Source organism: Taudactylus pleione, unplaced genomic scaffold (assembly GCF_031769625.1).
Source record: "Taudactylus pleione unplaced genomic scaffold, aTauple2 ptg001720l, whole genome shotgun sequence".
Classification (NCBI taxonomy): domain Eukaryota; kingdom Metazoa; phylum Chordata; class Amphibia; order Anura; family Myobatrachidae; genus Taudactylus; species Taudactylus pleione.
In genome coordinates, this window is record NW_028286117.1 from 649,906 (window position 1) to 794,084 (window position 144,179).

Sequence of the window (144,179 nt, forward strand, 5' to 3'; positions counted from 1 at the left end):
TACTTTTTATACCCCATAGTAATGCACTAGTACATTTTATACCCCATAGTAATGCATTAGTACATTTTATACCCCATAGTAATGCACTAGTATATTTTGTACCCCATACTGTAGTAATGCACTAGTACATTTTATACCCCATAGTAATACACTAGTACATTTTATACCCCATAGTAATGCACTAGTATATTTTATACCCCCTACTGTAGTAATGCACAAGTACATTTTATACCCCATAGTAATACACTAGTACATTTTATACCCCATAGTAATACACTAGTACATTTTATACCCCATAGTAATACACTAGTACATTTTATACTCCATAGTAATACACTAGTACATTTTATACCCCATAGTAATGCAATAGTACATTTTATACCCCATAGTAATGCACTAGTATATTTTATACCCCATAGTAATACACTAGGACATTTTATACCCCATAGTAATACACTAGTACATTTTATACTCCATAGTAATGCACTAGTACATTTTATACTCCATAGTAAAGCACTAGTACAATTTAAACCCCATAGTAATGCACTAGTACATTTTATACCCCATAGTAATAACGAGTACATTTTATACCCCATAGTAATGCACTAGTACATTTTATACCCCATAGTAATGCACTAGTACATTTTATACCCCATAGTAATGCACTAGTAGATTTTATACCCCATAGTAATGCACTAGTACATTTTATACCCCATAGTAATGCACTAGTACATTTTATACCCCATAGTAATGCACTAGTAGATTTTATACCCCATAGTAATGCACTAGTACATTTTATACCCCATAGTAATGCACTAGTACATTTTATACCCCATAGTAATGCACTAGTACATTTTATACCCCATAGTAATGCACTAGTAGATTTTATACCCCATAGTAATGCACTAGTACATTTTATACCCCATAGTAATGCACTAGTACAATTTATACCTTATAGTAAAGCACTAGTACATTTTATACCCCATAGTAATGCACTAGTACATTTTATACCCCATAGTAATGCACTAGTACAATTTATACCCCATAGTACTGCACTAGTACATTTTATACCCCATAGTAATGCACTAGTACATTTTATACCCCATAGAAATGCACTAGTACATTTTATACCCCATAGTAATGCACTAGTACAATTTATACCCCATAGTACTGCACTAGTACATTTTATACCCCATAGTAATGCACTAGTACATTTTATACCCCATAGTAATGCACTAGTACATTTTATACCCCATAGTAATGCACTAGTACATTTTATACCCCATAGTACTGCACTAGTACATTTTTTACCCCAAATTAATGCACTAGTACATTTTATACTCCATAGTAATAACGAGTACATTTTATACCCCATAGTAATGCACTAGTACATTTTATACCCCATAGTAATGCACTAGTACATTTTATACCCCATAGTAATGCAATAGTTCAATTTATACCCCATAGTACTGCACTAGTACATTTTATACCCCATAGTAATGCACTAGTACATTTTATACCCCATAGTAATGCACTAGTACATTTTATACCCCATAGTAATGCGCTAGAACAATTTATACCCCATAGTACTGCACTAGTACATTTTATACCCCATAGTAATGCACTAGTACATTTTATACCCCATAGTAATGCACTAGTACATTTTATACCCCATAGTAATGCACTAGTATATTTTATACCCCATAGTACTGCACTAGTACATTTTATACCCCATAGTACTGCACTAGTACATTTTAAACTCCATAGTAATAACGAGTACATTTTATACCCCATAGTAATGCACTAGTACAATTTATACCCCATAGTACTGCACTAGTACATTTTATACCCCATAGTAATGCACTAGTACATTTTGTACCCCATAGTAATGCACTAGTACATTTTATACCCCATAGTAATGCATTAGTACATTTTATACCCCATAGTAATGCACTAGTATATTTTGTACCCCATACTGTAGTAATGCACTAGTACATTTTATACCCCATAGTAATACACTAGTACATTTTATACCCCATAGTAATGCACTAGTATATTTTATACCCCCTACTGTAGTAATGCACAAGTACATTTTATACCCCATAGTAATACACTAGTACATTTTATACCCCATAGTAATACACTAGTACATTTTATACCCCATAGTAATACACTAGTACATTTTATACTCCATAGTAATACACTAGTACATTTTATACCCCATAGTAATGCAATAGTACATTTTATACCCCATAGTAATGCACTAGTATATTATATACCCCATAGTAATACACTAGGACATTTTATACCCCATAGTAATACACTAGTACATTTTATACTCCATAGTAATGCACTAGTACATTTTATACTCCATAGTAAAGCACTAGTACAATTTAAACCCCATAGTAATGCACTAGTACATTTTATACCCCATAGTAATAACGAGTACATTTTATACCCCATAGTAATGCACTAGTACATTTTATACCCCATAGTAATGCACTAGTACATTTTATACCCCATACTGTAGTAATGCACTAGTACATTTTATACCCCATACTGTAGTACTGCACTAGTACATTTTATACCCAATACTGTAGTACTGCACTAGTACATTTTATACCCCATACTGTAGTACTGCACTTATACATTTTATACCCCATACTGTAGTACTGCACTAGTACATTTTATACCCCATAGTAATAACGAGTACATTTTATACCCCATAGTAATGCACTAGTACATTTTATACCCCATAGTAATGCACTAGTACATTTTATACCCCATAGTAATACACTAGTACATTTTATACCCCATACTGTAGTAATGCACTAGTGCATTTTATACCCCATACTGTAGTAATGCACTAGTACATTTTATACCCCATAATTATAACGAGTACATTTTATACCCCATAGTAATGCACTAGTACATTTTATACCCCATACTGTAGTAATGCACTAGTGCATTTTATACCCCATACTGTAGTAATGCACTAGTACATTTTATACCCCATACTGTAGTACTGCACTAGTACATTTTATACCCCATAGTAATGCACTAGTACATTTTATACCCCATAGTAATGCACTAGTACATTTTATACCCCATAGTAATGCACTAGTACATTTTATACCCCATACTGTAGTAATGCACTAGTGCATTTTATACCCCATACTGTAGTAATGCACTAGTACATTTTATACCCCATAGTAATAACGAGTACATTTTATACCCCATAGTAATGCACTAGTACATTTTATACCCCATACTGTAGTAATGCACTAGTGCATTTTATACCCGATACTGTAGTAATGCACTAGTACATTTTATACCCCAAAGTACTGCACTAGTACATTTTATACCCCAAAGTACTGCACTACTACATTTTATACCCCATAGTAATGCACTAGTACAATTTATTTCCCATAGTAATGCACTAGTACATTTTATACCCCATAGTAATGCACTAGTACATTTTATACCCCTTAGTAATGCACTAGTACATTTTATACCCCATAGTAATGCACTAGTACATTTTATACCCCATAGTAATGCACTAATACAATTTATACCCCATAGTAATGCACTAGTACATTTTATACCCCATAGTAATGCACTAGTACATTTTATACCCCATAGTAATGCACTTGTACATTTTATACCCCATAGTAATGCACTAGTACATTTTATACCCCATACTAATGCACTAGTACAATTTATACCCCATAGTACTGCACTATTACATTTTACACCCCATAGTAATGCACTAGTACATTTTATACCCCATAGTAATGCACTAGTACATTTTATACCCCATAGTAATGCACTAGTACAATTTATTCCCCATAGTACTGCAGTAGTACATTTTATACCCCATAGTAATGCACTAGTACATTTTATACCCCTTAGTAATGCACTAGTACATTTTATACCCCATAGTAATGCACTAGTACATTTTATACCCCATAGTACTGCACTAGTACATTTTATACCCCATAGTAATGCACTAGTACATTTTATACCCCATAGTAATAACGAGTACATTTTATTCCCCATAGTAATGCACTAGTACATTTTATACCCCATAGTAATGCACTAGTACATTTTATACCCCATAGTAATGCACTAGTACAATTTATACCCCATAGTACTGCACTAGTACATTTTATACCCCATAGTAATGCACTAGTACATTTTATACCCCATAGTAATGCACTAGTACATTTTATACCCCATAGTAATGCACTAGTACAATTTATACCCCATAGTACTGCACTAGTACATTTTATACCCCATAGTATTGCACTCGTACATTTTATAACCCATAGTAATGCACTAGTACATTTTATACCCCATAGTAATGCACTAGTACATTTTATACCCCATAGTAATGCACTAGTACATTTTATACCCCATAGTAATGCACTAGTACAATTTATACCCCATAGTAATGCACTAGTACATTTTATACCCCATAGTACTGCTCTAGTACATTTTATACCCCATAGTACTGCACTAGTACATTTTATACCCCATAGTAATGCACTAGTACATTTTATACCCTATAGTAATGCACTAGTACATTTTATACTCCATAGTAATAACGAGTACATTTTATACCCCATAGTAATGCACTAGTACATTTTATACCCCATAGTAATGCACTAGTATATTTTGTACCCCATACTGTAGTAATGCACTAGTACATTTTATACCCCATAGTAATACACTAGTACATTTTATACCCCATAGTAATGCACTAGTATATTTTATACCCCATACTGTAGTAATGCACAAGTACATTTTATACCCCATAGTAATACACTAGTACATTTTATACCCCATAGTAATACACTAGTACATTTTATACCCCATAGTAATACACTAGTACATTTTATACTCCATAGTAATACACTAGTACATTTTATACCCCATAGTAATGCAATAGTACATTTTATACCCCATAGTAATGCACTAGTATATTTTATACTCCATAGTAATGCACTAGTACATTTTATACTCCATAGTAATGCACTAGTACAATTTAAACCCCATAGTAATGCACTAGTACATTTTTTACCCCATAGTAATAACGAGTACATTTTATACCCCATAGTAATGCACTAGTACATTTTATACCCCATAGTAATGCACTAGTACATTTTATACCCCATACTGTAGTAATGCACTAGTACATTTTATACCCCATACTGTAGTACTGCACTAGTACATTTTATACCCCATACTGTAGTACTGCACTAGTACATTTTATACCCCATACTGTAGTACTGCACTTATACATTTTATACCCCATACTGTAGTACTGCACTAGTACATTTTATACCCCATAGTAATAACGAGTACATTTTATACCCCATAGTAATGCACTAGTACATTTTATACCCCATAGTAATGCACTAGTACATTTTATACCCTATAGTAATGCACTAGTACATTTTATACCCCATAGTAATACACTACTACATTTTATACCCCATACTGTAGTAATGCACTAGTACATTTTATACCCCATAGTAATAACAAGTACATTTTATACCCCATAGTAATGCACTAGTACATTTTATACCCCATACTGTAGTAATGCACTAGTGCATTTTATACCCCATACTGTAGTAATGCACTAGTACATTTTATACCCCATACTGTAGTACTGCACTAGTACATTTTATACCCCATAGTAATGCACTAGTACATTTTATACCCAATAGTAATGCACTAGTACATTTTATACCCCATAGTAATGCACTAGTACATTTTATACTCCATAGTAATGCACTAGTACAATTTAAACCCCATAGTAATGCACTAGTACATTTTTTACCCCATAGTAATAACGAGTACATTTTATACCCCATAGTAATGCACTAGTACATTTTATACCCCATAGTAATGCACTAGTACAATTTATACCCCATAGTACTGCACTAGTACATTTTATACCCCATAGTAATGCACTAGTACATTTTATACCCCATAGTAATGCACTAGTACATTTTATACCCCATAGTAATGCACTAGTACAATTTATACCCCATAGTACTGCACTAGTACATTTTATACCCCATAGTATTGCACTCGTACATTTTATAACCCATAGTAATGCACTAGTACATTTTATACCCCATAGTAATGCACTAGTACATTTTATACCCCATAGTAATGCACTAGTACATTTTATACCCCATAGTAATGCACTAGTACAATTTATACCCCATAGTAATGCACTAGTACATTTTATACCCCATAGTACTGCTCTAGTACATTTTATACCCCATAGTACTGCACTAGTACATTTTATACCCCATAGTAATGCACTAGTACATTTTATACCCTATAGTAATGCACTAGTACATTTTATACTCCATAGTAATAACGAGTACATTTTATACCCCATAGTAATGCACTAGTACAATTTATACCCCATAGTACTGCACTAGTACATTTTATACCCCACAGTAATGCAGTAGTACATTTTATACCCCACAGTAATGCACTAGTACATTTTATACCCCATACTAATGCACTAGTACATTTTATACCCCATAGTAATGCACTAGTACATTTTATACCCCATAGTAATGCACTAGTACATTTTATACTCCATAGTAATGCACTAGTACATTTTATACCCCATAGTAATGCACTAGTACATTTTATACCCCATAGTAATGCACTAGTACAATTTATACCCCATAGTACTGCACTAGTACATTTTATACCCCATAGTAATGCACTAGTACATTTTATACCCCATAGTAATGCACTAGTACATTTTATACCCCATAGTAATGCACTAGTACATTTTATACCCCATAGTAATGCACTAGTATATTTTGTACCCCATACTGTAGTAATGCACTAGTACATTTTATACCCCATAGTAATACACTAGTACATTTTATACCCCATAGTAATGCACTAGTATATTTTATACCCCATACTGTAGTAATGCACAAGTACATTTTATACCCCATAGTAATACACTAGTACATTTTATACCCCATAGTAATACACTAGTACATTTTATACCCCATAGTAATACACTAGTACATTTTATACTCCATAGTAATACACTAGTACATTTTATACCCCATAGTAATGCAATAGTACATTTTATACCCCATAGTAATGCACTAGTATATTTTATACTCCATAGTAATGCACTAGTACATTTTATACTCCATAGTAATGCACTAGTACAATTTAAACCCCATAGTAATGCACTAGTACATTTTTTACCCCATAGTAATAACGAGTACATTTTATACCCCATAGTAATGCACTAGTACATTTTATACCCCATAGTAATGCACTAGTACATTTTATACCCCATACTGTAGTAATGCACTAGTACATTTTATACCCCATACTGTAGTACTGCACTAGTACATTTTATACCCCATACTGTAGTACTGCACTAGTACATTTTATACCCCATACTGTAGTACTGCACTTATACATTTTATACCCCATACTGTAGTACTGCACTAGTACATTTTATACCCCATAGTAATAACGAGTACATTTTATACCCCATAGTAATGCACTAGTACATTTTATACCCCATAGTAATGCACTAGTACATTTTATACCCTATAGTAATGCACTAGTACATTTTATACCCCATAGTAATACACTACTACATTTTATACCCCATACTGTAGTAATGCACTAGTACATTTTATACCCCATAGTAATAACAAGTACATTTTATACCCCATAGTAATGCACTAGTACATTTTATACCCCATACTGTAGTAATGCACTAGTGCATTTTATACCCCATACTGTAGTAATGCACTAGTACATTTTATACCCCATACTGTAGTACTGCACTAGTACATTTTATACCCCATAGTAATGCACTAGTACATTTTATACCCAATAGTAATGCACTAGTACATTTTATACCCCATAGTAATGCACTAGTGCATTTTATACCCCATACTGTTGTAATGCACTAGTACATTTTATACCCCATAGTAATAACGAGTACATTTTATACCCCATAGTAATGCACTAGTACATTTTATACCCCAAAGTACTGCACTAGTACATTTTATACCCCAAAGTACTGCACTACTACATTTTATACCCCATAGTAATGCACTAGTACAATTTATACCCCATAGTAATGCACTAGTACATTTTATACCCCATAGTAATGCACTAGTACATTTTATACCCCATAGTAATGCACTAGTACATTTTATACCCCATAGTAATGCACTAGTACATTTTATACCCCATAGTAATGCACTAATACAATTTATACCCCATAGTAATGCACTAGTACATTTTATACCCCATAGTAATGCACTAGTACATTCTATACCCCATAGTAATGCACTTGTACATTTTATACCCCATAGTAATGCACTAGTACATTTTATACCCCATAGTAATGCACTAGTACAATTTATACCCCATAGTACTGCACTAGTACATTTTATACCCCATAGTAATGCACTAGTACATTTTCTACCCCCATAGTAATGCACTAGTACATTTTATACCCCATAGTAATGCACTAGTACAATTTATACCCCATAGTACTGCACTAGTACATTTTATACCCCATAGTAATGCACTAGTACATTTTATACTCCATAGTAATAACGAGTACATTTTATACCCCATAGTAATGCACTAGTACATTTTATACCCCATAGTAATGCACTAGTACATTTTATACCCCATAGTAATGCACTAGTACAATTTATACCCCATAGTACTGCACTAGTACATTTTATACCCCATAGTAATGCACTAGTACATTTTATACCCCATAGTAATGCACTAGTACATTTTATACCCCATAGTAATGCACTAGTACATTTTATACCCCATAGTACTGCACTAGTACATTTTTTACCCCAAATTAATGCACTAGTACATTTTATACTCCATAGTAATAACGAGTACATTTTATACCCCATAGTAATGCACTAGTACATTTTATACCCCATAGTAATGCACTAGTACATTTTATACCCCATAGTAATGCAATAGTTCAATTTATACCCCATAGTACTGCACTAGTACATTTTATACCCCATAGTAATGCACTAGTACATTTTATACCCCATAGTAATGCACTAGTACATTTTATACCCCATAGTAATGCGCTAGAACAATTTATACCCCATAGTACTGCACTAGTACATTTTATACCCCATAGTAATGCACTAGTACATTTTATACCCCATAGTAATGCACTAGTACATTTTATACCCCATAGTAATGCACTAGTATATTTTATTCCCCATAGTACTGCACTAGTACATTTTATACCCCATAGTACTGCACTAGTACATTTTAAACTCCATAGTAATAACGAGTACATTTTATACCCCATAGTAATGCACTAGTACAATTTATACCCCATAGTACTGCACTAGTACATTTTATACCCCATAGTAATGCACTAGTACTTTTTATACCCCATAGTAATGCACTAGTACATTTTATACCCCATAGTAATGCATTAGTACATTTTATACCCCATAGTAATGCACTAGTATATTTTGTACCCCATACTGTAGTAATGCACTAGTACATTTTATACCCCATAGTAATACACTAGTACATTTTATACCCCATAGTAATGCACTAGTATATTTTATACCCCCTACTGTAGTAATGCACAAGTACATTTTATACCCCATAGTAATACACTAGTACATTTTATACCCCATAGTAATACACTAGTACATTTTATACCCCATAGTAATACACTAGTACATTTTATACTCCATAGTAATACACTAGTACATTTTATACCCCATAGTAATGCAATAGTACATTTTATACCCCATAGTAATGCACTAGTATATTTTATACCCCATAGTAATACACTAGGACATTTTATACCCCATAGTAATACACTAGTACATTTTATACTCCATAGTAATGCACTAGTACATTTTATACTCCATAGTAAAGCACTAGTACAATTTAAACCCCATAGTAATGCACTAGTACATTTTATACCCCATAGTAATAACGAGTACATTTTATACCCCATAGTAATGCACTAGTACATTTTATACCCCATAGTAATGCACTAGTACATTTTATACCCCATACTGTAATAATGCACTAGTACATTTTATACCCCATACTGTAGTACTGCACTAGTACATTTTATACCCAATACTGTAGTACTGCACTAGTACATTTTATACCCCATACTGTAGTACTGCACTTATACATTTTATACCCCATACTGTAGTACTGCACTAGTACATTTTATACCCCATAGTAATAACGAGTACATTTTATACCCCATAGTAATGCACTAGTACATTTTATACCCCATAGTAATGCACTAGTACATTTTATACCCCATAGTAATACACTAGTACATTTTATACCCCATACTGTAGTAATGCACTAGTGCATTTTATACCCCATACTGTAGTAATGCACTAGTACATTTTATACCCCATAATTATAACGAGTACATTTTATACACCATAATAATGCACTAGTACATTTTATACCCCATACTGTAGTAATGCACTAGTGCATTTTATACCCCATACTGTAGTAATGCACTAGTACATTTTATACCCCATACTGTAGTACTGCACTAGTACATTTTATACCCCATAGTAATGCACTAGTACATTTTATACCCCATAGTAATGCACTAGTACATTTTATACCCCATAGTAATGCACTAGTACATTTTATACCCCATACTGTAGTAATGCACTAGTGCATTTTATACCCCATACTGTAGTAATGCACTAGTACATTTTATACCCCATAGTAATAACGAGTACATTTTATACCCCATAGTAATGCACTAGTACATTTTATACCCCATACTGTAGTAATGCACTAGTGCATTTTATACCCGATACTGTAGTAATGCACTAGTACATTTTATACCCCAAAGTACTGCACTAGTACATTTTATACCCCAAAGTACTGCACTACTACATTTTATACCCCATAGTAATGCACTAGTACAATTTATTTCCCATAGTAATGCACTAGTACATTTTATACCCCATAGTAATGCACTAGTACATTTTATACCCCATAGTAATGCACTAGTACATTTTATACCCCATAGTAATGCACTAGTACATTCTATACCCCATAGTAATGCACTTGTACATTTTATACCCCATAGTAATGCACTAGTACATTTTATACCCCATAGTAATGCACTAGTACAATTTATACCCCATAGTACTGCACTAGTACATTTTATACCCCATAGTAATGCACTAGTACATTTTATACCCCATAGTAATGCACTAGTACATTTTATACCCCATAGTAATGCACTAGTACAATTTATACCCCATAGTACTGCACTAGTACATTTTATACCCCATAGTAATGCACTAGTACATTTTATACCCCATAGTAATGCATTAGTACATTTTATACCCCATAGTAATGCACTAGTACATTTTATACCCCATAGTACTGCACTAGTACATTTTATACCCCATAGTACTGCACTAGTACATTTTATACCCCATAGTAATGCACTAGTACATTTTATACTCCATAGTAATAACGAGTACATTTTATACCCCATAGTAATGCACTAGTACATTTTATACCCCATAGTAATGCACTAGTACATTTTATACCCCATAGTAATGCACTAGTACAATTTATACCCCATAGTACTGCACTAGTACATTTTATACCCCATAGTAATGCACTAGTACATTTTATACCCCATAGTAATGCACTAGTACATTTTATACCCCATAGTAATGCACTAGTACATTTTATACCCCATAGTACTGCACTAGTACATTTTTTACCCCAAATTAATGCACTAGTACATTTTATACTCCATAGTAATAACGAGTACATTTTATACCCCATAGTAATGCACTAGTACATTTTATACCCCATAGTAATGCACTAATACAATTTATACCCCATAGTAATGCACTAGTACATTTTATACCCCATAGTAATGCACTAGTACATTCTATACCCCATAGTAATGCACTTGTACATTTTATACCCCATAGTAATGCACTAGTACATTTTATACCCCATAGTAATGCACTAGTACAATTTATACCACATAGTACTGCACTAGTACATTTTATACCCCATAGTAATGCACTAGTACATTTTATACCCCATAGTAATGCACTAGTACAATTTATACCCCATAGTACTGCACTAGTACATTTTATACCCCATAGTAATGCACTAGTACATTTTATACCCCATAGTAATGCACTAGTACATTTTATACCCCATAGTAATGCACTAGTACATTTTATACCCCATAGTACTGCACTAGTACATTTTATACCCCATAGTACTGCACTAGTACATTTTATACCCCATAGTAATGCACTAGTACATTTTATACTCCATAGTAATAACGAGTACATTTTATACCCCATAGTAATGCACTAGTACATTTTATACCCCATAGTAATGCACTAGTACATTTTATACCCCATAGTAATGCACTAGTACAATTTATACCCCATAGTACTGCACTAGTACATTTTATACCCCATAGTAATGCACTAGTACATTTTATACCCCATAGTAATGCACTAGTACATTTTATACCCCATAGTAATGCACTAGTACATTTTATACCCCATAGTACTGCACTAGTACATTTTTTACCCCAAATTAATGCACTAGTACATTTTATACTCCATAGTAATAACGAGTACATTTTATACCCCATAGTAATGCACTAGTACATTTTATACCCCATAGTAATGCACTAGTACATTTTATACCCCATAGTAATGCAATAGTTCAATTTATACCCCATAGTACTGCACTGGTACATTTTATACCCCATAGTAATGCACTAGTACATTTTATACCCCATAGTAATGCACTAGTACATTTTATACCCCATAGTAATGCGCTAGAACAATTTATACCCCATAGTACTGCACTAGTACATTTTATACCCCATAGTAATGCACTAGTACATTTTATACCCCATAGTAATGCACTAGTACATTTTATACCCCATAGTAATGCACTAGTATATTTTATTCCCCATAGTACTGCACTAGTACATTTTATACCCCATAGTACTGCACTAGTACATTTTAAACTCCATAGTAATAACGAGTACATTTTATACCCCATAGTAATGCACTAGTACAATTTATACCCCATAGTACTGCACTAGTACATTTTATACCCCATAGTAATGCACTAGTACTTTTTATACCCCATAGTAATGCACTAGTACATTTTATACCCCATAGTAATGCATTAGTACATTTTATACCCCATAGTAATGCACTAGTATATTTTGTACCCCATACTGTAGTAATGCACTTGTACATTTTATACCCCATAGTAATACACTAGTACATTTTATACCCCATAGTAATGCACTAGTATATTTTATACCCCCTACTGTAGTAATGCACAAGTACATTTTATACCCCATAGTAATACACTAGTACATTTTATACCCCATAGTAATACACTAGTACATTTTATACCCCATAGTAATACACTAGTACATTTTATACTCCATAGTAATACACTAGTACATTTTATACCCCATAGTAATGCAATAGTACATTTTATACCCCATAGTAATGCACTAGTATATTTTATACCCCATAGTAATACACTAGGACATTTTATACCCCATAGTAATACACTAGTACATTTTATACTCCATAGTAATGCACTAGTACATTTTATACTCCATAGTAAAGCACTAGTACAATTTAAACCCCATAGTAATGCACTAGTACATTTTATACCCCATAGTAATAACGAGTACATTTTATACCCCATAGTAATGCACTAGTACATTTTATACCCCATAGTAATGCACTAGTACATTTTATACCCCATACTGTAGTAATGCACTAGTACATTTTATACCCCATACTGTAGTACTGCACTAGTACATTTTATACCCAATACTGTAGTACTGCACTAGTACATTTTATACCCCATACTGTAGTACTGCACTTATACATTTTATACCCCATACTGTAGTACTGCACTAGTACATTTTATACCCCATAGTAATAACGAGTACATTTTATACCCCATAGTAATGCACTAGTACATTTTATACCCCATAGTAATGCACTAGTACATTTTATACCCCATAGTAATACACTAGTACATTTTATACCCCATACTGTAGTAATGCACTAGTGCATTTTATACCCCATACTGTAGTAATGCACTAGTACATTTTATACCCCATAATTATAATGAGTACATTTTATACCCCATAATAATGCACTAGTACATTTTATACCCCATACTGTAGTAATGCACTAGTGCATTTTATACCCCATACTGTAGTAATGCACTAGTACATTTTATACCCCATACTGTAGTACTGCACTAGTACATTTTATACCCCATAGTAATGCACTAGTACATTTTATACCCCATAGTAATGCACTAGTACATTTTATACCCCATAGTAATGCACTAGTACATTTTATACTCCATACTGTAGTAATGCACTAGTGCATTTTATACCCCATACTGTAGTAATGCACTAGTACATTTTATACCCCATAGTAATAACGAGTACATTTTATACCCCATAGTAATGCACTAGTACATTTTATACCCCATACTGTAGTAATGCACTAGTGCATTTTATACCCGATACTGTAGTAATGCACTAGTACATTTTATACCCCAAAGTACTGCACTAGTACATTTTATACCCCAAAGTACTGCACTACTACATTTTATACCCCATAGTAATGCACTAGTACAATTTATTTCCCATAGTAATGCACTAGTACATTTTATACCCCATAGTAATGCACTAGTACATTTTATACCCCATAGTAATGCACTAGTACATTTTATACCCCATAGTAATGCACTAATACAATTTATACCCCATAGTAATGCACTAGTACATTTTATACCCCATAGTAATGCACTAGTACATTCTATACCCCATAGTAATGCACTTGTACATTTTATACCCCATAGTAATGCACTAGTACATTTTATACCCCATAGTAATGCACTAGTACAATTTATACCCCATAGTACTGCACTAGTACATTTTATACCCCATAGTAATGCACTAGTACATTTTATACCCCATAGTAATGCACTAGTACATTTTATACCCCATAGTAATGCACTAGTACAATTTATACCCCATAGTACTGCACTAGTACATTTTATACCCCATAGTAATGCACTAGTACATTTTATACCCCATAGTAATGCATTAGTACATTTTATACCCCATAGTAATGCACTAGTACATTTTATACCCCATAGTACTGCACTAGTACATTTTATACCCCATAGTACTGCACTAGTACATTTTATACCCCATAGTAATGCACTAGTACATTTTATACTCCATAGTAATAACGAGTACATTTTATACCCCATAGTAATGCACTAGTACATTTTATACCCCATAGTAATGCACTAGTACATTTTATACCCCATAGTAATGCACTAGTACAATTTATACCCCATAGTACTGCACTAGTACATTTTATACCCCATAGTAATGCACTAGTACATTTTATACCCCATAGTAATGCACTAGTACATTTTATACCCCATAGTAATGCACTAGTACATTTTATACCCCATAGTACTGCACTAGTACATTTTTTACCCCAAATTAATGCACTAGTACATTTTATACTCCATAGTAATAACGAGTACATTTTATACCCCATAGTAATGCACTAGTACATTTTATACCCCATAGTAATGCACTAGTACATTTTATACCCCATAGTAATGCAATAGTTCAATTTATACCCCATAGTACTGCACTAGTACATTTTATACCCCATAGTAATGCACTAGTACATTTTATACCCCATAGTAATGCACTAGTACATTTTATACCCCATAGTAATGCGCTAGAACAATTTATACCCCATAGTACTGCACTAGTACATTTTATACCCCATAGTAATGCACTAGTACATTTTATACCCCATAGTAATGCACTAGTACATTTTATACCCCATAGTAATGCACTAGTATATTTTATACCCCATAGTACTGCACTAGTACATTTTAAACTCCATAGTAATAACGAGTACATTTTATACCCCATAGTAATGCACTAGTACAATTTATACCCCATAGTACTGCACTAGTACATTTTATACCCCATAGTAATGCACTAGTACATTTTATACCCCATAGTAATGCACTAGTACATTTTATACCCCATAGTAATGCATTAGTACATTTTATACCCCATAGTAATGCACTAGTATATTTTGTACCCCATACTGTAGTAATGCACTAGTACATTTTATACCCCATAGTAATACACTAGTACATTTTATACCCCATAGTAATGCACTAGTATATTTTATACCCCCTACTGTAGTAATGCACAAGTACATTTTATACCCCATAGTAATACACTAGTACATTTTATACCCCATAGTAATACGCTAGTACATTTTATACCCCATAGTAATACACTAGTACATTTTATACTCCATAGTAATACACTAGTACATTTTATACCCCATAGTAATGCAATAGTACATTTTATACCCCATAGTAATGCACTAGTATATTTTATACCCCATAGTAATACACTAGGACATTTTATACCCCATAGTAATACACTAGTACATTTTATACTCCATAGTAATGCACTAGTACATTTTATACTCCATAGTAAAGCACTAGTACAATTTAAACCCCATAGTAATGCACTAGTACATTTTATACCCCATAGTAATAACGAGTACATTTTATACCCCATAGTAATGCACTAGTACATTTTATACCCCATAGTAATGCACTAGTACATTTTATACCCCATACTGTAGTAATGCACTAGTACATTTTATACCCCATACTGTAGTACTGCACTAGTACATTTTATACCCAATACTGTAGTACTGCACTAGTACATTTTATACCCCATACTGTAGTACTGCACTTATACATTTTATACCCCATACTGTAGTACTGCACTAGTACATTTTATACCCCATAGTAATAACGAGTACATTTTATACCCCATAGTAATGCACTAGTACATTTTATACCCCATAGTAATGCACTAGTACATTTTATACCCCATAGTAATACACTAGTACATTTTATACCCCATACTGTAGTAATGCACTAGTGCATTTTATACCCCATACTGTAGTAATGCACTAGTACATTTTATACCCCATAATTATAACGAGTACATTTTATACCCCATAGTAATGCACTAGTACATTTTATACCCCATACTGTAGTAATGCACTAGTGCATTTTATACCCCATACTGTAGTAATGCACTAGTACATTTTATACCCCATACTGTAGTACTGCACTAGTACATTTTATACCCCATAGTAATGCACTAGTACATTTTATACCCCATAGTAATGCACTAGTACATTTTATACCCCATAGTAATGCACTAGTACATTTTATACCCCATACTGTAGTAATGCACTAGTGCATTTTATACCCCATACTGTAGTAATGCACTAGTACATTTTATACCCCATAGTAATAACGAGTACATTTTATACCCCATAGTAATGCACTAGTACATTTTATACCCCATACTGTAGTAATGCACTAGTGCATTTTATACCTGATACTGTAGTAATGCACTAGTACATTTTATACCCCAAAGTACTGCACTAGTACATTTTATACCCCAAAGTACTGCACTACTACATTTTATACCCCATAGTAATGCACTAGTACAATTTATTTCCCATAGTAATGCACTAGTACATTTTATACCCCATAGTAATGCACTAGTACATTTTATACCCCTTAGTAATGCACTAGTACATTTTATACCCCATAGTAATGCACTAGTACATTTTATACCCCATAGTAATGCACTAATACAATTTATACCCCATAGTAATGCACTAGTACATTTTATACCCCATAGTAATGCACTAGTACATTTTATACCCCATAGTAATGCACTTGTACATTTTATACCCCATAGTAATGCACTAGTACATTTTATACCCCATACTAATGCACTAGTACAATTTATACCCCATAGTACTGCACTAGTACATTTTATACCCCATAGTAATGCACTAGTACATTTTATACCCCATAGTAATGCACTAGTACATTTTATACCCCATAGTAATGCACTAGTACAATTTATTCCCCATAGTACTGCAGTAGTACATTTTATACCCCATAGTAATGCACTAGTACATTTTATACCCCTTAGTAATGCACTAGTACATTTTATACCCCATAGTAATGCACTAGTACATTTTATACCCCATAGTACTGCACTAGTACATTTTATACCCCATAGTAATGCACTAGTACATTTTATACCCCATAGTAATAACGAGTACATTTTATTCCCCATAGTAATGCACTAGTACATTTTATACCCCATAGTAATGCACTAGTAAATTTTATACCCCATAGTAATGCATTAGTACAATTTATACCCCATAGTACTGCACTAGTACATTTTATACCCCATAGTAATGCACTAGTACATTTTATACCCCATAGTAATGCACTAGTACATTTTATACCCCATAGTAATGCACTAGTACAATTTATACCCCATAGTACTGCACTAGTACATTTTATACCCCATAGTATTGCACTCGTACATTTTATAACCCATAGTAATGCACTAGTACATTTTATACCCCATAGTAATGCACTAGTACATTTTATACCCCATAGTAATGCACTAGTACATTTTATACCCCATAGTAATGCACTAGTACAATTTATACCGCATAGTAATGCACTAGTACATTTTATACCCCATAGTACTGCTCTAGTACATTTTATACCCCATAGTACTGCACTAGTACATTTTATACCCCATAGTAATGCACTAGTACATTTTATACCCCATAGTAATGCACTAGTACATTTTATACTCCATAGTAATAACGAGTACATTTTATACCCCATAGTAATGCACTAGTACAATTTATACCCCATAGTACTGCACTAGTACATTTTATACCCCATAGTAATGCACTAGTACAATTTATACCCCATAGTACTGCACTAGTACATTTTATACCCCACAGTAATGCAGTAGTACATTTTATACCCCACAGTAATGCACTAGTACATTTTATACCCCATAGTAATGCACTAGTACATTTTATACCCCATAGTAATGCACTAGTACATTTTATACCCCATAGTAATGCACTAGTACATTTTATACTCCATAGTAATGCACTAGTACATTTTATACCCCATAGTAATGCACTAGTACAATTTATACCCCATAGTACTGCACTAGTACATTTTATACCCCATAGTAATGCACTAGTACATTTTATACCCCATAGTAATGCACTAGTACATTTTATACCCCATAGTAATGCACTAGTACATTTTATACCCCATAGTAATGCACTAGTATATTTTGTACCCCATACTGTAGTAATGCACTAGTACATTTTATACCCCATAGTAATACACTAGTACATTTTATACCCCATAGTAATGCACTAGTATATTTTATACCCCATACTGTAGTAATGCACAAGTACATTTTATACCCCATAGTAATACACTAGTACATTTTATACCCCATAGTAATACACTAGTACATTTTATACCCCATAGTAATACACTAGTACATTTTATACTCCATAGTAATACACTAGTACATTTTATACCCCATAGTAATGCAATAGTACATTTTATACCCCATAGTAATGCACTAGTATATTTTATACTCCATAGTAATGCACTAGTACATTTTATACTCCATAGTAATGCACTAGTACAATTTAAACCCCATAGTATTGCACTAGTACATTTTTTACCCCATAGTAATAACGAGTACATTTTATACCCCATAGTAATGCACTAGTACATTTTATACCCCATAGTAATGCACTAGTACATTTTATACCCCATAGTAATGCACTAGTACATTTTATACCCTATAGTAATGCACTAGTACATTTTATACCCCATAGTAATACACTACTACATTTTATACCCCATACTGTAGTAATGCACTAGTACATTTTATACCCCATAGTAATAACAAGTACATTTTATACCCCATAGTAATGCACTAGTACATTTTATACCCCATACTGTAGTAATGCACTAGTGCATTTTATACCCCATACTGTAGTAATGCACTAGTACATTTTATACCCCATACTGTTGTACTGCACTAGTACATTTTATACCCCATAGTAATGCACTAGTACATTTTATACCCAATAGTAATGCACTAGTACATTTTATACCCCATAGTAATGCACTAGTACATTTTATACCCCATACTGTAGTAATGCACTAGTGCATTTTATACCCCATACTGTTGTAATGCACTAGTACATTTTATACCCCATAGTAATAACGAGTACATTTTATACCCCATAGTAATGCACTAGTACATTTTATACCCCATACTGTAGTAATGCACTAGTGCATTTTATACCCGATACTGTAGTAATGCACTAGTACATTTTATACCCCAAAGTACTGCACTAGTACATTTTATACCCCAAAGTACTGCACCACTACATTTTATACCCCATAGTAATGCACTAGTACAATTTATACCCCATAGTAATGCACTAGTACATTTTATACCCCATAGTAATGCACTAGTACATTTTATACCCCATAGTAATGCACTAGTACATTTTATACCCCATAGTAATGCACTAGTACATTTTATACCCCATAGTAATGCACTAATACAATTTATACCCCATAGTAATGCACTAGTACATTTTATACCCCATAGTAATGCACTAGTACATTCTATACCCCATAGTAATGCACTTGTACATTTTATACCCCATAGTAATGCACTAGTACATTTTATACCCCCATAGTAATGCACTAGTACAATTTATACCCCATAGTACTGCACTAGTACATTTTATACCCCATAGTAATGCACTAGTACATTTTATACCCCATAGTAATGCACTAGTACATTTTATACCCCATAGTAATGCACTAGTACAATTTATACCCCATAGTACTGCACTAGTACATTTTATACCCCATAGTAATGCACTAGTACATTTTATACCCCATAGTAATGCATTAGTACATTTTATACCCCATAGTAATGCACTAGTACATTTTATACCCCATAGTACTGCACTAGTACATTTTATAACCCCATAGTACTGCACTAGTACATTTTATACCCCATAGTAATGCACTAGTACATTTTATACTCCATAGTAATAACGAGTACATTTTATACCCCATAGTAATGCACTAGTACATTTTATACCCCATAGTAATGCACTAGTACATTTTATACCCCATAGTAATGCACTAGTACAATTTATACCCCATAGTACTGCACTAGTACATTTTATACCCCATAGTAATGCACTAGTACATTTTATACCCCATAGTAATGCACTAGTACATTTTATACCCCATAGTAATGCACTAGTACAATTTATACCCCATAGTATTGCACTAGTACATTTTATTCCCCATAGTAATGCACTAGTACATTTTATACCCCATAGTAATGCACTAGTACATTTTATACCCCATAGTAATGCACTAGTACATTTTATACCCCATAGTACTGCACTAGTACATTTTATACCCCATAGTACTGCACTAGTACATTTTATACAACATAGTAATGCACTAGTACATTTTATACCCCATAGTAATGCACTAGTACATTTTATACCCCATAGTAATAACGAGTACATTTTATACCCCATAGTAATGCACTAGTACAATTTATACCCCATAGTAATGCACTAGTACAATTTATACCCCACAGTACTGCACTAGTACATTTTATACCCCACAGTAATGCAGTAGTACATTTTATACCCCACAGTAATGCACTAGTACATTTTATACCCCATAGTAATGCACTAGTACATTTTATACCCCATAGTAATGCACTAGTACATTTTATACCCCATAGTAATGCACTAGTACATTTTATACCCCATAGTAATGCACTAGTACATTTTATACCCCATAGTAATGCTCTAGTACAGTTTATACCCCATAGTACTGCACTAGTACATTTTATACCCCATAGTAATGCACTAGTAAATTTATACCCCATAGTAATGCACTAGTACATTTTATACCCCATAGTAATGCACTAGTACATTTTATACCCCATAGTAATGCAGTAGTACATTTTATACCCCATAGTAATGCACTAGTATATTTTATACCCCATACTGTAGTAATGCACTAGTACATTTTATACCCCATAGTAATACACTAGTACATTTTATACCCCATTGTAATGCACTAGTATATTTTATACCCCATACTGTAGTAATGCACAAGTACATTTTATACCCCATAGTAATACACTAGTTCATTTTATACCCCATAGTAATACACTAGTACATTTTATACCCCATAGTAATACACTAGTGCATTTTATACTCCATAGTAATACACTAGTGCATTTTATACCCCATAGTAATGCATTAGTACAATTTATACCCCATAGTAATGCACTAGTACAATTTATACTCCATAGTAATGCACTAGTACAATTTAAACCCCATAGTAATGCACTAGTACATTTTATACCCCATAGTAATAACGAGTACATTTTATACCCCATACTGTAGTACTGCACTAATACATTTTATACCCCATACTGTAGTACTGCACTAGTACATTTTATACCCAATAGTAATGCACTAGTACATTTTATACCCCATAGTAATACACTAGTACATTTTATACCCCATACTGTAGTAATGCACTAGTGCATTTTATACCCCATACTGTAGTAATGCACTAGTACATTTTATACCCCATAGTAATAACGAGTAAATTTTATACCCCATAGTAATGCACTAGTACATTTTATACCCCATATTGTAGTAATGCACTAGTGCATTTTATACCCCATACTGTAGTAATGCACTAGTACATTTTATACCCCATACTGTAGTACTGCACTAGTACATTTTATACCCCATAGTAATGCACTAGTACATTTTATACCCCATAGTAATGCACTAGTACATTTTATACCCCATAGTAATGCACTAGTACATTTTATACCCCATACTGTAGTAATGCACTAGTGCATTTTATACCCCATACTGTAGTAATGCACTAGTACATTTTATACCCCATAGTAATAACGAGTACATTTTATACCCCATAGTAATGCACTAGTACATTTTATACTCCATAGTAATGCACTAGTACATTTTATACCCCATAGTAATGCACTAGTACATTTTATACCCCATAGTAATGCACTTGTACATTTTATACCCCATAGTAATGCACTAGTACATTTTATACCCCATAGTAATGCACTAGTACATTTTATACCCCTTAGTAATGCACTAGTACATTTTATACCCCATAGTAATGCACTAGTACATTTTATACCCATAGTAATGCACTAGTACATTTTATACCCCATAGTAATGCACTAGTACATTTTATACCCCATAGTAATGCACTAGTACATTTTATACCCCATAGTAATGCACTAGTACATTTTATACCCCATAGTAATGCACTAGTACATTTTATACCCCATAGTACTGCACTAGTACATTTTATACCCCATAGTAATGCACTAGTACATTTTATACCCCATAGTAATGCACTAGTACATTTTATACCCCATAGTAATGCACTAGTACATTTTATACCCCATAGTAATGCACTAGTACAATTTATACCCCATAGTACTGCACTAGTACAATTTATACCCCATAGTAATGCACTAGTACATTTTATACCCCATAGTAATGCACTAGTACATTTTATACCCCATAGTAATGCACTAGTACATTTTATACCCCATAGTAATGCACTAGTACAATTTATACCCCATAGTACTGCACTAGTACATTTTATACCCCATAGTAATGCACTAGTACATTTTATACCCCATAGTAATGCACTAGTACATTTTATACACCATAGTAATGCACTAGTACATTTTATACTCCATAGTAATGCACTAGTACAATTTATACCCCATAGTACTGAACTAGTACATTTTATACCCCATAGTAATGCACTAGTACAATTTATACCCCATAGTACTGCACTAGTACATTTTATACCCCATAGTAAATGCACTAGTACATTTTATACCCCACAGTAATGCACTAGTACATTTTATACCCCATAGTAATGCACTAGTACATTTTATACTCCATAGTAATGCACTAGTACATTTTATACCCCATAGTAATGCACTAGTACATTTTATACCCCATAGTAATGCACTTGTACATTTTATACCCCATAGTAATGCACTAGTACATTTTATACCCCATAGTAATGCACTTGTACATTTTATACCCCATAGTAATGCACTAGTACATTTTATACCCCATAGTAATGCACTAGTACATTTTATACCCCATAGTAATGCACTAGTACATTTTATACCCCATAGTAATGCACTAGTACATTTTATACCCCATAGTAATGCACTAGTACATTTTATACCCCATAGTACTGCACTAGTACATTTTATACCCCATAGTAATGCACTAGTACATTTTATACCCCATAGTAATGCACTAGTACATTTTATACCCCATAGTAATGCACTAGTACAATTTATACCCCATAGTAATGCACTAGTACATTTTATACCCCATAGTAATGCACTAGTACATTTTATACCCCATAGTAATGCACTAGTACATTTTATACCCCATAGTACTGCACTAGTACATTTTATACCCCATAGTAATGCACTAGTACATTTTATACTCCATCGTAATAACGAGTACATTTTATACCCCATAGTAATGCACTAGTACATTTTATACCCCATAGTAATGCACTAGTACATTTTATACCCCATAGTAATGCACTAGTACAATTTATACCCCATAGTACTGCACTAGTACATTTTATACCCCATAGTAATGCACTAGTACATTTTATACCCCACAGTAATGCACTAGTACAATTTATACCCCATAGTACTGCACTAGTACATTTTATACCCCATAGTAATGCACTAGTACATTTTATACCGCATAGTAATGCACTAGTATATTTTATACCCCATACTGTAGTAATACACTAGTACATTTTATACCCCATAGTAATACACTAGTAAATTTTATACCCCATTGTAATGCACTAGTATATTTTATACCCCATACTGTAGTAATGCACAAGTACATTTTATACCCCATAGTAATACACTAGTACATTTTATACCCCATAGTAATACACTAGTACATTTTATACCCCATAGTAATACACTAGTGCATTTTATACTCCATAGTAATACACTAGTGCATTTTATACCCCATAGTAATGCACTAGTACAATTTATACCCCATAGTAATGCACTAGTACATTTTATACCCCATAGTAATACACTAGTGCATTTTATACTCCATAGTAATACACTAGTGCATTTTATACCCCATAGTAATGCACTAGTACAATTTATACCCCATAGTAATGCACTAGTACAATTTATACTCCATAGTAATGCACTAGTACAATTTAAACCCCATAGTAATGCACTAGTACATTTTATACCCCATAGTAATAACGAGTACATTTTATACCCCATACTGTAGTACTGCACTAATACATTTTATACCCCATACTGTAGTACTGCACTAGTACATTTTATACCCAATAGTAATGCACTAGTACATTTTATACCCCATAGTAATACACTAGTACATTTTATACCCCATACTGTAGTAATGCACTAGTGCATTTTATACCCCATACTGTAGTAATGCACTAGTACATTTTATACCCCATAGTAATAACGAGTAAATTTTATACCCCATAGTAATGCAATAGTACATTTTGTACCCCATACTGTAGTAATGCACTAGTGCATTTTATACCCCATTCTGTAGTAATGCACTAGTACATTTTATACCCCATACTGTAGTACTGCACTAGTACATTTTATACCCCATAGTAATGCACTAGTACATTTTATACCCCATAGTAATGCACTAGTACATTTTATACCCCATAGTAATGCACTAGTACATTTTATACCCCATACTGTAGTAATGCACTAGTGCATTTTATACCCCATACTGTAGTAATGCACTAGTACATTTTATACCCCATAGTAATAACGAGTACATTTTATACCCCATAGTAATGCACTAGTACATTTTATACTCCATAGTAATGCACTAGTACATTTTATACCCCATAGTAATGCACTAGTACATTTTATACCCCATAGTAATACACTTGTACATTTTATACCCCATAGTAATGCACTAGTACATTTTATACCCCATAGTAATGCACTAGTACATTTTATACCCCTTAGTAATGCACTAGTACATTTTATACCCCATAGTAATGCACTAGTACATTTTATACCCCATAGTAATGCACTAGTACATTTTATACCCCATAGTAATGCACTAGTACATTTTATACCCCATAGTAATGCACTAGTACATTTTATACCCCATAGTACTGCACTAGTACATTTTATACCCCATAGTAATGCACTAGTACATTTTATACCCCATAATAATGCACTAGTACATTTTATACCCCATAGTAATGCACTAGTACATTTTATACCCCATAGTACTGCACTAGTACATTTTATACCCCATAGTAATGCACTAGTACATTTTATACTCCATAGTAATAACGAGTACATTTTATACCCCATAGTAATGCACTAGTACATTTTATACCCCATAGTAATGCACTAGTATATTTTATACCCCATAGTAATGCACTAGTACAATTTATACCCCATAGTACTGCACTAGTACATTTTATACCCCATAGTAATGCACTAGTACATTTTATACCCCATAGTAATGCACTAGTACATTTTATACACCATAGTACTGCACTAGTACATTTTATACCCCATAGTAATGCACTAGTACAATTTATACCCCATAGTACTGCACTAGTACATTTTATACCCCATAGTAATGCACTAGTACATTTTATACCCCATAGTAATGCACTAGTACATTTTATACACCATAGTACTGCACTAGTACATTTTATACCCCATAGTAATGCACTAGTACAATTTATACCCCATAGTACTGCACTAGTACATTTTATACCCCATAGTACTGCACTAGTACATTTTATACCCCATAGTAATGCACTAGTACATTTTATACCCCATAATAATGCACTAGTACATTTTATACCCCATAGTAATGCACTAGTACATTTTATACCCCATAGTACTGCACTAGTACATTTTATACCCCATAGTAATGCACTAGTACATTTTATACTCCATAGTAATAACGAGTACATTTTATACCCCATAGTAATGCACTAGTACATTTTATACCCCATAGTAATGCACTAGTACATTTTATACCCCATAGTAATGCACTAGTACAATTTATACCCCATAGTACTGCACTAGTACATTTTATACCCCATAGTAATGCACTAGTACATTTTATACCCCATAGTAATGCACTAGTACATTTTATACACCATAGTACTGCACTAGTACATTTTATACCCCATAGTAATGCACTAGTACAATTTATACCCCATAGTACTGCACTAGTACATTTTATACCCCATAGTAATGCACTAGTACATTTTATACCCCATAGTAATGCACTAGTACATTTTATACCCCATAGTAATGCACTAGTACATTTTATACCCCATAGTACTGCACTAGTACATTTTATACCCCATAGTACTGCACTAGTACATTTTATACCCCATAGTAATGCACTAGTACATTTTATACCCCATAGTAATGCACTAGTACATTTTATACTCCATATTATTAACGAGTACATTTTATACCCCATAGTAATGCACAAGTACAATTTATACCCCATAGTACTGCACTAGTACATTTTATACCCCATAGTAATGCACTAGTACATTTTATACCCCATAGTAATGCACTAGTACATTTTATACCCCATAGTAATACACTACTACATTTTATACCCCATACTGTAGTAATGCACTAATGCATTTAATACCCCATACTGTAGTAATGCACTAGTACATTTTATACCCCATAGTAATAACGAGTACATTTTATACCCCATAGTAATGCACTAGTACATTTTATACCCCATACTGTAGTAATGCACTAGTGCATTTTATACCCCATACTGTATTAATGCACTAGTACACTTTATACCCCATACTGTAGTACTGCACTAGTACTTTTTACACCCCATAGTAATGCACTAGTACATTTTATTCCCCATAGTAATGCACTAGTACATTTTATACCCCATAGTAATGCACTAGTACATTTTATACCCCATACTGTAGTAATGCACTAGTGCATTTTATACCCCAAACTGTAGTAATGCACTTGTACATTTTATACCCCATAGTAATAACGAGTACATTTTATACCCCATAGTAATGCACTAGTACATTTTATACCCCATACTGTAGTAATGCACTAGTGCATTTTATACCCCATACTGTAGTAAAGCACTAGTACATTTTATACCCCAAAGTACTGCACTAGTACATTTTATACCCCAAAGTACTGCACTAGTACATTTTATACCCCATAGTAATGCACTAGTACAATTTATACCCCATAGTAATGCACTAGTACATTTTATACCCCATAGTAATGCACTAGTACATTTTATACCCCATAGTAATGCACTAGTACATTTTATACCCCATAGTAATGCACTAATACAATTTATACCCCATAGTACTGCAGTAGTACATTTTATACCCCATAGTAATGCACTAGTACATTTTATACCCCATAGTAATGCACTAGTACATTTTATACCCCATAGTAATGCACTAGTACATTTTATACCCCATAGTAATGCACTAGTACATTTTATACCCCAAAGTAATGCTCTAGTACATTTTATACCCCATAGTAATACACTAGTACATTTTATACTCCATAGTAATAACGAGTACATTTTATACCCCATAGTAATGCACTAGTACATTTTATACTCCATAGTAATGCACTAGTACATTTTATACCCCATAGTAATGCACTAGTACATTTTATACCCCATAGTAATGCACTAGTACATTTTATACCCCATAGTAATGCACTAGTACATTTTATACCCCATAGTACTGCACTAGTACATTTTATACCCCATAGTAATGCACTAGTACATTTTATACCCCATAGTAATGCACTAGTACATTTTATACCCCATAGTAATGCACTAGTACATTTTATACCCCATAGTAATGCACTAGTACAATTTATACCCCATAGTACTGCACTAGTACAATTTATACCCCATAGTAATGCACTAGTACATTTTATACCCCATAGTAATGCACTAGTACATTTTATACCCCATAGTAATGCACTAGTACATTTTATACCCCATAGTAATGCACTAGTACAATTTATACCCCATAGTACTGCACTAGTACATTTTATACCCCATAGTAATGCACTAGTACATTTTATACCCCATAGTAATGCACTAGTACATTTTATACACCATAGTAATGCACTAGTACATTTTATACTCCATAGTAATGCACTAGTACAATTTATACCCCATAGTACTGAACTAGTACATTTTATACCCCATAGTAATGCACTAGTACAATTTATACCCCATAGTACTGCACTAGTACATTTTATACCCCATAGTAAATGCACTAGTACATTTTATACCCCACAGTAATGCACTAGTACATTTTATACCCCATAGTAATGCACTAGTACATTTTATACTCCATAGTAATGTACTAGTACATTTTATACCCCATAGTAATGCACTAGTACATTTTATACCCCATAGTAATGCACTTGTACATTTTATACCCCATAGTAATGCACTAGTACATTTTATACCCCATAGTAATGCACTTGTACATTTTATACCCCATAGTAATGCACTAGTACATTTTATACCCCATAGTAATGCACTAGTACATTTTATACCCCATAGTAATGCACTAGTACATTTTATACCCCATAGTAATGCACTAGTACATTTTATACCCCATAGTAATGCACTAGTACATTTTATACCCCATAGTACTGCACTAGTACATTTTATACCCCATAGTAATGCACTAGTACATTTTATACCCCATAGTAATGCACTAGTACACTTTATACCCCATAGTAATGCACTAGTACAATTTATACCCCATAGTAATGCACTAGTACATTTTATACCCCATAGTAATGCACTAGTACATTTTATACCCCATAGTAATGCACTAGTACATTTTATACCCCATAGTACTTCACTAGTACATTTTATACCCCATAGTAATGCACTAGTACATTTTATACTCCATCGTAATAACGAGTACATTTTATACCCCATAGTAATGCACTAGTACATTTTATACCCCATAGTAATGCACTAGTACATTTTATACCCCATAGTAATGCACTAGTACAATTTATACCCCATAGTACTGCACTAGTACATTTTATACCCCATAGTAATGCACTAGTACATTTTATACCCCACAGTAATGCACTAGTACAATTTATACCCCATAGTACTGCACTAGTACATTTTATACCCCATAGTAATGCTCTAGTACATTTTATACCGCATAGTAATGCACTAGTATATTTTATACCCCATACTGTAGTAATACACTAGTACATTTTATACCCCATAGTAATACACTAGTACATTTTATACCCCATTGTAATGCACTAGTATATTTTATACCCCATACTGTAGTAATGCACAAGTACATTTTATACCCCATAGTAATACACTAGTACATTTTATACCCCATAGTAATACACTAGTACATTTTATACCCCATAGTAATACACTAGTGCATTTTATACTCCATAGTAATACACTAGTGCATTTTATACCCCATAGTAATGCACTAGTACAATTTATACCCCATAGTAATGCACTAGTACATTTTATACCCCATAGTAATGCACTAGTACAATTTATACCCCATAGTACTGCACTAGTACATTTTATACCCCATAGTAATGCACTAGTACATTTTATACCCCATAGTAATGCACTAGTACATTTTATACACCATAGTAATGCACTAGTACATTTTATACTCCATAGTAATGCACTAGTACAATTTATACCCCATAGTAATGCACTAGTACATTTTATACCCCATAGTAATACACTAGTGCATTTTATACTCCATAGTAATACACTAGTGCATTTTATACCCCATAGTAATGCACTAGTACAATTTATACCCCATAGTAATGCACTAGTACAATTTATACTCCATAGTAATGCACTAGTACAATTTAAACCCCATAGTAATGCACTAGTACATTTTATACCCCATAGTAATAACGAGTACATTTTATACCCCATACTGTAGTACTGCACTAATACATTTTATACCCCATACTGTAGTACTGCACTAGTACATTTTATACCCAATAGTAATGCACTAGTACATTTTATACCCCATAGTAATGCACTAGTACATTTTATACCCCATACTGTAGTAATGCACTAGTGCATTTTATACCCCATACTGTAGTAATGCACTAGTACATTTTATACCCCATAGTAATAACGAGTACATTTTATACCCCATAGTAATGCACTAGTACATTTTATACTCCATAGTAATGCACTAGTACATTTTATACCCCATAGTAATGCACTAGTACATTTTATACCCCATAGTAATGCACTTGTACATTTTATACCCCATAGTAATGCACTAGTACATTTTATACCCCATAGTAATGCACTAGTACATTTTATACCCCTTAGTAATGCACTAGTACATTTTATACCCAATAGTAATGCACTAGTACATTTTATACCCCATAGTAATGCACTAGTACATTTTATACCCCATAGTAATGCACTAGTACATTTTATACCCCATAGTAATGCACTAGTACATTTTATACCCCATAGTACTGCACTAGTACATTTTATACCCCATAGTAATGCACTAGTACATTTTATACCCCATAATAATGCACTAGTACATTTTATACCCCATAGTAATGCACTAGTACATTTTATACCCCATAGTACTGCACTAGTACATTTTATACCCCATAGTAATGCACTAGTACATTTTATACTCCATAGTAATAACGAGTACATTTTATACCCCATAGTAATGCACTAGTACATTTTATACCCCATAGTAATGCACTAGTACATTTTATACCCCATAGTACTGCAGTAGTACATTTTATACTCCATAGTAATAACGAGTACATTTTATACCCCATAGTAATGCACTAGTACATTTTATACCCCATAGTAATGCACTAATACAATTTATACCCCATAGTACTGCAGTAGTACATTTTATACCCCATAGTAATGCACTAGTACATTTTATACCCCATAGTAATGCACTAGTACATTTTATACCCCATAGTAATGCACTAGTACATTTTATACCCCATAGTAATGCACTAGTACATTTTATACCCCATAGTAATGCTCTAGTACATTTTATACCCCATAGTAATACACTAGTACATTTTATACTCCATAGTAATAACGAGTACATTTTATACCCCATAGTAATGCACTAGTACATTTTATACTCCATAGTAATGCACTAGTACATTTTATACCCCATAGTAATGCACTAGTACATTTTATACCCCATAGTAATGCACTAGTACATTTTATACCCCATAGTAATGCACTAGTACATTTTATACCCCATAGTACTGCACTAGTACATTTTATACCCCATAGTAATGCACTAGTACATTTTATACCCCATAGTAATGCACTAGTACATTTTATACCCCATAGTAATGCACTAGTACATTTTATACCCCATAGTAATGCACTAGTACAATTTATACCCCATAGTACTGCACTAGTACAATTTATACCCCATAGTAATGCACTAGTACATTTTATACCCCATAGTAATGCACTAGTACATTTTATACCCCATAGTAATGCACTAGTACATTTTATACCCCATAGTAATGCACTAGTACAATTTATACCCCATAGTACTGCACTAGTACATTTTATACCCCATAGTAATGCACTAGTACATTTTATACCCCATAGTAATGCACTAGTACATTTTATACACCATAGTAATGCACTAGTACATTTTATACTCCATAGTAATGCACTAGTACAATTTATACCCCATAGTACTGAACTAGTACATTTTATACCCCATAGTAATGCACTAGTACAATTTATACCCCATAGTACTGCACTAGTACATTTTATACCCCATAGTAAATGCACTAGTACATTTTATACCCCACAGTAATGCACTAGTACATTTTATACCCCATAGTAATGCACTAGTACATTTTATACTCCATAGTAATGTACTAGTACATTTTATACCCCATAGTAATGCACTAGTACATTTTATACCCCATAGTAATGCACTTGTACATTTTATACCCCATAGTAATGCACTAGTACATTTTATACCCCATAGTAATGCACTTGTACATTTTATACCCCATAGTAATGCACTAGTACATTTTATACCCCATAGTAATGCACTAGTACATTTTATACCCCATAGTAATGCACTAGTACATTTTATACCCCATAGTAATGCACTAGTACATTTTATACCCCATAGTAATGCACTAGTACATTTTATACCCCATAGTACTGCACTAGTACATTTTATACCCCATAGTAATGCACTAGTACATTTTATACCCCATAGTAATGCACTAGTACATTTTATACCCCATAGTAATGCACTAGTACAATTTATACCCCATAGTAATGCACTAGTACATTTTATACCCCATAGTAATGCACTAGTACATTTTATACCCCATAGTAATGCACTAGTACATTTTATACCCCATAGTACTGCACTAGTACATTTTATACCCCATAGTAATGCACTAGTACATTTTATACTCCATCGTAATAACGAGTACATTTTATACCCCATAGTAATGCACTAGTACATTTTATACCCCATAGTAATGCACTAGTACATTTTATACCCCATAGTAATGCACTAGTACAATTTATACCCCATAGTACTGCACTAGTACATTTTATACCCCATAGTAATGCACTAGTACATTTTATACCCCACAGTAATGCACTAGTACAATTTATACCCCATAGTACTGCACTAGTACATTTTATACCCCATAGTAATGCACTAGTACATTTTATACCGCATAGTAATGCACTAGTATATTTTATACCCCATACTGTAGTAATACACTAGTACATTTTATACCCCATAGTAATACACTAGTACATTTTATACCCCATTGTAATGCACTAGTATATTTTATACCCCATACTGTAGTAATGCACAAGTACATTTTATACCCCATAGTAATACACTAGTACATTTTATACCCCATAGTAATACACTAGTACATTTTATACCCCATAGTAATACACTAGTGCATTTTATACTCCATAGTAATACACTAGTGCATTTTATACCCCATAGTAATGCACTAGTACAATTTATACCCCATAGTAATGCACTAGTACATTTTATACCCCATAGTAATGCACTAGTACAATTTATACCCCATAGTACTGCACTAGTACATTTTATACCCCATAGTAATGCACTAGTACATTTTATACCCCATAGTAATGCACTAGTACATTTTATACACCATAGTAATGCACTAGTACATTTTATACTCCATAGTAATGCACTAGTACAATTTATACCCCATAGTAATGCACTAGTACATTTTATACCCCATAGTAATACACTAGTGCATTTTATACTCCATAGTAATACACTAGTGCATTTTATACCCCATAGTAATGCACTAGTGCATTTTATACCCCATAGTAATGCACTAGTACAATTTATACCCCATAGTAATGCACTAGTACAATTTTAAACCCCATAGTAATGCACTAGTACATTTTATACCCCATAGTAATAACGAGTACATTTTATACCCCATACTGTAGTACTGCACTAATACATTTTATACCCCATACTGTAGTACTGCACTAGTACATTTTATACCCAATAGTAATGCACTAGTACATTTTATACCCCATAGTAATGCACTAGTACATTTTATACCCCATACTGTAGTAATGCACTAGTGCATTTTATACCCCATACTGTAGTAATGCACTAGTACATTTTATACCCCATAGTAATAACGAGTACATTTTATACCCCATAGTAATGCACTAGTACATTTTATACTCCATAGTAATGCACTAGTACATTTTATACCCCATAGTAATGCACTAGTACATTTTATACCCATAGTAATGCACTTGTACATTTTATACCCCATAGTAATGCACTAGTACATTTTATACCCATAGTAATGCACTAGTACATTTTATACCCCTTAGTAATGCACTAGTACATTTTATACCCCATAGTAATGCACTAGTACATTTTATACCCCATAGTAATGCACTAGTACATTTTATACCCCATAGTAATGCACTAGTACATTTTATACCCCATAGTAATGCACTAGTACATTTTATACCCCATAGTACTGCACTAGTACATTTTATACCCCATAGTAATGCACTAGTACATTTTATACCCCATAATAATGCACTAGTACATTTTATACCCCATAGTAATGCACTAGTACATTTTATACCCCATAGTACTGCACTAGTACATTTTATACCCATAGTAATGCACTAGTACATTTTATACTCCATAGTAATAACGAGTACATTTTATACCCCATAGTAATGCACTAGTACATTTTATACCCCATAGTAATGCACTAGTACATTTTATACCCCATAGTAATGCACTAGTACAATTTATACCCCATAGTACTGCACTAGTACATTTTATACCCCATAGTAATGCACTAGTACATTTTATACCCCATAGTAATGCACTAGTACATTTTATACACCATAGTACTGCACTAGTACATTTTATACCCCATAGTAATGCACTAGTACAATTTATACCCCATAGTACTGCACTAGTACATTTTATACCCCATAGTAATGCACTAGTACATTTTATACCCCATAGTAATGCACTAGTACATTTTATACCCCATAGTAATGCACTAGTACATTTTATACCCCATAGTACTGCACTAGTACATTTTATACCCCATAGTACTGCACTAGTACATTTTATACCCCATAGTAATGCACTAGTACATTTTATACCCCATAGTAATGCACTAGTACATTTTATACTCCATATTATTAACGAGTACATTTTATACCCCATAGTAATGCACAAGTACAATTTATACCCCATAGTACTGCACTAGTACATTTTATACCCCATAGTAATGCACTAGTACATTTTATACCCCATAGTAATGCACTAGTACATTTTATACCCCATAGTAATACACTACTACATTTTATACCCCATACTGTAGTAATGCACTAATGCATTTAATACCCCATACTGTAGTAATGCACTAGTACATTTTATACCCCATAGTAATAACGAGTACATTTTATACCCCATAGTAATGCACTAGTACATTTTATACCCCATACTGTAGTAATGCACTAGTGCATTTTATACCCCATACTGTATTAATGCACTAGTACACTTTATACCCCATACTGTAGTACTGCACTAGTACTTTTTATACCCCATAGTAATGCACTAGTACATTTTATTCCCCATAGTAATGCACTAGTACATTTTATACCCCATAGTAATGCACTAGTACATTTTATACCCCATACTGTAGTAATGCACTAGTGCATTTTATACCCCAAACTGTAGTAATGCACTTGTACATTTTATACCCCATAGTAATAACGAGTACATTTTATACCCCATAGTAATGCACTAGTACATTTTATACCCCATACTGTAGTAATGCACTAGTGCATTTTATACCCCATACTGTAGTAAAGCACTAGTACATTTTATACCCCAAAGTACTGCACTAGTACATTTTATACCCCAAAGTACTGCACTAGTACATTTTATACCCCATAGTAATGCACTAGTACAATTTATAGCCCATAGTAATGCACTAGTACATTTTATACCCCATAGTAATGCACTAGTACATTTTATACCCCATAGTAATGCACTAGTACATTTTATACCCCATAGTAATGCACTAATACAATTTATACCCCATAGTACTGCACTAGTACATTTTATACCCCATAGTAATGCACTAGTACATTTTATACCCCATAGTAATGCACTAGTACATTTATACCCCATAGTAATGCACTAGTACATTTTATACCCCATAGTAATGCACTAGTACATTTTATACCCCATAGTAATGCTCTAGTACATTTTATACCCCATAGTAATACACTAGTACATTTTATACTCCATAGTAATAACGAGTACATTTTATACCCCATAGTAATGCACTAGTACATTTTATACTCCATAGTAATGCACTAGTACATTTTATACCCCATAGTAATGCACTAGTACATTTTATACCCCATAGTAATGCACTAGTACATTTTATACCCCATAGTACTGCACTAGTACATTTTATAGTAATGCACTAGTACATTTTATACCCCATAGTAATGCACTAGTACATTTTATACCCCTTAGTAATGCACTAGTACATTTTATACCCCATAGTAATGCACTAGTACATTTTATACCCCATAGTAATGCACTAGTACATTTTATACCCCATAGTAATGCACTAGTACATTTTATACCCCATAGTAATGCACTAGTACATTTTATACCCCATAGTACTGCACTAGTACATTTTATACCCCATAGTAATGCACTAGTACATTTTATACCCCATAATAATGCACTAGTACATTTTATACCCCATAGTAATGCACTAGTACATTTTATACCCCATAGTACTGCACTAATACATTTTATACCCCATAGTAATGCACTAGTACATTTTATACTCCATAGTAATAACGAGTACATTTTATACCCCATAGTAATGCACTAGTACATTTTATACCCCATAGTAATGCACTAGTACATTTTATACCCCATAGTAATGCACTAGTACAATTTATACCCCATAGTACTGCACTAGTACATTTTATACCCCATAGTAATGCACTAGTACATTTTATACCCCATAGTAATGCACTAGTACATTTTATACACCATAGTACTGCACTAGTACATTTTATACCCCATAGTAATGCACTAGTACAATTTATACCCCATAGTACAGCACTAGTACATTTTATACCCCATAGTAATGCACTAGTACATTTTATACCCCATAGTAATGCACTAGTACATTTTATACCCCATAGTAATGCACTAGTACATTTTATACCCCATAGTACTGCACTAGTACATTTTATACCCCATAGTACTGCACTAGTACATTTTATACCCCATAGTAATGCACTAGTACATTTTATACCCCATAGTAATGCACTAGTACATTTTATACTCCATATTATTAACGAGTACATTTTATACCCCATAGTAATGCACAAGTACAATTTATACCCCATAGTACTGCACTAGTACATTTTATACCCCATAGTAATGCACTAGTACATTTTATACCCCATAGTAATGCACTAGTACATTTTATACCCCATAGTAATACACTACTACATTTTATACCCCATACTGTAGTAATGCACTAATGCATTTAATACCCCATACTGTAGTAATGCACTAGTACATTTTATACCCCATAGTAATAACGAGTACATTTTATACCCCATAGTAATGCACTAGTACATTTTATACCCCATACTGTAGTAATGCACTAGTGCATTTTATACCCCATACTGTATTAATGCACTAGTACACTTTATACCCCATACTGTAGTACTGCACTAGTACTTTTTATACCCCATAGTAATGCACTAGTACATTTTATTCCCCATAGTAATGCACTAGTACATTTTATACCCCATAGTAATGCACTAGTACATTTTATACCCCATACTGTAGTAATGCACTAGTGCATTTTATACCCCAAACTGTAGTAATGCACTTGTACATTTTATACCCCATAGTAATAACGAGTACATTTTATACCCCATAGTAATGCACTAGTACATTTTATACCCCATACTGTAGTAATGCACTAGTGCATTTTATACCCCATACTGTAGTAAAGCACTAGTACATTTTATACCCCAAAGTACTGCACTAGTACATTTTATACCCCAAAGTACTGCACTAGTACATTTTATACCCCATAGTAATGCACTAGTACAATTTATACCCCATAGTAATGCACTAGTACATTTTATACCCCATAGTAATGCACTAGTACATTTTATACCCCATAGTAATGCACTAGTACATTTTATACCCCATAGTAATGCACTAATACAATTTATACCCCATAGTACTGCACTAGTACATTTTATACCCCATAGTAATGCACTAGTACATTTTATACCCCATAGTAATGCACTAGTACATTTTATACCCCATAGTAATGCAATAGTACAATTTATACCCCATAGTACTGCACTAGTACATTTTATACCCCATAGTAATGCACTAGTACATTTTATACCCCATAGTAATGCACTAGTACATTTTATACCCCATAGTAATGCTCTAGTACATTTTATACCCCATAGTAATACACTAGTACATTTTATACTCCATAGTAATAACGAGTACATTTTATACCCCATAGTAATGCACTAGTACATTTTATACTCCATAGTAATGCACTAGTACATTTTATACCCCATATGCACTAGTACATTTTATACCCCATAGTAATGCACTAGTACATTTTATACCCCATAGTAATGCACTTGTACATTTTATACCCCATAGTAATGCACTAGTACATTTTATACCCCATAGTAATGCAATAGTACATTTTATACCCCATAGTAATGCACTAGCACATTTTATACCCCATAGTAATGCACTAGTACATTTTGTACCCCATAGTAATGCACTAGTACATTTTATACCCCATAGTAATGCACTAGTACATTTTATACCCCATAGTAATGCACTATTACATTTTATACCCCATAGTAATGCACTAGTACATTTTATACCCCATAGTACTGCACTAGTACATTTTATACCCCATAGTAATGCACTAGTACATTTTATACCCCATAGTAATGCACTAGTACATTTTATACCCCATAGTAATGCACTAGTACAATTTATACCCCATAGTAATGCACTAGTACATTTTATACCCCATAGTAATGCACTAGTACATTTTATACCCCATAGTAATGCACTAGTACATTTTATACCCCATAGTACTGCACTAGTACATTTTATACCCCATAGTAATGCACTAGTACATTTTATACCCCATAGTAATGCACTAGTACATTTTATACTCCATAGTAATAACGAGTACATTTTATACCCCATAGTAATGCACTAGTACAATTTATACCCCATTGTACTGCACTAGTACAATTTATACCCCATAGTAATGCACTAGTACATTTTATACTCCATAGTAATAACGAGTACATTTTATACCCCATAGTACTGCACTAGTACATTTTATACCCCATAGTAATGCACTAGTACATTTTATACTCCATAGTAATAACGAGTACATTTTATACCCCATAGTACTGCACTAGTACATTTTATACCCCATAGTAATGCACTAGTACATTTTATACCCCATAGTAATACACTAGTACATTTTATACTCCATAGTAATAACGAGTACATTTTATACCCCTTAGTAATGCACTAGTACATTTTATACCCCATAGTAATGCACTAGTACATTTTATACCCCATAGTAATGCACTAGTACATTTTATACCCCATAGTAATGCACTAGTACAATTTATACCCCACAGTACTGCACTAGTACATTTTATACCCCACAGTAATGCAGTAGTACATTTTATACCCCACAGTAATGCACTGGTACATTTTATACCCCATAGTAATGCACTAGTACATTTTTTACTCCATAGTAATGCACTAGTACATTTTATACCCCATAGTAATGCACTAGTACATTTTATACCCCATAGTAATGCACTAGTACATTTTATACCCCATAGTAATGCACTAGTACATTTTATACCCCATAGTAATGCACTAGTACATTTTATACCCCATAGTAATGCACTAGTACAGTTTATACCCCATAGTACTGCACTAGTACATTTTATACCCCATAGTAATGCACTAGTACATTTTATACCCCATAGTAATGCACTAGTACATTTTATACCCCATAGTAATGCACTAGTACATTTTATACCCCATAGTAATGCACTAGTACAATTTATACCCCATAGTAATGCACTAGTACATTTTATACCCCATAGTAATGCACTAGTACATTTTATACCCCATAGTAATGCACTATTATATTTTATACCCCATACTGTAGTAATGCACTAGTACATTTTATACCCCATAGTAATACACTAGTACATTTTATACCCCATAGTAATGCACTAGTATATTTTATACCCCATAGTAATACACTAGTACATTTTATACCCCATAGTAATACACTAGTACATTTTATACTCCATAGTAATACACTAGTACATTTTATACCCCATAGTAATGCACTAGTACATTTTATACCCCATAGTAATGCACTAGTATATTTTATACCCCATAGTAATACACTAGTATATTTTATACCCCATAGTAATACACTAGTACATTTTATACTCCATAGTAATGCACTAGTACATTTTATACTCCATAGTAATGCACTAGTACAATTTAAACCCCATAGTAATGCACTAGTACATTTTATACCCCATAGTAATAACGAGTACATTTTATACCCCATACTGTAGTACTGCTCTAATACATTTTATACCCCATACTGTAGTACTGCACTAGTACATTTTATACCCCTTAGTAATGCACTAGTACATTTTATACCCCATAGTAATACACTAGTACATTTTATACCCCATACTGTAGTAATGCACTAGTGCATTTTATACCCCATACTGTAGTAATGCACTAGTACATTTTATACCCCATAGTAATAACGAGTACATTTTATACCCCATAGTAATGCACTAGTACATTTTATACCCCATACTGTAGTAATGCACTAGTACATTTTATACCCCATACTGTAGTAATGCACTAGTGCATTTTATACCCCATACTGTAGTAATGCACTAGTGCATTTTATACCCCATACTGTAGTAATGCACTAGTACATTTTATACCCCATACTGTAGTACTGCACTAGTACATTTTATACCCCATAGTAATGCACTAGTACATTTTATACCCCATAGTAATGCACTAGTACATTTTATACCCCATAGTAATGCACTAGTACATTTTATACCCCATACTGTAGTAATGCACTAGTACATTTTATACCCCATAGTAATAACGAGTACATTTTATACCCCATAGTAATGCACTAGTACATTTTATACCCCATACTGTAGTAATGCACTAGTGCATTTTATACCCCATACTGTAGTAATGCACTAGTACATTTTATACCCCAAAGTACTGCACTAGTACATTTTATACCCCATAGTAATGCACTAGTACATTTTATACCCCATAGTAATGCACTAGTACATTTTATACCCCATAGTAATGCACTAGTACATTTTATACCCCATACTGTAGTAATGCACTTGTACATTTTATACCCCATAGTAATGCACTAGTACATTTTATACCCCATAGTAATGCACTAGTACATTTTATACCCCATACTGTAGTAATGCACTAGTACATTTTATACCCCATAGTAATGCACTAGTACATTTTATACCCCATACTGTAGTAATGCACTAGTACATTTTATACCCCATACTGTAGTAATGCACTAGTACATTTTATACCCCAATGAACAATGAAATGTCACGATATTTAAACTAAACATAGAACATGTAATCGAAAGTAATAAGAGTGTTATTGGTATGAGTTTTAATTCCCACATAAAAGGTAGTGGGTTCATTCAGATGTAATAAATATACAATATAATTGCTAGTATAATAACAACACACTAGGGAAGAGGGGGTGGACAGGTGAGGGCAACAATATAGGAGTAAATTGTAAAATGGTAAAAATTAGGATGTAAAAGTATATAAATAGTAGAAAAAAATGGAACAATTAAATTGAGGTAAATAACAAGGGATCCAAGAGAAATGAAATTGCAGTCAGATCTTCCTTTACTTGCAATTGTATAGAAAGTTCCGTTGTCCTTAAATAAGCAAACTGATACAGTGTCTATGTGAACATGCGGTATCCATATGGTAAATCCTGGATAGTACTCTAGCCTGATAAATCCATTCAGTGTGGCGATAACCACATTAACCCCGGCTCTGCAGTAGCCGTGGCCCGCACAAGGCCAGCTTCACTGCTTAACAGATAACAATTGGGGTCTCCTTGGGTACAGTCATGAGTGCCTCACCAGCCCGGAGCAAGTATCCAGGTATGAGCAGACCAACAGTCCCGGCAGCCGGGATGTGGCGCCCGCTGTCTGTGCTGCGGCTGTCAGCAAGGGATGGTTTCCCATGCTTGCGTGATGATACTGAGCGGCGGTCACCACCTCACTGCCAGGGCCGAGGGAAACCTCCACGACGGCAAAGCGGATGGACAGGCAACAGGTCAGGTACATACACGAGGGAAATGCTTAGTGGCTTGTGTGGCTGATCAGACTGCCGCAGGCTGGGGTCCCATCAAATGGTGTCTGAAAGCTGGTGGCGGTGGAAGTGCGGCGAGTGGCGGGAGTGCAGCGTTGTTCTCTTCTCCTCTTCCGGGTCCCACACAGTCTGGAATAGCAGAGCTTGTCAGATGTTTTGCCTCGGTGTCTCCAACGCGTTTCGTCCGGCACTGGCGGCTTGTTTCAAGGATTATACGATTGAGCGAGCTGATAGAAACATTTATACATGTTTGTTTCTTATTTTGATTACCTTAAAGGTTAAGTGGTGACCTTATCCGTAAGCTGCTCCCATTTATACCAACAGCATTGTTGACTAGAGCGCACGTACCAATTTCTATTGTCAACTTGATACACTGTAGATTCAATCACGGAGTACAATAACTGTGCAGGGAACTCAGACGCAGTTTAGTGAACTTGGGACCTCATTCAGAGCCGCTCGCAAAATATGAGCACTCGCTCTGAATGAGGGCGGATGCTTTTTTTTATTTTAGCCGGCCTCCTGGCCGCTCGCTAAGCTGTGGGTGACGGTCGCGATGGTCGTGACCATCGGGCTTGCGACGAGACCCTTGTGGTAGGGTCTTGTCTTCTGCAAGCCCCAGTGAGCTTCCTGCTCTAATAGAGCTGGAAGCTCATTACTGACATCACAAGTCAGTAGGGCCGCCCACAAACGGCAGGCGTTCCTTCTGGAACGCCTCAGTTTGCCCAGCCACCCCCCCTCCATGCCTACAAGACGGGGCAAGCTGTCAATCAACATCGACAGCCACCCCGTTTGTAGCGAGCCCCAGAGCAAGTGAAACGGGTCTGAATGAGGGCCTTGATACACTGCAGATTCAATCACGGAGTACAATAACTGTGCAGGGAACTCAGACGCAGGTTAGTGAACTTGATACACTGTATATTCCATCGTGGGGATAACGGAAGGTGCTTCGTGAATCCAGATGTAGGGAAAGCTACTGAAACTAGTGCTTGGGAATGGTACAGGAGGAGACACAGGAAACTGGTAAATAAGCCAGATCTGGGGAAACACAAGAGGATTAACTGAAGCAAAACTTGAGGTAAAACGAAAGTAAGTCACTAGGAATCCAGACGCGGATATGCTCATGATGGCACAGGTGATGGAGAGGCGAGCCAGATGCAGACTAGCTGTGGGATACACTATGAAAAGTAACCTAGAGCCTGGCACAAATACTGGCATCATGGTCACTGGGAAAGCAAAGTTGAACAGAACTTCCTGTTCCTGGAGTCAGACTAAATACCCTTAGGTAGTTGGTCATTGGATAAGAGGATCAGCTGAGTGACTGCAGGACTACCATTGGGAGATACTGGTCATGTGATATGGACCAACATGGTGGCACCCATGCCCACCACCACGGGAACCAGGAAGCATGCACGGAAGCCCTAGCAGACCCCAGGGAGAATACTCAGCCACCACTCACCTCCACTCCCTGTGACTGAACACCTAAGCCCAAGGACGCCGATGTGGAAGTGAGTAGCAGCCAATCCCAGGCCGTATCCTGACACAGTAGCATCATTAGGGTTATGCAGGCCTCACCAAGTGACACCATCCGAGAGGGTGACATCAAAATAGCGTCATCACACACAATGTTGACGGAAGCCAGGGGCTTCCCAGCAGTTCCCGGAGTGCGTGACGAGGATGGATGTGACAGGTGTTGAAGCCCCCAGATACGAGGCCATGCCACCTTCAGTGTGCGCTAGGGATAGATGAGTGCCACGCCAGGTATCTCCACACCCAGTGGCTTCTTTGGTCACTAACTGACATTTGGGGATGTTTTCAGTGACCTCTGTTACAGGTGTGCTCCCACCCTCCTATTCCACCTCACTCACAGCGGATAGACTTTCGGCATGCTATACCTTCTGCAAACCGAAGAACGTGTGACATTAATACCCAATAAACCATGGGTCTCTGCTGAGAGGACCACAGTTAGTCCTGCTATCAGTAGCATAACAGTACAAAGTTCTGCAGCAAGTCTCCTCCTCCAGACTACAAATTATCAATATAACCTGAGCAAACTAACAATAATACCCCTTTTCCGACAAAAATCCCAGGTCTGTCCCAGGATTTGGAACACGGTTCAAAGCCAGGTCAGACCCAGGATTTACCCCTTTCCCACTACGGCACCAACCCAGGAATATGATATCATCACCAAGCACCGGAAAATCCCGCTCTCCTTCCCAGGGGGGTGAGGGGGGGTTCCTTTGGGGAGGCTGTGTGATGTCACAGCTGTCACAGGGAGAGGGAGAGAATACAGCCTCTCCCTCCCCAATGACAGATGTCACAGACAGCCCCTAAATAGCACCCAATCAGCATGCTGTAAATGTGTCCAGGGTTATCCGTTTCCACTGAGCCTGACCAGGGTTTTACCTGTGTAAAACCCTGCTCGAGACCCGGGAAGAAATGCCGGGTTCAATCGACCTGGGATTTTTTCCTAGCAGCCTTTTCCACTGAGCCGCTACCCAGGTTGACACGGCAATAACCCGGGTATTTTGGCATGTAGAAACGGGGTATACCTAAGGACAGGGAAGCCAATAACAATTGTAGTCCTCGTTTATTAATGGATGGTGCAGGAAATCAGACACCCATGGGAGATCTGCAGGTGCAGCTAATGTTTGGATTCCCGCTTCTACAAAATATGGCAGTTACCTAAAGACTTGTCATGGGCTCCCCAATCAGTGCGCCATCCAAGCCAAATTGCTGCCCACAGAAAAGGCTAAGGTTGTCTGAGAGGTAACAGACCCCGTCCAGTGTAATATTGTACATAGAATGACATAAAATGTGCATAGAAAGCTTAATCCCCTCTGAGATCATTTAGTGCTAGCTTAAGGAAAAGCTTTGTGCGCAGGCAAATCAAGGGTTAAAAGTAAAGCATAATTTCTACAGTAATGTTCTTTGGATTTGGAGGTCGCGGTCGTGCGACCGAATGCATAATGGACGGGTAAAAGGTCTGGTGCGTGACGGGGACTTTAGTCTCACATTCGTACATTTTTTACGCACATCTAATTACACATTTATTATTTATGTTGCATGACTGCACTTGTTCAATTTCTTACATAACATTTTACTATCTTTCCCCCATTATCACATCTGGGACTACTGTATAATTAGTGTGAAATATGGGATAAGATAATGCTCAGTAACAGAAGAGATGTACTATCAGGACCATCAGTCACATTTGGCCCACTGCTCCTCTATAGCTGCTGTCGGTGAGATAAGTAGGTGAAGGTTAATAGGTAAATAACACATCAGTCATGGAGTTCAGAGACTGCTGGGCAGGGGCTGTCACACCCTAGTGTTTGGTGCTGTGCACTTCAGTGAACCCTTGTCAGATGGGCCCCAGTAAGGAAAAGGCTGTATATAAAAGAGACTCCTGGTATGTGAGAGTCCGCCCCAATGCTGCTGTCAGTGTAGATTGTCTGGCTGCTACAACATTACACAAGCGTCACCCTGACTGTACAGTCCTCCTGCACATAACACAGTCCCTGCAGTCACCATGGGGCTGTGGGGCCTTATCGCCTGGGTCTTTCTGCTGCTGCTGGCTCTGGCTGTGATCTGCTTCCTCCTGTATTGTGGGTACATCCACTACAGCCACATGAAGTATGACCACATCCCTGGCCCTCCCAGAGACAGGTAAGGGGCACTCAGCACTGATAGGGTTACTAAGGCCCTGATTCAGAGCCGCTCGCTGGGATTGTGGCCATTTTTTTTTTGTTCTCCGGCCGCTCGCAAAGCTGTGGGAGACCACCTACAGCTGGTGCGAGCGTCCAGGATGCCATCGCAATAATCGTGACCATCGACCTTGCGACAAGACCCTGTTGCAGGGTCTAGGCTGTCGCAAGGCCGAGTGGACTCCCTGCTGTAATAGAGCAGGAAGTCCACTACTGACATCACTAGTGATGTCAGTAAGACCTCCCTACAAATGAGGGAACGCCTGCGTTTGTCCAGCCGCCCCCCCTACCCGCCCACAAAACGGGGCGAGCTGTCACTCACCATCGACAGCCGCCCCGTCTTGTTCGAGGCCCGTAGCAACTGAACTTCAGTCGCTCGGCTGGGCTCGCGCACGCCGGAAGTAGCGCATGTGCAGTGCATAAACATCGGGCCGCTTGCGAGCGGCTCTGAATCAGGGCCTAAGCTTACATGGTGGAGGTGACTTTACTACTGTGTCAGTAACTGTGATCCGTGTAATATCAGTAATTAATGTCATTTGCCATTGCTATAGACAGTGTATATATAATGTAACAGCTGGTTATGTGTCATGAAACATATAGTACAGTGATAAGGCATCTCGTATAAGAAATATGTATTTAATATGTGATCCGTCTATTGCTCTCGGTGTCACAGGTGGAAGAGTGCGTCCCAGTACATTTCATACATGCTTACAAAGCTATTTTCAATTTCAGCTTTCTGTTTGGGCATTTATCACAATTAATGAAGACAACGAGGAGCAATGAACTTATTTATGACCTGTTTTTGGATTGGTAAGTAATAAGTTCTCTTTCAAAATAGTGGATCAGGTTTACGACATGCACTGTACATGCAGCACAAATCCCGGGCTTTATCGCCAACCGTGTTCCCAGCTGAGCTGTCATGTCATGATGATGGGCCTATTTTTATGTGGAGACCTGGAGCTGGAGCAGTACTTGCTTCATTGTTAATATAGCCCTCTAGGCACTGGTGTGTTTAAATGGTTTGCCCAACTCGCATGAAGGGGTGCACCTCCTGTCTGCGCTCAGGTGACACCTCCACAATTTAATAACACCTTCAGCCAGACCAATTGGTGCAATGAGTTGGGTGGAAATGAGTAGCCGCTGGTTCATATCCCGACAGCGCCATGCCAAAAGCTGAAAATCTCGACAGGGGGTCGTAAGTATATTAACCCTACCCCTCTCTCCCCCCCTAACTGTCCCTTAGTGGTGCCTAACCCTAACCTTCTCCCCCCCACTGCCTAACCCTAACCTCCCCATGGGGGTGCCTAACCCTAACCCCTCCCTTCTCGCACCCTAATCCTAACCCTCCCAGGGGGTGCCTAACCCTACCCCCCCTCCCCGTACCCTAAGTCCTCCCCCAGGGAGTGCCTGACCCTAAACCTAACCCTCCACCCCCCTGCGGCTATCACCTAACCTGTCCCCGCTTACCTTCGTTTGGGATACCGGCTGTTGGGATTTCGGCGTCGGGCTAAAGATGGGTGTCAGGATTTTGCCGCCTATCTTTAATCCCCAGTCGGGCTTTCAACATCGGGATTCCGACGGCCGGCACCCTTGTCTTCGGTAAATTGACTACATCCCTATGCAATAATGTATTAAGCTTTACAGAAATACAAAATAAGCAAAAGCATTAAAAATAAACTATTTTAAAAAATTTAAAGTCACTTGGAAGTATCATAGAACTGTAAGTACTGTATTTTTTTATAAAGTGTTAAACATGGAGATTCTGCGGGAAATGTAATAGCCTGCCAACTTGGTTTTGCCTTTTAAATGATTGCCACTTTAAAACATCGGGCAGTTTCGCTGGGATCTTGTTGATCCCTTCATCAGTTTGATTATGTTCAAAATCTAAGATAACTGGGTTAGTTGTACAGCTTAAACCTTGCTTGCACTTTGCTCTTGATGTGGGGCTGCTTCATTCAGGATCCAATCTAACATGTTATATGTAGATCTAGTGTGTTCAATGTTCAAATGTTACTTGTAAGTCAGATGCATTTAACAAATGTCAGACTCAGAGGCGCCACTGGGTCTGGTGAGTGACACCCGGTGCGTACTACATATCAACACGATCATAATAACAAATGTCAGACTCAGAGGCGTCACTGGGTCTGGTGAGTGACACCCGGTACGTACTACATATCAACACGATCATAATATCAAATGTCAGACTCAGAGGCGCCACTGGGTCTGGTGACACCCGGTGCGTACTTCATATCAACACGATCATAATATCAAATGTCAGACTCAGAGGCGTCACTGGGTCTGGTGAGTGACACCCGGTGCGTACTACATATCAACACGATCATAATATCAAATGTCAGACTCAGAGGCGTCACTGGGTCTGGTGAGTGACACCCGGTGCGTACTACATATCAACACCATCATAATATCAAATGTCAGACTCAGAGGCGTCACTGGGTCAGGTGAGTGACACCCGGTGCGTACTACATATCAACACGATCATAATAACAAATGTCAGACTCAGAGGCGTCACTGGGTCTGGTGAGTGACACTCGGTACGTACTACATATCAACACGATCATAATATCAAAAGTCAGACTCAGAGGCGCCACTGGGTCTGGTGAGTGACACCCGGTGCGTACTACATATCAACACGATCATAATATCAAATGTCAGACTCAGAGGCGTCACTGGGTCTGGTGAGTGACACCCGGTGCGTATTACATATCAACACGATCATAATATCAAATGTCAGACTCAGAGGCGTCACTGGGTCTGGTGAGTGACACCCGGTGCGTACTACATATCAATACGATCATAATATCAAATGTCAGACTCAGAGGCGCCACTGGGTCTGGTGAGTGACACCCGGTGCGTACTACATATCAACACGATCATAATATCAAATGTCAGACTCAGAGGCGTCACTGGGTCTGGTGAGTGACACCCGGTGCGTATTACATATCAACACGATCATAATATCAAATGTCAGACTCAGAGGCATCACTGGGTCTGGTGAGTGACACCCGGTGCGTACTACATATCAACACGATCATAATATCAAATGTCAGACTCAGAGGCGCCACTGGGTCTGGTGAGTGACACCCGGTACGTACTACATATCAACACGATCATAATATCAAATGTCAGACTCAGAGGCGTCACTGGGTCTGGTGAGTGACACCCGGTGCGTACTACATATCAACACGATCATAATATCAAATGTCAGACTCAGAGGCGTCACTGGGTCTGGGGAGTGACACCCGGTACGTACTACATATCAACACGATCATAATATCAAATGTCAGACTCAGAGGCGTCACTGGGTCTGGTGAGTGACACCCGGTGCGTACTACATATCAACACGATCATAATATCAAATGTCAGACTCAGAGGCGTCACTGGGTCTGGTGAGTGACACCCGGTGCGTACTACATATCAACACGATCATAATAACAAATGTCAGACTCAGAGGCATCACTGGGTCTGGTGAGTGACACCCGGTGCGTATTACATATCAACACGATCATAATATCAAATGTCAGACTCAGAGGCGTCACTGGGTCTGGTGAGTGACACCCGGTGCGTATTACATATCAACACGATCATAATATTAAATGTCAGACTCAGAGGCGTCACTGGGTCTGGTGAGTGACACCCGGTGCGTACTACATATCAACACGATCATAATATCAAATGTCAGACTCAGAGGCGTCACTGGGTCTGGTGAGTGACACCCGGTGCGTATTACATATCAACACGATCATAATATCAAATGTCAGACTCAGAGGCGCCACTGGGTCTGGTGAGTGACACCCGGTGCGTACTACATATCAACACGATCATAATATCAAATGTCAGACTCAGAGGCGCCACTGGGTCTGGTGAGTGACACCCGGTACGTACTACATATCAACACGATCATAATATCAAATGTCAGACTCAGAGGCATCACTGGATCTGGTGAGTGACACCCGGTGCGTACTACATATCAACACGATCATAATATCAAATGTCAGACTCAGAGGCGTCACTGGGTCTGGTGAGTGACACCCGGTACGTACTACATATCAACACGATCATAATATCAAATGTCAGACTCAGAGGCGTCACTGGGTCTGGTGAGTGACACCCGGTGCGTACTACATATCAACACGATCATAATATCAAATGTCAGACTCAGAGGCGTCACTAGATCTGGTGAGTGACACCCGGTGCGTACTACATATCAACACGATCATAATATCAAATGTCAGACTCAGAGGCGTCACTGGGTCTGGTGAGTGACACCCGGAGCGTACTACATATCAACACGATCATAATATCAAATGTCAGACTCAGAGGCGCCACTGGGTCTGGTGAGTGACACCCGGTACGTACTACATATCAACACGATCATAATATCAAATGTCAGACTCAGAGGCGCCACTGGGTCTGGTGAGTGACACCCGGTACGTACTACATATCAACACGATCATAATATCAAATGTCAAACAAGCTTGAACTGTGATGAAATCTGTCAAAATTTGCAAAAGAGAATTTACCTTAACTTTGAGCACCTGTGTACAGTAAATAATAAACTATTGTAGTGTGAGAACAATTTGAGCATCTCTACTTAAATGTACTTGGCATTGGGGGGTCTTCTAGCTTTTTACATGGTTGATTGTTTGATAGGCATACATGACATTCTTGTACCGCACCTGTCTGTGCACTGCAAAAATAATTCACATGAAATGATTAACCGAGAACCAGCTTTTTATTGTACGTAATTTCTCTTAGCTATTTACTATTTTCCCTTAACTCCTTACATTGCTACATAACTAGTTACAGGGCTTCCTGCTGCTTCCATTCCCCTCCTCACTAGGAATTTACCAGTGATGGTCGATGGCTTTGCCATCAACAGCCGAGATATGAAGGTTCCCCAGCACTGATGTCAGAGAGCCTGGCAATGTTTTTTTTTTTTCTTTTCCCCCTGGTGCCGGGGACATGGCGTTTAGGGCCTGATTCAGACCCGCTCGCAACACCTGCCATTTGTGGGCGGCCCTACTGACATCACTCGTGATGTCAATAATGAGCTTTTGGCTCTATTAGACCCGGAAGCTCACTGGGGCTTGCGGCAGACGAGACCCTACAACAAGGGTCTCGTCGCAAGCGCGATGGTCATGACCATCACCTGGTCGCTCGCTAAAGCTGTGGGTGGTCACCCACAGCTTAGCGAGTGGCCAGGAGGCCGGGTTTTTTAAAACAAAGTGGTCGCCCTGATTCAGAGCGAGCGCTTGCTTTTTGCGAGTGGCTCTGAATCAGGCCCTTAGATTTTCACTGCAATGTAACCCTTGAAGTGGTTATAGGGAATGCGGGGAAAGCTGATCTTCAATGTTGAATTGCTCTGGTGTTGTAGTATCCAACACTGTTACTTACAGCAAATTGGACACTTAATTGTTGGTGATCACTTGGCTTCAATTAATGAATAGGCCCCTTTGTCTCTCTGCAGACATTTTATAGAATTCCTTATACCCAGGGCCATAGAGAGCTCTGGCCAGCCTGGGTAATGGGAGAGGACCTGGCCAAATCTGGGAACTATGGCCACACCCCAATCCCCAAAAAAGTGATCAAATACGATGTGCGCCACCGTGTCATACAGGGGGGCAGCTCCAGGGGAGGGGTGATCAGTACAATTGCTCCCACCGGTAACACCTTCCACTGCTCTGCCCACTACCGCTGACTGGTCTCTCTCTCTCCTCAGATGTTAGGGGGTAAATTTACTAAAGTGAGAGTTTTTAGAAGTGAGTTTTACAAGATGTTGCCCATAGCAACCAATCAGATTCTAGCTATTATCTTCTAGAAGGTGCTAGCTAAATGTTAAGTAGAATCTGATTGGTTGCTATGGGCAACATCTCTTCTAAAACTCACTTCTAAATATTTTCACTTTAGTAAATCATGGCAGTCGACACAGCCCAACCCTTCTCCCATGCCGGGGGAGAAGCAGTAAGATATCTTGCCAAAGGCAGGCAAATCTGTCCCCTTCATAAGCTTAGGTTCCACTCCCCCTTTGATGATGTTTACTGCTTGGCCACGCCCCCTTTTCGGGTCCTGCGATTTGGCCATGCCCCTTAGGTTTGCAAAACCCTCCTAGTATCTGCAATAGGCAGTCATTTTTAACACTCAGAAGGGTGTTATTACCAATACCATACCCTAAAGGCTGTTAGAGATGTGTGTTCAAGGCTCAGGGAAAAGTAGACAGGGATATAGGGCCTGATTCAGAGATGGACGCAGTTAGCACAATCCCCGCATCTTTGTATGCAGCAGCTGTGCTACAATATGCAAATAAAGACGCCCACTGCAGGTTTTTGTGACCCGCTGCTGCGCCTGAAGACGCAGGATTAGGTCAACTGTGTGAACATCGGACATCTGAGTAACCCTCAGGAACCCCATGAAATCCGGTGAAAATCACGCTGCCATGGTCAGGACGCAGCCACTGACTTTGGCACGCCCAGAAAACGCGTCCGACATGTCGCCGTTTTCAGCAAAGCTGCCCATCGCCACCCCCAAATGCCTGCAGCATGTCAATCATGCTGCGGCTTTAGGGTACTGCAAGAGACATCGCAGCCCCAGATCTGAACATGCGCAGATCTAAAAACATGGGAGATGAGCATGAACATTCGGTATAAGTACATCTATGAATCAGGCCTATAGTGTACAGTACCTTTGGAACATTAGATTTTGATCTCACTCATTGTAATTGCCAGGAAGTGATACAGGTCTGTTTGCATTGTGATTAAGGCTGGAGTCCTCTTATTTCTCAGATGCCCCAAGAAAGGATGGACGAAGATATCCATGGGTACAACTACGTCTCATTACATCCAATGTTGCTATTAGTATTACAGTACGCTATGCAGCCTGTTACATAGAATCCATAACATGGGAATTATATTGCCGTGAAGGCAAAATATAGGCTGTACATAGAATTTGGTCATGTTTGAATATTTAAAGCACATTCAAAGTGCACAATTGATACTGTCTATGGGGCCTATTCATCACCTGATTAAAGTCCCGGTAACCATGCGATAATGCTAGTTTCCGCATATTTCTGAACACAGTGTTCTTCGAAAACAAGGCCGTTTATTTGGACTATAATGGTTCACAGTTTCTTTGACAAGAGACAAGGTAAAACAAACATGGCCAGCTACATGAGAGCCAAACAAAACAGTACACTTACAATTATTAACTACAGTATAACAGAATGACAATGTGGATAGTTAAAAGCACTATAGGTCTAGAATAACAATCTTTGCAGAGCTGAGGCAATACAGTTCAATGGCAGAAAACAGTACTGTAGAGAAGCAGAGGTACACTTTACAGGAATGACACTTTGGCTATATAGCAGACAACTTTTACTTGCTCGCCAGCAGGCCACTTTAATAACAGTCTTTGCTAAGCTGAGGCAATACAGGGCCTAATTCAGACCCGCTTGCGAGCGCTGAGTGCTCGCAAGCGGATCGATGTTGCCCACTTTCTATGGGATCCATGTTGCTGTATTAACATAGTACAAAAAAAAAACCTGACAGGGGTTTGCAGGGTAACTATGGCCCTCATTCAGAGCCGTACGCTCTGAGCAGAGCGCACGCTCTGAATGAGGGCCGCCCTCCATAATTATGGAGCGTCCTCCTGGACGCTCGTATAGGCTGTGGGTCACCACCCACAGCCTATACGAGCGTGCAGTTTGATGGCCGCGATGGTCTTGACCATCGCGGCCATCGCCACTGCGAGCCGGAGCCTGCGGTTGTGTTTTTCAACTGCAAGGCCCGGAGTGATTTTGGCTCTATCAGAGCCAAAATCACTCCCACTGACATCACTAGTGATGTCAGTGGGCCGGCTTCTGACGGTAGGCGTTCCCTTGGGAACGCCCCCGTCAAGTAGGCACGCCCCCGGCACGCCCACCAAAGGGGGCGTGCTGTCAATCAACATCGACAGCACGCCCCCTTTGATCAGACACAACGAGCGAAGGAAAGTCCTTCGCTCGTCGCGTCTGGCGCATGTGCACGACAGAGCTCCCGCCGTCGTGCGCATGCGCAGTGCACAACATCGACCCACTTGCGAGCCGACAGCCGCTTGCGAGTGGGTCTGAATCAGGCCCAATATCCCCTAACAAGCTAAAGGGGTAGCCCTATAACTATGGGGGTACCACATATATATATATATATATTATATATTATCCCCTTATTGCAGGGTAAGAATAATCTAGTCTATATTTAGTTTTCAGTGTGTAGCAGTTTAGCATAGCACTTAGTAGTAAGGCCAAGAGCCCTGGGCAAGTGTAGGCTCAAAAAAAAAATGTCTCCCTTATACTGAAGGATAAGATTTGTCTAATAAAAAACAAAACAACAACAGGTCTGGCCGGGCCTGGCAGTCAGCAGACTCGGAGACACTGAGCCATACTTACCTACTTTTCACAACTCCTCTCCGTCAGCTTCTGGGGGAGAGGCCAGACTGTAGCTGTTATCATTCCCGCCCCGTTTACAGGAAAAGCCCGTGATTTGCAGTCCCATGAGGAGAGGGCGGGGCTAAATGACACGATTCGCAGTCACTTAGCCCTGAGTCCTCCCTACAGACCCGCAGTAAAATCTCCCCATCCTATCTACTTCACTAGGAAGTGGGCGGGATGCGGGAAATATGCCGACTCTTTTGGGGGTACGGGGGGCTACCTGAAAGATGGGGAGCCTCCCTCGACTTTCGGGCAAGTACACACTGAGGCAGCCTCCAGAAAGTGGGTGGCTCCCACTACAGGCTGCTTTGTCTCAGGAAAATGTTTTCTAGTCTGTCAGGGGAAGGGGAAGGGAGGTGTTTCTGTATATAGGGGCTTATTTACTAAGCTGTGTTAGCAGATAAAGGGGTCTAGTATTTACTAAGCAGTGTTAGGAGACAGAGTGAAAAGTGATAAGGTGACAGCCAATCAGCTCCTAACTGTCATTTTTCAAACACAGCCTGTGAGATGACAGTTGGGAGCTGATTGGCTGGTACCTTATCACTTTCCTATCACTTTTCACTCTGTCTCCTAACATTGCTTAGTAAATAGACCCCAAAGTGAACAGTGATTAGGTTCCAGCCAATCAGCTCCTAACTGCCATGTCACTGGCTGTGTTTGAAAAATGACAGTTAGGAGCTGATTGGCTGGCACATTATCCCCGTTCACTTTATCTCCTAACACAGCTTAGTAAATAGACCCCTTAGAACCCCTCTTTTCCCTGTGTGCGCCACTGACACTTATAATCAGAGAGGCAGAACAGTGGTTTGAACTGTGAAGGGGCGTTCTCACATTGGTAAAGGTCAGTAAGTGTGTGTTCACATAAATGTGGCCCATACAGACCAGCGCATTAGCTCATATATACCTGTTAGTGTCTCCTGAGTACACACTGATGATGATGCCTGTGTGCGGACATATGCTATTTGTTCGTGCTCGTTTCAGTTGAGTAATGAACGTACATTTTCCTTCCCTCACTGCATTGTACACATGATCTCTGTCTTTAAACCCTAAAATTAGTTTTTCTTTTTCAGGGTCCAGAAATATGGTCCAGTGATACGGATTAATGTTCTACACACAGTAACAATTTTAATTTCTAGCCCTGATGCAGTAAAGGTAGGCACCCTACATGAATATATAGGAATAGTGAATAATTCTCTTTGTATGTATCTGTAAGTGTGACTCATTATTGGGCTTATGAATCAATAATATAGACGAGGATTTCATTCATCTTGTTGCTCATTGTTCGATTTGGTGGGAAAGGCAGAGAATGTAGATGATATAACAAGAACATTCGGAGCCTTAGGGATCTATTTACTAAGCTGTGTTAGGACTGGAGATAAACTTAACAGAGATAAGCTACCAGCCAATCAGCTCCTAACTGCCATCTCACAGGCTGTGTTTGAAAAATGACAGGAGCTGATTGGCTGGTAGCTTATCTCCGTTAAGTTTATCTCCTAACACAGCTTAGTAAATAGACCCCTTAGTTCCAAACATTAATCTTGGCAACATAGCAGTATGATGGCAGAGTAGAATGTGGAAAAAGATAACAAATACTATCAAGCTGAATGACATAATTGTAGACCTGCCCCCACTTTACCAAGCCAGGAATCGTGGCTTTGTTTGGTGGTGGGGGGGGGGGGGGCTGGGCCATACGGCACTATTATAGTGCCATGTCCCAATCCTGCCCACTCCCTTGGACCCTCCCAAAGAACTCTACTGAGAAGTCGGCAAGTATACTGTTTAGGCTGACCTTGGGGCTTTAGATTCCCATCACACCCTACAGTATATACGGAGTATGATAACAGTCTACATTTTGAATTTTAAATGCACATTTTCAATAGGTATTTACTTATGGAGCCTAGAGACTGAGGCACATCTATCAAGCACTTTTTGAGGAAAATAGTCGGAAAACTGCACTTATCTGAGGCGCCATCTACCAGTAACATCTCCAGAATGATGGTGCATGCACTGGAAATGTTCCAGAGCCTTTGCTGTCTAATGCGCAGGTGCCATCTTCCTGAACATTATGGCAAGATGGCGCTGTGCAGGAGGGAAGATGCGCTTGCCGGCACCTGGTAGGATGTGGAGGGACAGGGAGTAATCTTTGCTCAGACAAAGGGGCCTGCTGCACACGAGTCTCCACGGGCATTAACACACCCCTGATACCCACATAGATTAAGTATATCCTTGATTAAAAAGAAGATAGGTTCTTCTATTTTGAGCGCTACAGCAATCCCATAGGTTTCTATATTATGGCAATTATGGCTATTTCATCAAGCTCCAAAATGCTTCGCTTTTCGGTGGTTGGGTACTGGATCCTGGCGTTCGGGGTGTCGGTGGCCAGAATACCGACAGTGGCATCCTGACAGTTGGAATCCCGACAGAAGTGGGTAAGTATCCTAACCCATAATTGCCTACTTTTGAAAAAGCATTTCAGGGAGATTGTGAAAGCAGCACCTATGAGTGCGTGTTACAGTGGGCGTGTACTAATAAATGTGAGAGGCGTGTCCTACATGTGATGGGCGTGTACTGATAAATCTGAGAGGCGTGTGCTACATGTGATGGGCGTGTACTGATAAATCTGAGAGGCGTGTCCTACATGTGATGGGCGTGTACTGATAAATCTGAGAGGCGTGTCCTACATGTGATGGGCGTGTACTGATAAATCTGAGAGGCGTGTCCTACATGTGATGGGCGTGTACTGATAAATCTGAGAGGCGTGTCCTACATGTGATGGGCGTGTACTGATAAATCTGAGAGGCGTCTCCTAAACCTGACTTACATCCAAATGTAACCAGCCCAAAAGCAGTCAGTAAGATCTGTTTGTTGATTAAAACACACTAATACTTTTCATAAATTCATAGGGATCATTCTGCCTTATAATAACCAATGCAAGGAAATGACACTAATGATCCCATTTGAATGTATATATCTCTATTTTTAATATAACAGCTTCATAATGGGGGTAAGGATGAAATGAGGGAGATTGCTAGACTCTTCAGGGAGACAGGGAGATTGCTAATATGTCAGGGAGTCTCCCTGACAATGAGGGAGAGTTGGCAAGTATGCCCTAACCCCTCCCCTTAACCCTCTCTTTTGCAGCCTAACCCTAACCCTAGTGCCTAACCGTAATCCCTGAACGTCAGCCGTCGGGATTCTGGAGCTGAGGATCCGACTGCTGTCGGGATTCCAGCCAGCAGGTATTCTGACCGCCAGAATCCCGACTACATTCTCTTTTCAAAGCCTAGCTCCCGATAGTGAGCACCATCTCCAGTAATAAAAAACCTATACAAATCTATTCAGTTCTAATAGCTTGTGTGTCCCGATAGGTATAAGTACAGTAAAAAGAATGTAAATGTGCCTGCAGATGAGTATAGCCAGAGGCCAGTGCACTAGGGGGCCCATTTATTAATGATCGCATTGCAATACCGGCTGAATGTACTATCCGGCACATGCAGGGAGATGGGCTCCGAAAGGAGCCCGTCCCTGCGATGTGGCCGGAATGCATGCGGGACTGCTGCGCAGTCCTGCGGACTGCACATGAGCGGCGCCCATTGCTGGCGGAGGGAACTGGGAGATCCCTGTGCCGGCTGAAATGCGGTAAGTCCCCATAGACTACGGTGGCTAACGCTATCTTCAGATGGCGTTAGCTGGTGGGGCTAATATCGGGAATGCTTCGCATTCCCGATACTGATAGATTTCGCAGCATTGCATCCCCCATAGAAACCTATGGAGGAGGCGGCTGCGGGCGGCAATGGAGGGATTACGGCAGGTATCGGAGATACCTGCTGCGGTCCCTCTTTCATACATCTGGGGGATACTTAATATTTGAGGTAAACCCCCCAAAAAAGTGTGTTTTTGGAGAATTTACCTCAAATTAACTTTGATACATGGGCCCCTAAGTCAGCTTACATCACAAATCACAATCAAAAATAGTTATTTCATTCACTTAAAAGCAATCACTCCCAACGTATTGTCCTTTATACAGTGTGCGTGTGCATGGCAGGCGTGACTAACATGGTGTTGTTGGTTTCGGTCCCAGCAATGCCATGTGACATGACGGTTATCTCGTAGGGTGGGGAAATACAAACAAAGGTTTCAAAATCAATCTGGGAAAATACATTTCTAAATGACTATTCAGGTTCTTTTATTGTACTTTTACATTTTATTAGTTTTGCCTTTCCAGAACAACAGAAAAACATTATACACATGGCATAATACACAACAGAAAAACATTATACACATGGCATAATACACAACAGAAAAACATTATACACATGGCATAATCCACAACAGAAAAACATTATACACATGGCATAATACACAACAGAAAAACATTATACACATGGCATAATACACAACAGAAAAACATTATACACATGGCATAATACACAACAGAAAAACATTATACACATGGCATAATACACAACAGAAAAACATTATACACATGACATAATACACAACAGATAAACATTATACACATGGCATAATACACAACAGAAAAACATTATACACATGGCATAATACACAACAGATAAACATTATACACATGGCATAATACACAACAGATAAACATTATACACATGGCATAATACACAACAGATAAACATTATACACATGGCATAATACACAACAGAAAAACATTATACACATGGCATAATACACAACAGATAAACATTATACACATGGCATAATACACAACAGATAAACATTATACACATGGCATAATACACAACAGATAAACATTATACACATGGCATAATCCACAACAGAAAAACATTATACACATGGCATAATACACAACAGAAAAACATTATACACATGGCATAATACACAACAGAAAACATTATACACATGGCATAATCCACAACAGAAAAACATTATACACATGGCATAATACACAACAGAAAAACATTATACACATGGCATAATACACAACAGAAAAACATTATACACATGGCATAATACACAACAGAAAAACATTATACACATGACATAATACACAACAGATAAACATTATACACATGGCATAATCCACAACAGAAAAACATTATACACATGGCATAATACACAACAGAAAAACATTATACACATGGCATAATACACAACAGAAAACATTATACACATGGCATAATCCACAACAGAAAAACATTATACACATGGCATAATACACAACAGAAAACATTATACACATGGCATAATACACAACAGAAAACATTATACACATGGCATAATACACAACAGAAAAACATTATACACATGGCATAATACACAACAGATAAACATTATACACATGGCATAATACACAACAGATAAACATTATACACATGGCATAATACACAACAGAAAACATTATACACATGGCATAATACACAACAGAAAACATTATACACATGGCATAATACACAACAGAAAAACATTATACACATGGCATAATCCACAACAGAAAAACATTATACACATGGCATAATACACAACAGAAAAACATTATACACATGGCATAATACACAACAGAAAAACATTATACACATGGCATAATACACAACAGAAAACATTATACACATGGCATAATACACAACAGAAAACATTATACACATGGCATAATACACAACAGAAAAACATTATACACATGGCATAATCCACAACAGAAAAACATTATACACATGGCATAATACACAACAGAAAAACATTATACACATGGCATAATACACAACAGAAAAACATTATACACATGGCATAATACACAACAGAAAAACATTATACACATGGCATAATACACAACAGAAAAACATTATACACATGGCATAATACACAACAGATAAACATTATACACATGGCATAATACACAACAGAAAAACATTATACACATGGCATAATACACAACAGAAAAACATTATACACATGGCATAATACACAACAGATAAACATTATACACATGGCATAATACACAACAGAAAAACATTATACACATGGCATAATACACAACAGAAAAACATTATACACATGGCATAATCCACAACAGAAAAACATTATACACATGGCATAATACACAACAGAAAAACATTATACACATGGCATAATACACAACAGAAAAACATTATACACATGACATAATACACAACAGATAAACATTATACACATGGCATAATACACAACAGAAAAACATTATACACATGGCATAATACACAACAGAAAAACATTATACACATGGCATAATACACAACAGAAAAACATTATACACATGGCATAATACACAACAGAAAAACATTATACACATGGCATAATACACAACAGAAAAACATTATACACATGGCATAATACACAACAGATAAACATTATACACATGGCATAATACACAACAGAAAAACATTATACACATGGCATAATACACAACAGAAAAACATTATACACATGGCATAATACACAACAGAAAAACATTATACACATGGCATAATACACAACAGATAAACATTATACACATGGCATAATACACAACAGAAAAACATTATACACATGGCATAATACACAACAGAAAAACATTATACACATGGCATAATACACAACAGAAAAACATTATACACATGGCATAATACACAACAGAAAAACATTATACACATGGCATAATACACAACAGAAAAACATTATACACATGGCATAATACACAACAGAAAAACATTATACACATGGCATAATACACAACAGATAAACATTATACACATGGCATAATCCACAACAGAAAAACATTATACACATGGCATAATACACAACAGATAAACATTATACACATGGCATAATACACAACAGAAAAACATTATACACATGGCATAATCCACAACAGAAAAACATTATACACATGGCATAATACACAACAGAAAAACATTATAAACATGGCATAATACACAACAGAAAAACATTATACACATGGCATAATACACAACAGAAAAACATTATACACATGGCATAATACACAACAGAAAAACATTATACACATGGCATAATACACAACAGAAAAACATTATACACATGGCATAATACACAACAGAAAAACATTATACACATGGCATAATACACAACAGAAAAACATTATACACATGGCATAATCCACAACAGAAAAACATTATACACATGGCATAATACACAACAGAAAAACATTATACACATGGCATAATACACAACAGAAAAACATTATACACATGGCATAATACACAACAGAAAAACATTATACACATGGCATAATACACAACAGAAAAACATTATACACATGGCATAATCCACAACAGAAAAACATTATACACATGGCATAATACACAACAGAAAAACATTATACACATGGCATAATACACAACAGAAAAACATTATACACATGGCATAATACACAACAGAAAAACATTATACACATGGCATAATCCACAACAGAAAAACATTATACACATGGCATAATACACAACAGAAAAACATTATACACATGGCATAATCCACAACAGAAAAACATTATACACATGGCATAATACACAACAGAAAAACATTATACACATGGCATAATACACAACAGAAAAACATTATACACATGGCATAATACACAACAGAAAAACATTATACACATGGCATAATACACAACAGAAAACATTATACACATGGCATAATCCACAACAGAAAAACATTATACACATGGCATAATCCACAACAGAAAAACATTATACACATGGCATAATCCACAACAGAAAAACATTATACACATGGCATAATCCAGGTTGAGTCTCCCACATCCAAATGCTTGGGGACCAGGGGTAATTTGGATATCGGAATATTCCGTAGTTAGGAATAATTGAATACTATAATGAAATATCTTGGGAATGGGACCCAAATCTAAACACAGAATGCATTTATGTTGTATATACTCCTTATACACACAACCTGTAGGTAATGTTATACAATATTTTCAGTAAAGTTACCAGTACTAAAACAAACAACAAAACTAGGTTCTACCCATGGATCACAACAGACACCTACACACACACACACTTAAGATATTGTAACATATTGTGGCAAAAATCAAATAAATTACTTTGATTGATACTGTAAATCTTTCTACAGTTTGATAATATTTGCTGTTATCTTTTCTTTTGTGTAATACCCGACTGTAGGAATTTCTGATGTCTCCTAAATACGACAAGGATTGGTTTTACAATCTCCTCTTTAATATGTTTGGAATCCGGTAGGGAACAGACATCTTTTTTACTACTATACAAGTGTGTGTGTGGGGGGGAGGGGGGGGAGACAAATGGGGGAGTCAAATTGAGCAGACAGTAAATAAAAGCGCAGGGTACAACATATATGACCATATGAACATATATATAAAAACAAAATGTGTAATATAGTTAAAATGTAAAAATTATTAAGATATAAATGATCAGGGCCGTAACTAGGGGTGTGCGAGCAGTACGTCCAGCACAGAGCGCAGCTCTCTGTGGGCGGCACTGCCGCTGACCCACAGTCCTGCATCTGGTGAGCAGGGTGCCTGTAACTGCACCATACTGCCAGAATCTCTGCAGCAGTGCCGCCTGGAACCTCCTTAGGACATAAAGTAACATTTGTATGAGTGTAATGCAGTGCTTAAAGTGGTCCTAGAGAAGTGCTGAAACTCACCCCTCACCCTCGGTGGTTTTTTTAAGTGGGCGTGGTCTCAAAAGAAAGGGGCGTGGTCACACAATAGTATTCCCAATTCAAATGACACCACAATAGCACAATCTTGATTCACCACTGATCCACATTACACCACATAGTAGTGTCCCTTATTAATGTATGATACACAGCAGTGTCCCTTATACACAATGGCCACAGTAGTTGTGCCCCTTATACAATGCCCACAGCAGTAGTGCCCCTTACAAATGATGCCCACAGCAGTAGTGCCCTTATGCACTGCCATTAAAGTGCTGCCCCTTATGCAGTGCCCTTAGTAGTGGTAGTGCCCCTTATGCAGTGCCCACAGTGCTAGTGCTCCTTATGCAGTTCCCACAGTGGTAGTGCCCCTTATTCAGTGCCCCCAGTAGCAGTGCCCCTTATGCAATGCCCACAGTAGTGGTGCGCCTTATGCAGTGCCCCCAGTAATGGTGCCCCGTATGCAGTTCCCTTAGTAGTGATGCCCCTTATTCAGTGCCCCCATTAGTGGTGCCCTTTATGCAGTGCCCCCAGAAGTGGTGCCCCTTGTAGTAATGCCCCGTATAGTAGTGCCCCAATAGTAATGCCTCCTGTAGTAATGCCCCCTGAGTAATGCTCCCAAAGTGCCCATGGGGGGAGCTGGAAGCCGGAGCTCAAGAGTGAGCTCCAGCCTCCAGCTGCCGCTGGTGCTGCAGGGAGGGAGCCGGGCGCCCGCTGGTAACAAATTCTCAGCAGGCATCTGGCAAATGGAGCCTCCCTGTGGCCCCAGGCTGACGTGGGTCGGTGGAGGAGGAACTGGTTCCATCTCCAAATAGACGGAACGCAGTTGTGACCCGTTCCAGCCCACTTTAATCCCTGGTGTAACGTATATATGTATATGAGTATTAGTACAATTTGTCACACTTGCCTACTTTTTGGGAGATTCTTGATGGGGGCCCAAAAGTGTAAGTGCTAAAGGGCATGATGACCCAATTTCTAAATCATTTCATTGAGCAATGTGGATCGGGGCCAGGAAAATGCAATTCACAGCAGATTATATTGTCAAGGCAACACCCACTCCACAAGGAAAGAGGGTGAGATTCAGGCATGTGGTCCACATTCCCAGTAGGTTGGGAAAGCTCCCCAAAACTTGGGAGTAACCTGGACATTCCAGGTTAGCAGGCTAGCATGTTTTGTATGCATTTGTGTGTTGTTGCTCTAGTATATAGGCTATTAGACTTTTCGGTGCTGCCTTAAACACTCTGCTGGCAGTGTCATATTGCTTCACTTATATTATGATTAGCTCTAACTCCCTTTGTCTGCATTCATCGGTGTCTCACTTAATTTTGGGAATAATAATATACTATTCTATAGACTGTCCAGTCAGATAACAATGGTTATTTAGGAGTTATCCAAATTATATAATTAAATATATATTGTGCATATTTATGTCTTTTGGCAACATATTCCAGGTTCATGGGAAAAGGTTTAGTGACGGATCGAGATTATGATCATTGGCACAAACAGAGAAGGATTATGGACCCGGCATTTAGTAGAACGTAAGTTCCTTCATTCCTTCATTTTTTGGATGGATGATGTTCATAATGCATCTGTGCTTTAAGTAGAATCGCCACCGACTCTGTGGTATCCCAGATAAAAGATGAAGGTACTGTAACTTTGTGAGATCTGGATCACATATCTGATGTTACCCAACTGCAGTGGGATACAGGGAATTCACTCTTGCTCTGGTCCTTGATCCTCAGTTATACTGTTGATTTTCTCCCTTTCCTCACACCACAGCAGAGAGGCAAGGATCCCCCCCCAGGACACAGTAAATGCAAAACCAGTTTAGTATTTTTAGTTATGGATGACCTTGAATATGAAGTGTAGGACACATCAATTATCTTAGAAAGATACTTGAAGGATCTTATTTGTATACAAATTATAATACAGTTTCCCATGGCAAAAAGGGTCAGTATGGCACAATATCACATATCATGCTTTACTCTAAATATTATATTTTATGTAAATTACAGATAAAGATGAATTAACTATTTGCAAATCAATATAAGTTTTGTAACAATCCTACAGACCTAAACTGCTATGCAGTAATACTCTAGGTCAAACATAAATTACAGCTCTAGCACTCTGTATAGGTGAGCCCTAATTTAATGTCCTGGACTCTTGTATTCAGCAACTCTCTTTTAAGACTTGAATGTTGGAAACCCAGGTCGCTTAGAGGTCGTTGGAGCCCGTAAAACCTGTGTTGCAGCACTTACTATCAGTAATGTCTCTTACACAAAGTGGTATATAACCCGATGGTTTGATCTCACCAAATCATATGGATGAAACTTTCATTCTGGAAGATTAGCTCAGCAGGCACTTTACACAGGAACACTTACATTTTGGAATTGGCTATAGCACTACAAGTTCCCGGCTTCCTGCTGCTTGACTCTAGTACTGTAGGTTCAAAAAATAAACCCGAAAAGAAACATGCCCGTGCTTGGTTTTAAGAATATTGTACATGGTACCAACTCTGTAGCAGTATTAATGCCATATACTGTATGTATATACAAAATAGAAAGACTTTTGCTATCGGCGCTAACAGTAATATACTGCAAATTTGTATGTAGGTTCAGACAGTAGCCTGTCTCTGTTTTCACAGCCTCTTTGGATCTCTCAACATTAGCTTGTTACTACTGTACTCTATTACTCTAGGGCATTGTGGGGAATGTAGTTTTCTTTGGCAGTTGTGGCTACAGGGAGAATGGTAAAGCACTTTGCCAAATTTGGGGTATCACAACTATTTAAATTATTGTAATTTCCAAAGTACCCTGAAATTCAGTAAGTGAAATGATTATTTTCCATATATAGTGACAGACTATCAGTATATTGTGCGCTGTGTTGTACCATATAGGAGTCTGGATATTTCTTTTACATTGAATGTATTATTTTCCAGCTACCTGATTGGGTTAATGGAGCCCTTCAATGAGAAAGCTGAGAAGCTGGTGGAGACGCTGACAGAAAAGGCTGATGGGAAATGTCATGTTAGAATGCACGGTCTGCTGAGCAGGGTCACACTGGATGTCATTTCAAAGGTCATTTGATGAATAGTTTCTATATATTCAATTCTAAATTAATAAATGATGTATTGATCAGTATTTGGTGCTGGCAGAGGCAGGAATTATTGGAAGGGTACTGCAGAATACCCTAGAAATGTCTCATTAGCCCGGAACTATTACCATACATGGAAATCCACCAGAGCTTTAAAAATACCAAATTACACAGACCAACCAGATTTTAGTGAGTACATTCCAAACTGGCCAAAATCCAGTGAGTAAAATGTATTTTGAGAATTTTTAATTTCATTTTAAGATGGGGGTCACACACTATACAATGGTCCATCAGTTTAGTCCGTTTAACCAAGCAAACTGTTACCATGAGGGGCTAGCCTTGCAGTATTGAGAGGGAGAGTATCCCTGGTTCATACGTTGTTGTGTGACTTGTTTTCTGGGCTCATGGTACCAGAACAGAACTGAAGACTCACCTTGTTAGGAGTTTTCTGCCATCCATGGGGCATATTCAATTGGGGGCAAGAATAGCAAAAATCCAGCACCCGCTGGGTTTTTCTGCAGTTGCGGGATTTTAGCTATTCAATTAGGATCGGAGTTTTATATTTTTTTGAGCGCCGGGAGGTTTTTTTGTGCGTATCTCCCAGCAAAGACTAATTTTTCCTAAAATCCACAATTTTTAAGGAAAATGGTCTGGAAATGCTCTGTGACCCCGGCGGCACCCCTCCTAATGACTAATTAAGCAATTGGAAATTTCCAATCAGCTTAATTAGTCAGTAATACTCACCTTCCGAAGTGCTGTTTTCTGCATCCAGCGTCGGGACCTGGTCTCCTGCAGCGTTGAGTATGTCAGTGTTTGTGAGTGTTTATTAGCAAGTGTGTGTGTACATGAATGTGTGTGTGTCCAGTGTAAGTATGCCCCTCCGTAATGGGACGCTGGGAGAACTACATCTCCCAGCAGCCCTTGCTCCTCCCAGCAGCCCCTGGAGCCTCCCAGCAGCCCCCGGAACTCCCAGCAGCCCCCTTCCCAGTGAGAAGATGGAGGGGGGGAGGTCAGCGGGAGCCACCGGAGACCCTTGGAACAGGTAAGAGGATTTATTTATTTAGCGGCGCGGGGTTTTCAGCTCTGAAAACCCCGTGACCACTTTTTTTTTTATTGGAAACCACGGGTATCGGGAGCGCGCATACCCGCGGTAATCCAAAATCAGGCACGAAGTGTTTTTCTTGCTAAACCACGAGGCCCATTTGAATATGCCCCTATGTACAAGGTTGGTTCAATAAGTAAGGTAACAAGACTTGCTGGTCTTCCAAGTTCTACTATTATGGCATCCTGATCCTGTCAGTATTCAGCCCTGCTGTATTATCTTACCATAGTCCTGTCTAGTCGTGTCAGTCTGCATTCAGCTAATGCTACCTGCAGGGTTCTCCACTTTATGTTCCTGCCGCGTCTGAGTACTCCTGTCTGCTGTTTGGTTCCTGCATCTAGCCGTGTCAGTTTATTCCCAGCTATTCTATCAGCAGTGTTCTTAATCTACTGTCTGCCGTCTGGTTCCTGCATTATGGTCTGCTAGGCCTCGAACTGTTAGTGCTATCATGGTTCAGTAGCTGCACCGCGGCTACTGAGCATCACGGCGACTTAGCTGCATCCTAGTCAAGTCCATCCCGGCTATCATAGCCGCATCTTGGCTCCCAGGCCGCATCTTGCCAAGTACATCTTAGCTCACAAAGCTGCACCTTGGCCACTAGGCTGCATCTTGCCAAGTACTCCTCAGCTCTCAAAGCTGCAACTCGGCCCTCAAGGCTGCATTGGTTGGTTCAAGTTTCACACGGCCCTCAAGGCAGCTCTGTTTGTTCCTGTTTCGTCTCTCCCCTGAAAGCCGCATCAGTGTGTTCCAGTCGTACATGGCCCTCAAGGCTGCACCTTGGCCCTCAAGGTCGCATCGGTGTCTCAGTCGCACATTGATCCTCAAGGCCACTTCGTTAGTTCAAGTCTCAGTCTGCTACCATCTCAGCTCATTAGCCGCACCTCGGCCTGCTAGGCCGCACCTTGAACTGTGTTTGTACTACTGCCAGTATTCTTGTTTCATCATTGTATCTTGTCTGTGTCTCGTTTGCAAGTCCTTGTCCGTATCTTGCCTGTCTTGTCCTTCTCTGTACCTTGCCAGTCCTGTCTTGTCTAGTCTAGTCCAATCTAATATCCTGCAATACCACAGTCCCGGTCTCTCCTGCCTAGCAGCTAGTTATTATTGTCCTGCCACTCCTTGTCTGTGTCCTAGCTGCACCGTAGTCCCTAGACATTCCTGAGACCCATCATCTGTCGTTGCTGGTGTACCCTGTCCATTATACCTGTTTTAGTACTATTGCCTGCAGCCTTACTTCAGCAAGTACCAGTAGTGGAAGGACTGCCACATCTCTTCCCAGCCTTGTCCCCCGGTCAGCAGTCTCTGACCACTGGGATCCCGAGCTCCGGCATCCCGTACCCATCCTATTAATACGCCTCACACAGTCGATCTCAATATATATTTTTTTTTTATATTTAACTCTGCTACATATGACAAATGCTACTTTTAGTCCACAAAAAGGGATTTAATTTAATTTCTCTTTTCTTTGCAATAAGAAATACACTGTATTACATCATAGTCTATTGGTATGTACACGTGCTGCTATGCCACGGCAATGTCAACGGGAATATGGATTCTATCGGTCTGCCGCACAACTGAATCCAAATGGAGCTTTGGAACCACCAATGTACATGTGTGGATGGAGGCGGAAGTGTATTTGCTTGTCCATGTGAAATACCCCTCTATTACTCCCGACACCGTGCATCGCGCTACAACACCTGTGGATGCCATTACACAGGCAGACCACAATTTCCGGCAGCTTGCTCAGGAGGTCACATGGGTAGCGTCAGGTGATCAGACATGCGACAGATGGAAGCAAGCAGCATGTAGTCGGGGGAAGAATCTGAGGTAACGGTCAGAGAGGAAGATGGATGCAGTGCAGCTCTGCCTACCTGAGGAAGCCAGGACGGTGTGAAGTGGAGCCGTAGTGGGATCGGCGCGGCCGGAGTTGGTACTAAGTGCCGCGGCAGGCAGACAGAAGGTGGAGGACCCTGAGGCAGCCTCCAGTGGTGGGGAAGAGGGCAGACCTGTCTGAGGCTCCCAGGGGGCTGTCTATAGAGCTAGTGCTGCAGTCCCTGTGTTCAGCCTATAGAACATATGAAGAGACTAGTTGCATCACACATAGTGATATTTAAATCAGAGGAGATAAACTATAAACATATGTAATGGTCACATGTGAGGATCACACCGGGCCCGGGAAGATATAACCTGCCTGGAAACTGACATTAAATAAAATGACTTAAATAGCTATATATGCATATATATTGACAAATGTAAAGAAGTACAAAAGGTTGCCTTTTTCACACTGTCAATCACAATGACATACTTTTGACATCATATAGATGCAAACAATCCAGAGCGTTATACAACCTTCTGCTGGCTCTGGGACTAATTTATGTGCACCAACGAGCTTATAATTTAAGACATTTTATTGTACTGAAATAAATTATATTGCAGTATGAAAACATTCTTAAAATTATTTGGTTCCTGGCAAGTACTAGAAATTGTTCTGTATAGCATATTGAAGAATAGTGTTATGTATGATTTGTTATGAAGTGTTGGATACAATAGTGAACATGCAATTTAATAAAATTGTAAAGATTATTTGTGTTGAATTCACAAGTTTTATCCATTGGCCATGACTGACTTACATGTAGAGTCTAAGATCCAGTGACGTGCGGTGAGGTCAATGGCTGATGGAGATGGGTCTGTGTGCTGGGAGTATGTCTCACCCCCTACTCACTCTTCCCTCACTACACTAAGCTTCAGTGTCTATTGATTATCCTGCCTGCATCACTGTGTCTTCTCTTGCTGCTGCTGAGCTCCAATATCTAAATATCTAAACACTGCAGCGCACTTCCTGGTCACATGACAGATCCAAGGTGTCCATCAGTGCTCAAGACACGCCCCTCATGCCTCTATTAGCTCTCTTTCTGTGCAGCCTACTGCCCATGGTGTGGCCGCGCCCCCAGAAGCGAGGCTGAACTGTTGCTGCCTCATCTCTGGTCTCCCTGCAGTCCCAGGGAACTGCACGAAGCTGATGAGTGCTAACTATAAAAATTATTAGAATAAACGAAGAAGATGTTTATAAGTTGTAAATGTCTTCTTTGTATTATTCTAATCATTGTTATATCATATCTCAGGAGTATGAGGCTCTGCCTCCCATGCCTACCCTGACTGGACATCCCTGCTAAGATCTAGTAGGGGAACTTGCCTTCCTGAAAGGGGTTACCAGTGTTACAAACTTGTAAAGTCACTAGAGGTACAGTGGGCTCTTGGAGAGTACTACATTTTTAAAGGGGTGAGTGGGGGACACCATTCATTCTTCTGATGAAGCCGCTGAGAGTGGTAAAAGGCAACGGAAACGCGCAGGAGTGTTTTTATGGTACATACTTATCTGATGCGCTAAGAACCATATTAATTTTTAATATCAGCAAGTTGCAATAAGTTGGAGAGCCTTGCACTGTACCAATAGGGATCACCAGCAGCGGGGAATCTGCAGGGTTAAGTATACAGTAACTGCCTAAGCCAGTGGTTCCCAAACTGTGCGCCGTGGGACACTTGCAGGGGTGCCTCAGGTTGGTGGTCCAGTAGCAGAGTTAGGGAGAGGACGGGGGGAGTTAGTGTCAGGATAGGCACTAGGGGGCGGGTTAGGGTTAGGGTACAGGAAGGGGGATGGTTAGGGTTAGGCACTAGGGGTGGAGGTTAGGTTTAGGGTGCGGGGAGGTTATGTTTAGGCACTGGGGGGTGGGTTAGGGTTTAGGGTGATATATGTGTGTATGTATATATACATATATATATATATATATATATATATATAAACAACACAGGACCGGCACTCATTGAAAATATAAGCAGCTTTGCCGGGTGCCCCCACAATATAGCGAAATACAGACCAGGAGGTGCGGCACTCACGGACCCATATGAGGAAGCACGAAGGTGAGCCAAATGGTAACGTTTCAGTTCTTTTATGTAACTGTCTTCAATGGACAGTAGTGGGCCCACTGGCTTCAGTGACTGCTTCCCAATGGACAGTAGTGGGCCCACTTGTTTCAGTGATTGTTGCCCAATAAACAGTAGTGGGCCCACTGGCTTCAGTCATTGTTTCCCAATAGATAGTAGTGGGCCCACTGGCTTCAGTGACTGTTTCCCAATGGACAGTAGTGGGCCCACTGGCTTCAGTGACTGTTTCCCAATAGACAGTAGTGGGCCCACTTGCTTCAGTGATTGTTTCCCAATAGACAGTAGTGGACCCACTGGCTTCAGTGATTGTTGCCCAATAGACAGTAGTGGGCCCACTGGCTTCAGTGATTGTTTCCCAATAGACAGTAGTGGACCCACTGGCTTCAGTGTCTCTTTCCCAATAGACAGTAGCAGGCTTCGGTGACTGTTTCCCAATAGACAGTAGTGGGCCCACTGGCTTCAGTGACTGATTCCCAATGGACATATGTTAGCTAACTATGGTTTTGAATACTATTATCTAAATTATTGTCTTTAATATACTATTACTGTCTTTGTGAAGTCTTGTGCTCTTTGTGATACTTATAACGGCAGTATCCGTAATGCATTTGATTGTATAATTACGTGAGTGAGGGATTGTACAGTATTTCTGTAATAGAGGTTACATAGGATTTTATTATATCTCAGACAAGTATAACGGATCTCTCTTTACCAGGTGGCCTTTGGGATGGAGCTGAACGCTCTGGAGGACGATCAGACGCCGTTTCCACGAGCCATATCTCTGGTTATGCAGGCTTTGGTGGAAATGAGAAATCCTCTATTCAAGGTGACACTTTTATACAGTAAATCTTTTTTGTAATGGGAAATCTAAAACTGTATTCACATTATGATACACAAAACATTATAGTTACATTAAAATAATATTTCAAAGGGGTTCATCATTCACAGATATATGTCTAAAAGTTTGGTGCTGATTCAGAATTGCGCGCTACTGCGACCACTGTAAGGTCTTTTCCCGTACTCACGCCTGTCACGTTATGCTGATGCTAGTATTAGCCGTTCCCCTGGTGTTCAAGGTGACCATGCAAGGACTTAGGTGTCTATGGGGTCTATTTACTAAGCAGTGTTAGGAGACAGAGTGAAAAGTGATAAGAAAGTGATAAGGTGCCAGCCAATCAGCTCCCAAGTGTAATTTTTCAAAAATAGCCTGTGAGATGACAGTTCGGAGCTGATTGGCTGGCACCTCATCACTTTCTTATCACTTTTCACTCTGTCTCCTAACACTGCTTAGTAAATAGACCCCTATGTACTAAGCCGTAAAGAGAGATAAAGTGGAAGGAGATAAAGTACCAACCAATCAGCTCCCGACTATCATTTTTCAAACACAGCCTATAGAGTGACCGTTAGCAGTTGAATGACTGGTGCTTTATCTCCGTCCACTTTATCTCTCTCCATGGCTTAGTACATAGGACCTGATTCATACCCGAACGCTAAGAAGCGTTCGCTCGTAGCAGGCCGATTTTTCACATTCTGCGCAGTGAGCGTGCGCGAACCAGTGCGAAGGATCAGTAAGCGTTCGTTCGTTGCGCATAGACTGCCTAGCAGAGTGAGTGACAGGAGAAGCCGTTTAATGGCCAGGGGCTGGCCATTAAAAACGGGGGAGTGGAGGTGCGAACGCAGGCGAGTCTGAGCGTCACAACGCCGTTTCAGAGGCGTGCACAATTTAGAGGCAGCGTCATAGTACACGTCACCTGGCTGTATTTCACACTGAAGTGCTCGCAGTGCTTGAGATCGAGTATAGTCAACCTCAAGTGCTGCATTCGCTTCCGATGGTACCCGATGTACCGATGGTTGCATACACAGTGCAGGTGCTGCCCATTGCATTGAATGATTGCATACAGCTGTATAGGTGTGTGTATATTCGCCCAATACAATTATATTTCACTTTGTGTACTCTGAATTGTTTTTAAATGTGATGTGCTTACAGGAAACAAATACATTTTAGTGCCCTAACAGTTTACAGCATGGTCCTTTAAAAAAAAATACATTACAAATTGTGTAATTCAAGTATAAAATAGAAAACTCAGGAATAGTCGACTACTGGAATAAATTGATCACACGCAGAGAGAGAGACAGAGAGAGAGAGACAGAGAGAGAGAGACAGAGAGAGAGAGAGAGACTGATTGTTTGTTCGTAGAGAGACGTGGGTGCTTTTGACTTTGGCTGGGCGTGTGTGGCTTTTTAATAAGCTTTGCGTAAGTTTGCTTGATTAACATGTATTCGCTCACTGCGGCTGCGTGCGAACGCATCTTAGCGTCCGGGTCTGATTTAGGTCCATAGACCCCTAAGACATCCACTTTGAGTGTCTTCAGATGCTTCAACACTGCTTAGTACGTCTTTAGTCTAAACCATTGGTTGCACCATCGAATCTTGTATCAGCCCCATGCGAGGTGCATATTCTCTATCTGACCTCTAACTTGAGAGTTTGCAACCAGTTCAACAGCACACCCACGACACTACCATGACGCGCCCATAAGAGGCCACCTCTAAGTCAGCCCTGGAACGCCCAATGCATTTCTGATACTGAGTGTGTCAGTCACAGCTGTGCCTCTGTGTGTACACGGCCAGGGACACACACTCTGTGCAAGTCTTTAAAGGTTTTATTTGTGCACACGCAGTAGTAAAAAAATCGCTGAACTCCAAGACATTGGCATTGCAGGTGACTCCGAATCAGCCCCTTATTGGATCCTAAGAAAGGTTTGTGATCTTATGTAGCTTTTTTTTTTCTGTGCTCACTTCACTTCCACCATGGTAAGACCCTAAAGTATTTGTATGCTGGGGAATGGTGTGCGGTTAACTTACCGCCTCCTGGAATGCCAGCCATCGGAATCCCGACGCTGGAAGTCCGACCTAGTACTAAATATAGGTATCTAAATCACGACGCCCGACATCCCGAACGAAGGTGAGCGAGTACTGTTAGCTGTTAGCTGGGGGACGGGGGGAGGGTTAGTTTTAGACACCCCCAGGGGGACTTAGGGTTAGACACCCCCCGGGGGGGTTAGGTTAGGGGAAGGGTTAGCCACGCCACTGGGGGAGGTTAGAGTTAGGCACCCCCATGGGAGGGTTAGGTTTAGGGTGCGGGAAGGGGGGATTATGGTTAGGCACCACCGGGGGGAAGGGGGAGGTTAGGGTTAGGCACCCCCACAGGACGGTTAGCTTTAGGGTGCGGGAAGGGGGGATTATGGTTAGGCACCACCGGGGGGAAGGGGGAGGTTAGGGTTAGGCGCCTCCCCACCAGAACGGTTAGGTTTAGGGTGCGGGAAGGGGGATTATGGTTAGGCACCACCAGGGGGGGGGAGAGTTTAGGGTTAGGCACCATTAAGGGACGGTTAGGGGGGGAGGGGAGAGTTGGAGTACTTACCAGCCCCAGTCGGGATCTTCACTGTTCGGGATTCCGTCGTCTGTATTACGTCCGCCGGGAACACATCCGGCGGCATTACATACCGATTCCTTTGGGAATAGTTTGCAGTTATCCCTACTACTGTAGCTACATTAGGATAACGATAAGATAGACTTAAGACCAACCTTCTGGCTAACACATTGTGTGTCTTTTATCAGTAAGTCAGAGAAAACTTTAGCAGATATTGACAGCGGAATGATTTTGTCATGGACTGAAATGTAGAGAGTGATAAATAAAACAGACTCAGATATAACACCAAAACAACAGACTTACCTAGATAGATATATCAGGTATGTGGGTCTTAGTGTAAACCAGGGAGGGGAGGACAGAGAGTGTAGTAATAGATAGATTAGGTTTCAGGGAGGGGGGTGACATTATATAGGCGTCAGCAGAATAATATCTGGAAATGGTGTGGTTCACGGAAGGACGTAAAAAAAAAAAAGGTATCAGCATTGAGATATTACTGAATAAAATAAGCCTGTTGATCATGTAACCAAGAAAGAAGGGGCCCAGCGCTGAAGGAAAGGTTGTAGAGATACCATGGTGGAGAAGGGACGGTTACACCAGAGAGGCTGAGAACTTGTATGAGAAGGGATGATCAACTGTATCAAACAAAACCTTTAACTTCCCTTGGATTTAGCAGCCAAAAAGATAACTAGATGCTTCCATGAGAGTTGCAGTGTAATAGAATTCAGATTGGTCCAGTAGAGAGACAGTTTAGAGATATTGGATAATGCAGTTATGCATGAGGCATTCAAGGAGTTTGCACAAGAAAAACTAGAGATCGGGTAGAACATTCACAAACACTGTCACAACTCATGGAAGGATAATGTGGATGCTGACCTGTACATAGATACCCAGAACAGAGCCGCGGAGTCTAATGTGCCGGTGGTTTTCACCAGGGATCCTTGCAAGAGGGTTTGGGCTCTGATGCGCCCGATGCATAGGTCGCGGCCCTCTGTCTGGGTTCCTAACTGAGGAGCTGGTGGACACTGGCGTTGGAGGCAGAACTATACCCCTGGAGCATGCAAAAGCATAGTTGTCAGAATGGGTCAGAACATGGTACCAGGGAACAGGCAGTAGCAGGGAAGCCATGGTCAAAACCAGTCATCTCGAAGCGCAGTTCCAGAGGTTAAACAGAATCAGGTCACATGGAGTAGCCGAGGTCAGATAGCATGCACAGTGCATAGCACAAGTAAATGCTGGAGTGAGGTTTTGAGCCTAATACTCTGGAACTTTTCAGTGCTTAGAGACTCCCTTTTATAGGGAGAAGGTTAAAATTTGGTTTCCCACATAACGTCACATTTGGTACGCATTCCACTTTAAATTTCAAATACTCCGGCACAGACCACTACGGGAGCCGTGGCCGCCTGTTGTACATCACATAGCAGGGAGAGAAGCTGGCAGGAGGGGAGCGCCTGCTAAAACTGTCACCACGACGGGCACCAATGGACCACAGCAGCCCCGGAAGACCAGCGCCGCCAGACACAGTAAGTGAGCTTTGGGGAAACTTTTGGTGAAATTTATGTAGAAGATGAGGAGCATGGACATCTGATGCTTTAACCCAACAGCATTTTTTTTTCGGAGCCAAACCCCTTCCAGTCAATCAGGTATTGAACAGACCCTCAAGAATTTCTGGAGTCCAAGATTTTTTTCACTTCATATTCCCCCTTATGGTCACCTGAAATGGAGAAAGCAGGTTGCAAGGTTTCGAGTATCGGTTGAGAACCAAAAGTTTGAGGACATACATTTGGTATCCTGAGTGTGCCTGGAAGTTTCTGTCAAAATGCCACCAGGTTAATTGCCTAAAGGATCTGGAAAGGACTGATATATCTTGGAGCAAGCTTCATGGCAGGAAACTTTAACCGCAGATGCCGAGTTTACAGTAACACCTTATCACCATGTTTTAATAGGGGAGTTTTCTTTCTTTTCTTGTCGTAAAAGAATTTGTACTGAGAAAAGGTTTACTTAGATTCCTCTTTACTTCAGATGTGGATTAAATATTTCACCATACCACAAACGCTGGCAGTTCAGGTAAAGCAGAATGAAAACCATATTGGATGAATAATGGAGAGTACCCAGAAGTTTCATGTAAGAGATTATGGGCAAATTCGGCCCATGGTAACATGGAGACCTAATCATCCTGATTGATGGAAATGTAAACTCTAATTAACGTCTTCTGGTTTCACTTGGTTTACTCGCTCCATTACTCTGGGGGTGGTGGGCCGGAGACTCCGTTTGATGTGAAAACACTTACACAGCACTCTCCAAAATTTGGAGGTAAACTGTACCCCTCAGTTGGAAACCATGTCCTTGGGGTACTAGTGCAACCTTATTATCACAACAAAGTGTTAGCCACCAATAACCTCTAAGAAGGAGTTCCAGCATCTTCTTCACTCGCGCATGGCCGGAAAAACGTAATGTATATGCCTACTGGAATAACTTCGAATGTATCTCTGGTGTCACAAATGTTTTCCCAGAAGGAATCTAAACTTTTTTGGTTACAAAAAGCAAGTGGAATGCAATATTGGCTTATCGTCACGACTCTCCTCCTCCTCTGTGGGACTAAATGTATGAGACAATGCATTAGCATTAATGTTCTTACTTCCTCGACGGAAAGTGATAACCAGGTTGATGCGATCAAAAAATAATGACCATCTGGCCTGACAGTAGTTTAGGCAGTGAGCTGTCTTGAGGTACATTAGGTTCTTGTGATCTGTGAAGACAGTCACTGGGAATTTTTACCCTCTAACGTGTATTGCCGTTTTTACAGGGTCAGTTTGATCGCTAATATTTACTTGTGAGAGAAGAAAATGCAAGGGTACCACTTCCCTGCTGTATTCTTTCGTGACAGCACTGCCCCAAAACTGACCATAGAGGTATCAACCGCCAAGGAAGAAAGGCTGATCACGGTTGGGTTGTCTGAGGATGGGTGCTGAAATGAAACACTGCTTAGACCAAGAGAATGCTACTTCAGTTTCAGGAGGCCAACCCCTAGTATCTTGACCTTTCCTGATGAGTGCAGTAATGGGGTTGCTTTAGACGAGTAGTTCTGAATTGTCTGTAGAAGTTACGGAACTCCAAGAAATGTTGTATTGCTTTCAAACCAGTCGGATGGGGCCAGTTACCAATGCGGCAAGCTTCTCTGGGTCCATCTGTTGGTAGGAACCAGAGATACCATGGAAATGCTTTCTTTTTGCTCAAAGGTATATTTTTCCTAATTTACAATAAAGCTGGTTTTCTTGAAGTCTGGAAAGAACTTCACATACATGCTTGTGATGACTTGTTAAATCTTTGGAGAATATCAGATTGTCATCCAAATAGATCACAACATATTAATATATAAGGTCTCGGAAAATGTTATACATATACTTTTGAAAAACGGTGAGTGCATTGCCTAATGCAAAAGGCATGGTCAAATACTCATAGTGTCTGTGAGTGTGACGAGTGTTGAAGGCCATCTTCCACTCTTCTCCTGTCCTGACCCTAATTAGATTGTAAGCCCCATGAAGATCTAGCTTGGTAAAGACTTTCGCTCCCTTAATCCTGTCGAAAAGTTTAGAGTTTAAGGGTAAGGGATATCAGTCCTTGATGATGATGATGGCATTCAGACCATGGTAGTCTACACAAGGACTGAGGCCTCCATTCTTCTTTTTTAAAAAAATAGGCCAGCTCCTGTTGGTGACTTGGATTCCATGATGAACCCATGTTTAAGCTTTTCCTTTATGTACGTGATAATTTAACCACCTGTGTCTCAGGGAGTGACAGAGGGAAAACTCTTCTATGAGGTAACATTTTCCATAGTAACAAATCGATGGGACAATCCCATTCTCGATGGACAGGCAGCATCTCCACAGCTCTTTTACTGAACCCATCACAGAAGGCTTGGTAAGGAACTGGCAGAGAATTATTTTGAGCAATGGTTGCACTGATTTTTGATAAACATTTTTGGTGACAACACAAAAGAAAAGAGTGAGGTTTATCTTGCGCACACAACCTGCTGCTAGTGGCAAAACACACCAGTGGGTGATCCCCACCACCTATACATAAACAATACACCAATGGATAGAAATAGGGTGCTTTGTTCCAAAGCAAGGAATACTTTTCTACATACAGCCCCTGGAAGAAAAGTGGACTGTGTTTGATTCATTTTAAGCAACGTGACTATCTATGACAATTTAAGTGTTTAGGGTTTTTTGTGCTGGTGGAACAAAGCACCCTGTTTCTATCCATTGGTGTATTCTTGGTGACAGCGAGACCCTAAGTCAAAATCTGAGGTTTGTTCTAATCTAAAAATGGAGTGGGCAGATATAACCATGGGAGAACCAGAATAATTTAACTCTCGTCCGTTGGAAGCACATAGAAGGAGATCTGCTTTGTACTGTATGAAGAGTGCCAACTAGACTCTGGTTTTGATAATGAATGGTAGCCATAGGAATGGTACCACCATCCACACCAATTATACAAAGAGGAGTTCCCAGAGGCACACATGGAATCCCATACTCTTGAACTTTTTTGACCATAATGAAGTTACCATCGGCACAGAATTAAGTAAGGCTCAAGTGGTTCAGAGTTTTTCCAACAGTAAGGACACAATAGTGACCTGAGGTGTGTTAAACCATACCTAATCTGACCAGCACATAATCATTTAGGACTTCTCATTTCCTGGAAGTTTGGGACAACTAGTGAGAATTTGGCCTGGATCCCCACAATATAAGCACAGCTTGTTTTAAATTCTCATTTCTCTTTACTCAGCAGGAAGGCGTGATTTCCCGACTTGCATGGGTTCTTCTGGGGTTGCAACAGTGGCTGTGAACCAAGGGGCCAACTTGAAACTGAAGTGATGTGACCGCTCTCTTTCTTGAGCTCTCTTCCTATGGCGGAGATCCACCTTGATGCACAGAGATATTAACTTGTCCAAAGATGACAGTAATACTCTAGACACAAGCTCATCTTTACTTCATCCTGACAATCCCTGTAGGAATTTGGCTACCATAGCTTCATTGTTCCAACTAAGCTCAGAGGCAACAGCTCTGAACATCACAGCGTAGTGTGAGCCCCTTGTTTCAGATGCAGAATAGCTGATGCAGCTCATGTCACTTGTCTGGTTTTGTTGAATATTTTTTTCAAAGCTTATAAGATGGTAAAATGATATACTAGTGCATCATTCCTTTCCCACAGGGGGGATGCCCATGCCAAGGTCTGTCCAGTTAGCAAGGAGATAACATAAGCCACCTTTGTTCTTTCAGGTGGGAAATTAGCAGTCTGTATCTCAAACTGTATTGAGCACTGATTCAGGAAACCCTGATAACTTTTGGGATCCCCATCAAATTTTGCGGGACTAGGAATCTGTAGTGGTGGTGGTGAATGTGCGCTGCAGGAGGCATTGAAGGCTACGCCTAAAGAGGCTGTATGGCATCTGGGGCTGAGAGTAAGATATGAGCCCAGGCCATATATAGGTGTGATGTACAGTAGTTTTAAAAAAACAAAACTGAATCTGCAAATGGCTACAGTGTTAAGACCTCTGAATAAGATAGAATACAATATTTCACTTATGCAGTGGGTGACACACATACATCCAGGGCCGTCTCTTCCATTGGGGTTGTTGGGCAGGTGCCCAAGGGTCCGAAGCATCAAGGGGCCCGTCAGCCCCCCTGCAGCTGCGGCCAGTTTTCTTTTTCAAAACACCACTGTGTTCCATGGGTGACTAGCGGACCGCGGACCCCCCCCCCCCCTCCTGCTCCTCTGCTGTTGAAAAGTACTCACCCAGACCCACTACCAATGCCGTTGCTCCGCTGTATCCACCTACGCCAGTCAAAGAGAAGACTGCTGATTGGAGGCGCGAGCCACAGCAGCTCCGCCCCTGGCTCCTTCTACTGTTCCGCTTCTGCCCACCACCTGGCACACAGTGTCTGGAGCCGGACTGGTACCTCGAGGATCCGTCCAGGTCCAGTCCGTCTCAGTCATCATCCGTCCCAGTATCTCACAGCCTCTTCAGAGTCAGGACAGGAGACTCCTCTCCTCTCCTCTGACAGGTGAGCCACCACTGCAGAGTGCAGTAGTAAGGTGCGTCATGTAAGCTCTAGGAGGCAAGGAAGTGCTATAGCCAGGTTCCTGTCTCCGGCTACATCGTTCACCCCTGGTGGGGGCACCCAGTTATCAACAATATTGCTGGATATTAAGAGAGGAGTGACCTCAGTTTTTTGGGATCACTGGAGACTGGATGTGGTGGCTGGCGCTACATTGCCTTAGGCTGAAGACTTCAATCTTAGGCAATGTAGCGCCAGCCACCACATCCAGTCTCTTGCCAATTATTTAAAAACATTTTTTTTTATATATTTAAACTGATTTTGTTGAAAGTACTACTAAATCTAAAGGTTTAATTTTATTGACCATTTACTGTACATTTTGGGTGGGTAGGGGCCCCAGTGCATTGCTTAGCCCGGGGCCCACACTACTGTTAAGACAGCCCGGCATACATCCTCCTTGTATTGATGTGTAGTACATAGAAACTGTGACCTTACAGCTGCACCTCACCTAGTAACTCTAGTCCCAGCAACTGTTATTCAATATGAACATTTACTATATAACCTATTTCTAGTACTCATGGGGAAACCAAACCTTTATAAAAGACGTCCAGAAAAGTGTCATACTGCTGAGGAACACAGGGAGAGAATGCATTGAAAGACGGAAAAAGGCGATAGAGGATGGAGTGGAGATTCCGGTGGATATACTCACACAAATTCTCAAAGGGGCAGGTATGTTCCCTTCATATTAACGATTGTCATTCAATGCCAACATCCATCTTGGTAGCAGAGCTCAGGATGATTATTAAGCCATAAGATAACAATTTATGTTTCTGCTGGTTTAATTAGCAAATGACCTTGCACGTTGTAGGAAAACATTATACTGGATGTACAAAGTGTGATGATCCCATGCCAGCCACCTTCATTCTATAAGAAACAGAGTACATCCTCCATCATAATTACCTGTGGTTTTAGGGCCAATGCTGCCTACAGCAACAAGGTACCTCAAAGGGGACCAAACTCGTCCCCCAGTTATATCAATTTATTCAAGTTCAAGAGTGTGTCAGAGGAAGAACAGATTTGGATCAATAATCATTTTGGGGTGAATTTGGTCCTTTGGAAGAGTTATATAGATGACATACACAATCTAATCTTTCACTCACAGTGCTGTCCTCTTCTGAGTGGCTCATGCACAGTTAATGAACACGGGCTCTGGGCTCTTTTCAAATAAAGAAGGGTCCCAAGATGCTATAATGGCGCCGTCAGGCCCCCACAGTGTTTTACTATGCACTGTTCTGCCCCTAGTTTGACAATTTTTTATCATATTTTCACAAACCTTTTCATAGAGGGATTAACAACAAGATGGATGTCCAGGGTCATCATACACATGGGCGTGCGCGTGCGTGAGTCCCGGAGTGAGTGCAAAAATCACTCGCTCCGGTGCTCGCAACAAACGGGGTGGCTGTTGATGTTGATCAACAGCTCGTCTCGTTTTTGTAGGCGGGGAGGGGGGTTGACTGGGCAAACGGAGGTGTTCCTACAGGAACGCCTGCCGTTTGTGGGCGGTCCTACTGATATCACTCGTGATGTCAGTAGGTGGACTTCCTGCTCTATTAGAGCAGGAAGTCCACTGGGGCATGCGGCCACGAGACCCTACCGTAAGGGTCTCGTCACAAGCTCGATGGTCGCGATGGTCTTGACCATTATGACCATCACCGGGCCATTCGCATAAGCTGTGGGTGGTCACCCACAGCTATGCGAGCGGCCAGAAGGCCGCAACTTAACAAAACAAGCGCCCGCCCTGATTCAGAGCGAGCGCTCGCTTTTTGCGAGCGGCTCTGAATTAGGCCCATAGTTACATTACCAGCATAGGGGTACTTGGCTTTGCCTTTTAAATTATTGATACTTTAAAACATCATCCAGACTGACCAGGTACCCACCAATGCCTGCAGTTTGCAGGCTATTTTATTTAGCCCATAGAGTGATTGATAGCTTGACATACATGCTGTGCAGATAATACACTGTGGGGATTGGTTGTCATGTAGAGGTCCAGTTACATTACAGCAACTCAATCTCTTGTGGGTTTTTCTTTTTAAACTTTATCAGATACCATAAGGACATTGTCCTATAAAGTGGGAAGAGTTTCCATAATGGAGTGAGAAAAATATGCTTGTCATGTGAAGCTATCAATATTGGGGTTTAGTAAGCTGGAAAAAGAGATAAGTTTGGCATTGACCCTTTATCAAATTTGTTCTAATTTAATTTAAAATATTTTAGGTTCTCGTTCTAAGATAGACACTATTTGGCAGACATTTGTGATGCTCAGAGATACGTCTTGGCGAGTTTAAGGAAATCTCATGTTTTTGGTCATCAGGCTTTAACAAAGAAAATATGGTGAATCTTTATGAATGGAAATGTTCATGGACAGCGCTGCCATTAGGGGACCTAGACAGTTGCACTGGTTGGCAATAGCTAGGGGAACCTACAGTAAATCCCTAAATAAGTGACGTTTCACCCATCCAGTGCTTATAATGCCCCCACATGGAATGTCTGCCATTGATGTGTAGGAAAAGCAGCTGACGGCTTCTTGCATGTGACACTACCGGCTGCTGATCCTCCATGTCAGCCTTTAGGAACAGATAAAAGTGTCTGTGATCAGTCTGATATATCTGATGACAACCAATGTTCTGCGGTACAGACAAATGTTTTATCATTGTATCTTCTCTTTACAGCTCAGGAGGAAAACTGCGATATGGAGGATTTACTGGATAACTTTGTCACCTTCTTCATTGCAGGTCTGTAAAACAAACCTTTAAATATAATTTTCAAGAAATGAAAAGGTTGATATAGTGAAAGATAAAAAAACAAAAAAGCTTTAGGGGAACATGTTTTTATTTATTGAGAATAGATGGCAAATTCCTTTTTTCGTATATATATTACAATAGGGGGTGCCAGTGTCTGCCGTGTGTGGGGGAACTGGTGTTCAGGGGGCGAGTGAGTGTGATTGCTCCCCACCGGCACATGAAGCAGGGAGAGAGAGTGGTCTGACTGCTGCTGCGGCATTCTCTTTCCCTAGCACAGCGCACAACGTGGCGCCATTTTCCCGGTGACCCACACATGCACAGTAGACTCTGGGCACAGACTAGTGCCCAGAGCATACTCTCCTACTCTCCCGGGACTGTCGGGAGCCTCCCGAAAATCGGGTGCCGCTCCCGACACCCCGCAAGACTAGGCAAATCCCCCGGGATAGCCGCCGGCACCCTGAAAACCCCCGCGCCCACCGCAAAAGTGGGCGATCCGGGGGTACGATAACGCAATTCGTGCTGAATCACGTCATCGTAGTCCCGCCCCTGCTGTATAATGCCAGTAATATGGGCATTATAAAGTGGGGGGGCGGAGCCACTTTGACACGATCGCATTGGCACGCCCCCGCTCCGCCTACTTGAACCTGCCCCCACCCTCTCTGCTGGACGGACTGGCCAGCCCCCTCCCTGATCCTCCTGCAAAATAATCTCGACAAGTATGGCCCATAGTCTACTGGTGCGGTCAGTGCGCTGCCGTCTGCCGGGGCGAGAGGAGACGGCCCCAGACGGGGAAGGCACGCCCCCCCATTCTCTTAATACGCCCCTGCGTTCCGTATCCTTTAAAAACCATGCACATCTATGTATTATCTTTTGTAGATTCAACTAGACATCAGTCAAAACACTTGTAGGGATATCCAAGAAATAGCAAACTTTGCTCAATTATCACCAGGACGCTTATGCAGTCATTATTGCACAATTTCCATATGTTGAGAACAAATAATGGCCCCCGTGGTCTAGTATTTTACAATTTGTTTATACAACACACAAAGATAAAAATTCTTACATTAATAAATCGCTCAATCGCTGGCAAGCAGACATTTAATAAACATAAAGAAGGAAATACTGTAAGAGAATAGGAGACAAAATAGAAAATACAAGTTATGAGTGTATTTCCATTTGTGTTTCATTTCCATTGGAACCCATGGATGACATCATGCGCCATCCGTGAGCTCCAATGAAATGATTCTACCGGTGGCCAAGTGACGGAGAAAAGGTGGACTTCTGAATTCTAATATGTAATGTGTTAGGGGTGTACCTCTAAACTGTTATATGTCTATAATGAGTACATTAACAGTTATTTATTATAATTGTATATGGATTTGTTGTCTTTTTAGGACAAGAAACAACAGCTAACCAGTTATCATTTACTGTACTGGAACTGGCACGTAATCCGGAGATATTGGAAAAGTGAGACAAACAAGTACAATAGACTTTATTATAATAAAGGAATCCACGCTCACTTATACAGTTGTGACGAGCTGCAATAATAGTCGAGTCGATCCTGACTCGTGGGTCATACAGAAATATTAGATATAATTAATGTGCATTAATTACAATAGGCTTTATGTAAGATATCGATGTACGGGCTAAAGGGTGCCAAGATGTTGGTGTATATTATGTCGACATTAAGAATGTTGACATGTAATTTGTCATCTTTCACAATGTCAACACTGATATAATGTCTACATTACCAGAATGTCTACATTGTGAATGTCGACAATGGGCTTTTATATGTAAACTAAACAAATTAATAAAACTTAACCAATCAACCCTAACCCAAAATAGCAGAGCTGCTCTGCTATATTGGTGTCACTACACTTAGCCATATACGGTGTGAGACACGCAGCGTGACCGAGCCACTCCAAGAGATGTAGTTTAAGGTCTTTTTCTTTCATTTTGCTTCTTTTTTTGCAATATGTTTATTGTTTTTCTCAAAATAGATTACAAAAAAAGTCAGACAGTACATCAAAATACAAAATAAGACCCCCACACACCATAGACTGATCATAAAAATGTTTGCAAAACATAACAACAATATCCAAAAATTATTCAGTTTAATACAAACAAAATATGAGGAACAAATAAAAATTTGACTAAAGCAAAGACAACACACAACCACCAACTGGCCAACTCGTTGCACCCCATGTAGAAAAAGCGGAACTAGCAACACCCGGGGGGAAATCAGGGTTATTAAATAGAGGGATCATGGGGGAGAATTTGGAGGATACATCTTACTTCTTATTTGCATCGCAGACGCAGCGAAACACCACTCAAAGGGCTCTATTTACTACAATCCGCATATTGAATGCAGATTGTAGTGTGATATTACCGAGTGAATTCGCATTGCGAATTCAGGCAATATCACAGGGATTTACTATAAATCCCTTGCAGGGACAGAGCTTGCGATAAAGCTCTGTCCCTGTGGATCCCATCCGCACTCTAGTCGCGGTATTTTCGGAAAAAATACCGCGACTAAGAGCCCGCGCATGCGCCGACCCACCGTCGCTGCTACCCCCCACCAATGCTAAGCCCTGCCCCCACGATCGCGGACCCCCGCGACCCCCCCCCCCCGCGACACCCCCTCCCTTCATTACACTTACCTGCATCCTCCTGGCCTCCGGTGATCTTCTCCGGGCTTCCCGATCAGGTGATCTCCCATACTGCACTGGGGCCCGATCACCTGATGACCTGGCAGCAGTGCACTGTAGGAGACCAGCTGACCGGAGAGGAGCCATCACCGGAGGCCCGATCACCGGTCCCTGGATTCAGGTAAGTAAAAAAAAAAATGTTTCAATTTTTTTTTTCTTTTTTTTACAGCAATCAGCTTGCGGTCTGCTTAGACCACACAGCTGATTACTGGGACCGGCTCCCGGTTCTGCTCTCCCCGTTAGAGCAGAGTGGGAGCCCGGTAACCAGGGGAGACCCTGGATAACGCCACCTCCAGGTGGCGTTATTATCACAGGACTTCCCCCGGTATATTTTTACAATTTATTTTTAGTAACTCTGGTCGGATCACATTTCCCATTACAATTATGGGAAATGCGATCTGCTTTACTAAAAATAAGTGATACTGGGGGTTGGAGTAGAATTTTACTAATTCTACTCCAATTGCCCTGTAATAACTACAGGTGAAACTAAAATAATGTGAAAAGGGTGTGAAAACACCCTTTTTCACTTTATTTTAGTAAAAATAATGTTAATAAATAGAGCCCAAAGTGTACTAGAGATGCTGGGTCTTTAACTCCACAGAATTTAGGCCCTCATTCAGAGCCATACGCTCTGAGCAGAGCGCACGCTCTGAATGAGGGCCGCCCTCCATGAAAATGGAGCGTCCTCCTGGACGCTCGTATAGCTGTGGGTCACCACCCACAGCCTATACGAGCGTGCATTTTGATGGCCGCGATGGCCGTGACCATCGCGACCATCGAAACTGCGAGCCGGAGCCTGCGGTTGAGGTTTTCAACCGCAAGCTCCAGAGTGATTTTGGCTCTATCAGAGCCAAAATCACTCCCACTGACATCACTAGTGATGTCAGTGGGCCGGCTTCTAACGGGAGGCGTTCCCGTGGGAACGCCCCCGTCAGGGAGACACGCCCCCGGCACGCCCACCAAAGGGGGCGTGCTGTCAATCACCATCGACAGCACGCCCCCTTTGATCAGACACAACGAGCGAAGGACTTTCCTTCGCTCGTCGCGTCTGGCGCATGCGCACGATGGAGCTCCCTCCGTCGTGCGCATGCTCAGTGCATAACATCGACCCACTTGCGAGCGGACAGCCGCTCGCGAGTGGGTCTGAATCAGGCCCTTAGTTTTAAACACGTACAAATTCGTAGATGAAATGCAACGGTAAAAAAAGTGAAAAACTCTGTGTCCAGTTGTTCTACTTGTGCGAATAATGGAGCATACACACGGTCAGATTTGTCAGACTTGTCAGATTTGTCAGATGAACGACTGAACGATGTGAACGATTTGAACGATTTGACCAAAGTTTTGAACGATTTGAACGATTTGAACGATTGAACGATTTTTGACTGCATTAAAATGAATGGAATCATCCAAGTCTGACTGCAAACCCATCAGATGTCAGATATCGTTATCTGACAAACGGGAACGCGCATCGTTGATCGTCCATCGTTCAGGCATGTCAGATATGAACGATTTTCCTTCAGATATGAACGACTGAACGATTTTTAACTCGTTATCGTTCAAATCTGAAGGAAAAATCTGATCGTGTGTATGCACCTATAAGGAGCGTACACACGGTCAGATTTGTCAGACTTGTCAGATTTGTCAGATGAACGATTGAACGATTAAACGATCTGAACGATTTGAACGATTTTAACAAAGTTTTGAACGATTTGAACGATTGAACGATTTTTGACTGCATTAAAATGAATGGAATCGTCCAAGTCTGACTGCAAACCCATCAGATGTCAGAAATCGTTATCTGACCATCGGGAACGCGCATCGTTGATCGTCCATCGTTCAGGCATGTCAGATATGAACGATTTTCCTTCAGATATGAACGACTGAACGATTTTTAAATCGTTATCGTTCATATCTGAAGGAAAAATCTGATCGTGTGTATGCACCATTAGAGGCACATTTTTGAATGAGAAAGACTCTTGGTGTGACCAAGCAGCCCAGGTCCTGGTGTGCCGAGAGCAGCTGTTTGGTGCGACTGAAGCCACAGTGTATGAGGACATGTCTGTATCTATATGTTTCTTATTTTATGTTGCTGATCTTATAAGAAAATACATTTAAAAAAATCAACAAACTTTTATAAGTAAAAAGTGACACTGCAGTAAGAAAACTATGATATATTTTAAATACATTCAGAGCCCAGGCCGAAGTGGATGAAGTTATCGGTGATAGACGAGACATTGAATATGACGATCTGGGCAAACTGCAATATTTGTCTCAGGTACTGAAATACTAGTGTAAATACCTATAATATGTCATTAGCATGTTATAGTAAGTTCAAACTGCATGTCCCAAAAATGTATTGAACAAATGACATTGCACATGAAAAGGGGTGCAGGACTGCGTATCCATACTACCAGCACACCTCATCATGTAAATTCTATCATCCGCTGAGGTGCTTAGGAATAGGAACCAACAACAGTCCCAATTATGAATATCTTCAAAATTGAAAAATAGCATTCACCAGTCTTCTTATGCAAAAATACCCACCATATTTATCAGTTACCACCTGCCTCAGTGCCTTGGATCACCAACGCAACCACCGTGACCATCAGCTGTGATGGTTGCCCCTTTGGCCAGGCTGCGTAAGCTGAAGCTTACGTCAGCCTGGCTGGTGACTGGTCACTTGCAAGGCCAGGAAATCTGTGTCCACCGACTCAGACACTGGCTTAGTCCCTCCCAGGGAAACAGGGGCGACACACTGCAGTCTTCGGGAAGGGTGGCCAGAAACGCCCTCCAAATGCCCCAGCCTGTCAATCAGGCTGTGACTGGGAAACCGTGACACTGTGGTTGGACTCTCAAATAGAGGGCAACACATGCGTTGTAGACATCCTGCGCAGTCCTCCAACAATCGGGGATGTGCGCTAACCATCAGGTTAGCCTAGATCTCGGAATCCGCCCCAAAGCTCCACATGGGCCTAAGGCTGAAAATGATACAAGGGCCTATTGTATTGTAAGAAATAGAGGAGGCGTGGCCAGTGCTGTGTAGGTGTGGCCAGTGCCATGCAGACCTGTACACCCCTATACTATCAGCTCCAATGTCTCCCTAACCACATAAAAGTAGAAAAATTGCATAATTTTGTGAGGAAAATAAAAATACAATTTTAAATATAATACTATTGATTTTTTGCTGGCCACGTGGCCGTCTGGGTGATGGGTCATCATTATTGTGCCATGATAGTGGGCCTATTTTTACGTGGAGGCCTGGAGCTGTAGTATCATCCTCCCCATTGTTAATCTGGCCTTGCTGAAATAGCAACAGAGTTTCAGTCAATGAATAATACCCTGAATATCAATTAGCACGGAGAGAGCAAAGTGTACCTTCATCACATATAGTTTAGCACAGATAACTTGTCTATGAATGCTGTGTCCAGAATTACTTCCTCGCAGATGTCCATCCGGTGCCAGACAGTAACCCCTGACAGATTCCCAAGTGATGAACTTTTTTTTAATGTAGAAAGCCCACATACATATGCTGGGTTGGCATTGTCTCACCACGTATCACATTGAGATCTACTGCTGGATGGAAATTCTTTTCTTAAATAATAGATGCTTCTTGTCAGGTGCAAGACAATGATCACTGCAAGTGTTTTGCTTGTAGCTGTCATTTGCATCTCGCTAAAGTAAGAATATACCCCACAGTCCCCGATGCCCTTCATCGTTGTCCAAGACTTGTTCTTCAGAGGGTTATAATGTTCGGGAAGTGAGCACATCATAGTGGATCTGACAATGGCTTCATGGGAGCGAGCTTAGCACTACTTTTCTAGGCCACCCTACCCCCCTACCATTTTATTCCTGCACTTGGCGGAGGCGTCCTATCTCCATTACATGCAGCTGTGGAATACCTTCTGCAAATTGGGACATATCAATCTGGTCCCACAATCTTTCAAAATATCACACAGGGACAAGTTGTACTTTGCATGTGCACTCTCATATGGCTGAGATTGATTTGTAAACATTTGTACAAATGACACACAAATGTGTATCTTTTCTTCTAGGTCTTGAAGGAGACATTACGACTTTACTCCACGGCCCCAGGTACATCACGGGCACTGGAAGAAGAAGTTATTGTAGAAGGTCTGAAGATTCCCCCAAAAGTTTCTGTGATGGTATGATCCAAAACTGTGTTGGCCACTGACCTCAGCAAAGTTGCTCTCATGTGACAGAGACATGAAGAGTGCAGCCCAGATCACTAGGAACCTCTGAAATCTTTCTGAAAATACTGTAACTTACTTGGCTCTTTCTAATCTGGCTTCCGTTCACAGTCCACACAAACGGCTGACCAATGGTTTGATAACTTCCAAGCCCAAGGAGAATATCTCATGTTAGTACTGTTGGACCTTTCAACAGCTCTCGATACTTTTGCCCAATTTTTTATTCTCAGAACTACCGACAAAATCTTGGCCGTCATGCCTCATCTCTTTTTACTGGTTTTACCCCAACCTTTCCACCCACACAATAATTGTCTCACACTTTTGTATCCTCTCTTCCTCTCTCTCACATTGACGTAGCTCAACGTAAGAGGCCCTCTGTACTAGGGCCTCTTAGTTTTCAAGCTATATTTCATCCACATACCCATTCACTTAAATTTGCTCCTCACTACACTTGTTGTAAAATTTGTAGCTCAACAATGACTTCTCCATGGCATTTTGTCTGCTCTGGAGCTTGATCTCTTGCTCTAATAGTTTGTAGTCCAGCTTCTCAGCCACTCAAGGAAGGTGCTGAAGAGTAGCTTGCCCTGAGTTGTCCCGACAAAATCGTGAATGTAAAGAGGAATGGTAGAGATATGGACTTTATAGTGACAATTATACTGCTTTCTCCATGCACATGTTCAACTGTACCCACAATCTTGCAAAACATTGTACAGGGGAAAGTTCCAAAATTCAGAGTGAAGGACTGCTGGCATACCTTTCTCATATAAAGCTTTACATTTTTTACATTTGAAGCACCTTGCCCAATGCATGCAATATGCAATTACAGACCCTTACAGCCTTTAAACTGCAGGGGATGAGACCATCACACTTTTCTGATATGGTCCTGTACGGTTTATAACAACCTTACACTTTCAGCCTTACAATGCATCTTCGGAAGAAGTCCTGAAGTCTTTTAACAGCTCTAGGTTTAGAAGCTGTTTAAATTCCAGGTATTTAGTGTGTAAATATCCCCTTGCACAGCTAAGCAACCTAATGGTGGTCTCGCAGAAATGTTGGGCCAGGGATGATGGTTCCCATGAATTTCACTGTACTCCCCCTTTCATGCATATCAGTACACCAAATGTGGTTGCTAGTATAAGATTCCATTCTAATTGTTCTATACAAAGATGTCCCCAATATTGGGGCTAGAGTAGAATGTCTGATCTGGTAGCTAATGCACATTATTGTCTGCAATCAGATGGATAATATATGTTGCCGAACAAGATGTGTTCACATCAGCTGCTCCACTGTTGAGGTGGAAGATAGGGAGTAAGGGAGCTCAATAGGTGATGGAGCTTCCATCAGCCGACTGTCGCATTGGCTGGAAGAACTGTTTTCTGTTCAACACTGGACTCTATGGGTTTGGTGCAGAGTTATACGCACTTTACATCAAAACCGAAGATGTAAAATGCTTTAAAAAAAAAAAAAGATGCTTACATCCAACTCTACATGATCTGCAATATGGAAGTCAGGGTTCAGTACAAAAAGTACACAGAGCTGTATCCATCAACAATGGCTCCAGCTGGTGAAATATTTGCTTCCCACTGGGCAGACTTTTTACACATGTACTGCTCTGCCTGCAGGATCTCTCAGTATTTGGACACTGGGCCAAATTCAGAAGTGGACACATTGCTGAGGTTTGTGTGGTTGAGCGATTATTTATTCTATAGCGCATGCACAAAAAGTTCTGATAACCCCCTTCGGTGCATGCGCACCACTGAGGGCATGCATAGACCGCCGTTGTGTATGGGATCGCTCCCATTTGACCTGGCAGCAAAAAAGCCATGGCCGTTCCTGGGCAGCTATTGGGAGGTGGCCTGAAGTGAACGCAAAAAAAAAAAGTTGGTCTCTCGAGGGTGTGTCACGGGCATGTCGGTGAATGCAGATCCACAACCACAGAGATCATGTTTTTGAGAGTTTTCAGGAGGAGGCACTGCGCCAGACATAGGCTGTCATAAGTGTCAACAGAGCAAGTGGTGGTGCGTCGATGGTGGAGCACTTACCACTGCTGGTGGAGTTGCACTGCCCACAAGCATGGAAAGTAGGCGTCTCAGAGCTTGCACAGTCCGTCATACACTAGTACACAAGAGGAAGGCTGGAACTAATATTTGCATTTTACCGCTGCTGCACCTCCACAAAAATCCTCAGCCCCCCCACCTCTAATTCAGGCCCACATTCACAAATACTAATGCTGATATATTGGAAATAGGTGAATTACTAAAAAATACTTCGGTTTAGTATTTTTCCTTTAATCTGTTGGTCAGAGGCGCTTTAAGAGAGAAGGGGCCAGTGTGCAGGCTCCAATCAGGCCCCCTCCTCTCTGGCGGTGCAGTAGACTCTGGCATTGTGCCAGTCTACTGTGCATGAGCAGGTCTCCGGGAACATGTTGCCCATGATGCTTTCCAAGGACATCTCTACTGCGCATGCGTGAATCACCGGGAAAATGGCCGCGGTGGCCATGTTCCCAGTGATTTCTGCAGCTCTGTAGCCAGTGCCAGGCAGATGGAGAGGTGAGTATATTTAATTGGGTGCAGGGTGTGCGGGCCCCCCCCCCATCCTGGACTGCACACTTTGCACCCATTATAAATACACCCCTGCTATGGGTACTATATATATATATATATATATATATATACAGTAGATATATATTTTAATATTGTTATTATTTCAATTTAACCCTATTAACTATCCCCATGTCCTCAATGGTTCTCTCTACAGTTTAACTCATACGTTATGCAGAGGATGGAGCAGTTTTATCCAGATCCCCTCGTCTTCAACCCAGACAGATTCCACCCAGATGCTCCAAAGTAATTACTTTCACTAGCCTATAATACCTTTGTTACAAATGTACATTTTTCTGAGGTATGGACAACCCCAAACATTGATATGACACTAGAGCAGCGTTTCCCAACTCCAGTCCTAGGGTAACCCTAACAGTTCATGTTTTACAGATCCCCAAGTTGGTTCTCAGATGCATTCAGTCATAGCAGTCTCTTATGTCTGTGGGGGGGAGCGAGCACACTGATCGTGCCCCCCCCTGGCTTTGCGCCGGGCTGAGGGGGCTCAGAGCAATACTTCTTTTTTTCATGGGAAGGGGGCGTGGCCATGCCTCCCGCGATTAGGCCACGCCCCCTATTACCCGGGCCCGCCGCGGCTCTCGGCGGGCCTGCTGACAGGTTCTAAAAGATCCACAGGTGGTGCTAAGTATTTAAATTGTGATACTCATGTTGTCTGTAAAACATGCACTGTAGGGGTCCCTAAGGACTGGCGTTGAGAAACTCTGCACTAGAGAGATACTCAGTGGCACAGTGTTTACCATTACTGCCTCACAGTGGTGGGGCCTTGAGTTTGAGTCCTACCAAGGTCTGATTTGTTTTGCGTTTGGATGTTCTCCCAATGTTAGAATGTTTACTCCCACAAAGTCCAAAAGATACTGGTACACTTACTGACTTCTGCAAACATTAGACCTAGTGTGTGTGGTAGGCAACTTTGAACCTTTGTAACATAGTTTGATACATGAGTATTAATACATTTCTTTTTCACAAACAGGCCATATTTTTCATATTTCCCATTCTCTTTGGGGCCACGATCTTGCATTGGACAAGTCTTTGCCCAGGTACGTACTGATACTTACATGATAATATGTGATTGGATAGCAGGATGTGATATATTTTAATATTTAATATATTTAGGGAATGAGATTCCCCTAAATGACCCTGGGAACTTATTGTATTTTTGCATGCATGGGTGAGAAGATTCATGTAACAGTAAAGTAGCCATTTTTTAGAATAAACTTTATTGGAAAAAAATATTATAATGGAAGCGGTATGAATTACCGCCGGCCGCATGGCCGGCAGTTCGATTCCCGGCAGCATGAGGCAGACAGCTGGAGAGATCCCTGCAGCGGTCGGCCGAAAGCGCTGGAAATCCCAATCATCCCTAGGTAAGTACTTACTAACCTATCCTAACCCCCCTAATCCTCCTTAGGGGTGCCTAACCCTAACCTCCCCCCCTGTGCCTAACCCTAATCCCCTCTGTAAGTGCCTAACCCTAACCCTCCCCCTTCCCCGCTGCCTAAACCTAAGTCCCCCGGGGGGGTGCCTAACCCTAACCTCCCCCAGGGGGTGCCTAACCCACCCTCCCCCAAGCCTAATCCTAACCCTCCCGGGGGGTGCCTAACCCTAACCCCCCCCTTCCCCGCTGCCTAACCCTAACCTCCCCCAGGGGGTGCCTAACCCACCCTCCCCCAAGCCTAATCCTAACCCTCCCGGGGGTGCCTAACCCTAAGTCCCCGCGGGAGCCCTAAACCTAACCCTCTCCCCCCCGGCTGTCCACTTGAGGCGCCTGGCATCCCTTCGATCGGGATGCCGGGCGCCGGCATCCCGGCGTCGTAAAAATGACAGGCGTCTAGATTTAGACGCCTGTCATTTAACCCTCGCTGGGATAAAGCAGTCGGGAAGCCGGCTGTCGGCTTACGTCAGCCGGCTTCCCGATTGCTTCCCTATTTTAATAAGACTCCCACGTATCCCAGTTTTCCCAAGACAGTAAAGGATTTTGGGGGCTAGTCATCAAAACTTGGAGAGAGAGAAAATTGTAAGAGATAAAGTACCAACCAATCTGCTCCTAACTGTCACTTCACATGCTGTGTTTGAAAAATGACAGTTAGGAGCTGATTGGTTGGTACTTTATCTCTCACAATTTTATCTCTCTCCAAGCTTTCATGAATAGATGCCTTTGTCACTGGTAGTCGTTCTCACATTTTCTCCCAGAACTCCTAAAACACCATAAACTACAGGATGATGGGGAATATGTGCCAACCAAATGAAAGTAGTGTATGGGATGTAAATTATGGCCTGGAGTCACATTTTGCCAAAATGTTTGTTATGGTCCACTGTTGAGAATTGTCTTTCACTAAAATGATGTCTTAAGGGGGGTATCCACTACACGATCTGAAAACGACTGCACAATTACGACATTGTAATCGTTCAGTCATTTGTCAGTCGTGTGATGAGCCTGCACTGAACGATCTGGAAACATGCTGAACCTGATGATATCGTCAGGTTGATCAGCATGTTGGAAAGATGATAGATGTCTAAATGACCGGCGGGCACGCGCATCGCTGGTCGTTTTAGACACTTTTGCAAACGATCTGCAAACGATTGAACGATTGTTATCGTTCAACTTAATCGTCTAGTGGATACCCCCCTTTAGTTAAAGTGATTACTGATGTGCTAAGTGACAGTTAGTCACAGTAGATTACCTACCTGGGCTCCAGAGTCCTTACTATGGGGCGGCTTCCCGTATGAGTGGGGTTAGACTTAACCTGCTTGCTCACTTTCTGGCACATATTTTATGGTTGGCAACCACCAGCAATGGTTTTTCCTATCACTATGACCATAAATATTTTGATTTGGTCCTGGACCACCAACCTGTGGCACCCCTGCAAGTGGCCTGCGCCACCCAGTTTTGAATCCACTGCATAATTATGTTCTAGTGCAATTTCGTTGTAACACATACCAATAATCAGTATGTAAAACTTGCACCATGATTGTGTGTTTACACCATTAATATACCTATCCCAATTTGAGAATACTGTTTGAGAAATACAGCCCCATCTCTGTGTGCAGGTGCTTCTGGTGCACATGAAAATTTAGGGGGATTTAAATGCTGAAAGAAATGACAAGACCAAAAGGTTATTGATGGTTATTGCAAATCATTTGTGAATATAAATTAATTTATCTTTAACTAGCTGAAGTACCTGGCATTACCTGGGTTTAAATCTTCAAGTTATTAAGTTTTATTATGTGATGTCATCCAAATCCATCCAATGGAAGGCCCAGAACACGATCCCTGGGTCAAAGTTCTGCCGTGAGGTCCGACCGGGACCCCAAACACTCCATTAGGCATTCCAGACCAACTGCCACCCCTTTGTGAAGTTGTTATCCAAATCCATCCAGTAGAAGTCCCAGAACAGGCTCCCCGGATCAAAGATCTGCCGTGTACACCAACGTGAGGTCTAACCAGGACCTCAACCCCCTAGTATGTCTTCTGTGATCCAATGTTGCCACTCTGTGAAGATTTTGCCCAAATTATGTGATGTCGTCCAAATCCATCTAGTGGAAGGCCCAAAAACAGGCTCCCTGGGTCAAATTACTGCTCGACGCACTCCGCTGTGAGATCCAACCATGACCCCAACCACTCCATTAGGCATTCTAGACCAATTACCAACCCTCTGTGACATTTTCATCCAAACTATCCAGTGGAAGGCCCAAAACAGGCTCCCTGAGTCAAAGTTCTGCCCAGCGTACCCCAACGGGAGGTCCGACCGGGACCTAAACCCCCTAGTATCTTCTGGGATCTAATGTTACCACTCTGTGAAGTTTTTGTCCAAAGCCATCCAGTAAAAGGCTGAGAACAGGCTCCCCAGGTCAAAGTTCTCCTCATCATACACTAACGGGAGGTTTGACCGGAGCCTAACCCCCCTAAAACCTGGCCAGGATCCAACTGGACCACCTCACGTTGGTTTCATCCCAATCATTACAGGATGTCCAAATGCATAAAGGGACAAACAAAAAAACAAACAAACAGACCAATTAATTCTATATATAAGATAATGTGTCCACCTTGTAATTTGAATCAAGTGTATGCACCTAATCAGGGCCAATTTTAGCCCAAATGAAGCCCAAGGCAAAACATGCTTTTGGTGCTTCCCTGCCCCACCCCCTCCACCGACCCAAACAGGCAACTTTCTCAGGACAGTGCTTTAAGCATTCCAATTACTATTTATATTGTCTATTCTCATGCTCAATCCATCTAATACATAAAAATGTATTATTTCGACAAGACACCAGGGGCCAAATGTAATAGGGTGAGAGTTTAGAAAATGTGACAGTTTAGCAGTAAACTCACTTTTTTTATTTTTTTTTATTGAAACACCGTGTACAATATACAGATAAAAATAATGATTATTACATATCAGTTCAGAAACTGGAAGCAGAGTCAAATACAAAACCATTTCAAAGCATCATAACAATAATACATGTTCATAATATATGAACATAAGTGATTAAATCATTCAACCACATTAAGACAATAATCCCAAAAAATATTTTTGTTGAAGATGTCAGATGGACAAAAATATTCACCCTAATTCCGCAGTTAATATTTCCACAAACACACATTATATATGAAAATGTGCTGATATTTTCTACTGTAAGGTGTTATCAAGATTCCATGGAGATTTGGGGTTTATTAGATAATTCACGGAAATTGTACCATTGCGTATTTTTGAATGATACATGGATATGTGTCCAAATACCAATAGGCAAAGTTGAGATATAGCTCTCCCATGTATCAAAAAATTTAGAGACCCGATATTTCCTTTTCTAATGTGGTTTCTATCCATTCCATATGGTAAAGCTTTTCTTTGAATAATTTTAGAATAGGAGGAGAAACACTTATCCAGGCTTGTAAGATAGCCTTACGAGCTACCGCACTAATTATCAGTAATCATTTTTTACAGCCTTTTGTGACTCCCTGACCTTCCGGTAATATCCCAAACAATGCCCATTCATTAGTAAAAGGCAAATAATTCACCAAATTATCTAGAGAGTATTTACGTACTTGTAGCCAAAATATTCTAAGAAGAGGGCATTTCCAAAAATTCTCTCACACTTTTTAAACTCGGCCAATGTACTAGAGTGTGAGATAATGGAAACTCGCATGTTTTTAGACTATAAAAACTTTCACGACTTAAACTCTCATCCAGATGTTTTCCCATTTTGAAAATAAAACTCGACCAATGTGAGAGTTTACTGCTAAACTGTCACATTTTATAAACTCTCACCCTATTACATTTGGCCCCAAGGTCGACACACTAAAGGTCGACATGTAATAGGGCACAAATCGGGCATGCAAATGTCGGAATTGACCAGCGATGCGCGCTATCGCTGGTCGTTTCCAACATCAATCATCGCCTGAACATGCTGGTCAATCTGCCGATAACGACAGATTGACCATGTTCGGGGATGATGGAGGGTGCCTACACTGAACGACTGATCATTCAGTGTAGGCACTGCAGGGGATGGGGAACAGCGGTACGATTATGATCGTAATCATACTGTCTTTCCCTCATCTGCTAGTGGATGTGCAGCTTAATCGTCAGTGTAGGTGCCTGGCCCTAACCGTCCCTTCTAGTACCTAACGATAACCATCCAGTAAGTGCCTAACCCTAACTTACCGGTAAGTGCCTAACCCTAACCCTGTTGACCATTTTTATGTAGAACTTTTGACCCTGTCAACCATTTGTAGCTTTTGACCTTCTTACATGTGGATCACAACAGATAAAATCCCAGCGCAAATTCTGTAGTGTATGGAAAAAAAGACCAGAATATCTAATAGAGTTTATGAAATATTAATTTATTAAAGAAATGATGATCAGTATTTATCATAAAAGTAGTCCAAAATGTCTCTTGGCGTAAGTACTGTATATGGGATAAAATTAGAACCTAATACAGGTTGTATATGGGATAAAATTAAAACCTGATACAGGTTGTATATGGGATAAAATTAGAACCTAATACAGGTTGTATATGGGATAAAATTAGAACCTAATACAGGTTGTATATGGGATAAAATTAGAACCTAATACAGGTTGTATATGGGATAAAATTAGAACCTAATACCGGAGACATCAAATACCACACAAATATAAACAAAAGTCTGTAGCATGCTAAAATGCGTGGAATATCCTCTTTATAGATCGCAGTAAAATAGTTGTAGGTGATACGCTCCAGGTGATTTAATCACCCCGATATTGTAAACATAAAAAGATTTTAGAAAAAGAGTATAGTCTTATAGGCTAGCATAAGAGTCATAAATTAATGTATCGTTAGTATGACTCACGTAGCCTGCTGGTTCCCAGTCCCCTCAGAGTTCCGGGTTGAACACAGTAAAACAGTGTCCTGCTGCAGGCTAAAATAGCCGTATAACCCTCGCTGGGTGCGCTTCCAACGCTATGATGAACTCCGCTAAGGCAATGAGTAGAGATGTCTGTCAGCAGACTTACCTTTCACCTCTGTCCTCCAAATCCGACGGCCGGTGTGGGATCGATGTACTCTACTTTCAACGTTTCACCTATTCCACAGGCTTCTTCAGGATTGTAGAGAGATCGATCCTCTACCTTTTCCTCCTCTTATATAGCGTAGTTTCTCTCCTGTATATCTAAGACGTCACTTTCGCCCTCCTGATGCCAATATGGAGTCTTTGTCCGCCCTTTCTTCCTCGTATATGGGGCTTTTTAAAATCCTCCTCATTTCCCTCTGGATGATTCTCTATGGAAAATGTAATAAAGTTAGAGTCCTTAGAGTTCCTTTTAGAATATGTGGTAACAAAAATTTTCTTTTCAATTTCAGGCCATATACAGTAGGTGTTCTGGCTTTTCCTATAACATATTACAGGAGCGTAAAGCTGGGTACACACTATACAGTATACTGTATTGTACGATATATCATTCTGAGCCAGATTGGAAAACAATATATCGTATAGTGTGTATGTCCGATCCATCATTCATGACATTTGTTCGCCGCGCGCCCCCGTCACTCAGTGTCCCGGCCGAGCAGCAAGCTTTGGAGGCAGAGCTGCTCGGTCAGGGTTTCAATCCAGACCAGCCCATCAGGCCATCGGCCCTTCAGGCATTTGCCAGAAGTGCCAGATGGCCAGTCCGGCCCTGTATCGTCACATCGCATTGCACCGTCGCTGGGTCACACATTGGATAGTGTGAACCAAACTTTAGTTACTGTATAACCATCAACTTGTCAAGTATTCTCGAGACGTGCTCCCTGGCATCAAGCTTTCATACATACATGTATCCAGTAGTTAGCAAAACAAGGTAATTACTGGAAGCATAAAAAACACAACGTTATTTTTCTGTTTCCTCTCTGTACAGATGGAGGCGAAGGTGGTGATGGCCAAATTCCTGCAGCGATTTGAGTTTGAGCTGGTGGAAGGACAGAGCTTCAAAATTTTGGACATGGGGTCTCTACGCCCCATGGGCGGTGTGATGTGCAGGCTGAGACAGCGAACAAAGAAATAGACTTTTACACGGGATTATCGGGGATATTCAATTAGCTGCAGGCTATACTCCAGAACTAATTGCCGACAAAAGTCCCCACAGTGCAGGGACAGGGCTATTTAATTAAATAGCCTATTTCCTGCGCCAACAAATCAGGATTCAGGCGCAGACACCCACTGATTCCAATGTTTTTTTTTTCCCCGCACGCAAACCCAAGTTATTGTTATTTACCTGGTCTTTAAGGTTCAGTCAGGCGATAGCGCGAGGTAAACCCTGCGGATAATTGAGTACCCCTGTAAATATCACAAAGCTGTCATTTTCTTTGTTAATAATAAGTATAGTAGCAGAACACTATTATGCATTATCAAAGCCTGTGCATTTAGTAATAGCATACATGAAATTATAAATAAAAATTATACCTGGCTGTAGAGAATATAAAAATTTGTCTCACCCAGAGGGCAAGTAATAGAGATGTTTGGTTATGTTCTTTTCATTTTAGCAAACTCTGCCTACACAAAACCCTTAGAATAGCAATTCCTATGACTTACAGGATAACGGATTAGTAAATGTAAGGGCACAGGAAGGCCTATTGTCAAGTCTTGTTATACTATCAAAAGAGATGTAGTCAATTTACCGGCAGCTGGGATGCCGGCCGCCAGAATCCCGACACGGGACTAAAGATAGGCATTGCGATCCCGACACCTATCTTTAGCCCGACGATGAATTCCCGACATCCGGCATCCCAAATTAATGTAAGCGGGGGCCCTGTGAGGTGCTAACCGCAGGGGGGGAGGGTTAGCTTTAGGGGCCACAGGGTGAGATTAGGGTTTGGCATCCCCCCAGGTAGGGTTAGGCTACGGGGAGGGGGGATTAGGGTTAGGAACCCCCCCTGGGAGGCTATTCATCCGCCAGGATTTCATACCCATTCCCTATCAACATGTGATTGAAGTAAGCGACAGGACAAGCTTTCCTTAGCATGGTAAGTCCTCCGGAGTTCCTGAGCAGATTGTCAAAAAGTGCAATTCAATAATGCTAAACCTGCCAGGAGGAAGATCCCAATTAACCTGCCAGGACAAGGGGAAACTAACTCTTTCTTTATATATATATATATATATATATATATATATATATATATATAGTCAGGTGCATAAATATTGGGACAGTGACAGAATTTTCATATTTTGGCCTCTATTCACCACCACAATGGCTTTGAAATGAAACAAACAAGATGTGATTTAGCTGCAGAATTTCAGATTTAATTTGAGGGTAATTACATCCAAATCAGGTGAACGGTGTAGGAATTACAACGGTTTCTATATGTGCCTCCCACTTTTTAAGGGGGCCAAAAGTAATGGGACTATCAACTCAAAAGCTATTTCATGGACAGGTGTGGGCTATTCCCTCATTATTTCATTTCATTATCAATTAAGCAGGTAAAAGGTCTGGAGTTGATTCTAGGTGTGACATTTGCATTTGGAATCAGTTGCTGTCGACTCTCAATATGAGATCCAAAGAGCTGTCACTATCAGTGAAGCAAGCCATCATTAGGCTGAAAAATCAAAACAAACCCATCAGAGAGATAGCAAAAACATTAGGTGTGGCCAAATCAACTGTTTGGAACATTCTTAAAAAGAAAGAACGCACCGGAGAGCTCAGCAACACCAAAAGACCCGGAAGACCACGGAAAACAACTGTGGTGGATGACAGAAGAATTATTTCCCCGGTGAAGAAAAACCCCTTCACAACAGTTGGCCAAATCAAGAACACTCTCCACGAGGTAGGTGTATATGTGTCAAAGTCAACAATCAAGAGAAAACATCACAAGAGTGAATATAGAGGGTTCACCACAAGATTTAAACCATTGGTGAGCCACAAAATCAGGAAGACCAGATTAGAGTTTGCCAAACAACATCTAAAAAAGCCATTACAGTTCTGGAACAACATCCTATGGACAGATGAGATAAAGATCAACTTGTACCAGAGTGATGGGAAGAGAAGAGTATGGAGAAGGAAAGGAACTGCTCATGATCCAAAACATACCACCTCATCAGTGAATCATGGTGGTGGTAGTATCATGGCGTGGGCATGTATGGCTGCCAATGGAACTGGTTCCCTTGTATTTATTGATGATGTGACTGCTGACAAAGCAGCAGAATGAATTTTGAAGTGTTTCGGGCAATATTATATACTCATATTCAGTCAAATGCTTCAGAACTCATTGGACGGTGCTTCACAGTGCAGATGAACAATGACCCGAAGCATACTGCAAAAGCAACCAAAGACTTTTTTAAGGCTAAAAAGTGGAATGTAATGCAATGGCCAAGTCAATCCCCTGACCTGAATCCGATTGAGCATGCATTTCACTTGAGGAAGACAAAATTGAAGGGAAAATGCCCCAAGAACAAGCAGGAACTGAAGACATTTGCAGTAGAGGCCTGGCAGAGCATCACTAAGGATGAAACCCAGAGTCTGGTGATGTCTATGCGTTCCAGACTTTAGGCTGTAATTGCCTGCAAAGGATTTGCAACAAAGTATTAAAAAGTGAAAGTTAGATTTAGGATTGTTTAGTTTGTCCCATTACTTTTGGCCCCTTAAAAAGTGGGAGGCACATATTGAAACCGTTGTAATTCCTACACCGTTCACCTGATTTGGATGTAATTACCCTCAAATTAAATCTGAAAGTCTGCAGGTAAATCACATCTTGTTTGTTTCATTTCAAAGCCATTGTGGTGGTGAATAGAGGCCAAAATATGAAAATTCTGTCAATGTCCCAATATTTATGCACCTGACTGTATATATATATATATATATATATTTATATATATATATATATATATATATATATATATACATACATATACATATAAATGTAAGGATGCAGTCCTGTCTGCCAAAACCATGGGGGGAAACAAAGAGCTGTCTGCTTGAAAAGATATTCAGACATAAGCAGAGATCCAAGTCTTGTCAGCTTTCATGTAGTTTATGATGTAAAATTAATATTTCTATAATCACTTAGGGGTAAATTTACTACGGTGGGAGTTCTATTTAAGAAGTGATGTTGCCCATAGCAGCCAATCAGATTCTACTTCTCATTTATCTAGCATCTTCTAGAAGATACTACCTGGAATCTGATTGGTTGCTATGGGCAACATCACTTCTTAAATAGAACTCCCATCTTAGTAAATTTACCCCTTGGAGAGTTCAAATTTCCATAAAAATATATCAAGTCTGTTTGCAGGTGGGGTGTGATCTGGCAGTCAGACAGAAGTATTGTTTCTGAGATATGAAGTATCTCCAATACCACATCACAATGCATCATTTTTACAGTAATTTTGTAACTAAAATGGCAGAGATTTAGGTTATCAACCCATATGTGAGGTAGTCATTGTACAGAGGAAATTATTTCCAATTATTTGTAGCTGCATGTTAAGCTTTTGTAATCATTCCCTTTAAATAAAAATAATGTATAACTAAGTATTGTACACCTTTTTGCAAATAAAGTTTTCTTTATTAGTCTAAGACTAAGTCATATTTCCTCCAGAACCCAGTCATTGAGCAGTCTATTTGACTCAGTGGGATTTGTGTCGCCAAGCCTGTGCAATTGTGATAGAGGTTATGCTATATCCAATTAATTGCTAGAAGCAGGAGGTGACCAATTACCTAAGTGGGAATTGTGTCACTAAGCCTGTGTTATAGAAGAGTGAGGGGAATTGTTGCCCCCTTAAATATCTCCGGTGGTGGAAGCAACGGGAAGTGTTGTACGTTTAGGTATTCAAATTATGGTGCTATGTCCTTAGTCAGAGTGCACCAGGGATACTTACTGAGGTCTCTGACACTGGCCAAAATAGTCCATCATTCTGTCTGTGTCATTCCTCTACTGAAAACTAACATGGTTATTGCTGTGCAAAAAGAAGTAGTTCCCCTCTGGCATGGGGAACGAGAGGAGTAATTGTGCACAGGAGTATAACATTGCACAGGTGTCAGATTCTGTACATGGTACCAGAACTGATAACACAGATAGATGAATTCAGAGGCGGTAGACCAGGAACGTTCATGTTTTGAGGAAGCACAAATAAAATAACTAACTCCTGAACTCCAGTGGTTAAGCTTCAATGCTATGGGGGCATTCTATAAAAAAGGAAAGTTGCAGAAACTTGAGGTAAATGCAGATAATTGAGGAAATTGTCGCAGCTGTAGTACATTTATATAAATGCTGCAGAGAATCGGGGTCCCTTTGTGGGCTGCAAGCTTAAATGTTTTGATCAAAATACTGTAGGAACAACCCCCCCAAGCTATTATTTACTAGATACATTACACACTGATTTGCAGTACTGTATATAATTATTTCAGGGCAGTGCAGTGTATATAAGAAAATAATTAAAAATAAATAATCATAACAAGTTCAACTAAGATTAAAGTAGTATACTATAATATATTCATACAATGTACAGTAAAGTGTCACAAAACATTGGAGAAGGAAACAAATCAGCAGTGTATTAAAAAATAGTTTCATTACATTGGCTATTTGATGCATGCGCAGTGCAGTTTAGGAATAGCAACATCTGGTGGATAGAAAATAGTATTACATTCTCCGGGATCTCAATGCATTATGCTGTGACTGAGTACGCCATGATGCAACTAAGTACGCCATGCTGTGTTCAGGGGCAGGTGTATAAGATGCGGAAAGTCTGCCGCACTATATGGCATTTGGATGCTAGATGCATGAAGACACATATTTACATAAAGAAGAGAGAGAGAGATATAAATAGTGAAAAGGTTCATATGTTCTGTGCCGAAATCAATACAAAGCGAATGTGAGGGAACTCCCGCAGCTATTCAATACACCGCGCTGTTTGAGCGGCTAAAGGATTTCTTCTCGCACCCCCCTGGGGATGCGAGGAGAAATCCGACAAAGGTGCCGGGCGCGCAGCTTTTTGTTGGCTTAGCGCAGCGCTAACAGTCGTACACCCGACACTTTAGTCAGAAAATGCCGGGTCTCACGCCTAGAACCGGCATTCTCTGACTTAACCAATTCCCGACCAGGCACACAGTGTGTTGTATTGAATAGCTGCGTGAGCTCCCTCTCGTGGCCGTTCATCTTTGCATTGAATTGAATTTGGCCCTCTGTAAAGCTTACATATTTGCGTTTTACATTTACTACAACATCTTGGGGTAATATTTAAATAATATTTTTTTCTTTTATACAGTAATTTCCACCTAGAATGCCAATAATAATAATGAATAAACAATGGATGTACATGATTAGAGATGTGTGCTCACCCCCTTGTTTTGGTTTCAGTGTAAAACAATGTCTGTGTTTTGGTTTTGACCCCCAAAAAAATTTGATTTTGAAACTGAATTTCATTAAAATGATAAAACTTGGTGAAATCATGTGACTGGCAGTTTTTATTGTTCCTACATTACTATTAGTAGTATTAATGTTCATTTATGGTAATTTACAGTACATTATTTGTATTGACAACTCTCGACTTATAATCATGTTCATTTTTCACCAATACGTCCATAGGTTAGAATTGGACAGATAAAACTTTTTGTTAATGGCACTCTTATTAATTGGATGTAATTATGTTTTTAATTAAAACACAGGCTGTGATGTGACCAAGCCTCTTTGGGTTTGACGCGTAACATCCTTCCTTATAAGGTACAACTAGCGCTGATAGCATCATTTACAGTAGAATGTGTTACTGCTACTATATAAAAGAAATATATATAGTGCTATCTCTCATAGGATATCACAATATTGTTACAAAAATGATTTTGCTTTAGTGCATGTGCACATGCTAGGAATATAAGGAATGATTTTCCTTTCATTTATGTACTGATTTACTTCACACTTGAAACCACAGATGTCCTATTTCAATTGGTTCACTTCCCTTTTACTGCCCAGAACCGTGACACGCATACAATGGACAATATCCTTAGAAACTTGTTTATGAATGTTTTATTTGATATCAATTTCTAACATATCACTGTGAGGGGTAAATTTACTAAGAATCGAGTTTTTGCGAGTTTGCATTCTCACGCGAGTTTAGCCTTTTTTCCCGCAAGAAACTGAGCAGGCTCCGGAGGTAATGCAGGTACCAGAAAGGCTGCGCAGGCCACGGTTTTTTAGGAGGCGTTTGAACCTGAACGCATTGGCCGATGGCGAAGTCATACAGATGTTCCGGCTGAATCATAACAACATCTTCCATCTGTATGACCAGGACCTAGACCCTGACGTGGCACGTTCCCTCTCTGTCTCAGGCCTCCATAAGCTTCTGGCTGAGCTGCACTTTTTGGTTACTGGGAATTTTCAGTCTGTCACTGGTAGAGTTCTCGGTATATCCCAGTCCACACTTTCAAGATACCTCAACCAGGTACTGGTGGCATTGCAGCCACTAATTGATTCCTGCATCTGCTTCCCTAGCCAGGAGGCACAGTGGCATGTAGTCAGGGTAGCTTTCTATAACATGGCAGGCATGCCAAATGTCTTGGGCGCTATTGACTGCACACACATTGAGCTGAGACCACCTAGAGGGTGTGAGCACATTTACCTCAGTAGGCACCATACATATTCCACCAATGTGCAGGTGGTTTGTGATGCCAAAAATGAAAATGATGAGTGTTGTAGTCGGCTCCCTGGCTCATGTCATGGTGCCTTCATCATCCTCAGGCGATCATCCCTTCATGCACGGTTTCAGGCCGGACTAATGCCGGAGGGATGGCTGCTGGGTCAGTACCTTTGTCAGTGTCACTTTTCTGTACATGTCTATGTTTGTTAAAAACTAAAATGTGTTTATATTTTTTTGATGGAGCGGTGGGTGATGGGTGTTTACATTCAGGTGATGGTGCGGTGGGTGATGGGTGTTTACATTCAGGTGATGGTGCGGTGGGTGATGGGTGTTTACATTCAGGTGATGGTGCGGTGGGTGATGGTGGGTATGGGTGTTATGGGTGTTATGGGTGTGATGGGTGTTATGGGTGTGATGGGTGTTATGGGTGTTATGGGTGTTATGGGTGTCTGAGTTGTCTTCTGACTCTGTTGTCACTTCCGGATTCTCCTGCTGAGCATAATTATAATGGTGCACATAAGTCCACTCGATCTGTGATAGAGCGAACATTTGGGCTGCTGAAATCTCGTTTCCGATGTCTTGATAAATCGAGTGGCCTTTTGTTATATTCTTGTTTAAAAGTGTCAGACATTGTGCTCAGCTGCTGTCTTCCGCTGCGCTTCCGGCTGATTATACTTTAGACAATGAGCTAGCAGGGGACTCTGGGCCTAATTCAGACCCGGTCGCAAGCGCTGAGCGCTCACAACCTGGTCGATGGTGGCCCAGAGCGGCATGCGCATGATGGAGCCGGCTCCATCGTGCACATGCGCGAGACCCGTATAGCGACGGGCAAGCCGTCGCTCCGGTTCTCGTACCAAAGGGGGCATACTGTCGATGTTGAGTGACAGCACGCCCCCTTTTGTGGGCGGGCCGGGGGGGGTGGCTGCCCAGACGGAGGCGTTCCCATGTGAACGTTCCTCTGTTAGAGCCGAAATCTCTCTGGGGCTTGCGGCATCGAGACCAAACCACAAGGGTCTCATCGCAAGCCCGATGGTTGCGATGGTCTTGACCATCGCGACCATCTTCCTGGCCACTCGCTATAGGTGTGGGTGGTCACCCACAGCAATGCGAGCGGCCAGGAGGCCGTTCTAATAAAAAAAAAGACCGGCCCTGATTCTGTCAGAGTGAGCGGCCCTGATTCTGTCAGAGTGAGCGGCCCTGATTCTGTCAGAGTGACCGGCCCTGATTCTGTCAGAGTGAGCGGCCCTGATTCTGTCAGAGTGACCGGCCCTGATTCTGTCAGAGTGAGCGGCCCTGATTCTGTCAGAGTGAGCGGCCCTGATTCTGTCAGAGTGACCGGCCCTGATTCTGTCAGAGTGACCGGCCCTGATTCTGTCAGAGTGAGCGGCCCTGATTCTGTCAGAGTGACCGGCCCTGATTCTGTCAGAGTGAGTGGCCCTGATTCTGTCAGAGTGAGCGGCCCTGATTCTGTCAGAGTGAGCGGCCCTGATTCTGTCAGAGTGACCGGCCCTGATTCTGTCAGAGTGACCGGCCCTGATTCTGTCAGAGTGAGCGGCCCTGATTCTGTCAGAGTGACCGGCCCTGATTCTGTCAGAGTGAGCGGCCTCTTTTGTATCTGGTGACAATTTGAGCACAGAGAATGGGAGGCAGATCAGGCTCCAGCTCATCACTCAGCATTTCCAGGGTAAGTTTTTAGTTTGATTTGTGTACCTGCCCCTGTTTAAGCCTTTAAAATATCAATTCACCTTTGTAATTTGACATTTAATGTTGTCAGTAGTGGACACGTTTTAAAATTAAAGTACAACATGTCAAATATAAGGTCTTATCCATGTGTGCCCCATTAAATGTGTCAGCATAATTTGGTTTAGGGTTGCTTAGTTGTGGAGTAACCTCATTTATATATCAGCATTCTAATATTCTTCTGCTATGGTGCAATAATTTGGTTAACTTCAATTTTTCTCTTTAAGGGATCTATTTACTACAATCCGCATATTGAATGCGGATTGTAGTGTGATATTACCGAGTGAATTCGCATTGCGAATTCAGGTAATATCACAGGGATTTACTATAAATCCCTTGCAGGGACAGAGCTTGCGATAAAGCTCTGTCCCTGCGGATCCCATCCGCACTCTAGTCGCGGTTTTTTTTCCGAAAATACCGCGACTAAGAGCCCGCGCATGCGCCGACCCACCGTCGCTGCTAGCCCCCACCGACGCTAAGCCCTGCCCCCCGGCGCTAAGCCCCGCCCCCGCGATTGCGGACCCCCCTCCCCCCCGCGACCCCCCCTCCCTTCATTACACTTACCTGCATCCTCCTGGCCTCCGGTGATCTTCTCCAGGCTTCCCGATCAGGTGATCTCCCATACTGCACTGGGACCCGATCACCTGATGACCGGGCAGCAGGGCACTATGGGAGACCAGCTGACCGGAGAGGAGCCATCACCGGAGGCCCGATCACCGGTCCCTGGATTCAGGTAAGTAAAAAAAAAAATGTTTCAATTTTTTTTTTATTTTTTTTTACAGCAATCAGCTTGCGGTTTGTTTAGACCACACAGCTGATTACTGGGACTGACTCCCGGTTCTGCTCTCCCCGTTAGAGCAGAGTGGGAGCCCGGTAACCGGGGGAGACCCTGGATAACGCCACCTCCAGGTGGCGTTATTATCACAGGGCTTTCCCCGGTATTTTTTTACAATTTATTTTTAGTAACTTGCACACAGATCACATTTCCCATTACAATTATGGGAAATGCGATCTGCTTACTAAAAATAAGTGATACTAGGGGTTGGAGTAGAATTTTACTAATTCTACTCCAATTGCCCTGTAATAACTACAGGTGAAACTAAAATAATGTGAAAAGGGTGTGAAAACACCCTTTTTCACTTTATTTTAGTAAAAATAATGTTAATAAATAGAGCCCTAAGTCATTTTTAGTGTGGTCATTATAAACTAACCTACCTCAATATTTTAGATTTGTGATACCCCAATTTTTATGCTTAATTTCAAATAGTGAAAAGACAAACCACATTTTAGGTTAGTTTTGTTTGGCTGATGTATTATCCACTATTAAAATGCTCACGTACAATATAATATCGATAAATATTAGTGAAGTGCTGTCTTTTTTGTTTAATGTATTCTAATCCATTTTTTTTCTTCTAATCCTCAGAAATATGATTGTGGCAATAAGGTAATTATTTTTGGACTAAATGATCATTTGTAATGCCTTTTAAAAATAACTCTTCAAACCTTAAACAGCGTGTTTGGTTTACCAAGGCAACATGCACAGTCCCCTTTGTGGCTTAAATGTGTTTAGCAATGAACATTGGCCCTCATTCAGAGCCGGACGCTCTGAGCAGAGCGCTCGCTCTGAAAGAGGGCCGTCCTCCATAAAAATGGAGCGTCCTCCTGGACGCTCGTATAGCTGTGGGTCACCACCCACAGCACATACGAGCGTGCAGGATGATGGTCGCGATGGTCTTGACCATCGCCAGTGCGACCAGAAGCCTGTGGTCAGGGTTTTCGACCACAAGCCCTGGAGTGATTTTGGCTCTATCAGAGCCAAAATCACTCCCACTGACATCACTAGTGATGTCAGTGGGGCCGGCTTCTGACGGTAGGCGTTCCCTTGGGAACGCCTCCATCTGGGAGGCATGCCCCCGGCACGCCCACCAAAGGGGGCGTGCTGTCAATCAACATTGACAGCACGCCCCCTTTGATCAGACATAACGAGCGAAGGAAAGTCCTTCGCTCGTCGCGTCTGGCGCATGCGCACGACGGAGCTCCCTCCGTCGTGCGCATGCGCAGTGCACACCATCGACCCACTTGCGAGCGGACAGCCGCTTGCGAGTGGGTCTGAATGAGGCCCTTTGTCTTTTATCCATAAAATGTAATGTCAATGTACACATATTTTGCATTGGTTTATTAGACCAAAAAATGAGTATTCTTTCAAACATGCATGAAAAAAAACACTTGCATATTCGTTTACAGGATGTAAAACACATACATATACCCACCCAACCTTTACTTTACGTAATGTTGTGACATTTTTGCAATTAAACATTGAAATGTGGGTTCTTAAAAATGTTAAGCATATTAAAAGTTTTTTGAAACAACACACTTAACACCGTTTATATATGTTTGGTCTTGCTGCAAAATTGGACTTAACTTGTAAGCCCACCACAACTGGAAATTTCCATATTGTTAAAAAATAAAACAGTTCAACCAACATGGTCAACTTACACAGAAGATAAATGGTTTCTGTTTGTGCCTAACATTTTGCAATTAAAACCTACCCCTAGGCTGGACTTTGCCACCCCGTACCATTTGCATTCCACCTCTAGTGCGTGGTGTCCGTCTCGGTGGCGTGCTTGCTGGTTTATTTGTCTGGGAAGTGCTGGCTCCAGAAGTGCTTACCCTAAGATCTGGGTACCAAAATGAACCATTGTGGCATTTATGTCATGTAGCGCAGTGTTCTGGTTCTCAATTAGATGCATGAAAGTGGCATGAAAGCGGTTATTAGCTTTCTGATATCTTTCGTTCTTTTCCTGCATCAATAAAAATGTATTTTGGAACCTACTATTTCCCTCTCTAATTTGTTCAAGGCAGTTGGCCAAACGTGTGTGTTGTATTGTTTGTCCCGACACGGACCTGTTACGCCTGTATGAATGTTTATTTAACAGATTAATTTGGCAACTTTGTGTGGTGAGAAGATTGAGCTGCTGCTTTTGATACTCTAATATAGCTTAGTGATTGGACAGGTCAGGCTGACCAGGAGGAGGAGGAGGAGGAATAGGGGTTGCCGCCTGTTGTCCTGGTGTGGTTTGATGTTCTGTATGCTGGGTTGTCATGGCTGGAGACACCGGTAACATTGTGAGAGTAACGTGATCATCATCTTCTTCTGCAGGTTCCAAATTGCTGAGGTCTCCCTCCAGATCCACTGCTGTGTCATGCAAGCCTTTAGAAGAATTGTGGGTACGTTTTTTTTTTTTTGCCGCACATATTTGGATAGTAAACATAAGGCTTTAAGACATATCTTATAGCATCCAAGCATATATACATGATTGAAGTCATGTAAAGCATCAATATGCTGTTAAATTTAACATGAAACTTTCAATAATGCGAAAAAACAACATACATCATAAGGTACGGGGTGTGGCTAAATTTGGCAAACACTCAATTATATAACACACTTTGTGGTTTTGGGGTAAGAGTGTCTGTTATTTTAAGGTGTGCTTTATCAACTTACAAAAATGCAAGTTATAGGGGGGCGTGGCCACGGAGAGCATGGAGTAGCACGCTTTTTGGTGCGCTCTCCGGACCCATGTATCCGTGCACTATATCCTGCTGCTCCCCCGGGACTATCCTCCGGTGATCTGGTGGCGGAAGGTCTGCATACCGCAGTGTTCATACCTGCTGCGGCTGTGGGGGCTAACTTGCCCAGCGTGGTGGAGTTCGCGGCGACGGGGCCTACTTGTGCAGTGCCTCCGTGGTGGTCGTTCTCCGCGCTACAACCGCCGCTCCTCGCCGGTGTTGAGGGGGAGAGTTGTCTGGAATCTCCTGGAGGTGGCTGGTGGTGAGTCCTTCCTTGCTGGCCTTAATGGTGGGTGCATGCCCCGTTGCTGTGCTGCACTGACTTGTAGGAGGGATCAGTTTCTAATACATCCTGATATTACCAGTCTACACTGCATGTGCGCTGTATTGAAGAGGGAACATTCTCTACTCCTCCTTTTTTACTACTGTGATCTTCTGGGGAAAAAAAAAAAAAAGATATCTACATTATTTGGAGCCTCTCATATATTTTATGATGGTGAAGCATCACAATTCTGCTGCGGCAGCTAAGTTGGAGAAGTTCTCTAGAGTCCCACCTGCTCAATCCACTTCTACTGATCAGAGAGATAATTCCCCTCCTGTGTCTCCTGTGGAGTCGGTGGCTTCAGTTGAGTCATCTGATGCTGCGCTGCAGCCAGTTCTAGAGGCCGTGACTGCATGTGAGTCCAGGCTGTCGGAAAAGATTGGCAAGGTGCAGTCTGATCTCTCCATTATACATCATGACCTGCAGTGTGTTCGCGAGAGAGTCGGTGAGGTGGAGACCCGTACATCCACTCTGGAGGATAAAATAACACCTTTGGGTGTTAGAGTTAACTCAATTGATTCGCAGCTTACATCTGTACAGAGGAAAATGGCTGACATGGAGGGACGGCTCAGGCACAACAATGTGAGATTTGTGGGGTTACCAGAGAAGGAGGAAGGTACTCAGCCTGAAAAGTTCTTGGAAAAATGGCTTTTAGACACATTTGTCTCTGCTTCCTTTTCTACATATTTTACAATTGAAAGAGCCCATCGTGTGCCATCGAGACCTTTGCCGCCTGGGGCGCCACCGCGCACTCTAATAGCGAAATTCCTTCATTTCCGTCACCGGGACTGTGTTCTTAGATTGGCCCACACTAATGGTCCTCTACAGTGGAACGGGACTCGGATCTCTGTATTCCCTGACTTTGTTATTGAGATACAGAAGGGCAGGGCCCAATTTCTACCGAATAAAAGGCGACTTCGAGATCTTAATATCTCCTACGCAATGCTGTATCCATCTAAGCTTCGTGTAGTTGCTGATGATGAAACCAAATTCTTTGCGACTCCAAGAGAGGCGGCACTTTGGCTCGACCGTCACAGACCAGCCAGGGAAGCACTGGTTAATGAATGATATATTGAGCTTTAATACACATATATTTAGATATGGCTAACGTCTAATTTGCTTCTGATATAGATAATGTGTTGTATGTTTTGATGCTCCCGCTGACTATGTAGTCCGGATATGTACAAATGTGGGTCAATCTTTGTAAATAATTTTTACCAACAGAATTCTTATGGCTTTTTCAGTGGGTTACAATTTAATATTGTCAATGTTTTCTCTCCAATATATAGTGCATAATTTCCGTGTATTTCTGTTGCTGGGCGATATAGTCTTATATGGATAGAATATTCTATATTCTTTTGCTGCCTGGTTGCCGAATAATTATATAATACAATTTTATGTGGTTTTGATGTTTGCTCCCGGGGGATGACTCCGTGTCCGGAGGCCTCTGTTGTCATTATATATTTTGCTCCATTTATCTTGTTCGAGGTAAGGTAATATATATTACTTATCTTGCTTAGTTTAGTTTAGTTATAAGGGATAGGGGTATTAGGGTACAAGGTATCCCTAGGTTGGGTTTGGTATACAGGGTAGGGGGTGTTTTAGGGGTTGGCTCAATACTAGTTTGTTTGAGGTTTTTTTTATTTTTTCAAATATGATGGTGTTTTTTGTACATGTCCGATGTGTGCTCTCATGGTTGCTTAAATATTTTCTGCACTATATTAAATGATGGCGCCACATACTATTAATATTCTTTTTTTACCATCAATAATTTTTATTAAAGTTTAGTTCCATTAACAATATGGAAAGGGAGGGATACAGAAAAAAAAAAGTTACACAAAACAAAAACAAAGACAGGGATGGGAGAAGGAATCAGACAATACTGTCAATATAATAGACATCTTGGTTACAATATATTTGAAAAAGAAAAAAAAAACTTTAACATATCCATAATACCTCATATAAAAACATAATTAGACACCGCAGATAAATTATAAAATAACATAATAATAATAATAAGACGGGCAGTAAGGCAATGAGGCACTTAAGCATTAAGGCCCTCATTCAGAGCAGTACGCTCTGAGCAGAGCGCACGCTCTGAATGAGGGCCGGCCTCCATGAAAAAGGAGCGTCCTCCTGGATGCTCGTATAGCTGTGGGTGACCACCCACAGGCTATACGAGCGTGCAGTTTGATGGCCGCGATGGTCTTGACCATCGCGACCATCGAAACTGCGAGCCGGAGCCTGCGGTTGAGGTTTTCAACCGGAAGCTCCGGAGTGATTTTGGCTCTATCACTCCTCCGTCGTGCGCATGCTCAGTCCAGAACATCGACCCACTTGCGAGCGGACAGCCGCTCGCGAGTGGGTCTGAATCAGGCCCTAAGCCCCTATTATCAACACTTCACTCAGTAGAAGAATAATATTAACCCACACAGTATATATAAAAAAAATTAAATAAAAATTTACATAAAAACCAGCTCGTGCATAGAGTTCAGTTAGCATCCAGAAGCAGCGTGGCTCCCTCTCCCCCTGTGACAAACTCCTGCCACTTGAGCCATATTACCATAGGGGAGGAGGCCCCTGAGGAGTATGGGGTACCTAAGGTTTCCATTTGGAAAGCATAGTGAATTTTACCTAAAATTTTTTGTAAAGATGGTGGGAACAGACTTCCAATTTTGTGCTATAGCTGTTCTAGTTGCAATCAATATATGACCTAGTATATATTTATCAGGGTTGGACAGCTCTGGAGGATATATATGAAAAAGGGCTATAGAAGGTGACTCCTGAACCCGGGCATTTAGAACTTTATATGCTAAACCAAATACTTCATGCCAAAGGCTACGGATGATTGGACAGTTCCAATAATATATGAAAGATATCTCCCTGCTCTGAACAGTTCTGCCAACAAAATTTTGATTGGGAGTGCCATAACTTGTGAAGCTTTTCAGGTGTAAAATATAATCTATGTACTAGCTTAAATTGCATCTCTAAATGATTAGAACATCTATAAAACCTGTGGGCTGTTAGATATATTTCTTCCCATTGTTGAAAAGTGAATACAATTTGTAAATCTGTTTCTCACCGCAGTTGTGCAGAGGATTTTGTGGGGGTCTTGTCTTCTATATACAGGGAGTACCAAAATCTGATAGCACCTCTAGCATTGCCAGATGATATTTTGGCTAAGATAGTAGAGGGCGGTAAAGCCAAAGAGCCCGTGATTCGAAACACGTCAGAAACCCAATGGCTGATACGTAAATAGGTAAAAAATTCACTTGAGGGAAGATTATACTGAGTCTGTATATACGAAAAGGGACATATAGAATTATTACTCAATATTTCGGCTATTGTATTTATACCTCTGGAGCGCCAATTTGAAATACGCAAGTCTGGAATTAAACGAGAAACGGCCAAGAGAGAGATATTACGGGTTGGTAGAATCATACATCGAGAGACACCTATAACAGAGTCCCATGCAGCAAGAGAATCCAGTATCGTTTTAGGGGGGTCTGGTGAAGATGGGCAAAATTGCTTAGGGGTACAAATCAGTTCTGTTAAGGGGAAATGCGGGAACAAAGATCTTTCCAAATCGACCCAAGGTTTTGAGCCGACAGGCAAAGCCCAGTCACTAATCTGTGCTACCAAACATGCGTGGTGATATGCCAATAGGTCAGGGACCTCTAAACCCCCTCGACTTCTATGACGCGTTAATCGACTGTAGGCAATTCGTGGCTTTTTACCCTTCCATATATACTGCAAAATAAGTATATGTGTTTGAGCTATAAAGCGCTGTGGTATCAAATAGGGAATTGTGCGGAACAGATACATTAGCTTGGGTAGAACCATCATTTTGAAAGCTGCCAATGTACCCAGCCAGGAGACTTCAAAACTCAACCAATTTTTAAGAAGATTCGCAACATGTAATATAATAGGAGAAAAATTAATCCCAACAATGTTAGTAACATTATTTGGAATATGTATACCAAGGTATAAAATGGATTCTTTCTTCCACTGATATTTATACTCAATTTGAAAATGTGCAAGCATCCTATTGGATATATGGAAGGGTAATGCCTGAGTCTTGGAAGTATTTAATTTATATAGGGATGCCCTGCTGTATTTATCTATAACCTCATGTAAAACCGGCAAAGAAGTCTCCGGGTTGGTAATAAATAATAAAACATCGTCTGCAAATAAACATAATTTGTGTGACGTGGATGCTACAGTGATTCCCGGGAAACCTGGCATAGCTCTAATAGAAGTGGCAATATAGCTAACACATACATCAAAGGTGAGAGGGTGCAATCTGTCTTGTACCGTTTGAAATAACAAATGGAGATGATAAAAAACCATTACTCAAGACTTTGGGTTACTATATAGAGCAGTTATTGACGAGAGTATTGCTCCCTGAAAACCGAATTTACTTAGGGTAGATGTAAGAAATCCCCAATGTAGGCGATCAAACGCCTTTTCGGCGTCCAAAGAGAGCAGAAGCGCTTCCTGTTTTCTTTTAACTAATAATTCAGCTAGATTAAAGACCCTACGGGTATTGTCCGAGGCCTGGTGGCCCCTAACAAAACCTACCTGGTCAGGGTGTATAAGCTGCAGGACCAGTGGGGAAAGGCGATTGGCAATTATTTTAGAAAAAAATCTTCACATCAGAGTTAAGCAGGGCAATTGGTCTGTAATTTTGACAGAAAGAGGGATCTTTCCCAGGCTTAGGGATAGTAATGATCCGTGTTTCCAGCATCTCAGTTGGAAAGGATCCTTGTTTAGTGGCTGAGTTATAGAGCGAGGTGAGAATAGGGGCAATCTCAAGTAAAAAATGTTTATAAAAGGAGTTGGAAAAACCATCCGGGCCAGGTGATTTACCCAGAGGGAGGGTCTTAATAACACCAACAATCTCACTCTCTAACCAAGGTGCATTTAGGGACCCCAGTTCGTCAGCCTTCAATTTGGGTAGGTGTAATTTTTCTAAAAACGAGGAAATAAGGTTGTGGGTGGGTTGGGGGGTGTTAGAATCGTTATGTAAATTATACAGTTTTTCCTAATATTTAGCAAATGCCTCAGCAATGGACGAGGGATTAAGCAATCTCTGTCCATCTGACTTAGTGATACCTTTAATTCTATTTCTCATATGGCGTAAGCGTAATTTGCCCGCTGTGTTACCTAGTGTATAAAATTTCTGTTGTAATTTAGACAAGGTGCTTTTCATACGTTCCATAAACAATTTTTGAAGTTGGTTTCTAATAGACACCAACTCTCTTTTAAGGAGACGCGATGGGCGAGCTCGATTTAAGGAGTCTACTTGTGTCAGGCGGGTTTCCAAGTCAGTTTGTTGTTGTAGGTATTCCTTACGGAGTCTAGAACCCGTCTGAATAGCGACTCCTCTAAGGACTGCCTTTAGAGCACACCAGTAAGTAGTTATAGATGTGTCCTCCGGGGAGGTAGTAGCCTTATATGCTGAGAAAGCGTCCAAAAGAGGAGTGGCTGCTTCGGGTGTGTGTAGCAGATATTCTGGGAATCTCCATTGTCTAGGGGGAAATTGAGGAGGCCTTGCAATTCCATGAACAGGTCACAGCTGCGTGGTCAGACCAAACTACAGGAACAATTTTGGACTGTCTAGTGTGTTGTAGAGTCCATTTGTCTAAAAGAATCAGGTCTATCCGAGAATATGAATTATGAACATGTGAGAAATATGTATAGTCTCTCACTCTTGGTGAGTGAATTCGCCACACGTCATACAGATCAAACTCTTACAGTAAACTGCTCAGCGGAGAGGATGAATCTGTGTAAGTTCTAGGGGTACCCCCTACATTTGACTTGTCTACTTTAATATCTGGTACTAGGTTGAAGTCGCCCATGATCACCACACCACCCCTTTGGACTCCACGAAGGGCCTCTAACATCTTTTTTAGAAAAGGAATTTGTCTCGTATTAGGAGCATACAGGGAGACTAAAGTCATTTCTCTATCATCTAGTTTTCCCACTAATATCAGATATCTGCCATCTCTATCTGCAATCTTACAGGATAATTCAAATCGTAACGAGCAATGGAACATAATAGCTACTCCATTGCGCTTAAAAGGTCCGTTAGCGTAATAAGTTACTGGGTATCTAGCATCTTTAATCACCGGAGGCGCCAATGAAGAAAAATGTGTCTCTTGAAGAGCCACCACTTTCGCCTTTTCCCTATGAAAAGTAGCCAGTGCTAAACGTCTCTGATTAGGGGAATTGAGGCCATGGGTATTTAATGAGTAAAATGTAACCATTTGAGGTTAGGAAAGGCCTCTCTGTTGTATAGAGCTTATATGACAGCATATCTAGATTCCTAGGGATTAATAAAAAGGGAAAGGAGAGGGGGGATAGAAGCAACAAAAAAACACTCAGGAAAACATACATTAAATGGGAATGAACTGAATTAGCCCAAAAATCGGGGCCAGAATGTTTGCCGCAAGGAAAAAGTGTCGGCAAAACCAAAAACATCGTGGAAAAGTGGCCCAGCATGAAAGCCACTCACCCATGCAGCTACTTAGTCATTTCTTTTTTTTTTACAAAACTGGGTGAGAGAAAAATATCTATTATATGAAACTCAAAGAAAAAACCCAGTTTATAAAATCTTAAAATATTCACTACAGCTTACAGTGTAAATAGTCAGCTTATTGAGGGGTATCTTATTTCCTAGGCTTAAGAATCATCCCTACATACTAGGAGCCTCGTAGAGTCTTGTAGACAAGAATAGACATACTCTTATATACAATAAGAAAAAAGAAAAAAAACAAAAACATATAAACAGTAATTATATTATAATAATTATTTGAAAAAAAAATGTCTTCTCTTTTTTTCTTTCTTTCTCTTTTCCCCTTCTTTCAGGGAACATTGTACATAAACAATAAATGTAATACTATATCTACATAGTGTAAATGAACGAGGGAAAGACCCACAAACCCAGAAAAAAACACTCATCTCAGCAGAGAAACCATATCTATCAAGGCTTCAAGAAAATATACACATAATCTCACGTGGATAAGATCAATCGGGGACTGTGTTCCTTGAAGATCTAGATGTGCCTATGGTCACAGGAATGTCCCATTCCGCTAGTAGTTTAATACCAACTTCCACTGATGAGATAACATATGAGGAGGATTCGTGGTGTACTAGCAGCTTAACCGGGAATCCCCAGCGGTAGGGTATCTCAGAGTCCCGAAGTGCTGCCGTGATTGCATGAAAGAAGCGTCTCTTGGCCAATGTGTGTGCCGATAGGTCTGGAAATATCTGTAGGCCTCCCAGAGTGTCCGATCCTTCGGCTTGTCTGGCAGCTTTCAGGATAAGTTCTTTGATGTGGAAGAAATGTATCCTCATCAGATTGTCTCTAGGGAAACTGTTAGTACTCACTCTTGGCTTAGGTAGACGATGCACTCTATCTATGAGTAAATCTTGTACAGAGGCCAAGGGTAAGAGTTTTTGGAATAAATTGGTCACATATTCTTGTAATTTTGTGGGAGCGACTGAATCAGGGATACCTCGTATTTTGACGTTATTCCGTCTCGATCTGTCCTCTAAGTCAGCCATTTTATCACGGATATTTGACACTTCAGTTTGCAATTCAGAATGAGTTAGCAGGTCATTATGTGAGGAGACAAGTTTACTCATCTTTCCCTCCAAATGATCTGTACGGCCGCCCAAACTCACAATCTCCGATTTGAGCGATTGTACTGAGGACTCTACTCCAGCTAGGATATCTGTGCGTAATGCTGCAAACATTTGGAACATCGACTGGGTAGTTAGAGGAGCCGAGGTATCTAAGTCCAGACCCAAGTCAGCCGGTGTAGTAAGTCCCTTAGAAAGAGTAGCGACTGGGGTCAGGGAGGACTTTAGTGAAACAGGAGTGGATGATTTCTGTTTATTCGAAGATGAGTTAGGAAATTGCACAGGAGATGGAAGTCGCTGTGGCTTCCCACGTTTAGGCAGCATTATACTTCAGAATATATCAATAGTAGATGCGAAAGAAGCAAGCTATAGATTATTGGTTCCTCGTAGTGATAGACAGTGGCGGAAGGTTACTGCATTGGTGAGGGTGTCTTCATCCCTAGAAGGGAAACATGCTACGAGACGGCTTTATAGCTCCCAGGACAGGTTTCTGCAGAGCGAGCGGTATACAAACATACTATAGTGACAGAGGACTTCCCCAGGCGACTAGAAGCACCTTGACTTGAAAGGATTGAGAAAGCGTATCCCTAAGTTACTGAGGTCGTGTTAGGTAGCCCCTAAGCTGTGGGGGACAGTGTTGCTGTGCATCAAACCCCAGCCTGTCTGCAATAATGGGCTCTGAATTATTAGGAGCTTGTCTCCCAACCAAAATTGCGGCCAAATGGGAGTGGCGCGAAAACGGGACCCCCAATCTCCAGCTATCACAGCAGAAGGGTCCTACCAGTAGGTTGGCACTGGGAGAGCAGTAGCCAGTGCTTTTCAGCCCTAGGTGGCGTCCGGTGAACGCGCAGGCACCTCCACGTGACGCCGCGATGGAAGTCCCGCACTCCAGCCAACGGCTTCTTGCAATGTGCAGGCCCCGGATCTCCTGATCCCACCGCCGGAGCCGCTCTCAGACACGGCGGTCTCACCAGGTAGCCGGACGAGGTAGGGAGGAGGTAAGGGAGCCCTTGCAGGGTGTAAGGTGGGGGAGAAAGCTACTCCAATTAGCCGCTAAAGGCTACGTGTCTCCGGAGCTGAGGGGAAACACGTCTTGTCTCCTAGGAGTTTAGGCCATGCCCTCCACTATTAATATTCTTACGTGGAATGTAAGAGGGTTGAATGACAAAGTCAAGAGATCACTGGTGTTCAGGCAGGTTAAACAGTATGCCTCAGATATAATATGCCTTATGGAAACTCACTTGACTGGTGGTAAATTGATGTCTTTAAAAAAGCCGTGGATTGGTTGGACATATCACTCATCACATACCTCAGCGTCTAGAGGTGTGTCCATATTGGTGCGTAAATTCGTTCCATTTACCTTAGAACAGGTGAAGTGTGATGCTTGGAGAAGATATGTATTTATAAAATGTAAGATTGACTCAATATCTTTGTTGTTGTTGGCGGTATACATTCCTCCACCGTATTCACACGATGTTCTTAAGAAGGTGGCTGAATTTTTGGCCTTATTTCCGGGAATGCCCGCAATATGTGTGGGAGATTATCCTGTACCCAATACTAGATAAGCATAAAATATATGTTACTGATACAAGGGCAAGGGGCTCTGTATTTTTGAGTATGGTGGAGGGAATGGGATTGGTGGATGCCTGGAGGTCGAGATATCCATCTGCGAAGCAGTTTTCTTGCCATTTGTGTACTCATCTCTCATTTTCCAGGATAGATCTGGCATTAGTCACCCCCGAATTACTACCGAGAATTCACAAGGTCCATTACGAGACTAGGGGTATATCAGATCACTCCCAATTAACAATCAGTCTTGATCTGGAGGGACAGCGGGGTCAATCCTTCTGGAAGTTAAATCAGTTCTGGCTATCACGCATGGGCTCTGGGGCAGAGTTATAAGCTGCTTGGAAAGAATTTTTAATTAAATAGTGGCACTACTTCTATTTCTGTTTTGTGGGATGCTTTTAAATCATTTCTTAGAGGGTCCTTGATCCAAAGAGTTGCTGGTTTGAAGTCTTTCTAAAAAAAAAATGAATTGGAGTTGGAGGCTTCCTGTAGGTCTTTAGAAATTGCTTATATTTTAGATGGTTCTGGTTTAAATAAAGAAGCATGGATGGCTGCCCAAAAATTATGGAAGGATTGTTTATTGGACAAGGCACATTACAAATCTGCATTATGCATCTGGAGATAGACCTGGGTCTTACTTAGCTAACCTGACACGAATCGAGCGTTCGTCGTCCAATACAGTGGTTAAAATAATTGGTTCTGATAATGTTGCTTATGTGCGAACTCCAGATATCGGAGAGGAATTTGTCAGATATTACCATCAATTATATGAATCTAGATCAGTTTATACTCTACAGGAATTGCGCGATTTCATACCTACTATATCCCTTCCAATACTTTCTCAGGTGGCTAGGGACTTCCTTGAATCTCCTTTGACATTAGAGGAAAGTGAGGCGGCCATAAACTCCTTTCTCAATGGTAAAGCCCCAGGGTTAGACGGGATTCCCCTTGAGCTATATAAAAAACATAAAAACTTTTTTGTACCCCAATTGTTTGATCTTTTTAATAAAGTTTATGAAAACAACACTTTACCAAGTTCTATGTCTGAGGCATTAATAATTGTGCTACCTAAACCAGGCAAGGATAATACTCGTTTTGGCCCATATCACTTCTCCCCACGGATATGAAAATCCTGGTAAAAATACTGGCCTCCAGGATTAATCAGGTTATTACTCAATTGATTCATCCTGATCAGACTGGCTTTATGCCGGGTAAGTCCACGGCAGTAAATCTTCGTTGTTTATTCACACACTTACAGGTACAGCGTGAGGATTTCCAATCTTCCATTATTTTGTGCTAGATGCCGCTAAGGCGTTCGTTTCGCTCGAGTGGACATTTCTCTGGGAAACCATGGAACGCTTTGGCATTTGCCCGGGATATATTAAGTGGGTAAAAATACTATATTCAGCTCCTGTGGCAAGAGTATCTATTAATGGATTTATTTCTTCGTCGTTTTCACTTTTTAGGGGAACGAGGCAGGGATGTCCATTGTCGCCCATTCTATTTGCTTTGGTCATTGAGCCATTAGCATGTATGATTAGAGCCAATTCTGCTAATTCTGGGTTCCAGGGTGGATAAAATTGCACTATACGCGGACGATATACTGCTTTTTATCACGCAATATGATGTTTCTATGCCTAATGTCCTGGATGTTATTGATATGTTTGGTAAAATACTCAGGTTTATAAATTAACTGGGATAAATCATGTATTCTTCCCCTTAAAGGTGCTTGTCCCAGTAATCCCATTATAAATCTTCCACTGAAATGGGTGATTCGTTTAAATATTTAGGAATTTGGATCTCTAACGATCCTCAAAAATATGTGCCATTGAATATTATGCCGCAAATAACTTATCTCAAGTCCCGTGTTCCAATATGGGGTAGGTTACCACTAACTTTAACTGGTAGAGTTAATCTTGTTAAAATGGTTCTACCACCAAAGATTTTGTATATTTTGCATCACTCCCCGGTATATATTCCTCAAAAGATTTTTAAACAAATTGATGGATTACTGTCATCATTACTTTGGGTCAATAAGAGAGTTAGAATTAAGTTAGACACTTTGACTAGACGTCGTGATTCTGGTGGTCTGGCGTTACCCTCTTTCAACTTCTACTATTATGCTGCACAATCAGTGCATATATGGGAATGGATTAATGATAAAGCTGCTGACTCTTTACCTGCCCATGTTCTGGCTCGGTCTAACTCAGGTTTGTCGCCGTTACAGTTACTCTTAAGTGATAATCTTTATGTAGTTAACATGCCCTTAGTTAGGCAAGCCATTATGATATGGAGACTTGTCCCGAGTGTTGTGCAGGCAGAGGGCATGGATCCAGATACTCCCCTTGTTCACACCAGGGGTCTCAAGGAACTCTCTGCTCTACAGGTGGGAGAGTCCTGGGGTAGATGGGAGGTAGTATCCCTTGGACAGTCATTTCACGCGGGAATTCTGAAGGCCTTCCATCAATTACAACTAGAATTTGAAGTAGCCAAACATTTTATTTTTTTCGTTATCTTCAGCTCAGACATGCTATTAATGCCCAGTTTTCTGAGCTCCTCTGTCCATACAGGAATCTCCTATTAAAATATTATTGCAATCTGCTAGTTCTAGTCGTTTAATATCTGTGATTTATTCTACTTTATTGAATAACCATCATAATTCTGATCTATTACTTCTTAAACAGGAATGGGAAATGGATATTGGGGCACTTGCTGAGGATGTTTGGGAAGCAGCTCTTGCTAGTCCTCGCCACTCTGTCTGTAAGGTATCAACAGATACAATTTTTTATAATTCATAGGATATACATGACACCCGCCCGTTCACTCAGAATAGGGGGAAGGACCGATTCAAAATGCCCCAAGTGTCATTCACCTGAGGGAAACTTTTGGCATCTTTTATGGCTGTGTCCTGTAGTTAATTCTTTTTGACAAGATGTAATACGTGTTATTGTTTCTATGGGTATACCTCAAGATATTTTTACTCCTATTTCATGTACTTTGGCTGTAATAGATGTAGACACAATTGATAAACATGCTATACGATATACCACCAATCTCTGCTCGCTTGCTAAGGTATGCACAGCAAGGGAATGGATGGCGACTAGTGGGCCGAATCCGGAGCCTTGGCTTCCCCTGGTTAGTGCGGTTGCCGCACATGAAAAATATGTTTCTACGGCTAGAAATATAGTACAGAAATATTATGATGTATGGGCTAGATGGCTGGACTCTCCTTATGATCGTACAAGGGCAGACCTGTCCAGATTTCTTAGGCCTATTTCTGGGGCAATATGATGGATATGTTTTTCTTTATATTGGCATCTTTTCTTACTGGTAACCCTTATATAATGCTCAAGTTTCTTTATATTATTAATGTACTATGTGCAACCTGGAGTTCAATGTGATTGTTGTATCCGAATTTCTTATTATTTCTTTTTTCTGTGCTGTTTAAATGGTAAGAATTGAGACCACACATGTATCAGTATCTTAGTATTTCTCTTTATTATACACCATTGTATGTAATATTGTACAAGCGGTTTAACTACTTGTATTGTTTTATGTCATTTGTTATTGTTTTAGTATGCAGAAAAAAAAATCAATAAAAACTTATTGGATTAAAAAAAAAAAAAAAAAAAAAAATGCAAGTTATATTTATGATGTTGTTTAACATACTTACAGTATACATCAGATCTGTTTAACATTTTGCCATAATAAGAGCAACATCTTCACTTGGCAATAGAAACACTATCTTAAAATAGACACTTTGGGGGACAAGACATCGACAAACATCTTGATATTTTCTTCTGTGTTTTTTTTTTTTTTAAAAGTATAAACAAGTGCATCTATATGAAGTTGAAAACTAACGTGATCCTAATGGTTACATTAATGAATACCCCATCATTAAGTAATCAGAACACTTACAAAATGACCATCAGAGTATGAGTTTGTGGGGTGATGTAAGACTGACAAATCTGTTTTGATAATGATATTTGTAATTATTGTTTCACAAATAAATTATATGAACATCTAAGTTACCTTTGTGTTTTTTTCAAGGCTCTACAGCTGTGTCTCACGTCATTTGCAAAGGTAACAGTTGGCTTGACAATGCGCTTGGACTATTGGACCGTAGAAACATAATACACTTTTCTAGGTAGGATGTTACCTGGATACGTGATCAAATTTCATTTTGAAAAGCTTCATATGTTTTTAGTTTTAGTTTGGACATATTTATCATTTTTAAGGTAATCTAAGTAATGGTTGTTTAATGTATGAAATACACAAAACAAGATGGTGTGTGCCCATGCTGATGTGTGCCCATGCTGGTGTGTGCCCATTCACCAAAAAACAGTACCTTATTTGCCCACAACAGTACCCATCCTTAAAGAAATATAACAGAAACCTTACGATCTAAGCACTGGAAGCTCTCAATTACAAGGCATTTAGTGATAAATAGAATTACAGTACGTGTGTAGGAAATTGTATTTGTCAGCTAGAAATGTTGTAGTGTGCAGTGTAATTGTCTCTTTTCCGTTATCACAGACGCACCTTCCAGAAGTGGGGATTCAGGACCAGAAGTCAGATTCAGAGCGGACATTGTTGGACCGGTGCCTGGCTGTAGGTGTGTTGAGGGGGTAATTTGTGTGGAAGGCAAGGAGGGTCCTGAAAAATAAAACCACCAAACATTAATCTTTACTTTTTACATCTTATCTGCAGGTAGACGATTAATGTTTCCCTTTATGACCTTCATCTGCCAAATCCAAAACCTGAAGTTGCCTGGGGTGTCTTTTGGGCTGTGATGGGTGCTGTGGGCTGGCTGGAGCTTAGTGACAAACATTTCAGATGTGACATTGGTACTTCTAAATGGTGAAAGCAGAGGCCACAATGTTAGACATTATTTACCCGCAGTACCAGTGTCCGAGCCCTGCACTTAGCTACGTAGCCTTCTTCCCGCTGGGGTTTGCTGTTGTCTGGATGGGCCTGAAAGAATTGAAGTGATGTTTTTTTACCTGTTATTTTTGTACTGTTGTGTAGAAGTGTAATCACTTTGTGCTCTCATTTACCGGCATCTTCCACATCGGTGTCCCTCTGTTGCCGGAGTTTACGTTTTTTGCTGCTGTTTTTTTGCCTGTATAAAAATGAATTGATAAAGAAAATACATTTTGTGTTTTGAATTTTTTAATGCACTTTGATTTATGAATTTGCTGAAACCACTTATTTTGATAAGAATTTTATTTTGGGTTAATACATATTTCTAAAATATATTTAGGGCAAATGTACATAGTATTGTTGAGTGTTGCCAAAAGACATATTTTTTAATATTTATTGTATGTTGGCAAACATTTACATTATCAACATTATTTAAGTAGCATACACCAAAAAAACACACCAAGCACAGAACCTTTACATTAGTCTATAGAGCACACACTCCAATATATGAGTAATAATTGAGTTAGGTAGGTGATCATACTCAAAATGGACCCATGTGAGACACCTACTGTAACATGTTGGCCAAACAAACCAAGAACAAGCCATAGTGGGGTGTGAATTGTCAAATCAAGTGTAGTGTGATTATCAAATTAACAGTGATTTAATGTGTTGTCTGAAGTAAAAAAGTGAAATGGCAAGACCAGTCTAAATTGTGCATTTTAATAAAAAAAAAAAAAAAAAACCCCCACAAAAATATTTGCCGCAACAATAAAAAAACAGTACACCTAAAATAACACAATTAATTAACTTTAAAAAAAGCCCTGCTGTTCTGGCACTACACAACCCAGCATGGTCTACAACAGATAACATATGAGGGCATAGCAACACTATGGCATGGCATGCTGGTATATATAGTTCCACAAGAGCTGTAGGAATGCATATTAACCTCCCCTGTCCCAAAACAATAATATGAGTACTTTGCAATGTGAATTTAGAATAACATTTTAAAATGAACACAAAAAAAACCTAAGTGAAAATGAAAACACTTTTTAACAACAACAGTAACTTACCACTGCGCCTGGGGGCATCTGTATACCGGACATTCAGACGTCTGACCACCTCTGGTGAGATCATGGGTTTAACCACTTCCTCGTAGTCCAGGTAGTGTGCCTGGTAGGGTGATCCACCCCCACTTTCTCTGGCTGCCTGGGCCTCTCATCACTGCTGCCTGAACTACTCTCTCTGGCTGCTTGAGCAGCAAACACCTCCACCTCACTCTCTCCCTGCCTTTCGTCTGGCCTGGACATAATCACTAACACCTTCACCTCACTCTATCCCAGCCTTTCGTCTGGCCTGGACATAATCCCTAACACCTCCACCTCACTCTCTCCCAGCCTTTCGTCTGGCCTGGACATAATCCCTAACACCTCCACCTAACTCTCTCCCAGCCTTTCGTCTGGTCTGGACATAATCCCTAACACCTCCACCTCACTCTCTCCCTGCCTTTCGTCTGCCCTGGACATAATCCCTAACACCTCCACCTCACTCTCTCCCTGCCTTTCGTCTGGCCTGGACATAATCCCTAACACCTCCACCTCACTCTATCCCAGCCTTTCGTCTGGCCTGGACATAATCCCTAGCACCTCCACCTCACTCTCTCCCTGCCTTTCGTCTGGCTTGGACATAATCCCTAACACCTTCACCTCACTCTCTCCCAGCCTTTCGTCTGGCCTGGACATAATCCCTAACACCTTCACCTCACTCTCTCCCTGCCTTTCGTCTGGCCTGGACATAATCCCTAACACCTCCACCTCACTCTCTCCCTGCCTTTCGTCTGGCCTGGACATAATCCCTAACACCTCCACCTCACTCTCTCCCTGCCTTTCGTCTGGCCTGGATATAATCCCTAACACCTCCACCTCACTCTCTCCCAGCCTTTCGTCTGGCCTGGGCATAATCCCTAACACCTCCACCTCACTCTCTCCCTGCCTTTCGTCTGGCCTGGGCATAATCCCTAACACCTCCACCTCACTCTATCCCAGCCTTTCGTCTGGCCTGGGAATAATCCCTAACACCTCCACCTCACTCTATCCCAGCCTTTCATCTGGCCTGGACATAATCCCTAATACCTCCACCTCACTCTCTCCCAGCCTTTCGTCTGGCCTGGACATAATCCCTAACACCTCCACCTCACTTTATCCCAGCCTTTCGTCTGGCCTGGACATAATCCCTAACACCTCCACCTCACTCTATCCCAGCCTTTCGTCTGGCCTGGACATAATCCCTAACACCTCCACCTCACTCTATCCCAGCCTTTCGTCTGGCCTGGACATAATCCCTAACACCTCCACCTCACTCTCTCCCAGCCTTTCGTCTGGCCTGGACATAATCCCTAACACCTCCACCTCACTCTCTCCCTGCCTTTCGTCTGCCCTGGACATAATCCCTAACACCTCCACCTCACTCTCTCCCTGCCTTTCGTCTGGCCTGGACATAATCCCTAACACCTCCACCTCACTCTATCCCAGCCTTTCGTCTGGCCTGGACATAATCCCTAACACCTCCACCTCACTCTCTCCCTGCCTTTCGTCTGGCTTGGACATAATCCCTAACACCTTCACCTCACTCTCTCCCAGCCTTTCGTCTGGCCTGGACATAATCCCTAACACCTTCACCTCACTCTCTCCCTGCCTTTCATCTGGCCTGGACATAATCCCTAACACCTCCACCTCACTCTCTCCCTGCCTTTCGTCTGGCCTGGACATAATCCCTAACACCTCCACCTCACTCTCTCCCTGCCTTTCGTCTGGCCTGGACATAATCCCTAACACCTCCACCTCACTCTCTCCCTGCCTTTCGTCTGGCCTGGGCATAATCCCTAACACCTCCACCTCACTCTATCCCAGCCTTTCGTCTGGCCTGGGCATAATCCCTAACACCTCCACCTCAATCTATCCCAGCCTTTCGTCTGGCCTGGACATAATCCCTAATACCTCCACCTCACTCTCTCCCAGCCTTTCGTCTGGCCTGGACATAATCCCTAACACCTCCACCTCACTTTATCCCAGCCTTTCGTCTGGCCTGGACATAATCCCTAACACCTCCACCTCACTCTATCCCAGCCTTTCGTCTGGCCTGGACATAATCCCTAACACCTCCACCTCACTCTATCCCAGCCTTTCGTCTGGCCTGGACATAATCCCTAACACCTTCACCTCACTCTATCCCAGCCTTTCGTCGGGCCTGGACATAATCCCTAACACCTCCACCTCACTCTCTCCCTGCCTTTCGTCTGGCCTGGACATAATCCCTAACACCTCCACCTCACTCTCTCCCTGCCTTTCGTCTGGCCTGGACATAATCCCTAACACCTCCACCTCACTCTCTCCCTGCCTTTCGTCTGGCCTGGACATAATCCCTAACACCTCCACCTCACTCTATCCCAGCCTTTCGTCTGGCCTGGACATAATCCCTAACACCTCCACCTCACTCTCTCCCTGCCTTTCGTCTGGCCTGGACATAATCCCTAACACCTCCACCTCACTCTATCCCAGCCTTTCGTCTGGCCTGGACATAATCCCTAACACCTCCACCTCACTCTCTCCCTGCCTTTCGTCTGGCCTGGACATAATCCCTAACACCTCCACCTCACTCTCTCCCTGCCATTCGTCTGGCCTGGACATAATCCCTAACACCTCCACCTCACTCTCTCCCTGCCTTTCGTCTGGCCTGGACATAATCCCTAACACCTCCACCTCACTCTCTCCCTGCCTTTCGTCTGGCCTGGACATAATCCCTAACACCTCCACCTCACTCTCTCCCAGCCATTCGTCTGGCCTGGACATAATCCCTAACACCTTCACCTCACTCTCTCCCTGCCTTTCGTCTGGCCTGGACATAATCCCTAACACCTCCACCTCACTCTATCCCAGCATTTCGTCTGGCCTGGATATAATCCGTAACACCTCCACCTCACTCTCTCCCTGCCTTTCGTCTGGCCTGGACATAATCCGTAACACCTCCACCTCACTCTATCCCAGCCTTTCGTCTGGCCTGGACATAATCCCTAACACCTCCACCTCACTCTATCCCAGCATTTCGTCTGGCCTGGACATAATCCCTAACACCTCCACCTCACTCTATCCCAGCCTTTCGTCTGGCCTGGACATAATCCATAACACCTCCACCTCACTCTCTCCCTGCCTTTCGTCTGGCCTGGACATAATCCCTAACACCTCCACCTCACTCTATCCCTGCCTTTCGTCTGGCCTGGACATAATCCCTAACACCTCCCTACACAAACACACAACACAGAAAAAGAAAACAACAAACAAACACAAACCTCCTCTCCTACTACCCTCACACGGAATCGGTATGAAATACCGCCGGTAGCAGTGGAAGCCCGACAGCGATGGAAATCCCGATTGTGGATAGGTAAGTATTCTCTAACCTAACCTAATCCCCTAACCCTCCTTAGGGTTGCCTAACCCTAACCTCCCCCCAAGTGCCTAACCCTAATCCCCCCTCTAAGTGCCTAACCCTAACCACCCCCTTCCCCGCTGCCTAAACCTAAATCCCCCGGGGGACTGCCTAACCCTAAGTCCCCCCCGGGGGTGCCTAACCCTAACCCTCCCTCCCCCTAGCCTAACCCTAACCCTCCCAGGGGGGGTGCCTAACCCTAAGTCCACCCCGGGTGGCCTAAACCTAACCCTCCCCCCCGCGACTGTCCGGTCGCGGCGCCCGGCATCCCTTTGATCAGGATGCCGGGCGCCGGTCTCCCGGCGTCGGGGAAGTGTCAGGCGTCTACATCTAGACGCCCGGAATTTCATCCCTCGCCGGGATATGACAGTCGGGAAGCCGGCAGCCGGTATTAAGGCAGCCGGCTTCCCGATTGTATACCCCTCAAACACACACACAGAAAACACTGACAGGACCAAAATGTAGACTGATAAAAACACAAATACCTTATAAGACAACCAATAACCACAAAACAACTGCCACACACAATCAACAATCAAAATCAAATGCACCTAAATCCACCACAACACTACTCAGACTCCTCACTGTCCCTCTGCAAACACTTTCCAAAACCCTCAAAGGTGTGTCTGTTTGGGGCGTTTTTATATGCTTGGCCAGTGTGTATTTGACATGTGACTGGTTCCACCAATCAGAGTACTTTGGGATGAAACCGCATGCATTCTCATGCGACTTTTAAAAACTCACTTCGGTTTGCCAAAGTATTTTGACTCACACGAGTATTTACAAATAAGAAAGATTTGCACACGAGTTTTGGACTCATGCGAGTTTCTTATAAAAAAACTCGAAACCATTCGCCATCGACAAACTCGAAAACACAAAACTCGCATCTTAGTAAATTCACGTAATCAGTCGGGAAAAACTCGAGCGAGTTCATGCGAATCACGGCGAGTTTAAACTCACGCAAACTCGATTCTTAGTAAATTTGCCCCTAAGTGTCTCCTACAGCACCAAATACTAATCAATAAATCACTCAAGAATTGAATTTCATTAAAGTGACCTTTGATATAACATCCAGTGTGACCCTGCTCACCAGACCGTGCATTCTAACATGACATTTCCCATCAGCCTTTTCTGTCAGCGTCTCCACCAGCTTCTTAGCATTCTCATTGAAGGGCTCCATTAACCCAATCAGGTAGCTGGAAAATAATACATTCAATGTAAAAGGAATATCCGGTCTCCCATATGGTACAATACAGCGCACATGACACCAGAGTACAGTATATGATAGTCAATATATATGAAGTAGAATCACGTTACTTACATTGGTTGTTATGTTTCTATAGAATACTGAAGTCAGCTGCACTTTGGAAATGTTTAAAAACTGTATAGGGGGAGATTTATCAAACCTTGGAGAGAGATAAAGTGGAGATAGATAAAGTACCAACTAATCAGCTCCTAACTGCCATGTTACAGGCTGTGTTTGAAAAATTACAGTTAAGAGCTGATTGGTTGGTACGTTCTCTTTCTCCACTTTATCACTCTCTAAGCTTTGATAAATCTCCCCCATATGTAGCGTAGATATAACATGAAAAAGTCAGTGGTTATACCATAGATATTTCATGAACATCATTCATTCTGAAAATGCTAGAACTTACGTCCTACTGAACGCCGGGTCCATAATCCTCCTCTGTTTGTGCCAATGATCATAACCTCGATCCGTCACTAAACCTTTTCCCATGTATCTGAACAATTCCCATGTGTTGCACAATCTTATTCACATTACGCTGCCATAGTGCCCCTGATTCACTTTATACCACATACTGTAGTAGTGTCCCTTATTCATGTTATACCACATACTGTAGTAGTGTCCCTTATTCATGTTATACCACATACTGTAGTAGTGTCCCTTATTCATGTTATACCACATACTGTAGTAGTGTCCCTTATTCATTTTATACCACATACTGTAGTAGTGTCCCTTATTCATGTTATGAGACACAGTAGCGCCCCTTTTACACAATGCCTACATTAGTGCCCCTTATACACATAATGCCCACAGTAGTAGTGCCCCTTATACAATGCCCACAGCAGTAGTCCCCCTTATACACAATGCCCACAGTAGTAGTGCCCCTTATACACATAATGCCCACAGTAGTAGTGCCCCTAATACACATAATGCCCTCAGTAGTAGTGCCCCTAATACACATAATGCCTACAATAGTAGTGCCCCTTATACAATGCCCACAGCAGTAGTGCCCCTTATGCAATGCCCACAGTAGTAGTGCCCCTTATACAATGCCCACAGCAGTAGTCCCCCTTATACACAATGCCCACAGTAGTAGTGCTCCTTATACACATAATGCCCACAGTAGTAGTGCCCCTTATACACATAATGCCCACAGTAGTAGTGCCCCTAATACACATAATGCCTACAATAGTAGTCCCCTTATACAATGCCCACAGCAGTAGTGCCCCTTATGCAATGCCCATTGTAGTGGTGCCCCTTATGCAGTGCCCATTGTAGTGGTGCCCCTTATGCAGTGCCCACAGTAATGGTGCCCGTTATGCAGTGCCGCCTATGCAATGCCCACATTAGTAAAGTTTCCATTGTTTTACGGTCAGTTTTTGGTTGGTTTTAAAACAGACCATTAGTCAATCTGCGGCTCCTTCATGTCCATGTTAAAAAACTGCTTATTGGTCTAAAGTTGGTCATTTGGACGTTTTTTCGTTTGTTTTGCTTACAGTAAATGGTTGGTTTTCAAAACCAAGGGAAAATTGCTTAAAAATCCAAAACCGCCGCTCAGTAAATTTACCCCTAGCTCTCTTATGTCCTTTGCCCAATAACGAGTCATATACAATGTACACAGGACATGCCATCACACTCCATCACCTATTCAAAAACACACTCATCCTCATCCTCTAGGATTGCTTTTCTCATCACCCAGTCCTAAGTAAAGAGACTATGGGGGAGATGTATCAAGACTACTTAAGAGTGGAGAAGTGAACAATTGTTGAAGTGACCCATAGCAACCAATCAGCTTCTAGCTAGCATTTATCAAGTAAATTTGATAAATTGATAGGTACAAGCTTTATGCTTGCTATGGGCAACGGGTTGAGTATGGATTGCCAGCGGTCAGAATCCCGACATCTATAGGTAAGTATGCTAACACTAACCCTAACCCTCCCTGGTGCCTAAACCTAATCTCTCCCCTAGTACCTAAACCTAACCTCCCCTCCCCCCTAAACCTAACCGTCCTTCCTCGATGCCTAACCCTAACCCTCCCCCTAGTGCCTAACCCAGCACCCTAACCCTCCCCTAAATGCCGATATTTACCTTCGGGATGCTGGCGGTCAGAATACTGGTGCCGGGATTCTGGCGCCGGTATTTAGACGGTCCGCATCCTGCACGCCGGGATGCCGACTACATCCCATGGGTAACTTCTCCACTCTTTAGAATATCTTGATACAGCTCCCCCTATATGTTGCAATAGAGATGCTTTGGCGCTAAACTTATTGAGATCTTTTATGCAGCACTATATCATCAAGTAGCAACACCTTTGTCCTCACCTGCTGTAAATGCACAGTAAAGCCTGCATGTGCTGGGACCCCTTCATCACTTTATGCCCCCAATCCACGAGCTAGTCAGGGCAGAGAGAAGTGTCAGCCTACCCACACACTTCCTGCCACATACACAGCGACAGAGGGCTATGCTGACATGTATATAGCATGTTCCATGCACAACAATCCTTACCAGCTGAGCTCACAGTCATATCATGGCACCTGGAGCCAAGGAAACAAGTTGACAACAGTATGTGAACCAGAGAACCTTACTTACTTACTGTAAGGCTACCTCCTCATAGGAAGATTTTGATTGGTTCATTTGACTAACCTGACCAAAAAATGTACTATAGATGTATTGCCCTATCCTAGAATAGAAAAGATTTTTTTCTGACAGGATGGAGTCAGGTTGGTTGAGGTAGTTTAGTGACTCATTATTAATAGGTTAGTGCCCCCAGTAGTAATGCCCTCTGTAGTAATGTTCTCTGTAGTAGTGCCCACAGTAGTAATGTCCTCTGTAGTAGTGCCCACAGTAGTAATGTCCTTTGTAGTAGTGCCCACAGTAGTAATGCCCCCTGTAGTAGTGCTCCCAGTAGTAATGCCCCCTGTAGTAATTTCCTCTGTAGAAGTGCCCACAGTAGTAATGTCCTTTGTAGTAGTGCCCACAGTAGTAATGTCCTTTGTAGTAGTGCCCACAGTAGTAATGCCCCCTGTAGTAATGTCCTCTGTAGTAGTGCCCACAGTAGTAATGTCCTTTGTAGTAGTGCCCACAGTAGTAATGCCCCCTGTAGTAGTGCTCCCAGTAGTAATGCCCCCATTAGTAGTAGAGATGAGCAGGTTTGGCTCTCAGAGACCCGGACCCACCTGAATTTCGGGGATCCGGGGTGATCCGAGTCACAGCTCTGATCTCCCTGCCTGCCCTAGATCCCTCTCCGCGGCAAAACTTTGCTATCCCAATGTCGGATCGCAAGGTTTTGCATTGAGCAGGCTTAACGCTTATTGGCTGAGAGCCGTCTGTCACAGCTCTCAACCAATCAGTGTTAAGCCCACAGGAAGTTAGGTTTTAGGAAGATGCCGCCCTTGTCTGATACCGCTGGCACCCCCTGCTGCCAACCCCCACTGGCAGCATCCCCCGCAGCCAACACCCTTGCTGTCGACACTGCTGGCACCCTGCATTGCGGACACAACCGGCACCCATACACTGCCGACATCATCAGGACCCCCACATTGAGGACACCTCTGGCACCCCCGCTCTGCCGACACCACCGGCACCCTTCACTGAGGACAATGCCAGCACCCCTGCACTGCTGCACCCATGTACTGAGGACACCGTCAGCAACCCACACTGCCAGCACTCCTACACTGAGGACACCACTGGCACCCCCGCATTGCCGACACCCTGCACTGAGGGCACTGCCAGCACCTCCGCACTCCCCACGTACTGAGGATATCAACAGTAACCCCACACTGCCGGCACTCCCACACTGGGGACACCACCGGCACCCCTGCACCGCTGACACATGCACTGAGGACACCACCGGCACCCCTGCACCGCTGACACATGCACTGAGGACACCACCGGCACCCTGCACTAAGGACACATGCACTGAGGACACCACCGGCACCCTGCACTAAGGACACATGCACTGAGAACACCACCGGCACCCCTGCACTGCTGACACATGCACTGGGGACACCACCGGCACCCTGCACTAAGGACACATGCACTGAGGACACCACTGACACCCTGCACTAAGGACACATGCACTGAGGACACCACCGGCACCCTGCACTAAGGACACATGCACTGGGGACACCACCGGCACCCTGCACTGCTGACACATGCACTGGGGACACCACCGGCACCCTGCACTAAGGACACATGCACTGAGGATACCACCGGCACCCTGCACTAAGGACACATGCACTGAGGACACCACCGGCACCCCTGCACTGCTGACACATGCACTGGGGACACCACCGGCACCCTGCACTAAGGACACATGCACTGAGGACACCACCGGCACCCTGCACTAAGGACACATGCACTGAGGACACCAGCGGCACCCCTGCACTGCTGACACATGCAATGAGGATACCACCGGCACCCTGCACTAAGGACACATGCACTGGGGACACCACCGGCACCCTGCACTGCTGACACATGCACTGGGGACACCACTGGCACCCTGCACTAAGGACACATGCACTGAGGACACCACCGGCACCCTGCACTAAGGACACATGCACTGGGGACACCAACGGCACCCTGCACTAAGGACACATGCACTGAGGACACCACCGGCACCCTGCACTAAGGACACATGCACTGGGGACACCACCAGCACCCTGCACTGCTGACACATGCACTGGGGACACCACCGGCACCCTGCACCGCTGACACATGCACTGAGGACACCACCGGCACCCCCGCATTGCAGACACCCTGCACTGGGGGAACCACCGGCACCCCTGCACTGCTGACACATGCACTGGGGACACCACCGGCACCCCTGCACCGCTGACACATGCACTGAGGACACCACCGGCACCCCTGCACCGCTGACACATGCACTGAGGACACCACTGGCACCCCCGCATTGCAGACACCCTGCACTGGGGGAACCACCGGCACCCCGGCACTGCTGACACATGCACTGGGGACACCACCGGCACCCCTGCACCGCTGACACATGCACTGAGGACACCAACGGCACCCCTGCACCGCTGACACATGCACTGGGGACACCACCGGCACCCTTCACTGAGGACACTGCTGCACCCATTTACTGAGGACACCGTCAGCGACCCCACACTGCCAGCACTCCTACACTGAGGACACCACTGGCACCCCCGCATTGCCAACACCCTGCACGGAGGGAACCACCGGCACCCCTGCACCGCTGACACATGCACTGAGGACACCACCGGCACCCCTGCACCGCTGACACATGCACTGAGGACACCACCGGCACCCTGCACTAAGGACACATGCACTGAGGACACTGCCAGCACCCCTGCACTGCTGCACCCATTTACTGAGGACACCGTCAGCGACCCCACACTGCCAGCACTCCTACACTGAGGACACCACCGGCACTCCTGCACTGCCGACACAGTCAGCACACGTGCACTGAGGAATCCACTGGCACCCCCGCATTGCCGACACCCTGCACTGAGGGCACCACCGGCACCCTGCACTAAGGACACATGCACTGGGAACACCACCGGCACCCCTGCACCGCTGACACATGCACTGGGGACACCACCGGCACCCCTGCACTGCTGACACATGCAATGAGGACACCACCGGCACCCCTGCACCGCTGACACATGCACTGAGGACACCACCGGCACCCTTCACTGCTGACACATGCACTGAGGACACCACTGGCACCCTGCACTGCTGACACATGCACTGGGGACACCACCGGCACCCCTGCACTGCTGACACATGCACTGGGGACACCACCGGCACCCTGCACTAAGGACACATGCACTGAGGACACCACCGGCACCCTGCACTAAGGACACATGCACTGAGGACACCACCGGCACCCTGCACTAAGGACACATGCACTGAGGACATCACCGGCACCCTGCACTAAGGACACATGCACTGGGGATACCACCGGCACCCTGCACTGCTGACACTTGCACTGAGGACACCACCGGCACCCTGCACTAAGGACACATGCACTGGGGACACCACAGGCGCCCTGCACTAAGGACACATGCACTGAGGACAACACCGGCACCCCTGCACTAAGGACACATGCACTGAGGACACCACCGGCACCCTGCACTAAGGACACATGCACTGAGGACACCACCGGCACCCTGCACTAAGGACACATGCACTGGGGACACCACCGGCGCCCTGCACTAAGGACACATGCACTGGGGACACCACCGGCACCCTGCACTAAGGACACATGCACTGAGGACATCACCGGCACCCTGCACTAAGGACACATGCACTGGGGACACCACCGGCGCCCTGCACTAAGGACACATGCACTGGGGACACCACCGGCACCCTGCACTAAGGACACATGCACTGAGGACACCACCGGCAAACTGCACTAAGGACACATGCACTGAGGACACCACCGGCACCCTGCACTAAGGACACATGCACTGAGGACACCACCGGCAGCCTGCACTAAGGACACATGCACTGAGGACATCACCGGCACCCTGCACTAAGGACACATGCACTGAGGACACCACCGGCACCCTGCACTAAGGACACATGCACTGAGGACACCACCGGCACCCTGCACTAAGGACACATGCACTGAGGACATCACCGGCACCCTGCACTAAGGACACATGCACTGGGGACACCACCGGCACCCCTGCACCGCTGACACATGCACTGGGGACACCACCGGCACCCTGGACTAAGGACACATGCACTGAGGACACCACCAGCACCCCTGCACTGCTGACACATGCACTGGGGACACCACCGGCACCCTGCACTAAGGACACAAGCACTGGGGACACCACCGGCACCCTGCACTAAGGACACATGCACTGAGGACACCACCGGCACACTGCACTAAGGACACATGCACTGAGGACACCACCGCACCCTGCACTAAGGACACATGCACTGAGGACACCACCGGCACCCTGCACTAAGGACACATGCACTGCGGACACCACCGGCACCCTGCACTAAGGACACATGCACTGAGGACACCACCGGCACCCTGCACTAAGGACACATGCACTGAGGACACCACCGGCACCCTGCACTAAGGACACATGCACTGAGGACATCACCGGCACCCTGCACCGCTGACACATGCACTGGGGACACCACCGGCACCCTGGACTAAGGACACATGCACTGAGGACACCACCGGCACCCCTGCACTGCTGACACATGCACTGGGGACACCACCGGCACCCTGCACTAAGGACACAAGCACTGGGGACACCACCGGCACCCTGCACTAAGGACACATGCACTGAGGACACCACCGGCACACTGCACTAAGGACACATGCACTGAGGACACCACCGCACCCTGCACTAAGGACACATGCACTGAGGACACCACCGGCACCCTGCACTAAGGACACATGCACTGCGGACACCACCGGCACCCTGCACTAAGGACACATGCACTGAGGACACCACCGGCACCCTGCACTAAGGACACATGCACTGAGGACACCACCGGCACCCTGCTCTAAGGACACATGCACTGAGGACATCACCGGCACCCTGCACTAAGGACACATGCACTGGGGACGCCACCGGCGCCCTGCACTAAGGACACATGCACTGGGGACACCACCGGCACCCTGCACTAAGGACACAGGCACTGAGGACACCACCGGCACCCTGCACTAAGGACACATGCACTGAGGACACCACCGGCACCCTGCACTAAGGACACATGCACTGAGGACACCACCGGCAGCCTGCACTAAGGACACATGCACTGAGGACACCACCGGCACCCTGCACTAAGGACACATGCACTGAGGACACCACCGGCAGCCTGCACTAAGGACACATGCACTGAGGACATCACCGGAACCCTGCACTAAGGACACATGCACTGAGGACACCACCGGCACCCTGCACTAAGGACACATGCACTGAGGACACCACCGGCACCCTGCACTAAGGACACATGCACTGAGGACATCACCGGCACCCTGGACTAAGGACACATGCACTGAGGACACCACCGGCACCCCTGCACTGCTGACACATGCACTGGGGACACCACCGGCACCCTGCACTGCTGACACATGCACTGGGGACACCACCGGCACCCTGCACTAAGGACATATGCACTGGGGACACCACCGGCACCCTGCACTAAGTACACATGCACTGGGGACACCACCGGCACCCTGCACTAAGGACACATGCACTGGGGACACCACCGGCACCCTGCACTAAGGACACATGCACTGGGGACGCCACCGGCGCCCTGCACTAAGGACACATGCACTGGGGACACCACCGGCACCCTGCACTAAGGACACATGCACTGAGGACACCACCGGCACCCTGCACTAAGGACACATGCACTGAGGACACCACCGGCACCCTGCACTAAGGACACATGCACTGAGGACACCACCGGCAGCCTGCACTAAGGACACATGCACTGAGGACACCACCGGCACCCTGCACTAAGGACACATGCACTGAGGACACCACCGGCAGCCTGCACTAAGGACACATGCACTGAGGACATCACCGGAACCCTGCACTAAGGACACATGCACTGAGGACACCACCGGCACCCTGCACTAAGGACACATGCACTGAGGACACCACCGGCACCCTGCACTAAGGACACATGCACTGAGGACATCACCGGCACCCTGCACTAAGGACACATGCGCTGGGGACACCACCGGCACCCCTGCACCGCTGACACATGCACTGGGGACACCACCGGCACCCTGGACTAAGGACACATGCACTGAGGACACCACCGGCACCCCTGCACTGCTGACACATGCACTGGGGACACCACCGGCACCCTGCACTGCTGACACATGCACTGGGGACACCACCGGCACCCTGCACTAAGGACATATGCACTGGGGACACCACCGGCACCCTGCACTAAGTACACATGCACTGGGGACACCACCGGCACCCTGCACTAAGGACACATGCACTGGGGACACCACCGGCACCCTGCACTAAGGACACATGCACTGGGGACACCACCGGCACCCTGCACTAAGGACACATGCACTGAGGACACCACCGGCACCATGCACTAAGGACACGTGCACTGGGGACACCACCGGCACCCTGCACTAAGGACACGTGAACTGGGGACACCACCGGCACCCTGCACTAAGGACACATGCACTGAGGACACCACCGGCACCTTGCACTAAGGACACATGCACTGGGGACACCACCGGCACCCTGCACTAAGGACACAAGCACTGGGGACACCACCGGCACCCTGCACTAAGGACACATGCACTGGGGACACCATCGGCACCCTGCACTAAGGACACAAGCACTGAGGACACCACCGGCACCCTGCACTAAGGACACATGCACTGAGAACACCACCGGCACCCTGCACTGCTAACACATGCACTGAGGACACCACCGGCACCCTGCACTAAGGACACATGCACTGAGGACACCACCGGCACCCTGCACTAAGGACACATGCACTGAGGACACCACCGGCACCCTGCACTAAGGACACATGCACTGAGGACACCACCGGCACCCTGCACAAAGGACACATGCACTGGGGACACCACCGGCACCCTGCACTAAGGACACATGCACTGGGGACACCACCGGCACCCTGCACTAAGGACACATGCACTGAGGACACCAACGGCACCCCTGCACTAAGGACACATGCACTGAGGACACCAACGGCACCCCTGCACTAAGCACACATGCACTGAGGACACCACCGGCACCCTGCACTATGGACACATGCACTGAGGACACCACCGGCACTCTGCACTAAGGACACATGCACTGAGGACACCACCGGCACCCTGCACTGCTGACACATGCACTGAGGATACCACCGGCACCCTTCACTAAGGACACATGCACTGAGGACACCACCGGCACGCTGCACTAAGGACACATGCACTGGGGACACCACCGGCACCCTGAACTAAGGACACATGCACTGAGGACACCACCGGCACACTGCACTAAGAACACATGCACTGGGGACACCACCGGCACCCTGCACTAAGGACAGATGCACTGGGGACACCACCGGCACCCTGCACTAAGGACACATGCACTGAGGACACCACCGGCACCCTGCACTAAGGACACATGCACTGAGGACACCACCAGCACCCTGCACTAAGTACAGGTGCACTGAGGAAACCACCGGCACCCTGCACTAAGGACACGTGCACTGGGGACACCACCGGCACCCTGCACTAAGGACACGTGCACTGGGGACACCACCGGCACCCTGCACTAAGGACACGTGCACTGGGGACACCACCGGCACCCTGCACTAAGGACA

General features: G+C 41.7%; 1 protein-coding gene across 1 annotated transcript; it reads left to right on the forward strand.

Annotated features, from left to right (window-relative positions):
- The first annotated feature begins 46,942 nt into the window (after window positions 1–46,942).
- LOC148439541 (cholesterol 24-hydroxylase-like) lies at window positions 46,943–102,912 on the forward strand. Its single transcript, XM_088464617.1, has 15 exons — window positions 46,943–47,120; window positions 47,891–47,968; window positions 56,708–56,789; window positions 63,821–63,891; window positions 65,786–65,872; window positions 67,273–67,411; window positions 73,181–73,291; window positions 82,527–82,683; window positions 84,684–84,746; window positions 86,150–86,222; window positions 89,654–89,738; window positions 91,516–91,626; window positions 94,429–94,517; window positions 95,260–95,326; window positions 101,657–102,912. Exons 1-15 carry the CDS (start codon window positions 46,984–46,986, stop codon window positions 101,801–101,803), a joined length of 1,497 nt encoding a protein of 498 aa, XP_088320743.1. The 5' UTR covers window positions 46,943–46,983; the 3' UTR covers window positions 101,804–102,912.
- The last annotated feature ends 41,267 nt before the right edge of the window (window positions 102,913–144,179 follow it).

Bases quoted from the DNA above. Each gene is read 5' to 3' on its own strand.
- LOC148439541 (XM_088464617.1), top strand. From the start codon at position 46,984: ATGGGGCTGTGGGGCCTTATCGCCTGGGTCTTTCTGCTGCTGCTGGCT. The intron at 63,892-65,785 runs GTAGGGAACAGA...AACATATTCCAG, and splicing joins TTTAATATGTTTGGAATCCG to GTTCATGGGAAAAGGTTTAG. The intron at 65,873-67,272 runs GTAAGTTCCTTC...ATTATTTTCCAG, and splicing joins GACCCGGCATTTAGTAGAAC to CTACCTGATTGGGTTAATGG.